The 120,287-nt window shown below is 43.1% G+C and overlaps 1 protein-coding gene across 1 annotated transcript; it reads right to left on the bottom strand.

Moving 5' to 3' along the window:
- Positions 1 to 12,615: 12,615 nt before the first annotated feature.
- On the bottom strand, positions 12,616 to 114,037 carry LOC115394367 (cadherin-7). Its single transcript, XM_030099672.1, has 12 exons — positions 113,757 to 114,037; positions 108,120 to 108,731; positions 70,257 to 70,551; positions 58,545 to 58,664; positions 47,617 to 47,784; positions 45,492 to 45,679; positions 42,623 to 42,879; positions 40,181 to 40,314; positions 38,149 to 38,270; positions 25,769 to 25,886; positions 23,388 to 23,636; positions 12,616 to 13,751 (listed from the first exon to the last, which is right to left on the bottom strand). Exons 2-12 carry the CDS (start codon positions 108,354 to 108,356, stop codon positions 13,237 to 13,239), a joined length of 2,403 nt encoding a protein of 800 aa, XP_029955532.1. The 5' UTR covers positions 108,357 to 108,731; positions 113,757 to 114,037; the 3' UTR covers positions 12,616 to 13,236.
- Positions 114,038 to 120,287: the final 6,250 nt, after the last annotated feature.

Below are 120,287 nucleotides of genomic sequence, written 5' to 3'. Positions count from 1 at the left end.
ACTGGAGAAGGTTTCATTGCTTCGTTTTATAATTGCTTTAATTCATCATCGTACCAATGCGCCAAACGCGTTTCCACCGGCTCCAGTCGCAGGTTTAAATTAGTTTGTTGGTTTAAAAAAAAAAAAAAAAAAAAAAAAAAAATGATTAAAGCTCTGGGTTTTTATTTGAGGATGGGCTGACCAGTGGCTGGTATTGTATTTTGTATGAGACATCGCATCAAAAGAGTTCTTTTAACTATCCAAGGCGAAGAAATCTGGTGATGTAACACGATAACATTTTCCTGAAGTGAGAAATTTTAAACCTTAAAATACGAAGAAAAAAAAAAACATCAGTTGAAAGAATGAGAAGAACTTCAAATTGGTTTTCGCAGATATTTCTCCTATTATGTTCAATGTGTTGATTTCAATAAAAGGAAAATCAAAAACAAGCAACCAGTCGCCGTAAAGCGGAGGTAACAGACGTCGCTCTGGGACTTTAATTCTGTGGTCTTTAAATAAGTAAATTGCGACCCACTTTCATAACCTTCAAAGCAAAAATTTCTTTCTTTTTTTTTTTTTTTCAAGATTCCAAAAAATATCTAAAAATTCCTAAATTTTAACATGCAAAATAAATATCAAAACTCATTAATAATACAGAGGACCTTCAGAGCTGCAGGGACAAAAGAAAACAAAATGAATAGAAAACTAGTAAATTAATGAAAAATGCACAAAATGAGATTTTTTTTTTTCATACAACCTGTGATTTGTGGAACATGCGATTTATTTTTGATAAAAATTGAATTTACTACTCCACTTGTCTAATACAAACCATGAAATAGCACAAACTTGGAGCTGTTGGGCTTCTTTGGGTGTTTCTCGGCCTTCGCATTGCAGTGATGGAGTCTGGAAGGAGAAGCTTTGACACACACTTTGGACAGCCACAACTCCTCCACATGGTTTTGATCGTGGTTTTAATCATTCACGTGCAATTTGCAAAGGTTACCGTCCCTTTTTTATCCTCAGTGTGCGTAAAAATTCATTTTAAAGTCTTTGCATCGTAGTTTTGAAATGAAAGAATCAACGTCAATGGAAGAAGATGAGCCAATTAGATTAAAAAGCCTTTCTCCAGTTCAATATTACTTGTGCATTATATACTCGTTATTGACCCATGCAGGACTGGAAACACAACATCGTGACTTCATGTAAATTAGACGTTGCCTCATGATGAGGATCTGCTGGGATGAAGGTGAGAACGTGTGGATCAATGTGATGACAGATCCGCCGTTCCCTCAATCGTCTCGTTGCCTTTGACCTTTCATAGACAGAACGCGACGGGAAAACCGACGAAGCCGCCCGACGTTCATCACATCACGCATCGCTTTCCACACACAGATGACATGGGCGCATCAATGATGGATCAATTTTAGGAAAATTTCCTGTGATTATCACTCATTTCTCCTCTTTTGCACTCTATTGCCCTGATCTTGCCACTCTGACCTACTTTCTGACTCCTTCCTCGGTCCCCAGGCGCTCCAGAAGCAAGCTGTTGCACTCCCACTCCAGCAGATTCCTCTCAAGAGAATTATTTATATTGCCCAGGTCTGGGGACCGGTCTAATTTGGGTGGAACTATAGAGTACACAAACCTCAGGTCTGACGTTTCTGTAGCTGAAGGCGGGCGAACTGTGAGCGCCGCTGAAAGAGACAGAGAATAAAACATGGTGTTGCAACGGCCTTTGATCTGCCGTTCCCTCCTTTTCTCTTTTTCAAAGGACCGGCGAGGAGCCGCCCAGCTGATGTCAGAGCGAGGGGCGCCAGCAGACGCAGCCGGGATGGACAGGCGGCGCGTTATTTATTTCTATTTTGATTCAGCGACAAAAACCCAAGACCGCCCTCCTTTGGAGTTTTGTTTCATGCTGGGTAATCGCAGAAATAAATATGCACACGCATGCATAAATACGCCGGGACTTAGTCCCCAGTTGGCTTAGAGCTATAAGCTCATATTTCGACTGATTTCTCTGCCTCGGTCACAAAGATTAGAGGTTGAAATATATACGGTGCCTAAAACATTTTCTTATGCGCTCATTAAATTCACATTTTCAAGTTGAACGCCGCAGAAAAATGACAAACAAATTGCACTTTGAATCACATAAAGGTCGCTGGCGGTCGCTGACACTGTAAATGGAACTGTGCGACACCTGAGTCACTGACGGAGCCAAAAGGCAGAATGATTTTCTTAACAGGCAGCCAAGAGGTCAAACTGCATTAGCAGCGTTCCCACAGACAATCCCAGACAAAGCCTGTTCCTCATCTCGCTGAGAGCCTCTGAAATTGGCCACCTTTTTTGTCGGGGCAATTTGTTGATGATGCATGGTTATGATAAGAATTGAGTGAAGTGTCTGTAGCCGCCCCGGGTCCGCCGAGCCAAGGCGCCAAGGCCAACACAAGTAATCAGCCAAGGGCCAGATTGAGCCGCCGATAAGGAGAGGGTCCCTGATTGCTCGTAAGCACCGCAGCCAGCGGGCATTTAAGACACTTTGGGCTGATTTTGATTGACAGGGGGGGGGGGTCAATCAAAATAGGAATCTTTCCGGGGCCGTTATCAGCGGTGGAGTTTACATCAGATGCTCGTGTTCCCGCTCGCGTCCGTGCGCCTCGATGAAAGTAATCGAGGGACGTCTGGGGTCTGGGGTCTGAGATCCGAACGCAGCATCTCGCTATAATATCACAAATCCGCATTAAGATAGCCTCAAAACACAAAGCAACGGCTTAGGAGGAAATTGAGAAGAGCTCCATCGGAGATTCAGTGCATTGTTTTTTACGGGGGACTTAGACTGAGGTCGTGTGACTTGACGAAGCTGGACTGCAAAAGAAAAGACAAACGAGGAGACTGCAAAATTCACACCAGACAACAGCAGAGGAAGAAAAACTGTCTTTTAAAAAAATACACTGCAATATTCTCTATTCGTGGTGTAAGAGTAACGATTCTTCCTCCCTGTAAAATATTGCATTCTTTTCATTCATTTCCAGAGTTTTTAAAACATCATGCTTCTCAGTATTTCACTTCTAATTCAGGAGCTTTTCCATCCCCATAATCAAAGAGGTTGCAAAATCTTCTTTCACTAACTGAATTTTTAGCAATGGCAGAAAGTTAAAGTCGAAACATGCCTTTAAATTCCAAACTTTTTGGTCTCTTCTTTCCTCATTGTAACTATAAGCAGTAGAAGTTTCCCTATTCCTTTTTATTTTAGGTGTTATTTCCTCTTAACTGGTAACTGATGATATGTAAATGTGATATGATGCCCTTCATATTGTAGTATGATATTTTAGGGCTCTAAATAACGTAACAAGATATAAATGTGCTATAAGTCAACTGTACTGAGAGTGTAGCTGTAACAGCTTCATTTTATGATTTCAAAGAAAATGAATCCAGCATGTAAGAAGAAAGCATTGAGAGGTTCAGTGAACGACAGCACGTCGTGCCCAGTCGTCCTCGGGCCTTAAATAAACGGTCCGAGTGGCCAAAATATACAAAACCACTCGAATATGTAGAAAAGAGCCCTCGCCGCGTCTCCTCCTGGAGTCTGGCGTGAGCTGCATCCTAATCAGAGCGCAGTGGCCTCAGTTACTCCGCACTTAAAAATCTCAGATGTTTTGTTTTTGCCAGGTTCAAAGCTTCAGAAACTATGTCAATACCTGTAAGGAGACGACATATTTACCAAGCAAAGATGCATAACAAGTTCATTGCAGCGTCTTGCATCACTCTGAGTTATATTGTCAATTGTATTCATGAACCTTGGAGAGCTGGGAAGAGCCGGAGACGTGTCGGTTTGAAACTGGAACTCACATGGTGGGAGGGGTCACGGAGACAAACAGACGCATCGGAAATCAAACTCCCGCAAATGTCACTTCACTGATGTGAATTAATCGGCAAAAGATTTTATCCATCAAGTCATTTCATACAAAACAAGAGAGAGAGAAAAAAAAAAAGCTTAATAAAATCAAAATTTGGTGTGACCACCTTTGAGAAGGAGCTCCTGCATGCTGGTGATAAAAGCAAAAATGATTCTTCTCAGTGTTTTGGTGAGTTTTGAACTGTCTTCTGTCTTCATCTATTCCCAGATGAACTGAGTTTATTCAGATTTCACCTTTTTATAAAAAAAAAAAGTTGTAAATATAAGCTTTCAGGCTGCGCTCATACAACCTTGCTGTAAATCTCCAGTATCTCGATACTTTGGACTTCTGGCGCTCTCACACGACAACAAGAAAAACAGATTTATCTCTGCAGAAATCCACAAATAAATCATAAACAGAGATATATCTCCTGCTGACATAGAATGGATTAAATAATCCTCATGGTTTCAATCTGATATATTTCTAAACTAATTGAAATCGTTATTTTGGTTTTAGATCACAAACAGCACATATTAGGTGCATGGGGAATCCGTGTATCATTCGTTCAATTGATATTCAATTAAGAATCAAAAAACAAAATATTGAAAAATGAGTCGTTTTTCCTTTTTTCATTTTTAAAATAAAAACAAATAAATGAAAATTGGTTTGTTTTTCAATATCCCGTTTGTTAAGACAGATCAAATACAGGAAATTTGAAATACGGCCACAGAGCAGACTTTAATGTGATTTTTCAATTTCTTCAATCTCCGTGACCCGGAAGTTCTATCGTCTGTGTTTTGGTTTCTGTCGGCGGGAAAGTGGGCGGGTCACGTCAACCTGTGGGTCAGTTTAAGTCCGGTACACTACAGAATCCCGATCTTCTCCTCCCGGCCGAAGCCGACAAGGTCCGACTGTCGGGAGTTCGGGTCTGATCTTCGTGTAGTGCGCGGTGTGTTCAGAGAGATGTTTTCCGGTCGGAGCCTCTCGGGAGGCGTCGGAAGGGGAGATCATCGATAATGAACATGTTTAATATTTCTGATCGCAAATCCTGTGGTGTGTGGAGCTCTGAGAGGCGCTGATCAGCTCCGAGCTGACCTGTCCACACCCTCGAAATAAAGCCTCCTGATTTCCTGGTGCTGCTGCTTAAAAAAAATCCCCTCTCAGCTGTCAGAGATGGAGACGTATGTGAAATATATTCTCGACATGACAGTGAAAGAGAAAAGTCAGAACTCCTAAACTTAGCAGTGCAGAAAGTGAGAGGTTAATCCTCAATAACTGGATCGCTCCTGGATAAACTGGATTTCCTCCATTCAGACCCAAACTCCGATCTGATTCATTTATCTGCATCGCCAGTCCTGCAATAATTCAAAAGTAATAATTCATCTCCATTATTAACCATCACGGAAGAATAAGGAAAAAATACATGAAAAAAAAAAACTTCCTGACTCCGTGCCTTCAGAGCGACAGAGCGACGTATAATGAAACTTACCAAAGCTCAATGAGATTTTATTCTGGTGTAAACTATCCAATCTGGGGACAAAACGAATGATTTAAGATATTTGGTGATTCAAAAAGGTACCACAGACTGCTACTAATAACTTTATTCTACTTTATTCCCTCTTCAGTAGCCTACTAGAACATTTACATTTTCTGACAAATGGGGGGGGGGGGGGGGGGGGGGGGGGGGTGAATATAGTGAATATAGTGAATATATTTCACATATGTCTCCATCTCTGACAGCTGAGAGGGGATTTTTTTGAAGCAGCAGCACCAGCCAATCAGGAGGCTTTATTTCGAGGGTGTGGACAGGTCAGCTCTCAGCTGATCAGCGCCTCTCAGAGCTCCACACTCCACAGGATTTGCGATCAGAAATATTAAACATGTTCATTATCGATGATCTCCCTTTCCGACGCCTCCCGAGAGGCTCCGACCGGAAAAAAATCTCTCTGAACACACCGCACACTACACGAAGATCGGACCCGAACTCATTAGCATACTCCCGACAGTCGGACTTCGGGCGGGAGGAGAAGATCGGGGCAAAATTTGGCCTGATCGTCCTGTAGTGTGTACCGGACTTAAACTGACCCACAGGTTGACGTGACCCGCCCACTTTCCCGCCGACAGAAACCAAAACACAGACGATAGAACTTCCGGGTCACGGAGATTGAAGAAATTGAAAAATCACGTCAAAGTCTGCTCTGTGGCTGTATTTCAAATTTCCTGTATTTGATCTGTCTTAACAAACGGGACATTGAAAAACAAACCAATTTTCATTTATTTGTTTTTATTTTAAAAATGAAAAAAGGAAAAACGACTCATTTTTCAATATTTTGTTTTTTGATTCTTAATTGAATATCAATTGAACGAATGATACACGGATTCATGGGTTCTGTCTTTTATATTCAGCATATTTTATATTTAACTAAGTTGCTGTTATCATTTTAATTGCAGTGATGTTTTAATCCTCCTGAGAAACAGTGTTTATAAAGCAAAAGTGTGATTCCACCTAATGAAAAACGTGACAAATTCTCGTTTTGTTTCACGAGTATTTTTTCAATTTGAATGTTGCAACACATTCAAAGTGGAAAAAATGCACTATTCTTGCTCATGAACATGCAAAAGTGGGAAATAACACTGACTATCTACTCAATTTCAATTCCAGATATATAAGCATGAAGCCTTCTGCTCAAGAACTTCTCAAAGTGTGTGAAGGAGACACTTCTTCTACGCTGTTTCTGCTCGGCTTATGTTACAAATATGTTAACAATGACTGTTTACTACTGCTTCTTTATGTTTGTCAAGTACTCGATAAATCCTCTTAACCTTGAGAGCCGTCTGACTTTATTTTCTGCACAACACAGGCCTGGAGATATTTCTCTGCAGTCATCACCATCAGTGGCTCTCGAATGGAAACAAAGCGGGATAAATGGTCACTTCAGACTGAGTCACGCAGAAGCAGGCAGCTGATTTAGCTTACCTGAATGAAATATCCCCTTTCTTCTGCGATATAAAAGCTGCACAGGAATTTCAAAACTATCAACCAAGATCGCACAGTCTTCCAGAAACATTTTCTAAATTGACTCAAAACTTGTAAGAGGAAGGCAGGATTGATCTCTACGCTCTTCGAACATATTTCAGTCGGATTTGGAATTTATTAGAAAACGACTGTGGCGGATAGACTGATGAGCCAGAAGGAGCAGAGAGCGATCGCCTGCATCCAGGTCGGAGCCGTCAGGGGCCTCCGATGCGGAGATGCCGCTGCTGGTGGAGCAGAGCGCTGGATTAGAAATGGTGAAAATCCCCCGCCGAGCACGAGGAGAGGTTAGAAGTCTCCGTGCTGCAGGCGCAGCGATCGTTTCACTGAGATATTTCAAGAGCTGCAGACACTGAAAAGTGAAAAATAGCTGCACAAAAAGAGCAGATGAACTGTTTTGAGCATCTTCAGAGTTCGGAGCTGACAGGAAAATAAACAGCAGCAACTTATTTTGTAATTAAACTTTACAAAGTTCTGCACAAGGCTAAACTCTTTAGCCTTTTTTTTTCTTTACCTGCTGAGAGCTCGCCAAGAGCTTTTAAAATGATAATTATGATAAACGTGAGCAGGGATGATGATCGCGTGCCGCACGGAGGCTGTGTGTCCGCAGCTCGTCTCATCACACCCCGCGCTCGCTCTATTTAGATGTCTTCATCTGCGCTGCGTTTGTACTTCAATCGCATTACATCAGGGTTTATCTGTAAGCGGACAGAGGCCCACTTTTCACACAGCCTCGGCCTGCTTATTAGGTGTGGATGGAGGTTCATGCCTCCACAAAGGGGCCGCACTAACAAGCCAGTCGCACCAGGGTTTGTTTTAATCAGTGAACCTGATAAGTGTGAACACAGTGTTGCTTTTGCAAGCAGCTCTGTTTTCTTTGTGCAGCAGCAGAGTGACTCTGGGACTGATCACATGTGGCTGTGATGGAACTTTGTGGTGAAAAAAGCTCCACATGATCTCTGCTCAGACTGGGGCCCATCAGTTCACAGAGTCACTGACTATCTCGATTTTATTTTTTTAATTTCATTATGTTATGTATTCCTAAGTTTTACCTTCAGTTTTTATTCACAAGATTTTTCAAGTTCATTACTTTTCACTGAATTACAAAAACGCCCTGTTTGTATAACTCTGGATAACCTTTAACCCCATCCACCATCCTTTCTTCCTGTTTTGTTTCATAATTACCTTGTCAATCATCAATGAAGTTCGTGAACTGAAAGTCAGCTAAAAACTCCACCCAGTGCGCTTTTTGAAAACATAACATATTCTCTCATAGTCAATCTCAAAATCCTCTTTCTCTGTTGAATTAAACTTCCTGCTCTGGCGTCACTTGCCCCTTTCTTCTCCTCACACGTCTCCTCCTGTAAACTGTTTGGGGTTGTTTCCAGTGTTTGGCAAGTTACCTTTAAAAAGTAATTAGTTACAGTTACTACTTACTTCTTCCACAAAGTAATTGATTCAGTAACTGAGATATAATATTTTATTTAAAGTAAGTAATTATTAGCCAAAGTAACAATTGTGTTACTTTAAAAAGGACATGTTTAAATATGTCAAAGAATTTGGATCCCCTCTTTAAGGAACTTTAGGATTCATGTTCAATTATTTAATATAAAACTGAATACATGATTAATGAAATAAATGGTGGCAGGATGAATTATGAACAGGAAATGCTACATTAATCTAAATTATTCAAATTTTGCTGTGTGATAATATGACACAAGACACCAATAAAATTAGATTTGTAGCTGTGGATAGCATTTCTACATTCACTGACATACGTCTATTGAAATAGATAAATGTTAATAGAAATCTGTGCTTCCAATTTAAAATCTGCCTTTGAATGATCAGGACTGTATGGCTGTATCTCTGTCACGTCACGTGACGCATTCTGCGCCAATATGACTCCTTCTTTCTGCAGGATGATGTCATTCAGAAGTGTCCTGATTGATGCGTTTGCAACAATGTATCAGTTTTAAATGATGTCATCATATAATTTGACCTACATATGCAAATGAGAAAAAGAGAAGTAAATGGACACAAATACAAATTAGGTCATGACATCAATTAGAACTTTCCTGACTGAGGAGATGGAAAATAACTATCCGTTTTAAAGCAAAACTGTTATTTTTTTTTCACAAAACATGATAATTCAATGTAAATATTATCATTGTTTCACGTTATATACTTTCAATTCATCATATTATCTCATTTATATAGTGCCAAGTACAAGACAGTCATTCCTAGATAAAAATCATGCTAGGAGAGAGATACAGGTTAATGACCAAGCTTTGGGCATGTTACTTTCATTTATTTATTTATTTATTTGAATAGTTAAAGTGTGAACGGGATGGGCAAAATGCAGAGCAGGAGTTTGTCCAAGGAGATGATGAAAATGTACTTTCTTTCTTTCTCAAGAGCAGTTGAGGGAAAACATTGAGTCTCCAGTTGCTCTCAGTAATGTCTGAGGACCGCTGAGTGGAGGCCGTTCGTCACTACTGATGTTGTCGTCTCAGCAGATGGGACGAACACGACAAGTCGTGTGATGTCTGCTGAGATAAGATGCGTTATAGCAGTACAATCCTCCAACCAAGTTTTAGTAGTGCATTTAGTTATCATTTCACTGCATTTCATAGCTTTTGCTAGAGATTTTTTTGTTGCTTGCCTTGTCATTGTGCAAGTTTTATTGATGAAGGATGAATGCATGAATGGAGGTAAATGTATGCAACAGTTTGTTTTATCAATGATTTTAGTCAGCAGTGGAACATTTCTCAGGATTTGAGGTGTGATTATGGTTAATAACATGATAACTATTTACACTGATATAACTATAACATTTTGTCTGCATTCATTACATTTTGGAAGGATTTATTTTAGAGCTACATCATGCACTATCCTATTACAGTATTGACAAGTTATTACACTGTCGGAGCAAAATCATCATATTATTGAGTTTCACATTTCCCAGAAAGAGAACGGTGATTGCATATCTGCAGCGATTCAGCAGGGCAGCAGCCACGAAGCAACTTCGGGAACGTCCGAGCTCCACTCGTGGAATCTCCCTATTTTGATCAGAAAGCCTTCGGCATTACTGCTTTATTCCAGCTGAGCAGCTCCGACGCTGCAGTCGTCTGCAGGGTTTTGACCGGACTCAACACAGAGATGCAATTTAAAACAGCTGCTTCGTAGATCACATCTGGAATCCCCCCCCTGCTTCTCGTTGTCTTCTGTAATTTGACCACAATACTTGGCAGACAAGTGCTGCTGTGGGAGCTGTAGCTGCACTCAATTCAGCAATGCCCTGGGCGCTTGCTGTTTCTGGGAATTTACAGGAAATTTAATGAAGTGGAGAGAAATTTACATGAATTACCCAAGCTACATTTTCTACGCTTATGGGGATTTTTTTTTTTTTTTTTTTACTTTTGCTTCCTGGAGACAGTATTTTTAAATGTGAATGTTTTCAAGCCAAAATAAAAATCTTTCAAAGAACATTAAGCATTCCACAGAGACGAAACAATTTAAAAGGTAAATATAGACACAAACAAGCACAATGAGGGTTTATTCTTCTATAAGGAGGGTGTTGTGACTAAGTCACGAACTTAGCATTTCTGTGATCTTCACTATGCACACACACACACACACACACACACACACACACACACACAGGAGTGTGCAGTGCTGCTCAGTTACAGCCGAGCCTCCTTTGACTGCACCATGTCGGTCTGGCTATCGTGCAGAAAACGCTCCTCAAACGGCCGACGGTGAGTCTTCACAGGAGCCTCTGCGGAGCAGGAATGCTTTGTCTATATCAGGCCTTTCAACTACAAAAGCATCAAAAAAATCATCAAAAAAAGATTAGAAAAAAAAGAGACATTTTCCTCTCGCTAGCTCTCTTTCCGCTCCCCAACCTTACTCTGGTCTCTCTCTCTCTTTCTGGTTCCTTAAGCTTCTAAAATGTCCTGAGTGGGGAGCACCTTTTCTAAAACCATTGATTATCATTGCCAGATGTTGGATGTGTGGTTTCTTGTGTGACATAACTCCTGGACTCTCTTTTCTTTTTGGATAACCTTTATCTGCGCATGCTTAAAGCAGCTCGACACTCAAAAAACATGGATATAATTATGATTGGTGACATTAAATTACACGCAGGTTTTGAATGTGTGTGTTCTCTCTATGATGGAGTGCCGGTTCAGGGTCTGTCTTGCCTTCACTCATGGAGACTTAGTCAAAGCCATGGCTCCAGCCAACTGGGATAAAGCGGTGCAGAAGAAATGTGGACAGATGGAGAGAGAGGAAGTGTCTGTGTGGCGTCAGAACCTGTTAAAATCTCCTGTAAGTGAGTGGTTTCGACCTGCGGACTCAGCCACGGTTTAGATTTTCATTGCTAGTTGGACATTTATTGTACACACACACACACAAAGGTCGTAAATGAACACTAAATATATTAAAGTTTGATTGGACTACACAGTAGCACTTTTATTTTGCCTCTTATTACACATTTAGAAACTATAAAGATGAACTTTCTCTTTGTTTCATAAACTTCACAGGTGGAGCAGCAGCTTCCAGCTCTCTCATGGTTACTTCCTTGTGATCTTAATGCTTTTCCATGGTAACTGTTACCCTCAACACCTGGATTTGTTGTGGTGAAGTCTTTGTAGCCGCTGTGGTGAGTGAATGGGAATCTCTTTTTCTATCCTTCTCTCCTATTTAATATATCATAAAATATGTCTGAGTTAAAGTTGTGAGACGTATGAATGTCAGATCTCAGGAGACTTAAAAAGCCACATATAGCTTTGAGGATATCATTTCTGGATTTGTTGCATTGAACTGCAACTGAAAATGTTTGATTTTTCAGTTTTTTTAAGAAATACCTTCAGTTTATTGAGGTATTTTTAAATGAACTTTAAAGAAATTGGTCTTTTAAGGAACTGAATGTCAATTTTATTTTCAGCAAAAAGGATAAAAACATCATTTGCACAGTTCTGACTGTTTAAAATAAATAATACATATCGGTTGTACATATGGACATCCAATTGTAACAGAATTTGCTTAAGCTTAAAAAAAAATGGCACAATATGATTATCATACAGTGTGTCCTTTCACCATCAATATTCAAACCATGGACATTATTTAGTTCTGAATGACAATATATGCTGGACTCTGCAAACTACAGAAGCAAATTCATTTACTTACAAACTGCAACTCCGACCCGAATAAGGCCCGGGTGTCACCTGGGAAACACACCCTGTTTTCTCTACAGCGTGGGGCGGCGAACATCTCACAAACACAGCGAGGGCCGGAGCTTCCCGACGCTCCCGGGCCCTCCCGCCTCACACGAAAGCAGCACAACTAAACCCTGACAGTTTACAACTCAGAAATTATACATTGCACTCGGCAATAAAAAGTCGGAAGAAGAAAAAAAACAAAAAACAAAAAAACAGACCGAGACAAACACTACATTGCAACATCTGCAAAATGTATTGTTGGGGGGAGAAGAGGAGTTATTTGTTTTCCGTTTTCACCCAGTGGAGACATCAAACTGACAGGAGTGTCGTTCTTTTTATGATTTGCCGCGACTTCAGTCTTCACATCGTTTCCCGAGCACATCAATTACGCGTTTGTTCCGTTCTATATGTGTGCGGCGGCACTTCATATAGTGTCGACCCAGTCCGTGACGAATGTGGCTCTGAACGTGGAAACCCTCCCCCCCACCCCCGCTGCACTCCCACCCCTGAAAAGGAAACAGAAAAAAAAAAAAAAAAAAAAAAGATAGAAATTGCTGTCAAATTTCTTATGAACAGTCAAGTGAGTACTGATTAGCCGCCAGGGACACAGCATTTCATGAGAAACTTTTATGGGTTTTTTTTGTTTTTTTTTTTTTCTTTCATAGCACAAAGATAGCACAGGAATGCATCAAAGCAAGAGTGCTGGGCTTGTGCCCATCGCTGGAATGAAAGGACAGGTGTCTCCCCTTAAAAAAGGCTCCAACATGTATGCATTCTGCAGTCAATGGTTGGACTCAAGCCTAAAATCTGAAACCTTTAATGTCTTTTGCACAGAAGGTTTCCTCCTCGGTCAAGCCACTTTTGAAGTGTGTGTCCAAACTCACCATGGCGCGCTGTTGAAAATCCACACAGGGAGGTAAACAAACCGCAAACCTTTGAAGTTTAAAGTGTTTTTCTTTCAATCTCTTGTGTTGTCTTTGAATCTTTTCCTCCAATGCGCTAAGGCAGACAAAATCATTTTCTCTGACAATAAATTACTCTTTTTTTTCCTTTTTTTTTTTTTTTTTCCCCCCAAAGTCCGAGAAATGTTGCGCGAGACGGTTCAGGGCTACGAGAAGACGCCGGTTCCATCGCTGTTGCCGTACAGGTCGGCCAGCTTTTTGAAGCGCGGCCCCCAGTTGCTGAGATAGTCATAATTCTGATCCGAGTCTGTACTTAGCGACTCCAGCGAGCTCAGCGACTCGGCCACGGAGCCGCTGCCTTCGAAGGCGTACGTCTGCAGCGAGTCGTACGGCGGCGCCGACGGGTCTACGTCGGCGTCCTTCAGCCGGTCCCAAATGAACTCTCGAAACACCACGTTGTCTGGGAGGGACTTGTAGGGCGGGCGGGAGGCGGAGGGGTAATGGAAGAAGGTGGGGGTGTCCGGCGTGACGTCCCGCCGCACGCTGGGGTCCCTGATGACGTTGAGGTTGCGGAGGGTCACCATGTCGAAGGCCTCCGTGTCCTCCTCGCCCCCGCCCTCGTCGTCGTAGCGGACGATGTTCTCCCTGATGTCCCGCTCCTCCTCCAGGATCAGAGGCTCCTTCCGCCGCCGCCGCATCGTCACGATGAGCAGAACCATCACTGCGGGGAAAGACAGAGACGACCGGAGTCAATATTGACCCGGAGCGTGCGTGCCTTCCATTCCACTGGCAGAGCCCCGCCCGCCAGGAGGGCTCTTCTGCGGCTGTCAGAGGGGGAGAGGAAAGCTGACAGAGTGGCTCAACTAATTGGAAAAAATATAAATTAAACACTACGCGCTGCAATTGACTGCGTAAAAGGTATTTAGCAAAGTGAGTGGAGAGGAATAATTACAGTCCTGAAGAAAAAGATCAAATGGTTAAAAAAAAAAAAAAAGAATGTTACAACCAGCTTGTTAGAAGGGAAAAAGGCTGCAACATACAGGCCACAGATTAATTTATTAACAAAAGTAAGAACAAACGGCAACAAAAATAGACTAAACTGGAGTTGTCAATTCACAAACACAAGGCTAAAAAGTAACTAAAATAACGGAAATACAACAAAATTTCCTCAAACCAAAAAAACACAGAACCGAGTTCTTCGCTAACCAACACAGCTTGAGTGACTGCATGAGGCACGTCAGCGTTGCTGTTTGCAGCAAGTTGCCGGTCAGTGTCCGGCCAGCCAGGTGGCTTGTGGGATTGACTGACGAGTTGCCCTCTCGTCAGGCTCCCCAGGTGCAGGCGGTTCCCCAGGTTGCTGCTGCTGCAGGAACTAATCATTGCCTCATCGCACTCACCCAGTCACACACACACACACACACACACACTTGGGGAGGAAAAACTGAAAGACAATACGGCGACGGCTGCAACTGTAATTAATAAAAAGAAGAGCAGTTGCATATTAAGACGTGTATTTTTAAGCAGCAAATTATTATATTCCTGCTCTGTGATAAACTTTATTTACTAAGTAAACGATCGTAATTATTCAGACAAAACAAACAAAAAAACATTAATCATGAATACATACATACAATGCAAACACTTTTTCCTGTGATAATTGTGTGCATTTGTCCCCAAAGGATGTTTTTGTCTTAAAAGTTGAACAAATCTTTTTTCTTTTCAATTTTTTTTTTTAAATGTATAAGTTTTAGTGTGTTCAAAACTCTATATTAAACGTATTTGAATATTGAGTCTTCCGTTAAATGCATAAGTTCAACGTCTAGAACTAAGTCTAGAACTAGTTACATATTTAAATTTTCTCTAGGAAAAATATGGAAGCTAAAGAAAACCCAGAAAATTTTTAAAGTGAAATATGCATCGCAATGTTAGTATTTGAGACAAGGAGCAGAACTAAGGAAGGACAATAACAGTTGACTTTTCAAGGCGACTACACCCAGCGAACACTGGACATGTGGAGACTGAATGGAGGAAAAAAAAACTCATGATGAACAGAAGGGCAATAATAATGTGGCTCTAATGCTAACATGCACACACAAAGAAATTTACAAATGGACCCTGAAGAAATAGTATTAAAAGAAAAAAAAAACTGCGAAAAGGTGAAATGAAATGATGAATTGATAGAAATAATCAATACCTCCTTTTTTTCCCAGTCTCAATGAATCTCTGTAACACCAAACCGGACAGAAGAGTCCAGAAAGCGACGGCCCATCAGTCCACTGATCAGAGCACATGAGGCTCAGGCCGTACAGTAATATACTGGATCGTTCTCCTCTGTGTTTTCCGCCGCCTACATTGTGCTTCGAGTCTCTTACAAAACTTCACCAAACTGAAATCATGGCCCTGGGAGATCTTACCAGAAACCTTCCTCCAGCCCCTGTTCCCTCTCACATACATTATTGCTGAAAATAACTCTACGCCCAAGCAAACTGGCAAATGTCTAATGATCCTCTATCCATCAATGTCACGCTGGTGCCAGTGAAATATCGTTCCGTGGGCCCATATTTCTTCCCCTTCTCGGCATCGAGCTACTGCAGGCAGCAGAGGGAAGAGGGCCAGGAACCAAATTCAAACAGCACTTCACACCCTCTAATAAAGAGCAAATGGAAGAGATGGAAGGGAGGAAACATGTCACATGGAAAGACTGCAGGAGATGAATGGTGGCTCTCTGTCGGCTGTTTGGTGACGGCTCCTGCCCTACAACAGCAGAGCCGCCACTGCCTCCTCTCTCTGTGAAACACCGGGAATGGTCCCTCCAGTCTAATAGCGCCACCAATATCCATGACACGTCTTCGAACGCCGAGACAGAATGCCAAGCGCTCCTGTGGAAGATTGTATCCTCTGATTTTAGAAACTCCAGTCATTCTAAATTCTATTCGATTCACCAAGGCTTCTGCAAAGTGAATTACAAAGTGGCACATGGAAATAGAATATTCTCAGTGCTTTCCAGCAAAGCTCTTTAGGGTTTAATGCCTAGAAGGCAACCGCGATGCATCACAGACTGGAAACGGGCCAACATCGAATCACGACCTACGAGGATGAGCGGCTGGATGGCCGAGCATACAAATACCGGGCTTGTGTCAAGTACCAAGGGTCCTGTAAGAAATGATTCCCAGCCTTGGCAGTTTAACAAACACGGCCGTGATACAATAGCAGCCCCGCTCCTCGCACAACACGCGCACGGATGATGTATGCTAAATGGAAAACAGAGGAAAAAAGGAGATCGCTTTAGTGCTACAGAGGCTTTCGTTGTAATTGAATTGTTTAAATGATCCACCGCGCACAATCAATAGTGAACAAGGTGAGTTTTCTCTGCTGCCCTTTTCTTACCAGCAGGCATCACTTTCTCATTAGAGTATTTTTCCATGCGCGGTGCGCTTCTGGTGAACCTGGGAATGATTATTTACTCATTCTGTCACCCACACACTCTGTGTCTCTGCGCTGCGCTGAAATTAATCAGCGACTGTGACGCTGTCTCATATGAAAGGAAGTCTTATGTTTAAATACTAATTAATGGAAGGTAGAGCATGTTTGTCATTCGCATAAAAAATGAAGCATCCAGCCCAAATTATTAAAGGCCCTGGAGACCGATTGTATTATCACACTGTGGGTAATGAGGTCTAACATGAACACAATTCTCTGGCAACCTTCATTGTGTTTTGGAGGTTTCTGCTTTTGTGTTTGTTCTGAGTTGAGGTGGCAGGCTTATACGAGCCAATGAGGAGTGAGAAAATATGCCAAATTATGATGCAACCATAATGTTGACTAAGTTAACTGTCATTTAAATCCGAGTTATTCCCGAACACACAGTCTGGACTGAGCAGGAAATATTGAAACTTGAGGCCAACTCTCATTTGGGTCATTATTTGTTCATATATAATTGCTTGGGACATAGAAAATACACCCCAATTTATAAAATGTCACTGAGGCCAAAGAAAAATCATCCTCAGAATTGGATCTTCACGATCCAGCCACAGATACACACTTCCTGCATTTGTTTCGTATGCATTATGCAGCCCAGGTATTTAAACCATTATCTCAACAGAATGACAGCATATGAAATTATTCAGCTCGAGTTGACATGAAAGTGAAGAAAAAAGCAGGGCAGGAGTGTGTTTTCCTGAGATTACACACCCTGAACAATGAGATCTCAGCACATCTGACAACACTTTCACATTCATGTAACATAGATGTGAGTTTTTAAAACCAAAACATACAACGGAACTTTAACAATAGAAATTAAACAAAAGTGTCAAACTGATTTTATTCTTTTATTCAAGTGCAGATCAGTGTGAATATATTGCAGCATTTTGCAGAATTCAGCATGCATATTTTCATAAATTCATTCTCCCAGTGTGGCTTTAAGTCCCTTCATCACTGCCCCGGGCCAGCTTCAGGCCCCTGTGCCATATGTTTGACACCCCTGGAATAGTTTGCAGCTGCCAGACGAATGAGGTTAATATCGGGGTTTGTTCACACCTCAAAAAACAAATCTGACGGTGTTGATTTAAACCCACATCTGGCCACATTGCACACATCAGTCATTAACCCCAAGGCGATACTTCGCCAAAACACTAATTTATATCCAATCTACAAAAAAGCCTTAATATAAAAATGTTTACCTCTGATAATCTACAAACTGCAAAACATGTTTTTAATTTCCTTTTTTTTTTTTTTTGTTTGTTTCATAATTGAATCAAACAATTAATCAATTCAAATTCAAAATAGGTGCTAATTAATTCCCGGAAAGTTCAATTATAATATTAACCATCCTATTAAAAGCAATTACGGGAACAAAGAACAACACGCATGGAGGCAAGGAAATGACAGTGTCTGGACAAAGGAAGGAGTGTCACGCCTCCTCAGCGACATGACAGATATCACTCTCCTCCAGGAAGCACATTGTCTGCCGGAGCGGCCGCCTCCTGCACCGCCGCCTGACAAAGAGCACAGCAGAGAAGAAAACCCTCGCCGGCTCCATTTGCTGCTTTATCAGTGCGGCTGTATGTTTGCTGCGTGAGTCAAGTAGCTTTTATGGCATCTGTGCTGCTGGTGCTGATAATATCACTCATGCCGCTAACCGTCCACATAATGCGCCCGGGATCCTTTTTTTCTTCTTCTTTTTTCCAACCTACATTTGTGGATTTATCTAGTTTCATGTGTCCTACAGGCCACTTCTTCCTCCTTTTGCTAGATTTTTGTTTCAATTTAGCTGTTTTTCAGTTAAAAGAAGAATCAATTTGCTGCTAATTGACTTTCCCAGTTAAAGGAAGGTCTAGTTTCCTGTTCTTAATCTGGATTTGTTGCATTCCAGCCAGTTTTTCTAATGATATCAAACAATTAAGCAAATCTGATTACAGCTTTTGGTTGCGTTTGCACTCTTTTGCAGGGCTGCAATGTTGCACACTTGGATTTGTAGACCGGATCTGAAACATAAATCGTCTGCGGCGCGGACAGGACATAAATAGAGAAACGGGGAACTTGCTCAGGGGACTGACAATAAAATAAGAGACAAACGAACGGACATGGTGATTTATAGAATGAGTGTGATAAGCAATGCTCGGATAGAAACAACTGTCTGGAGATTCGGAGTGCTCCGAAATGTCCTAATTGGCCCTCTGGAGGATGGAGCAATACCTGCCCCGCACTGAGGGAGGAGAGGCGCTGGATCTTAACGAGATAATGATCGTCTCAGTAGTTTGGGTGTATCGTCCAAAAAGTGACTGCATCATTAAAAAGATGTTTTAAATGACATTTCTAAAAAAAAAAAAAATGAAAACACAGTAGCGCCCAGACATTTTCAAGAGTATTAGTGCAAGAAGCAAAGGACAAGCTCAGTAATTAAATCTAAAAATACCATAGTAAGATTAATGACCACTTAGCTTATGAGTACGGACAGCTAATGCCGATGTGCGCGGCTCGAGGGCAGGCGGCCGAAAAATATACATTCTTGATCAGCGGCCGTGATTGAAGGTCTCGGACGGAACGGCTCAAAAAGTAGAGGTGTGGCATTCTGAGGGGCTCTCAGCACGCGGCAGTCATTGCAGTTATTAGACTCAGGCAGGGTGACAGATAACTGGAATTAGTGTTGCTGGTAGGTGAGCGTGTTCCCCTCAGCTGATGAGAAAGCGGGAGCCGAGAGGAGAGCGGAGGAGGAAGAGCAGGTTCCAGACTGACAGCGGCTCGGCTCTCATTCACAACAGTACAATCACACACAATCACGGCCCCAATTGCTACCTACAGATTGAAAAAGAACTTGATGGAAGACTCTCCGGATGAAGGATTGTGCCGAGCAGAGGAAGCTGGGCTCTTAATGCCCGGAGAAGAAGGGGGGCTCTGATGAGGGCGATGCATACGCAGGACAGAAGGAACGAGGTTGATCCAATTGAGCAAAACAGACTGATGGAGGACGGCCGGGGACGCGCGGTCACATCCAGACCGGCGCGCCGACTTGGAGGTATAATAAACGAAGCCATTAGTTCTTAGCCTGTGGCCCGAGGCCGCGCCGCTCAGGGGAGAACCGGCTTTCATTAGCGATGCTGGGTTCAGGGATGTTGTGGAACAAATTTCCTCCTGTTGCTCTTTTGAAGTTTTCATTTATCATAAAAAAAAAGTATTCTGCGCCGCAATGAAACGGCGGCAGACTTCAAGGGGACTGGAATAAAGGCAAGATTTGACCCCATCAAATATCTCATTCTACTTATTGTATAGGCTGTTTAAATCCTTCTCGGCTTTCAATGAAGATCACCTAAGCATTAAACTGTGACTCTGCGCTGATGGGGTAACATTTTGTCTATAGGTTTTATGAGCGGTATTGCAGCCTGGAGGTGACGGCTTGGCGCTGCATCGTCTCTGCGAATATGTTAATGAATTCTCATTTCCAAGTGTCTCCGCTAACACACGGCGTGAAACAAAACACAGGCGGAGCGTCCTTGGAATGTATGCCGGCGTTATCGCCGTGACCTCTGTGAATTACCACTGTGAAGTGAATAAAAGCACAGCGACATGTATCTGCAGAACGCAAGTGGAGGAGTTCTCATAGAAAGCGATCTGAAACGTGAAGTCTCGTCACTGAGTCAGCCTGCCCCCGGGCGGTTTCTCTCTCGCTACGAGAACACACATTAAAACACTTCTATTTTTTTCTACTGCTCAAACACAGGAGGGTCCAGTCGCTGTAAAAATGATGTATGATTGAGATCATCTTCACTGAGTGGCTGAGAAAGCTTTTTGGATTGTAGTCAAAAGTATAGAGAATACTTTACAGGCGGGCGCAAATATGAGTTATCGCAAGACACATTTTCACACTTGGTTCAATTTCAAAAACGAAAATGAAAAAAACAGGAAGTATTTTACCACCTGATGGATTTTGGGAAGCATTGAAGCAGAAATAAAAATACAAACACAAACTCTAACTAATTGATCCTGCTGGCAGGAATTCAGCGGCATTATACTTGCAAACATTCAGGCTGCTATTCAAAGCCCGGTGACCGGGGTCACATGTATTTGCCAGAGAGGAAATGTGAGGGGATGATATCTCCCCCCGGGTTTGACCTGCGCAGGACCTCCAGATGCAGCTCCGTTTTAGCGAGGCTTCTCCGACACACTCAACAGCCCAAAGAGTGAATAACAGCGGAGATAAGTGCGGCTGTGTTGTAAATACCGAGGTGTGCAGGGGTTCAGAGTGCAGGGCTGTAAATCTGTTGCTTCCACTTAAATCTGAACTCCTGAAGCTGTTGAGCTATAGGTTCAGCCTGGAAACCAGAAACTGAATTCATTTTTATTAAAAAAAAATTAAAAAAAAATCTCTATTTGCAGTCTTTTTCTTTGTGAAATTATTTGAATAAAATCTCATAAAATATATTTTGGGGAACTTGAATTTCTTGAATAACAGTGATGCTGCTTCTTCTCCCTCTGCTGCTAATCTGGTTCCAACACATTTGATTCCATCCTTTTTTGCAAAGATTTTATTTCCGCTTCTCACATTATGTGTGGGAAACATTTAGGTTATTCTGTATGTCACCTTCCTGCAGCGAGCATATGCACCATATCGCTCGAGTTGGACAGAAAAAGCGCATCTCGCAGGAAAGTTCAGGGCTCGGAGGCTGCAGAAAGTCTCTGTTGAGACTCAGGGTACGGCCGCTTCACTCCGCCAGGCCAAATATTTGCTGCCCGCACTAATATCTCCAATGACAGCCAACATCTTGGCTTTGTTCACTTCGTTTGTGCTACATCAGGAGCTATTAGCTGCTGATGCTGCCGCTCGTTTTATTGCTTTCCTACAGACCTGCTTTTGGACAATGTTACGGCTCCGTTCTTGGCACCACATTCGGCTTATATGAGGTTACTGTCTATAAGCTGCGACTGTATTGGCATAATTTGGAATGAAGCTCTTTTAATGATCTCCGGTCCTTCTGTTTTTTTTTAACGGTGAGAATCTGCAGACACGCATGTCTCAGGATTTACTTGAAGTGAGCATTAAGCAGTAGAGCAATGAAGGTTCACTGTACTGAATATTGCGGCGCGGACTCATCCCTTTAGTAATTTCGTTTAAATAACTTCATACTCCATGACATCAGTGAGCACTGTTTTTGTTTTTAATCTCAAAGTAAAATACGATTTTCTAACACTGAATAAAGAAACTAAAGGTTATTAGTTTCCTCACAGCACGGTGGTTAAATAAATCTCATAAGCAAACAATGCAATGCCGCAATGCTAAATTTAAAAATAAAAGTTATGTCTGTGCATTTTCAAGCTTGTCTATTTTTATTGATTAAAATTTAATGGCAGTGTAGATTCTAAGCCTCGACTCAAATTCTCTTCCCAAGTGCGGCGGTCAATGTTTTCCTTCTCCACTGTGGCCTCCTATTGATAAGAGGCAGTGCAGCATGTTGAGAAGAGGTCATTTTAAAGTTACAATTAACCTAACCGCTAGCATGGGCTCGGATTGTGGGAGGAAGCCGAAGTGCAGAGAGTGAAAAAAAACCCACGCATGCACAGGGACCTTTCGCTTCTTTAATAAGCGAGTGTGCACGAGCATCGAAACTGTTTGACAGGTGCTTTTATCGCACATCACTGTCTTAAAGCAGCAGAAGCAGACTGCCGACCATCTTAAAGCAAGTATTGAATCGCTGGCGCTGCATTTTCATTTATCCACTTTTCTGATCCAGTGCTTTGTTCCTCATCTCCAGATGGGACTTTTCACATGGAAGCAGGCAAAGCAGCGCTGCTGGATTCAAATGAAAAGTGTCAGAATCAAGTGAGGATCGGTGACATGGAGCAAACACCACAGCTCCAGATGTCTGGACTAAAACCAATACTTTGAATGATCTTGTATGTTGTCATTGATTTTGCTGTACAGCTCCGGGGTCTGAAACACAATGCTGACGAAGCAGGACACCGAAAAGCTTTAAAAGCATCAAATCACATCAGATTTGTCCTTTTTTTTTTTTTACCTTGATGCAGATGGTGTTGTCACATGACTATTCTTGTGTGTTGTGAACATTTGTGCATTTATAAAGTCATTTGCATTCCTCATCGGGCTTCTGGAACCTCCTCCGCCCAAACGTGTGGCATTCGGTCAACAGTCTAATGTGGCTGCTTCGAGACAGCTGCTGTCCGCTCGGCCCAGAAACTCTGTGGTTTTCAGATGTCGGATCAAACTGGTTGTATTGAACAATCACTGATGATTCCACCTAATAAACTACTGGTATTATAGATATTGTAATAGGTCAGTGGACTGGTTGGGCTTTCTGCCTTGAAATCAGGGACAGGACTGATGATTCTGCTTCTGATCTATAGCTGAATTAATTATCCAGTTCCCATGTTCCATGGAAGTTAATATTTTTTTCAGTTCAAATGCAGATTTCCAGAACTGAAAAATGCCATTATAGAACATTCTTCAGTGCAAAGCGATTAGCGCCACAGTTATGACTGTGAGAGTCTGTGACTTTCTGCATGTCACAAATTAGAAGCATCCAACCAGCACAAAAAAGCTTTTATGTATCCCAACAGTCATTAATATGTCTGTATATGCTTCAGTTCGTGTGACTCTGTATTCCCAGCAACATTATGATCATCAATGAAATTGCAAATGTTATACTGGTGAATTCACTTTGAGAATGAACGTTTTAACAGAAGCTAAAGTCCAAAGTAATAGAAGAAAACCCATCCCGTGGATTCCATCTGTCACCTGAACAATAAAAGCTCTCCGAGCTTCCACCCGATTCCCTCCAGCCACAAAACAAGAGTTATAGTGTAACATGAACTTTCATCTCTGACACCGAGGTGGTGCAGGTCTTACCGAGGAGCGTGATGATGCAGCCCAGAATAGCCAGGAGGGCGCCGGTGCTGAGGCCGGTCGCCGTGTAAGCCACGGCTCCACAGGACAGAGCCACGCCGTCCGAGTCGCAGTCGCACACGCGCACCAGGAGCGTGTTGGTGCTGCTGAGGGCGGGACTTCCGCTGTCCACAATCAGCACGGGCAGCCGATACACCGGCTGCTGCCGCCTCCTGAAGCCGTCCCGCTTTGTCAGTATGGACGCCGTGTTGTCTGTGGGAAAAATAAAAAGTAGCAGAGGGATATCAGCATCAAACTTGGAGGAAGGAGCCGTGGAAGCTGTATTTAATTTGCATGTTAAGTTTGTTGGCTTTAAAAAAAAATACTGAACTGCAAGTATATGACTAGCATGAGGCTTAACTTCTCTTCCATAATGATTACTGTTCACCGGGAGTGCGGTCGGAAATGATTTTTACAGTATTAAGGCAGGAATGCCAACAGATGGTGTCATTAACACAATTCATTATATGACACACTGTGGCGTCTCTCCCTGATCTTGACCACCTGTTGGCTAATAACAGCCCCGGCCCGATGGTAAAATCTTATATGAAATCTGAGCGTACGAGGGAGATAGAGGCAGTCGGAGGGAGAACAATGCGCCATTACTGCGGCTAAAAAAAGCAATTTCATGACAACCATATCAATAGACTGAAATGCACTTTCAAACTGAGCAGTCACGATTGAAATGCAGATTTCTCCTTGAAGGACAAGTCCTTTGTTTGTCACAGTGATATTCAGATTGCTTTCAGAAGTCAAAGAACAAGGTAACAAAATGAATATAAAGAGGGGTTCACTTGTTAAAGCCGCATTAGTAAAATCAGGGGGAAAAAAAATACACTGCTGTTGATGAGGAAAAACACACCTTGTTGGTAAAAACCATGACACCATGAAGGGACATAAAAAAATGAAAGTTAAAGAAACCTGCTCTGGTACAGTTTTATGAGGCTATATGTGCTTAAGGGACATCTCTGTGCAGCAAGGTACACATAAAGTGGACTTAAGAGCCTGGGTCAAGTCCAAAAGCTCTTCATCACAAACAAACAAACAAACAAGCACCAAGTGTTCAGTAGCAACACCGAACATCACACAGAGTTTTAACATTTTCATGCGCATACTTTCTTCTGCGGGTTGTGAATGTGAACCGTAGCGACTAAAGCAGTTCATCATGTAACATGCGACATGGCCGCCGACCTGAGCTCTCACACAGTACACTCATATAACACATCACCTTACAGAGTGAATCAGCTCTGCAGTGTTCCAGCGCAGCAGGGGATTCGTGTGAGTGAGTTCTGATGGAGTCAGCCACAATTCTCATGTGTCTTTAAAGCTATATGTAAATTAACACTTAAATTTTCCTATAGGGGAAGGTAATTTTTTTTCTTCCTTCACCCGCCCACTCATTTGCGTGTAGGTGGTTAGCAAGCCACTACGGCACAAAGGCAGTTTTCAACTCGCAAGATGAGGTTGAAGTTATTCCATGGCATCGTGTGAAGACCTTTCACCCAGCAGAACAGAGGTTAGACGGCGTTATCCGACGCAGCCGTTTGTTTTGCATTAAAGATTTAATGAGAGATTGAGGGGAGCGCTGCGGTGGTGGAGTTATGGTTTCACTCGGCGGTGTTCGGGCGTGCTGGAGGGCGCCGGTCGCTCTCTGCGTTGCTTCCTGAGTCGGGCTGCAGATTGTGGATTGTGGTCAGACGGCGGGGGGGGAACGGACAGAGAGCCGCAGTGAGCAATGGCTGAAGTGTCGATTGCACCGCTGCCAGGTTCAATTCGGAGGAAGTGAGCAGCAAATAGAGCGTACCCTCACTTGACCAACTGCTTTTACAGACTCTGAAGGCCACCGGTGATTTTCTCAGGGGAGCTTTTTTTGATTTAAAGTTTTGACGAAGGGGCAGACATTCAGGACAAGTTAAAAGTGTGAACTAATGTAATTTAATTTCTTAATACGTCCAAATTTTCAACTTCATGTCACTCGGGAAGAATAATTATTGATAACATCATTAGTTTTATTAACGATAACTGGACCTTATTAAGCATCATAAAAGGAATGAGGATGATCAAGCAATAAAATTGATCGTGTTTTTGGCTAAAACAGCACATTCCAGCTATAAGCTGACCGTCTGGTTTGCAGAGGTTAAAGTGTTCGATGGTCGATCAATCAGCTTGTCACATTTTGTTGAATATAGCTGAATGCAACTCAATATGTTCTGCAAGTTAGAGACAAACTGAGAAAAGAGCAAGGAACGGCTCGTATGGTGAGATTTCAGCATCATTTTGGAAAAAGATTAGTAGACACTGAAACTGAGGTAACAACACAGAACGGCTGAAAAGCCCCGTTGCACCTTTGTTATCCCGCAGAGTGAAGTTGGGGTTTCCGGCAACAGGTGCGGCCAGGGCGAAATAGAAGCGGTGGCCGCGCAGGGGTTCGTCCTTATCCACCGCACTGATGGTCTGAATCACCTGGAGCAGACAAAGACAAGGGAAACCAGTCAGCTGGTGAACCGTCAATCGATCTCATTGGCTGAAATATCGCTGCAGAGAGATTAATGTGAGCGTGATGCTGGGATGAGCTCTTATTGTCCCTGGTGGAATTAGCTTGAGGAAAGCATTGTCATCAATGCCTTTGTATATGCATCACTTTTCACTCCATCACAGATTTATATGCACGGAGGAATAAATCTTTCTTAAAGCGCCGAGCCGCAGAGCGAGTGAAGTGGAGAAAACCAACTTGATTCTGATTGATGGAAACAATTTGTTTTATAATGTCTGGCTGTGGTTTTGTGTCATTTATCTGCTGAAGTACAGTAAGTGCTTATTTGGCAAGAGCTTGGCAACCTCTTAGAGATAAGTGTTTTCTTTTGGGATGCGATTTGTCCAAAAGCAAATTATTGTCCTGAGATTATTTTTCAGTCCTGGTGCCCAGACCACAACACTTTTGGAGTGTTCAATATTAACTTTCCAATAGTTGAACCAAGAAAAGCAGAGAAGTGTGTTTTGAGATTTCACGGTTCAGCGGTATATTATGAGCCTCTGTGAGATGTTATGTTTTGGTAAAAAATCATTTCTACCGGGGCTGCTTGGTGTTGGAGTGGTCACAGCAAACAAAAAATCAAATCAAATAATCCATATTTCCTGACTATTTTCTCCCAGTGTGACGATTTGCTCTTACAGTTAAGAAACACACATTTTAAGTTTATTTAGTCACGCCTAAATTAGCCTTATTGTTTACTGCAAGAGTAATTTTTGGCTTCATGAAATCATTTTGTGACATTTTTATGTCGTTTTCCACTGATGCTTTTATTTCTGTGTAAACATGAATGTAATCCATTAACAGCAGCATTAGTGTAAAATCCACTATCAGCTATGATAACAGGTTGAAGTTTTTCATCATTCTGCTGTCTCACATGCTTCACTAAACTTCACTAAGCTTAGAGCAGTTGTGCCGAAACCCGAGTGTTTTTCTTTAGTTTCATCTCGATTGACCAATCACAATTCATTATTTACCTTTCCTTCAGCCTGGGCCACAGGCCTCCAGTCGCTGTCATATAGCTCCTATATTAAAGTCGCTGCTCTGGCTTCCAGTTCATTTCAGGCTCCAGTTCAAAACTCTGCTGTCTTCAGAGCTTCACATGGTTAAAATCAGGTTTACGTCAAAGAGCTGCAGAAGCTTCGTGTCTCCAGGAGGACGTGGAGGACCCGGCTTTAGAGCTAGTTTACTACAGACCTGAGAGGCAATTAACATACAACTTAAAACTCTCACTTTTTTAACCTTTGGGAGTCTGTTTTTTTGTTGTTATATTTTTATCTGAGTACTGAAAAGTACTTTGTGAGACTTCTGCTGTACGATGACCTATATCTGCAACTGTTATAGGAAAATAAAAAAGCCAATAACACAATAACTTGGTAATAATGTATTCAAACATGATTGGAGAGTGCTGTAGAGTGACTGGATGACTATTCCATCCACTTCACTACACTAATTTGATAATGAAATTGCACAAAATTAGCAAAGAAGCATCTATATCTGAGATGTCAAGTCTTATTTATGCTGTTATCACATGACTAGCTGCAGATATTACATTTTAAATATACGTTTTTAAAGCCAATTCAATCAAATAGTAAATCATTAGATTTAGGAAAAAAATATTAAGACAAAAGATCAAATATCTTATTATACCACTGGCATTCCATTACGCTATGGGCTTTATTACACTGAAACAGGCCAACATTTTTACATTACCGTCACACGATACGTTACTCTCCTATATTGGCTGCGCTACATAAATAAACTTTCATTCCTTCATCTCAAGACCAATCAGGCTTCCAGGCGTTGACCACCACAAAAATAAACACGATCCCCGATTTGTCTCCTAAATGCGGTTGAAAAATAAATGCCCGCGCTACGCAGTCAGGCATTCCTACTTCATTACGGCATTCCCTACTTCATTATTACAAGTATGAAATGAGTCATGATAAGAGCTGCTCTTGCTCCAGGCGATGCCAGACAGACGTTCATATCTGTGAGTCGAACCAGCGAACGCTATTTGTTTCAGCCCACTTTATTTTGCCTCTGAACTCAGGACTAAACAAACTCTCCCTTCCCTTTATTATGCAGCCGTGTTGACAACTATAAATAAAGCCGGAAATCAAATCACCAAATAAACCAATTTATTTACACCCACCAGCATATGCTTGTAATGATTTTTCGTTTTCATACAAACATGCTATCTCAAAATCAAGTTATCTCTTCTCAGAAAAAAAAAAAAAAGGCAAATAAAAACAGAGCTTTAATTTCAGCGACAAGCTTTGGGAGGGAAATTAAAAAAAAAGGGAAAATCTCACAGAGTACACGGTGTACATGAGAAGCACATCACACACCAAGATGCCATATGGGCGACAAATGATAGCCACCATGACGGCCATCAAAGTGGGTGTTACTGCCGCAGTGTCCTTATAAATTTAGATCAAGCCTCCCGAATCCTTTGTAGACAATCTCGAAACTCAACCCTGTGACAACTCACACCCGTGGACAGGATCCAAGAGACTCTTAGAAGCAATTCACACTAAATTATCACGTCTCGCAGCCCCAAACAGCTCTGAGTCCAACATCAAGACAAAAACAAAATAAAAAAATAAAATGAAATAAAAGGGCGAGGAAGTAGAGGTAAAAAAGAAAAAAAACCCCCAATGATCCATCAGTGCCGAGACATGGATTATCAGTTGTCAGCTGTGATTAAATGCTGCCGGTTACAAGCTGTCAGGTATTAGGGGTTTGTGTAGGTGGCAAACGACGTTCTGCCAATTATTAAAACTGGCAGGCAGGGTGAAAATTCATGAATATTTTACTTTTTCTTAACAAAATTAAAACAGTTGCTTTTTTTTCATCAGCTCCAGTAACCACAGAGCGCTTTCCTTTTTTCCTTCCCTGTTTACTTCTGAGCACTGCAAGCGCAAGGGGGAATTCGTATGCGGAGGAGAAATGCTAAAAAGGTTATCTCTTCCATTTGAAGAACATTTGGGATATCTGTACGTGCGGGCTGGAGTGATGTTTGTGTCAGCCGGCGGATCAGTGACAGGTAGACGCGCCGAAACATGCAGCGTGTGCATGCTCGGCTGCATATCACCAAAGCTGCCATTGATCCGGGGATCATAATAACTCACATGCCTCTCACTCTGTTATGGAAATTTCACATCTGATAGAAACCTTTCGCTGTGGCTCCTACAGCGACAATGAATCCTATACACAATTTGAACCCTTTGATGTAGCCCGAGTATTGCAGATGGATTTGGAGCTTATCTCGCGAAAGGTTTCCATTCCTCACCGCCGAGCAAAAAGGCCTGTAAATCATCCTTAAATCAAACACTTTGTAATGTATAATGCCTTTCATTAGTGTGGCTCTGATGCACGGCGTTCCAGAGAACCTTTGCTGGGGGAATCCTCTAATGGGCTGAGCAGGAGACATGAGGAGAGAGGCATGGATGTAGACATAAATTCTGGCTGGGAGACATTAACGGCAGCAGCCGACTGGTGCCTGTCACGAGGCGCGGCTGAGGAGCCCTATGAATCAAGGAATTAAAGGGTTTTTCTGAATTTGCACAGGGCTGCGTGTCTGATCAAAAAGGATATTAGGAGGACAAAGATGTGTCTGTTTTGCTGCTTCGGTGGAGGAGGAGTACATTGTGTAAACTAAATCAGAGGCGCCGGCTCCTTTGGTGAAAGTGCAGCTTCCGCCGCAGCTCAAATTTCCGCCAAATTATCTGGAAAAAATATGCAAATTCATGTGCATTTCCAGTCACTCCCCAGGCACGCCAGTCAAAGCTCAAAGGATGGAAAGCCATACGAGAACTTAATGGATATATGGGATTCATGTGAGGAAGGTTTTACGCCTGCTGCTGATTCAGGCCTCCACAGCCGAAGCTCCAGTGGATGTTTTTGTTGTTTGTGCCTCGTAATGAATTCACTAAATCTGCTTCACTTTGTCACGTTTTGTTGGTACCCAGGCGTCGTTCTCTTCATCCCAGTCAAGTGGAGTCTGCTGATTTGGCAGAGTTTCAGCTCCTTTCTTTGGTGTTCTGACGATCTCCGTGAGAAACCGGAAAACATGTAAAGAAAGACACGAACAGAAACTAAAGAACGACGTTCTGCTGTTCGACATTTCAAGTTAAGGATTTTTAGGTGAGTGGATTTGGGGAGCTGAATCGAGGATGCATCATGTTTTTAGGAACACTCACCACCGGCATCATGGGAAATGCAGGATTTCAATGTGTTTTGGAGCTTGACTAACAAAAGAGACCAAAAGTCAGGATATTCCAGTCACCGCTGTTTCAATTCCACTACTCGTCTTTTAATAAATCTCAAGTGAGCTTCTCCGCTGTGTGGAGGGAAAACCGCAAACGGCTGGAGAGAAACTCTTTAAAAAGAAATACGGTTTTCCATGTGGATTTATTTTCATGCAGCCTTGAACAACTGCTAACTACACAGTTGTCTGGAAAACAATCCCACCAGCGATGACGGCATTTGTTCCAACATGGCTAACGAGTGAAAATGGACACAAAAAGATTACACAGAATAAAAAAAAAAAAAAAAAAAAAGACCTGAAAAAGTTCCACAAACTCGCAAAGTCAAAGTGAAGCATCTGTTTTATGAGGATTTTCTTCAGTGTTAAACGTAATCTACAGGGCTCAGGCAATTATCAGCAGTACAGATGACACCTGAGTACAAGCAACACCTTTCAGTAGCAAAAGGAAACGCACGATTTAATGATGCTCAGCCACTCTTCATCATGCGGATGCACTCATTGATGAATGGTGAAGTGCACGACAGTTTATTCAGTAAAGGTGGGGTGAGTTTCACACAGTCAACTTCATGTCAGTGTAGGAGGTGAACATGGTAATTATTTAATCTATACTTGGATCGTACACCTGAAACAAAATGATAACTGGTTACAGCCGATTTAGTTCACTAATTATCAAAATTATGAAAGCAATATTCAAACAGATATTATGAATCTGCTGCACCACAGAGGAAATATGCAAACTAACACACCTAAGCCAAAACAATTCAAGAATCGTCATAATTCTTGTGTTTAAAAAATGCTCTCCATTCTGGGGAACTGATGCAGAAAAGAAGGTACTGCACTGACATCAAAGTAATCCAAATGATGGCCATCCCTTGATATGAGCTTCAGCGAATATTAAAAAAAAAAAAAAAAAAAAACTTCTCTCTTTAGTCCAAAGCCAAATTCTGTGTCTGGACTTTCCCTGATTGAAGCCTCCAGTCTTTGGAGTGTAGTTATTTGGATTCAGCCTTCCCCAGACATCGCACCACCTGGATGATTGAGCTGAACCTTCACAGCCTCAACCCTGACTGTTCGCACAGACACTCGCAGTAATTCCACAAATAACACCCTGCCAGCTAAAACGTGTCTGTTCTCGCCGGCGCGCGGTTCAAACAATCAGGATTTAATCCTCCTCGACGGCAGAAGTACGTTAGCGAACTACATCGGCCATAATTCAGTGCGACTGTGACACGGAGCATCTGCGCTGCTTTGTTCGGCCGCTGACTCAGACTCCGACTGAGGAAACCGTCTGAAACGGAGCTCCTGTAATGAGCAGAGTAAACTCAGCCAATGCAGCACGGACAGACTGAGAGGAGAGAGAGAAAAAAAAAGAAAAGCAAATCCAAGCGTTAACGAGCTTGAATCGTACGTTTCCTTTCTGACACCGGCAAAACAAACACCGCACATCTTTTTGAAACCGTTTTTTTTTTGTTTTGTTTTTTGTTCCTCCCTCATGAGTCCTGTTTTAAGTGTTATACAGTCTCAAAAGTGTAATTATCAGATTCTGAGGGCAGTATGAGTGGATTTACAGCCAGGAGTCTTTCATTTAAGCCTCATAAAGCCCCGCTGGCGGATGAGTCATACAATAGGATCAAGCCAGCCACTTCAAAGTTGAACTAAGAGTATAAATAAGCATGGCATCAAATAGGTGGCACCGGTTGCCGTGGCAACGTGACAGCTGTCACCAGGGGTTGTGTTGATGAAGAAAGTGGTGGGCCCGCTGTTTTCACACCCTTCACTCTGTGCGCCGCTCCGCCGCGACTTCCCATGACACCGACGCCCAAAACATCACCCGCGTGTGACGCCCAGAACTCTGGCCGCCGCCGCCACGTCGACAGCCCCCCCCCCCCCGACCGCTCACACCTCCGAGAACCGCTGCCTCGCACTCGCCAAACAACTTAAATACGTCTCGCTCGCAATCAACTCAACAAATGTCATCTTTCCATCTCTTGCCTGCCCGCTCATTCCGAGCCGTTTGCAGGGACTCGTCTCGTCACGCGCCTGTTTGTCGGCGCGATGCTGACAGGTTGAAACCGCCGAGGCTGAAGTCCTCTCCCGGCGAGATCGGAGATTAAAATGTGCTCCACGTTGGGTCTTTTTATAGAACCGACAGTATTGCTGCCACGCGCTAATGTTTTCCACGTCCCCGGCGCTTTCACATATTTGATTTCAATCTTCAACCTAGTTGCAACACCTATAACAAACTGATAATTTGGACGGTGACAGGAGGCGTGAAGACGTCTTCTGCTGTCTGATGATTGATGCGACAGCTGAGACTGTGCACCAATTAGGAAATGGTACATAAGATAGCTTTAATCGGATGAGAGAGAGGAAAAGAGAAAAGCTCTTGACCAAGAGTTTTCACAGTTTGGCACGAGGGCGTTGGGAGGAATTGGACCGTCGCCCGGAACCCTGCCGGCGCTGCCGCATTAAAATTAATTACCAATTAAAAATACTTGACTTTTTCACTTTGTGCTGACAAGTTTTCAACGTGGCAAATTGTTGTCAATGAACGGACAATTATCAGCAAAGAAAATATGTTGAGATGATCTCAGCCCCGTTTCAAAAAGAAAAAAGGATCGTTTGTTTTATCACGGAGATTAAAGCCTTGTGCTGAAAGTCTTTCTTACATCTCTTTTCATTTTTGGTTAGGGTGAAAAGGTTTAATCATCCAGGTCCTCTAACACTAAAAGAAGTACTTAACCTTGCTAATAAATTACAAGTGCATGGGAAATTTCTGTTTTCAAAGGTGACGGCCCCGAACTCCAGAGAAGAGCAGGTGTGAAGCCACGTCCAAGCAGAAGCTACCAGAAACGGACAAAAAGGCTCTGAGACGAAGAACAGAAGCTCCAGCAGCTATTTTCACTGCAGGAATTAAAAGAAACAAACTCAATCTCAAGTTTTCCCGAGAGGTTTTCTTGAAGAGAAACCCTTATAATCCCATGAACATTGTGTCAGCAGAGGCATGCGGCGGTACCTGGAGGACTCTAATAGATTCGGCTGACCTTCAAAAATAGGTCCTGGATATAATAATCTTTGTGTGAAAATGATTAAAATAATCGTGTTGCTGGAGTTTTCTCAGGCTGCAGAGCGATGCAGTGACAAGAAATCCCACCTGGAAGTCGGAATACCTTCAGTTCTAACCTACTGTGGCACATGCACAGTTCAAAAACAACTTATCAGAGTGTGTGTGTGTGTGTGGGACGGATAGAGGTAAATTAATTTGGAGTGTGTGAAAACAAACATACACAGGATGGGGTCACACAAACTGCACAAAGAAAAACATGAAGAGATGACGCAAAATAGTTCCTATTTGTCTCTCAGATGTACTGATGAACTGAAGAAAGTGACTTTCACACCGAGTTCAAGAGTCTGTGTCTTCAGGAAGCTCTGCAGCTGGAAACTGTAAATTACAATCATTATCCGTCACCGAATGCGACTGCGGCATGTTCCCGTCTCCGTCCGCGTTATTTCACATGCTACGGAGTGAAAGCCTCCAATCACCGGCGCCCGTCGTGCATCGGTCTCCGGGGGACGCTGCGGCGGCGGCGGCGGCGGGAGGGGCAGGGAGCAGATTGGGGGCAGCGGCGTGCCAAGCCCACTCATGTATGTAATGGTTACACTGAACTGATACAACGTGACCCCCCCCCAACCCCCACACAACTCCTCGCTCTCCCCGCTGCCCCCGCCCCTTCCACCCCATCATAATATCAATTAATATTATGGCAGAAGACAGACGCACCGATGATCCGTAACAAGTGGCATCTCTGGAGAGAGCTGGTGCCACGAGACGGCCTTAATTAGGCCTGAAAAATGGCAGGTTATTCCATCCTTGCACTCCCTGTTAATCTGTGCTACAGAGCCGCCGAGTCAAGCCCGGCCTCGACCGGCAAATGTTATCGTTTCATCTCCGTCGCGGCTGCGAATAAGCCAATGGGCGTGACAGCCAGGCGGTGGGCAGCCGGAGACTTTCGAACAAAGCTTAACGGGGAAAGCGGGCGCCGTTAGCGCAGCCAACTGTTCCCTGCTAACACCGGACGCACACACACACACACACGCACGTACACACACAACAGGAGCTCTTTAATTAATTAGGAATCACGGAGGTGCTGGAGCACACGTCTGGCGGGGCGGACGTCCGCCCCGGCCCGTGTGCTAACAGACAGCCGACACCTAGTTGTAATTCAAACTGTGTGTTCGCATTCAAATGTCAACCGCTCGCCTTCCCTTTGCTCTGTATGTGTTTTTGGGTGTAAATTTCATCATGAAATTTCCATTTTTTGCCTGCCTTCATTATTCAGTCTGAAGGTGCAATCCCTCCGGTGCTCTTCAGCGTTGCCTAACAGAAGGGCTGTATTTGAATGGGGATTGAATAGAAATTGGAATTAGCGAAAAAAAAAAAAAAAAAAAAATGAAAACAAGCTCCTCTTGTCTCTAGTAGTGATTTCCTCTAACAATAAGGTGACAGGGAGGACAAAACAACATCATCAAAATTCATCCAAACACTTGAGGTGAGGCAGGGATGTAAATATTCTGTTGATTTTCTACTTTTGGTGAGGAGAAGTAAGAAATCATATGTTAAAATAGAATCTGTAACACCGTATTTCACACATTGTAAACAACAATAATTATAAATGCCTTTGTCGAGAAGTTCTCTTGAAATAACACATGAGATTCCCTTATTTAACTGATTTAAAAACATGTATAATGAAGATATACAAACTTTCTAAACATTTCCATTGTGAGAAAAACCCCAAAACAAATTTGGTATTTTAACTTTCACATTCATGTGAGAGCTGGCAGCCTTACTCGACTTGGATACAATTATTTGATGAGTTTTATCAGTCTGGCAGCGAAGTAGTTTTAATCATTGTGAGAGCGAAATAGATTTTATTCTCCCCAGCAATAAAAATAATTCAGAAGAAGGGGGGATGGTGTGACCAGAGGAGGGGCAGATTCCTCCCATCGCCTCTGGTTTGTGTCTTGTTGACCTAACAAGAAAACTGTAAATCCACTCTATCATTGTTAGCCATGTGTGCAGATTTGACTGTTTTAACAGACTTTTGCTGCATAATGTGCACAGAGACTTAAATCTTCTCTGTTTTGGATAAAATTTCACACTGTGCTTGATTTTTTTTTAAATTTTGAACAACATTATAGTTTTTGACACAACTTAACCACGGTAAAAGAACAGTGACTTGAATTTCATTTGATTTGATTTGCATACAGAACAGAATCAGATGAGTTTAAATTTGCTTGCTAATTGCTAATATGCAAAAAGGAAAAAAAAACTGTTTATTTGGATGTTTCCATGGATATAAATTAATTCAACAATCAAAAACGCAAATACACATGACCACAAAACTGACTGTGGTCTTCTTATACCTTTCTTTTTTCATATTTTGTGCTCAGAGTCTCTCAATATTTAAAGGTGCATTAAGGAGTTTGCACGTTTTATGCGAAACGGCGGCCCCTGCAGGCCTTGGGCGTAACTGCAGCTTAATGAAAAGCTCGTGTCTGTGGCTTGCGTCTACGGAAGAGGGGAACTCCTTCCTCGCTCTTTTAGCAGCGCTCGAGTAAAATCTAAGTGTCTTTTGCCTGGTGGGGTCTGTGCTGGAGTTGTGGCAGTGCTAGAAGCCGGTCTTTTCTTACTTTCTGGAAGCTCCATCCTCAATACTGCTCGGATGCTGCTCGTTAAGCATCTGGCGGAGTAATGGCGGACAAAACGAAACTTAAGGACAGCGGGAGCGTGCATTACGTCAAATCATCTCAAATTCTCAGCAAAAAAATTCTGTTGCCGGACCGGCACTGCAACTTTCAAGTGACAATTTAACGCTGTTAGCGGTTCTTAAATGAATACATCAGAGCACATTGTACACACCATTGAACATTTCTAACATATTTATGGTGGAAAATAAGTATTTTTAAAGTTGAAAAACTCCTTAATGCACCTTTAATTCTGGATAGTTTTAATACTTTTTTTTTTTTTTTAATCTTTTAGAATATTTGCTGTTACTCCGGGTCTAACTGTCTTGTTTTCGTTCCTCATGACTGATGAGTCACAAACTTTCCAACAAACTGGGTGAAAAGAAGCAGCATGTGTACGTTCTGCACAGTGGAGAAAACATCCCGCTGCTGTCAGGTTGCAAAACAAAAGTGTAGGCATTTCCTCGCCCAACCTCACATCCACCCTGCTTTATATGTCGGGAGCGTCTCGACTATTCAAATGTTTAAAACCGCCTCCGAGCTACGGCGGCTCATTCTGACTGCGCCGCTTAAGGACCGTGCCGACGGAATTTGAATGCGTGGCGTGAAGCGGCAGGATGGACGAGGACCGGGGGCGTCCGTCACCGGCAGCCCCTCGCTCCCAGCTACACCTTGGGGGGGGGGGGGGGGGGGGGGAAGCTCACAGCTCAGCCATCGCTGGCATTGAGTAAGCAATCTGTCTGCTTCAGCTGAGTAATTACAGATCTGCTGTACCTTTTCCTGCTGATGATGCTGTCACGGGCAATCGCTGCTGCTGTGTCCTGGGGGCTGCCGTGATTGTCGGGGAATGACTTTGTTTCAGTCTCTGTGCCATAATTTATCAGCCGCCGGTGGGTAAGAAGTGTACAAATTATCTCCTGGATTTGAATGTTGAGATATTGACAGGTGATAGATAGACGCTTGCGTTGCTCTAAATTTGATATCAATAAGCGGCAACAATCGCGCGAGGATAAGTGGCGGGATCATTAACCAAAAATAGACATCCAGCCATGGTAGAATGGATTCTTCAATAATGATGGCAACTAGTGTAGAGGCAGTGATCACTCCAGAAAATGTTCTGGCCCGAGGGATAAAACCTCCACAATTAGGAAGTAGCTCCCACATATATACATGTATATATACGTACACTCTGCACACTTAGTTGCAGGTGTTGTAAGTTTAAAAATAAATGCAGCAACAACATGAAATCCATGTAACCTCCCTGAAAATGAGACCGGCTCTGTGGTCAAGCATTGTGCACACAAAGAGAAAAAAAACAAAAAACGAGCACACACGGACATGAAATATCGTCCTTCGTTCCCACAAATGAAATCATTTGCTATTTTTGTTCACCCTCCAGTGGGCACGCTGAAAAACAGCTCCGAAATATGAATGCAAATAACGTATTTAAAAGGGGCCTAATAGGCATTTCCAATACAATGCATCATTCTGATCAATTGTACTTATTCAGGTCTGCACGCCTCTTTTACCCTTCGTCTCTGATTGTATTTTCCAAATGCCAAGAGCAGACGAATCGCCGCCACAGACACACAAGTCATTTAGCGGCAGTGAGGCCACCTACTAAGCAGGGGGAGAACGCGGCGCTGGGGTTCGGCCTCCTTCCCTCCCTCTGCTCCCGGACTGAATCTCCCAGCTCGGAAATCCTTCCTGGTCACCTTTGCATGAGGTTGGGAAGCGTTTTCTGCCCCGCTGTGCTTAGCGGCCATTATCTAATTACAGCGGGATTCAGACCAGCGTCAGAACCGACGCAGAACTCAGCTTGAGAGACGACATTAGCAGCGATATTACAGTGGATTAAGACCACAGGCAGAGTCAAGCACCGCCATTAATTTTAGTGTGCTCTGGCAGCACGGACTGAAATAACACGTGCAAAACCAGCCGTTAAATCTTAAGGAAGAGTCTCATACTAATGATGCCGATTCCGTGGACTGACCTCGAGCTGTGAAGTGGATACTATGTGTGCACAGTAGACTCGTTTTAAGGAACAAGCGAGAGTTTTAATGGCTTTGAGAGTCAGCAGGACGCCTTTGTGAGTCAAACTTCAAGCGAACGTGGAGAATGAGGGGGGAAAGAGAAAGGAAGCCTGGACCAACAGCAGAAATGCCTCTCTGTCTTACCTGGCCCGGCATGGCGTTCTCACACAGGAGTGTTTCGTAGTCGATGGCGAAAACCGGAGCGTTATCGTTGATGTCCTGGACGGTGACGAGAGCGACGCCGCGCCCGATTTGAGTCGGGTCCTCTGAAAGAGAGACAGGGAGAGAAGAGAGAGCCCGATGATTCCTGCAAACTTTCCCTTTTAAACGCTCTAATTCGGCTCTAACTCTGCGTTCAAGCACTCGGCCAAATTATAGAATATTGATCTTTCTCATGTGTTTTAATTAATCACAACGGAGAAGGAAGAAAGTGCTGCTGTAATGAAATATGTAGTGAGCTTCCAACAGCTGGTGTCCTCACACTCTGCTGTGGATCAGCCAGAGTGATTAGACTCGGTGCGGGCTTGTTGTCTGGGAAGGCAGTGTGTGTGTGTGTGTGCGTGTGTGTGTGTGTGTGTGTGTGTGAGCCATCTTGCGCAGACAGCCTCGCGCCTCTGTCGGCCTGACACACACTGATGGCTAAATGGCTGCGTCTGAGTGCAGGATGATGATTTAGCCTGGCGTCGCCGCGATGCGGACACAGATGACGCCCTGACATTCGGGGGCCCGGCTGATTTGATGGTGATAAAAAGGACGCGTGGCGCTCGGGGCCACAGACTTGTTGTCATTGGCGCGGCGCGATGAAATGAGAGCGACTGCAGCTCAAATGCACAGCATCCGTCAACCAGGGAGTCCAGGCACCCCGTTCGGTTACAAAGAACCCATTTACTATAAATACTGTCATAACACGGCGCAGGGCAGCGGATTTTGCGGCCAGTGCATGAAGTCGAAGATGTTTTCGGCTAAAAACAGCGGCCAAGCGTCAGTACGTGTCGGGAGCCAGCACCTCTCATGCATGAGGGACCGCCGTGACATTTCGTATGGCTATTATTATATGCTGCCTTCTCTTTGTTGCTATATCAGGCAGGCGCTCACGCTCGGGAATCAACCAAGTAGTGCATCTGTGTGCCGTTAGATGTAAATAAAAACACATCTTTGAAGCAAGGACAAAAAAAAAAAGGTTTCGAGACAAAAAAACTTTTTTTTTTTTTTTTTTTCCTCTGCACACAACACTCAGTCTGAAGATGTGAGAGGAGAGGAAGTGCCAGGCTGACAGGCTGGTTGTCTTTTTTAACTTATACTGATGTGACGCAGCTGTCTACAGTGCTCAGCAGATAGTGCACTGATGATGGTTGTCCAACGTGTTTGCATGATGGTGGAGGAATGATAGGAATCCGAGGCGGAGCGAGAGAAAGCGAGAGAGAGAGAGAGAGAGAGAGAGAGAGAGAGAGAGAGAGAGAGAGAGAGAGAGAGAGAGAGAGAGAGAGAGAGAGCGAAAAAAAGGTGTTCATGTCCTTGGAGCCATTGACAGATGAACAAAAAGGCACGCGGCACTTCTTCACATCGCATTAACATTGTTCACCCGTGGGTGAGATCGCATGCCCTTAGTCAGCATCTCGTCCCCGTGGCTCAGGGAGACATGGAGGTCAAAACGACCGTCCCGCGTGTGAATTAACATTCCCCGACAGCCCTGCAACCACCCCAACAACTCCGTCTGCAGCACAAAGAGCTGAGGGACATTATGAAGCGGATAACAGGAGGACGGAGAGGATCTAAGATTTCGCAGCAAGTTAACTGACAGTTTGCCAAGCCTGAGGGGTATATTTTTACATTTCTTTAACTTCAAATGGAGGTAGACAAAAGCAGCGAGTGTGTATGTGTGTGTATGTGTGTGTGTGTGTTACAGTATACTAGAAAAAAGTGCTTTGTTCCAACATGACCTCTTTTGACTGTGACTTTCTCAGATAGAAGGAATGTTTTCTCAGGTTATGAGTGAAAGGTAGAACTATGTGTACATTGCATTGTGTTTATTAGTTCAGTCTTGGTCTGACCACATTAGCGCACCTCAACACGTGCAGTAAACCACAAACTGGGTCACGTTACGGGTTGCAGCGCTGCGATTGGACAGTTGGTGCTAAAGTCTGGTTTGTGAGCGTTCTGCTGGGAGTAAACTCACGGCTCTCGATGGCGAAGATGGTGAGGTTATGGACTGAGTTGGCTTCTCGGTCCAGAGGCTTGGCGGTACTGATGACCCCACTCAGAGCGTCCACGTTGAAGAAGCGCTCCAAGTCCGTGTTCCTGTCAATGGAGAATCTGGGTACACACACACACACACACACACACACAAACAACACACTTTTAGAAATTCCTTTGTGGATGGTGGTATTCATTTTTGTGTTTCTCATACTTGTAAGTATAAAGGTGTCTTTTCTTTTCTTACAGCTAAAGAATCACAAGAAACTGGCTTGACAAACTCCGAATCACACGTGTTGTTTTCCAATCTGCCTCTGAAAAGTACTAATGACCAACTCGAACCTTCAAACTGCTTTGAATTCAGAACCGAGGCACCAATTTTTAGCTTTATAGCAGAAGTGAAACAAAACCCTATTAAATTTTTATAACAACGGAAACTGCCTGCGTGTCCCTCAGCAGACAACACTGATCAAACCCTTTCAATACACACCAACTCCTATTTCTTGGTAAAATTACAACTTCAATTAGCTTGCATCCAAAGGGTATTATTGCAGTGTAATTTGACTCTTGTGGCTGCATTAGTTCCACAATAATTTTAATTTCAACAGATGTAGTGAAATATATTGCAGACAGTGATAACACTCACAGGAGCAAAAAGAAGCAATTTAGAGCAACAATAGTGCAGTAATTTGATTTTCTGATTAAGATTACTAACAATCCTAACAGGCCGAGCATGAACGCCATGCAATATTCATTCAATTAATGCAAAGCAGGTGGGGATCTCGGGAGTGACACTGCACAGATTGACGACGGGAGCGCTTGTTTTGAGTCGCAAAATGCCACGGCACGCGTGTCGAGCCTTGACCCTCCTGCAGGAATGCCCTTCTCTTGTTCAAGATGGCATTTCGCTTTCTGCGAATGCTGCAGTCCTCGACCCTCCCGCCATATGGCGCCGGCGCCGTGACAGCCACACAGGGACTTTCGAGAGGTTTACGGAATCTGTTTGTAGATGATGTGGAGTGCTCGGATGGATCACTCTCTTTGTTTGGATCTACGCAAAGCTCGCCTCCTCCGCGACAAACAAACTCATTTTAAGCTGCGTTGGTAAAAGATGGGAAATGCTGTGAAAATGCAAAATTTTTCTCTCCGAAAACAAAAGTAACAAAACATGAGCCACTTTTCACATATTTTTATGTCACTTCAGTAGTTAAGAGCAGCTTTCTGATGAGTTTTGCTTTCATTTTCACATTCAAACACAAACATCTGTATTTTTTACTCTCGTTCTCTAAAAAAACGCTTTTTTGTTTTATACTCAGCAGGTGAAAAGACGTCTGCAGCAAAACAACGTTCCAAGTCCCAGGAGAATGTGACATTCTGGGGGAAAACTGTGTTGTTAAGCATCCATCTACTCGAACATGTGCAGAAGAACTGACGACTCCGGCCTCGGTGCTCACATGCAGTAGCAGCGTTTCACTAAAATTCAGTTTTCCCCGTTTCCATGGAGACAGAGTCAGTGCATTTTCAAAAAGTTGCGCTTTCAGTGACTCCAAGCACTGTTGTCGAGTAAATAGACCCTGAAAACACAATGAAAGTCTTCAGTTTTCACTCACTTGTCTAATTCTCAGAAGCTATAAGAAAGAACCGAGGCTTCACATCTAAATGAATTGGCCTTAGATGGGTTGAGGATGCTTCAAAGCAATATTTTGCATAAGGAAGGGGAATTAAAATCACCTTTAGTGCCAATTTCAGGGAATATTTCTCGATTTTATTTGGGTGAAGGCATTTAATCAGTCCTTCATCATTAAAGTACATCTGTACATCTGTTACTTAAATCCTTAGAGCACTCTTACAAATTGGATGGAACAGTAAATGTTGTGCATAGTGTGATTAAATGATATTTGGGAACTAAATTGTGGCCAAAATCACTCAGGTTTAATCATTCTCTGATTTGAATAAACTTTACTGAATATCTATGAAAGACCGCCTCCACATTACAGTGGGAATTATAACAGATTTCATTTATCCATTTCACCTCGAGAGGGTATTGCCGGTAAAATAACAGCGTAGCACTGTGCATATAATCCATAAAAAACACAATTCCAGATGTCTTCCTGTCACTTTAAAGCCAAACAATTACAGCTGCATGAGAATTTACTTTAACATCGTCTAAAATTTTTTTTAATAAGCTGCTAGAAAATGCAATGAAAGCCAGAACATCATGCCTCATTCTATTTTATTTTTACCTTTATTCATTTATAGATGTTTAAAGTGAAGTTTGTTTGTGACGTTTGACCACCCAAAGTAACACTTCCCAATGGGATGTGTGTTTATTTAACGGTTCAGTTCAAGTAAAGACTGCGACAGGTTTTTTCAACCTTCTTTGAGACATATATATGTGGTACCAGGTGTATAAAAAGCTCATTGGTACCTGATGGCGTTGTTGGAGGTGTCTGGGTCGTGAGCGGAAACCCTCCCGATGGAGGTTCCCACTTTGGCGTCCTCCGAGACGACCAGCTCGCTGAGCGCTTTGGAAAAGACGGGCGGCTCGTTCACGTCTTCCACCGTCACCTTGACGGATGTGGTGTCACTGAATGAGCCCAAGCTCAAGAAGTTGGAGTCAATATTCCTATTTGTGGCTTCGATTCTCAGAGAAAAGCTGCTCTTTGTCTCGAAGTCTAAGGGCTGCAGAAGAGAGACAAAAGAAAGAAATAAGACATTAGAGAAATCTTGTTGTTGTTTTTTTTCGTTCAAATGAAAGCGGCTGCACTCAGGAAATGTAAAGACTACACCACTGTGGCAACTCTATACTTCAGCCGGTTAGAAGAAAGAACCAGTCCACATGTATGTGAATGTGTGAAGCATTCATACAGCTCTCAGGTATTGATCACAATTAGAGATGGAGCCTCTAAACACCAATTAGAATTTTACATGCGGTCAGACTGGAAGTAATTGGGTGATGGATTATAGTTACTTTGTGCTGTGAAAGCAATAATATTGATTTCAAGAAAAGCACACAACATGGTGAGAAGCATTGTTAGACGACTGCTTTTTAGAACATGTTTGGCTTCTTGAACCCTCCTTCTGCAACATGTAATGTACGTACTGCAAGACAACATCGATTCCGCACGCCGCCTCTCTCCCATGTCGTAATTGTGTGAGTCTGGAGCAAACAAAGGATCAAATCGGTCCGTCTGACAGGCGGTGCTTGTAGCCAACGAGGACTCCACCTCTTCCACTTTAGAGTGTCAGCGATTAACTGTCACATCCATGTGGCCTGCAGAGACCATTTCAAGTCTGGCGAAACCCTGAAATGTGAAGCGTCAGCCACGAGGCCTGGCGCACGCAAAAATGAGGTAAGAATGTGCAACAAATGAATAAAGTGGCTTTTTTTCCTTCTTTTTTACATTTGAAGCCGCAGAAGGCAGGTCTAACATACAAACAAAGCACATGAGAGCGTCTGTTCTGCCCCGCGTCACTCCGCTTCACCCCTCCAACCAAACAGCGCCTTAAAACACACACGCCGGGCCTGAAGTACAACATCAAGGTTGTCGGCTGCTGTAATTAACTGGGAAGCTCACGTCTGTTCCACGCAGCTACTTCTGTTCCACTCGGAGGTAAGAAACAACAGGAAAGCGCCAAGCTGAGCAGAAAAGAAGCTGAGAGGAAAGACATGGAATAACCACACAATTCTTGTTTGTGCACAGCCGCTGTTTCATGGTAGTTAACCATGACTGGAATTTAGATCAAAGTAGGAAAAAAAGTTCTTAAAGAATAGAAGATCCAAACCTGGATCCTGCTTCCTTTTTTTTAGGCTTTATACAGAATGAGATTGTCAGAGTTATATCTGTGCACATCAAGGTAAACCTGCTGCATTTTATTCCCGGTGAATTCAAATTACTCTGAATATTTTACTCAAGAACAAAGTTTCGAGTCATCCTACCCGATTCACGATTAAGATTTAAATCATTACGCATGATAAAAGACGTTGTTATTATTATGTGTTGTTTTATCTCCCGAAGTGTCGCCTAATGCGTCCTGACAGCGGCAGCCTGCCTGTACACCGAGCGCCTTTCATTCCTAATAACGACATTATATTTAAAAATGAGTCACTTTATAGTTTCAACTTCAACAAATCCTCGGTAAGTCAATGAAACAGCTGGGCGCTGCTGTTGTTTTTTTTTTTTAGGAAATGTGAGTCAAACAGGCGTAAATATTGCATTGCAGTGAAACTATTTCAGGCCCGGTTTTAATGCACATTGAGGGAATCTTGCAGCTCTGCTCTGAGGATGTGGTTCTCACCGAAAATAAAGCACAGCGCTCGTGCCCATCTCTGTAAGTAGCGTCGTCCAGTGCACTCGCTCAGCTCATTAACGAGCTTTTAGTAGTCTAATAAATGATGATTAAAACACAAGGTGGTTGCTGTTTTTGTCTGGACTTCACTCAGAATGCAGGAGAAATGCAACCACTGCTTCTTCTTCTTTAACATTCAACTAGTGATGCTAATACGGATTATTAATACTCCGCTCATGCTAGAGGTGAATATCCTCACGTCAGAGGCCGAGATGTCTTCATGGAGGATACGCACTGCTCAGCACCAAACATTTAAGGCTTCAGCTTCACTACATTATTGGCTTTAATACGTTTAAATCGCCCAAAATTGGCCATTATTCTAAATTATCAGTTGCTACAAAAATGTTTGCTTTGGTGTCTCTTTGATAGCTGTAATTTGAAAGAAAAATACCTTCCTGTCCCCCATATGAAGCTTTTGAATCGTATCGGTGTATCAGACGAAGATCTCGGTAGGGAATCATTGTTTTATGACATGGATGAATATGAGAGAGAATACGTGTTGCTTTTCACTGCTGTTTTGTTCTTTGATACCATTTGTCACACGAATGAAATGAAGTCTTACTGCCAAAAAAAAAAAAAAAAAAAAAAAGTCAACATCGAGTTTCCCCTCGTGGTCTCCACCTCAGCTGCAGTGAGATCTTAACTCCTGCACAGAAACGTAAGCGCGTACAGTCAAAAAGCGACATCCAGTGTGTACACTTGGTAAAAGGTTAAAGTAACTCGCGGCTCGATAAAGGAGTGAATAGCACCAGGTTTACTATATTTGTAAAGCCACGTCACGGAAATCGATAATCCAAGCAGGAGTTTGTGCGGCGCTGAAAGTGGTGACCTTCTCACTCCGACTTTGAAGAGGCAGAGTTCAGTCTTTTTTAAGTTCGAAAACCCAGCTTCCATTGAGCGGCTGCATGAGGAGCCTGATCCTAATCCCTGAGTTGTGTGTGTACCTTCAGCAGGATGATCATTCCCTCCTGCGTGTTCTCGTCTGTAGTGATGTTGAACTGGCCTGGCGCGTCGCCGTCCATGATCCTGTAGTCCATCTCCGCGTTGGAGCCTATATCGGCATCTGCCGCCTTGATCCTGGCCACCACAGATTGCACCGGCAGCGACTCCAGCACCGTGTACTGATAGCTCTCTGGAAGAGGAAGGACGGGAGCGGATGTTGGTAATGGATGTGCTTATTTCGCTACCAACTCGCCTCCCAGCAGCTCAGATTCTGCTCTACCCATTTCAGCTTTGATTTCACTGTGTGGCTTTTCAATGAATTCATGTTGCATAACACAGACAGGCAGCCGCACTGCCACACATGGAATAAAGCGCCCCGCTTCCACTTTATGCCGCCGCACAGACAGTGCAAGAAAGGCGATGGAAAAGTAAAATATGCAATTGGGAAAGAAAAAGCAAATTGCGGTTTTCATATTCCTGTAAGTTTTACCTTTGAAATATTATATCGAGGAGAACAGAGGCCTTCCTAAATGCAATGTGGATGTAACCGGGATCCATTCAACCGAGGAAGGAGAAAGTAAAGGGAGAAAAAAATAATAAGAGTCACCCTTAGATCTATTTGGTACATTTCACAGGATGAAATGTCCACTCCAAAAATCTATTACTCTCAAACTTTCCATTGTGCTCCCTGGGCTTTTGTTTGACCCTTTGGATTTAAAGCACTCTTGTAAGAATAAAGAGGGGAATCATATTCATAATCATAATCTCCCCAATCACCATGGCGGAGCTCATTACCAGACCTTTCTGTGTTCCTCACTGTGTCTCCCTCAGCCACCGTCTAAATGCTAATCTGCCTGACATTGTTTGCCGCCATGTAATCTTTATAATGGCTTTTTAATTTGCCGTGGAATGGCGGCTCTTTAAAAGACCAAAAAAAAATGCTTTGCTCTGTTCGTCCTGCCCCTGCACCTACGTCCCCGCCACCCCACCCCACCGTACCTCCAACCCCCCCCCAGGCCCGTCCCCACACACGGTTAACCTTGACTTCTGTCCCTAGCCTCTGCTCCCGGACTCCATCATCTCTTGATGCGCCATAATAGCGTATCGATTCTGACCCATGACCCCGTAAACGCGACGGCGGGAGCGGACCCCAGAACTCCTCCAGAGTGTCTTTCTTCTCAGCGTGACACCGCTGGGTTAAAACGACATTGATGACTTGTTGTGCAAACTTGAACCTTTCATTCCCCCGAGGGACCAGCAAATTGACTCGGCTCCACGGCGGTCCAGTGGCGGGAGCACCAGCCAGACGGCGGTCGGGCTATCAGCGGTAAACCGATTGCCGGCGCTTCGGATTATCATGAGAAGCGCCGCACGCCTTTGAATCCTAAAGCCCGGCCTGGAACCCATTAGCAGCCCGTGAAATAGGCTGACAACAAAAAAAAAAAAAAAAAAAAAAAAAAAATGGGGCCTGATTGATCCCGGTATCCAACGCCGAAGCACACACCGGCTCTGATGAAGGGGAGAGCTGGGAGGCGCACACCTTGCAGGAAGGATGGGTTTTAATTTGGCTGTAAAAGTCCAAATGTTTGCTGAATATACAAATCCGGGGAAGGAGGGGAGATAAAGAGGGAATCGCAGCAGGAACACAGCGAGCGTAATCTGAGAAAACCGGAAAGATGAAGTTTAACGCTGGAGATTTAATGAGCGTGTTTAGCTTGTAAGATGTCTGAATACTATCCGTTCAACTTCTTTTCACCACACATTACAAGAGAAGTAATTCTTACTGCAGCTTCTTATCAGAGAATACAGCTAATGTAATATTTTCCATGATTTCATTTCAAGGGTGAAATCCCGCCATAGCCTCCTTTTTCACCGCTGCATTCACGGCATGCAGTGTAAAGCAGTAAAGCAGTCCCTCATTTGATTCTCGGAGTTCAAGTGGTTTTTCAGTGATAATAGATCTCTAAAGCCCCATTCAGCTGAAACTGGGAGGAAAAAAAAAAAAAAAAAAAGGAAACTCAAAATAAAGGCGAGGAGTGGCTTTATCCTGATTGCTGAGTGGCTATTGAACTTGTCATGCACACATTTAATCAAGCCTGTGGGGGCAATCAGGAAGCGGACGCTTACTGTGAGTGAAGCGCGGTGGGTTGTCGTTCACGTCGGTGAGCGTGACGGTGACGGAGGTGGTGCCGGAGAGGCCGCCCATTTGGCCCACCATGTCTTTGGCCTGGATGACCAGCACATACTGGTCCCTGGTCTCCCGGTCCATGTTGGACAGAGCTGTCCGGATGACGCCTGGTGGAGAAAGGAGGAAAACAGGAAGATGATTCAGCATCGTCACGATATGTGAAATTAGACTGAAACTTCAGTCATCCATCCACTTCTATTTAACATTGGAGTTTCAGCCATGTAGGTATATTTAGCATTATTCATTTATTACATTAATTTTGTTCAAAATGGCCGAAAGCATTCCATTATTGGTTGCTACAAGGTCAATCCGATGTTTCAAACAAATTATTTGGCAATTTTTCCATCATCCATTACTTTATATCCTTACCTCAACTTTTAATCACTTCTTTACTGATTCCACATAACATCCATTAGTGAACAGTGTCAAACATTTTTCACGTGTTTTGTGCTACCCATCATTCACCATTTCTTAAGTTTAGAGACTCTTTTGATAAATTTCAAAAAATTCCGTGCAACATTCAGTATTCAGGCGTAACCCGATCAATAATTTGGCTTCTTGGTCATAACGTATCTGCAAACAAACCTATTTTTTCACCTCTTTATCCAATAACTACTTTAATGGCTTCATTGGTTTGCATAGTTTTTTTCTTCTCTTTCAGACTTTTTGCAACATGTAGTTAGATCTGAGCAAATGGTCTGAATAAACCAAACCCTCATTTATAGAAGGCAACTCCATCTGGCCCAAGGAAACTTTACAGATAAATAGCACCTCCAGTTTCTCTGTGATAGCGTAAGAATCTGTTTCGTAAACGTGTCTGTGTATGGCTATTTTTCCTTCACAAAGATTGATTATTGTCAAAGCTTTTACTCTGCTGTGGAGCTTCATATTCCTCCAGTTTGCTGTGAGTGCTTTTAGTCCAAAAGCATGAAAAGGTCCAACAACATTCTAAATAAAAAAAAAAAAAAAAAAAGAAACAGAAAACTCTGCAATGTTACACTTTAAACCCGAACGCGAAGAAGCTTGTTGGCAAGTCGAGCACTTAAGTCTCAAAAGCTTCATTCAAGTCAAAATGGATGATCTAAAAATCTGACTGAAGAAAACTGTCACATCTATCTTTGGGAGAAAATTAAGAAAATGCCTCGAATCGAGGTGGACGACCGTGATGTCTGGTCGCTTGTTTACAAACCAGCAGTGATTTGAGACTCGCGTGCGTCCTCAAATGTGCTGTCACTCCAAACAGTTTAGTAGCCTGGCACATGATGAGGTTAACATTAAGACGCTGTCAGGAAAGTGAGCGCATGCAAGGGGACAGCTTAGCCGCCAGGGGAGGCATTATCTGTCTGTCCTCCTGTCACCATTGATCAGGAAAAGATGGGAGATGTGACAACGCTGGCATCAAATGACTGGCGTTTGTCTGTTTGCACTGGAGCCGCTGCAGTGGCGCGGAGTGCAGTCTGAGGATTTATGCACATACGCTGCGAAGCTCACAGAGAAACCTTTCTATTATTGGCATTTCACTAATCTCAACTTCATCTCTGGAAGATGACAATACCAGGAAAAAAAAAAAAAAAATAGGAAAGAAAATTAGCGCAACACATTTAAATGCAAAGAAAAGGGTCCTAATCCTTCAAAAGCAATCACTGTTGCTTTCAAAGTTAATGACTTGCCACACAATGTGTTTCATTCATTAAATGCCACTTATTAAAGATTCCTACAGAACATAGAAGATTACTCATTAAGAGCCTCACAAAGCCACCGCACACAGTTCCTGAATAAATGAATCATTTTTAGTTGCTTTATCGCATGCACGGCTTGATGAAGCAGATCAAAGAGCGCCCGACGCCAGCACCTGAAGAAATTCACGTAATCCTTCAAATTAAAAGTAATATCGACTCAATCTCAGCAGAACGGAAAGACGGACGCTCATGTGCTCATCACATGTATGACAGAGTCCTTCACTAAGGAGGATTTAAATCTATTTTTATCCAAAGCTGCACAAATCAATACAGGCATTGGGTCATTGACAGTGTAACGTGTAACATCTTATTACCTCCACTGAGGAGGGTATGCTGTTCGTTTGCCAAAAGGATCAGTAAAAAGCCCAGGAAACTTGGAAGAGAAGCGCACCGCGGGTCAAGGACGAACATTTCTTTAGTAAAAACGGAAATAAATTACATGAATGTATGTAGTCAAACGGTGCCAAAGTTCCATGAGTTCAACAGGAACGGTGCCATATGGCTGGTTGACGTTTTCTTTTCAGTTAATACGAACGTAGGAAGTGGGTTGAGATGATGAATATGATTGTGAAACTCACCTTTACTCTATTTCTGAATGGATATTTACAGACATATGTGATGAAGTGCCACGTTAGTAAAGTGATTTTGACACAAAGAGGGACATGCCAAACGGTCAGAGTGTGGTTAATTAGTGAAGCCGTACTTCAGTAAACAGTATTTAAGTAATGTTAATGTAATATGCCACAAATAAACAGACACACACACACACACACACACACACACATTCCTTTTCAACCTAACCTAGCCTCACCTAATCTCCATCCTCGCTTTAACCTGAGCAAGGATTTTAAGTCGGATTCTCAGGAGAATTAGATGTACAAGTGCGCGCACACACACACACACACACACAGAATTTCCAATTTACCTCAGTCCGAGACAAAGAAGGAAGGATGAACAAATCAAGAAAAGTGGGTCAAAAGACTTGAAGAGGAACAAAAAAAAAAAAAAATGAAGATGCCTTTTGACCGTCGATCGAGGCCGTGCTTGAAAACAAACAATTCCATTAAGCGTTTAATTCTCTCCCTCTGCCGTCCTTTATCAATGTCATTACAGCAACTCCAAGTGAAAACTACTATTGGCTGCTCCAAGTAAATGGCTCAGTTAACTAAATTATAGTGAGCTGTCCACCTCTCCTCTCTGAAGTCTCTGCCCCGCGGGCTTACAGTGGGATGATGCTGGTCAATAAAACAATAATCCTTAGCCGAAGCTCTAAAAAGCAAAGCGCTTCAGTCTGGCATCAAATAATGAACAGAGCCGTACGAGCATTGTCATGCAGCTCAGAGGAAAAACACAGCTGCCTTCTCTCTCCTTTGGTTAAGCCTCACCGACAAAGTCAAAACATGTCATCTGTTCCCCCTTTTTTTTTAAAGCCTAATGCTGTTATGCTGAGAACTTGGGCATCCATCTCTGTGTTGTGGATATTCACCCATCTGCTCTGTTTATCCCTTACATCCTTCCTCCATCCATCCATTCATCACTTCTCTGTTGCCTCTTCCACTGGGTAACCTCGCAGCCAATTAAAGAGCACTACCACTGCTCTGGTGCTCGCTGCAGTGACACCTATGAACCCTGTTTACTCAGTTGCATCAGAAAGGTTACTTCAAGCCTTAAATCCGGCAAGGCTCCCTAAATACCAGCTAGATACAAACAGAAGAAAAGTTTTTTTTTTTTTTTTCTGTTCTCTGCTCCATACGCCGTCAACACAGGAACAAGCTAGGCATGTCTGGACTTGAAAGAGGCGCCTTTAAAACATTCAGGAGAAGTGAAGCTGGGGAGGAAGCGGGATAATGGCCGGATTATAATAACAGCAGCAACGGATGGCTTTAAAAGGTGAAATAAAACGGTGTTAAGTTGCCGCAGCTGCAGCGAGACAAATGGATGCCTTCACTAAACCACAGATAGGCTTCACACACTATTGATATACTTATTTAATATCGGCTCGGTGCGTTAGAGCCTGACAGATATTGGCTGTGGTTAATGATGCCATGAATCCTGATTCTGGCTAGCTGAGGAAAAAAAAAAATAAAAAAATAACCAAAAAGGAAAGAAAACAGTGACATGTTTCTCCTCTCGCCTTGGCCAGGAGCAGGCATACTTCTCGCCGAGCGACACCACTAATCCACATGGCAGCGTTGTGGGGCTGTTGTTTGTCTGCTGGGTGCCAGCCCCCTCGCTCTCTATCTCTGTTACCCCGTGTGGAGCTGGTGTCATTCCTGGGGAGAGGCGATGATTAAAATCCTTCTGTCGCTATTGCGGCGCGGTCTCGCATTGCGCCGCGACTCCTTTGCCTCCGGTGCGAGCCAGACGCATTGTAGCCGCGCATTTATCTAGCTGTCTCCACACCACTGGCGGCAGACGGGTGGGCCACGCTCCCCGCTAAAGCCCAGATACTTGACATTTGTCTTGTGAGGAGGAAATAAAAGTGCAGACTTGTGGAGGAAGCCTCTGGCTGGCCGTGCAGCCATGAGCGCCGCTGATGAAGGTGATGAACACTTAAACATGAAAGGTGCAGTATGTGATTTGCTGAAGCCTCAGGCTACCCACTTACAAGGGATAGATCCCATAACACAAAAGCAGGCCATACAAACAGGGAATAAGACCTGCTGCCCAGGTAGTTTATTACCGGCTGACATTCAAGCATCATGCTCTAATCACGGGTCACTATAGCTACGCGGGGGTCCGCGAGCGCCAGACGGCCACATGATGCGACGGTGTGAAGGACCAGGGCGTTTCAAAAATAAATCATTGTGTGCGTCGTGTTGCATGGTGCAGGCTCCATTCATCTGCACCGCTAAGCTGAAAGGAAATGTGCTTGTTGGTGCACACAATCAAATATGTGTATTGTTTGTGATTGGAATTAAAAAAAAAAAGAAAAAAAACAGATTGCACCCCCCTCCTCTATATTACCTGCCTGAACAGCAGGAGGCAGTGAGATTTATATCCAGCCTTCAGCTGTAATGCTCTTGATTCAGTGCAGCCACCACAAAAAAAAAACACCAAGAAGCCTGCGCGAAGCCACAAAGTCGAGGAAAGCACAGACGGTCTGAAAAAGGCCGTGTTAATATCTTAATCAGAGCCTGATCAGAGCGAGCACCTCTTCCTCCGACCCCGGTGTCAGGCTCACGGCGGCAGAGCGCGCACGCATCGGACATGGCCTTTCCCTTTCATTTGAGCGATTTCACTTTAATTAGATTCTCAGTCCAGGATGAGACAAAGCTTAGTCACCTGTGTGCTCGTCGTCGTCGTCGGACCGCCGTTCTCATGTCATCTTGAATCTGGAAAGGCACGCCATGTCACATCCGAAACACCCCCCCTCCCCCGCCGTCATAATTAATCCTCCCATTCCCACACCTGGCATTGCCCCCTCTTGTTATTCCAGCTATTGAGGTTTGCGAGCACGCATGCATGCTGAGCTCCGTTAATGTGCGCGGATAATTGTCTCTAAAGGACTCGCCGTATAGCCAAGGTGTACCGAGCTGCAGGCAGCTGTTCCAAGCTCCTTGAGCCTGTCATCAATTACAACACACTCCTTAACAGCGTTACCATTTCAGCTTCACCTTCAGACTAAACTACAAGCTATCAATCACTACATATTACAAAACGCTGTCGTAGCCCGGCGCCTTCAGGCACGCCAACTTATGTATTTTGTCGACATTATACACTGCCGGGAAGTTATTGGACCTATTTGGGATTAAGTACTTTTCCCAAGGGCACCTTGTAGATTCAATTTGGGATTAAGAATCAGAGTAAAGAGACTTGTTAGTGGAAAGAGAGCCAGGATGCTACCCACCTAACACCAGGTCACAGGCGTCCTCCCCCCTCTCCGTCGGCCATTAGCCCTCTGCCACTTAATCGCTAGCGCAGTATTGCAGCGCGGAGCTTAGAGTGTATTTCAGCCCAGGCACTCTGTCAAAGTCACCCTCTGCCATGGCCCAGGCGTGTGCTGCAAATGGGACTAATTAGTAACCTACCAAGACAAAAGCGCAAAGCTCATCCCGCAACACTCAATCCTGCGCCGCTGTCGAAAAGTCGCCGTCTCACCCCGGGCGCACTCTCCGAGACGCGCGGTATTGACGATATGTTAAAAACTAACAGTTAACACAAACAGTGTGGTCCCTTCCACAGCAGCGCTTCACACCTGTAGGAGCTCATTTTATTTACTGTCAGCCAAGACGGCGAGGCGAAAACGCTCCTACGAGCAACGGATTCATGAGCGGGGAAACACCAGGGCGTGGAGGAATGCACGCAGAGATTCAAACAACTTGATTGATTACAAAAGTCACTATTTGGGTTTCAAAAAAGAGCTTGCTGACTTCCCCAATTTCACTTGATGTAACAAATTCTCTTTCACTTACAGATCGGCTTTTATCAGATTTCACAACTATCAAAGGTGCAAAACGTGCAGTGAGTGTTATTCAGTAAAGTCATACCCTCTTGAAAACAAAATCACTAAGTTCAGAAGACGAAACTTATCAAACCGTTATTGAGAGTATAAATTATGCAGCTTTGACATGATTTAAGAAAAAATAGCCCAAATTAAAAAAAAAAACAGGTTGTGAGGAAACAATCTAGATTATCTTGCTGTAATATGGTGCACCACTAGGTGGTGTGATGATATTCGTTTTTGATTTCTACAAAATATGCTGTGAGCGTCTTCTTTGATACCGTATTAGAAACAGTTTTGACTTAAATCGGTTGCAAATAAGTGTCAATGTGTTCATGTGAGGGACTGTCACCCTTAAGATCTGAAAAAAGCTGTAACAATCGCCTTAAGACACTGACAGATCAATAGAAAAGACAAGCGGTCTCCTCCGTGTCTGTACTGGGTGATTTTCAGCGCGTCGCACGTCGCCCGTGCAGACCTGAACGGTCAGCCTGACGGCTGACTGTGGACGAACACAGGCCACTTAAATTAAGTAATCATAACCCATTAAAGCTCGGGAAATATCAACCTTGGGATTTAAAGAATCCACTTAGCTTAATGAAAATTGTCAGCCGGGGCTGCGAATGTGTGAGCCGCGGTCACTGAGCGGAGGGTCTAAAAAACATGATATGAGAATAATGGGGACTTTATGGGGTGGACATGCTGTTTGAACATCACTTAAGTAAATGTCGGCTCTCGCTCTAATTGGTATTGGTCTCATGAAATCTCATTCAAGAGTCATCGATGAGTGGAAGTGTTCTCACAAACTTTGTTAAAGATCGTTGAAGAGCCAGAGGCGAGCGGTCACATTTTCATTAGCCCGGTGCCAGTTTTAGATATTTCTACTGGGCACGGAGTGATGAATGAGGGCCATTTCCCCAAGATCTTTGTGACTTTTTTTCCCCCCTTCTTCTTCTTTTCTTCTTCAGATAAGAAGTAGCAAAAATTAGTCTGATATGTTGTATGACTCGTCCACAAATTTAATCTCTTTAGAGCAAGTCCTGAGATTCAGTAAAAGAAAAAAAAAACAATAAGAAGGTGCCATGGTGCTCAGTGCTCGATGACAAACCGCGATTGGTTTCTGCAGAGAACCAGCAAAGCGTTTTCTTTTTTTTTTTTTATTTAGCAGCATAAATTGTTATTTCCCAAAGGTAGTTCTTCTTGAAAGATAACTAAATGAAGATGAAGAAGAAGGTATCCACAAGAACATTTCCTAATATTTCTCTCAATTACAGTTGCGTCTCACACTTTTTCAGAGGGCAATAAGTGGGGGGGGAAAAAAATCTAAGGAAAATCGTCAGGAACCTTCAATTAAACCAACAGAGACTTGCCGGCACTAACAATGGTGCCGTAAAAGAGCGCGGAATTTCCCCCCTGGCGCGCAAGTAACTGTTCCATAAGTCATCTCTTTGCACTTGGTTGTTATTAAGGTTATTCCAGTAAAACAAGAGAACAAATCTTTCACGCTCGGCTGAATCCGGTCCCACATCGAGTCGCTTTTCAGTTCTGACACCGATACTGCATCTCGTAACGAGGAGATCCAATCGCCTTCTCCGAGAGCCAAGTATAATCAGTGGCGGTCAGGAATGGGCAGCGGAGAGCCCAAAGGGACGCATCTGTGTGTGTGTGTGTGTGTGTGTGTGTGTGTGGAGGTGAGCTGGTGTGATAGGTTAATAAACCGGCCATTGTTCAACAAAAAGAGAACCAGTGTGGGATTTATCTGTGTACTTTAGGTTTTAACTTTAAAGCTGCACTAAGCAACTTGTCAGGCTAAAACCTGAAACTCACTCAGCACATATTCCTCACCGCAGCTTTGTAAGTGCTTAACTTTTTCCCCCTTCTTCCTCCTAATAACACCCAACCAGGGCGCGCTGCTAAGTATTCACACGCTGAAAAATTCACTGCAGTTGTGTTTTTACGGCAGAGCGGGAAATAAGTCAAATACTGCACTGGGCCTACTCATTCAACATAAATATATTATATTTTTAGCAATGAAATAGTAACATTGCTTAGGATTTATCAGATAATGAGCCAGCTATTTGCATGGATGATGCGCAAAGTTGCGAATTTAGCAAATAAATGTGGAAATATGTATGCATATGCTGTGTTTACAGCTCACCGCGAGGCCACTAATCGGTCATAAAAATCAATTAATGTAGCTTTAATGAATGCCTAAGGCAGAATGGTTAATAGCTTCCTCTAATGTCTTCAGTTAATTTCACTTTTTAATATTATATTCTTTAAAATTGAATATAATTGTCTTTCTAACATTTCAGTTGTGTCAATTCAATAGAAACTTCAAACAGCTGTGTTTCTTTTCGTTTAAATGAAACTCGTTTGTCTTTGTTGGGAGTGGATCTCCTTCATCGGAGACATTTCGTGCTCACCTCGTGTTGCTTTACTAGACTCCCGTTCGCACGAGATACCGATCACGGTGTTATGCTTAATCAATAACCCACAGAACGCACGCCAGCCGAAAGCACAGTGTGTTCACATGAGAAGGTGTTTTAGAATGATTAATGCAGGATTTTAGTAAATTAGGCCCACTGATTCGAAACGAGACAAAAGTTCAAATCTAAGAAATGCAGAGGTCAAGACACTGGGAGCATTAAATATACGATTAAAAGCTGAATGAAACATTACGACTGGGATTTTTATTAATTGCAAAAACACAGCTGTTGCATGATGGATTACATCTACATACAGAAAGCAGTGAGTGTTAAATTAGAAACAGAGCAGGCTGAATTTGTAACAGTTTGTTGAAGACATGAGTGACTTTTTTTTTTTTTTTTAAAGGACATAAAGATTGGCAAAGGATCCGATTCACCACCATCTAAAGATGTCAGGCGCCGTTCACAAGTACTGAGAAAAACACTGACGCATAAATTCCAGAAAGTGATCATAGAGAAGGTGATCACAGCATTTTTAACACATTAATCAGCTCACAGAAGCTTTAGTTTCAGAACTTCACTTATAATGAAAGATTCACAGCCTCAGAGTCCCAGCGGACCTGCTGGAGTATCAATGAGGAACTTTTCTTTCTTTTTTTTTCCAATCAGAGTGCATGAAACATGTAAATGTTCACCTCAAAACATGGTAAAATGGAAATCCTGACTAATGGAAGCTTCAGAAGGAGGCTTCATTAGTCGGAAGGTGTCCAGAGAGTGGGAAACCAACACAGTAATTCAGGCTGCGGCTGAATGTGATTTTCACATGTGTTGCTTTGCAGATCCATCTGAATCACGCCAGCACAAATCCGGTGATTTCATTTGATGAGATATACATTAGCTGTCCTCAATCGCCCCGTTTTCTCCTGCCGGTTGAGCTGAACGAATGTTTACAGTGAACCTTTTTTGCAGGTCACGGTGAGTTTGTTTTGTCGAGCATCCCTCTTACTTCTGAGTCCGCCCGGGCGTGAAAAATAAGCAGCATAAATCCCTGCATTGCAGGGGCTTTCACCAGTTCATGAATCAGAAGTACATTCATAAAATCCCAGCGTGTGTGTACGCGTTGCTCTCAAAGCAGAGGATGAAGCCTAATATTATGGGATGGCCCATATTTTTCCGTTTTCTTGCAAGAGCGCTTTGCATGAAGTAGCCGAGCCTCGGCAGGGCAGTGGCTAATGAGCCAGCTATGAAGATGTAGTGAGGACTGCCGCTGCACTTTCTCAGGATAAAGTGCCCCCCCAAGTCAACAAGCTCCCTCACATTTCAGCTCTCTGGCTCGTTTTAGACTTCTTGTCAGACTTTTAACGGCTTCCTAATTTGAATCCCGCTACCTTTGTTCCAGAAAGTGTCAATAAAGCTTCAACGGGAGAGTCGGCGAGAGGAAGGAATTCCTGTTTAGTTCACTTCAGATGCACTTCAGTTCAACTCGATATGCTGGGCCTCACACAGGCTTTCACAACAACAGCAAAGTGATCTCTGCTCTCTTTCATTTTTTTTTTCTTCTTCAGCTCTCTTCAAGGGTCGGCGCAGTTTGTCTTTCGCCTCTTCTGCTGTTACACCAATCATCCTTCAAAACTTCCATGAATCTCCTCTCATCCACTGCAGCCCGGCTTCGTCTGCGGCATCGTCCATAAAGCCCCGGCCTCTCCAGCTTCACCTCCAAGCTCCTTAACCTGTCAGCATCTTCACCTCCACCTTCTGCTCAGCATCTCTTTTCTGCTCTCCTGCTCTACAGGCTGTGTATTTTTTTTTTTTTGGAAGGTCAAGCTTGACATTATAATATCCAAAGTAACGAGGTTAGAGGATGTGAGGACAAACATGGCATTAGCCTGTTTTTGAGGTGGGGATCCATATAAACCTTGATGTAAGGCTGTCATGAGAAATATATCGACGAACGGGACATCTCAGGGACGTTCGGGCCATAAACTGTCAACAGTTTAATGGCAAACATGTAAGCAAATAGGAGTATGTGAGTTGACGGCTCCCTTGTGCTGTCACATGTAGAAAAATTTATACATTTTTGATATAAAGTGCATGTTTGACAACTTTAAGAACATTGATTTAAAATATCATAGGCATGGCGCATTAATAGCAGAGAACGGTGAAAAAAAATATACAAAAAGAGACGTGAGGATGATGTTGTGTTGTCACATTTGTTTAACCGGCTTGATGAAATGAACATTTCTGTCGGCGCTCACCTGTTTTTGGCTCGACCGAGAAGTACGGCTGTCCGTGAATGATGCTGTAGACCACCCTGGCGCTGTTCCCGTACGTCGGGTCATCTGCATCTGTGGCTGCCACTTGCACTACCATGGTTCCTGTGGGCAGACAGCCACTCATTAGTTTCCAAGACAACATCCCGCATGCCAAGTCAAACAGAGCTAAATGTGGAAACAGTCATCATATCAACGCCGTGTGTGACCAACACGTCTCGAAAGGAGACGGGAAATGGAGGAAAAAGCAATGAAAATGTAACTTCTGAGGCAGTGAATATTCTCATAATTCATCAGTCTGTCCTGTCATTGAGAACGCTGTTTACCGTAGTTTGTTTCATTTTTACACACAAAATGTCTTCAGTGACTTTGAAGCTGTTTTTTTTTTTTTTTTTTTTTTTCCCAGAGAAAACCTTAAACAAAAGCAGAAAGATTTGACATGTGCCGTGTTCTGGCTCCTGGTCTCAAAACACAGCTAAACAAACAACACGTTTGCTTGTAGCCGTCACTGGCGACAGAAGGATTAAAGTGGAACGCCGAGCTTTTACAGATCATTCTGCTGCCATTGTTTCCATTTGCCTCACGCAGATCAGTTAGCAGCATCTTTTCTGGTAACTTCAGTCTGTTGACTCTAATTCGCCAGCCAAATGGGTTCTGCAACCCATCTGTGCATGTTAAAGGAGCACTTCACCCTGGCGTTAGAAAAAGAAAAAGAGGCAAAGCTGAATTACAATGTGTCTTATATCATCAGAACTGTTTCAGGTTTTTAGAAAAGTCAGAGTTTGAATCTTTCCTTCTGCAACGTCACACTTTAGCTTGACTTACTAACGAGTCACTAAGAAAAATCCGTGAATCCAATCATTTTAAGCACAAAGTTTTAGAAAAACACGTCAGAAAGCTTTTGTTTTCCCCACATTTCTCTACAACTTTTTTCTTTTTTTTAATTTTGCTAAGAAGGTTGTTACCGTGCACAGATGGTACCCCATCCAGTCACAGATTTAGGGTCCCCAAACTGCTTGTGGAAAAAAAAAAAAAGAAAAAAAAAAAGCGCTGCTCTGCAGAAGGGAAATTGAAACTATGAAAACGAAATGATATCTGAAGGCGAGAGGCGGGACTGCAGCCTCGTGGCAAAAACATTGAGAGTGTTGTTTGTTTACGACGCTCTGGCAAAATGTGGCGCTGGTGCAAAAGGAGGACAGCGACTGTGGTGTCTTCTCACTGAATAAAGGCAGTGGAGCTGCTTCCAGTGAAGAGAAAAGAAAAAAGTCAGTAAAACAATGTTATCTATTCAGTTCGGACTAATTGGCTCTTGAGGATGAGGAATCTGCAACAATTAATAAACCTGAGCTTGAAAAAGGCTACTTATTGTAGATTTGATATCAGATTTTCAGACTAATTTCTAACACTGTAACAAAAAAAAGCTTTTTTTGCCCTCTCATTAAAGGGGCTGTATCATGCAAAATTCATTTTAGGTATGTTTCAACCTTGTTATATAGCTATTTACTCATCAAAAACACCCCCAAAGCGGGTATTTCCTTTGTGCCTGTGTGTTTGAGCTTTCCTTATTTTTCTCCTGCTCAGAGAGGCAGCCCCTCCCGGACCCGCTGTCACTGCGCATAGCGGAAGATACAGAGATAAACTTTAACCATCGTCTGAAAGCAACAATCAAGCAAGAGCAAGAGTCTGCGCTTGGTGAGTTTCTTACAGGAAAAGACGTTTTGGTGTCTTTGCGTGTAGAGAAGCTAGAGCTAAAGAGCTAAAGCTAACCCTTAGAGAAGCTAACGCGTGGCGTATTTGTTTTGAAGCTCCGATTGGTTGAAGTACGCCGTCAGTCAAAGTCCACAGGGGGAGAGGCGGGATTTTCAGTGAAACAGAGCGTTTTTTCTTCCGGGTTTCAGAATTGGCCCCAGAAAATCTTTTATTTCACACAAAATGACTTTTCCTTAGCGCCACAAATAAACTATGACCATGTTAATGCCTGTACTAGGGTTTGGACGAGCTAAAAAAGCATGATACAGCCCCTTTAAAGTCTTCTATGGTTTATCCGTTTGAGGTGTGTTTGGGCCAAATTATGGCTTTCCTTGATGCCAAGAAGCAAAAACGAGATCATCCACTGAGGAGACTGTTTTGTTCTTTATTGATAAATAATTATTAATTGAATTGTTAAAGATGTATTCTGCCCAGAAATCTTAAGAGACTGAGGATGTGTTCCAACTTGTATTTATGAACTCTGCAGGGTTAGAACATAAGCTGAGTCTAGATTTTACTGTATAGGACCATGTTAAGAGTCACCCTTTGTACAAACAGGGGTGTCAAACATAAGGGTTGAGGGTCTAAACTCGGCCGCAAAATGACAATGCAATGATATTTACCTTTGTTGTTGTTTTTGTTTTTAATTTCCGTTATTCAAGTTTTGTGACAAGACATTCAATTGTTTGTGAGCCTCCTCATACTTGCTCATCCCGCTCCCGTACCGCTGCGCCTCCATCGTGCAGGCCGGGGCTGAACTTCGCCCTTGAACTAAACTGGGTTTGACAGTCCCGCCTGGGAACATCTCTGTTTGGAATGCTAATTGTTTGCTCACGTCAATAAAACTACAGTTCATTTGTCATCTTGAAGGCGGGCTCTCACCGGATTTACCTGTCAGCGGTAACGCTAACAGGCAACGCCGGTAAAAACCGACGCACGCAGCCACTAACAGGTTAAATAATGCATCTGAAAAACAGTCTGACACAGACAACGAAAAATAAATACACCCCACTTCTTGAGTTCTGTCTAACGTACTTGATCATTGATAGAATTTGAAGCTGAAACGGAGAAATGTGCCAAAAATTAGCTCCAGCTCAGCGTACAATATATTCTACATTACATCTGTCAAGCCGCCTGTCCTTATGTTGCATGTTCAGCCGCGCCGTCTGCATTAAATAAACAAAGTAATTACATACTTAATTGAAAATCTGCACAAGCACAAGTCTAATTTCATGCATTAGTATTATATAATGGGCACATCTGTTTGCAATAATAACACTTTTCGCTAATGCAAAATCATCAACTGGCTATAATATCTTGGGTCAAGCGAAGTCAATACTGTTAGTTTAGGAGAAGGGAGACCATCAATCTGAGTACACACTTATAAATTGTAAATCCTGTGACTCAGTGCAGCATTGTTAGCTGTTGCTATAGTTACAGCACAATACGCCCCGGATGAAAGTGACATTAAACAATGAAATTCAGTCATGAGAATCCAAACTTTAAAGCCTGACTTTGTATGTTTTCTATTGCTTTTGATTTTCCTTCAAGCCTACAAGGAGGAAATTTGTTTTCAAACCCGACTGTGAACTCTGCTGACAACTGACAACTGTTGTTCCTGCGTGCGATACTGTATTGTCCTCTCCCACACTTCCTCCGAGGCAGAGGAGAAGACATCAGACGTGACTCTCTCCACGCTCGCCTGTAAATGTGCTGATTGAAGGCGGCTGATGTGACTCGAGCTGACAGCCGTGGCTCGGAAGGTACGGCGGAGGAGCGTTTGAAGATTTCAGAGAGAAAACATAATCAGCGACAATCAGTGCCAATCAATTTCAATAGGTCATTCATTACAGTAGAAATGAGTCTTGTTGTTCCAACTGAGCTTCATTTACGGGGGACACGTATTCTTTTTTTCAGACAAAGCAATTTTACAGCAGAGAATTGATATCCATCTGATATTAGGGAGGAAAAACCTTTTAATCAATTGTTAAATTACCACAAACAACCGTTTTGGCTCCGGCTATTTTTCGCCGTCAGACTGTGCGTCAGTGTTGGTCTTAAAGCTGACGCCTACAGCCGTTTCTCACAATTGGTAGCAGTGAAATCATCAACAGTAGGCATTGTTAAAATAACCTTGAAATAAAAACACCATTCTGCTGCGGCGCGGCTTTTCCAGTCTGTCAAATGAATAGCTGGTAGATGCTTGAATATTTCACTTTAATGGCTCGGCTATACATTCCTGGCAATGTGCGCGCCTGTATTGTCGCATATGACAGAAAGTGCTGTCTCTAAGTTGGCGATATTTTACTTTGAGGCAAACATCCTAATAAAAATCTCTCTTTCCTACATGAGATGTATTTTACAGGCTTTTACAAAATGAAGTGATCATGGAAATTGAAGATTAGAGCCCTCCATTGTGGCCATAAAGCAGAATTAACAGGCTCTGGCCCTGGATGTGAACAGTATAATAGAAGGGGGGGGGAAAAAAAGCTGGAAGCTGGAGAAGTTATCGCCAGGCTGGTTGGAGAAGGACGTCAAGATTATATCATCACCTCTTAGTCATGACAGGTTATATTACAGGTAGTTTAAAACGCCAAGGTCAAAAGACGACCGTGTGAAAGAGAACTCAGGTGACGTCTGAATCTCTATTACGGGTTCATAGTTAAAATCGTTTCGCAGGAGGTGCGGTGGACTGAGGGTGTAAATTAACATTCAGCGCGGCCCCGTCGCTCTACAAGCTGTCCTGACGGTCAAATAAACATCCCGGGCTCACAATCATTTCACTATGAAAGGCAAAAACCAAGCGGATCTTTAAAAAAAAAAAAAAAGAAAAAGAAAGAAGAAACATCCAGGAATGTGAACAGATTATTTCTGCTCCAGCAGGCTGTCATCTGCTACTCAATTTGGCCTGTCACTGTCCCTTCACTGTTTGTCCATCTTTGTTGATATGATGGATCAGATCTGCGTGTTTTTTATTTATTCTCCACAGCTGCGTGCAAAACAGGTTTCCCCATCAATTCTGCGTCGTCGGCGAGCAACTGTCATCTGCCAGTAATGAGAATGAATGCGGTGTGCTCAGTGTGGAACGCAGACAGGTATTCTTCAGGCTCGGCCGTACACAAGGGAGGCAGCATCTAAAACGTCACGCGTGATGTGTGTGTGTGTTCAGACGCTCAGTGTGACCTGACAAACATGACAGGATATAATAACACGATGCTCTTCAGCAATATAGATTCATATGTTTGGGTATTTATGGGTATCTGACAAACAAACATCACAACGACCAACCTTAAAACATTTTATTTAAGCCTGGTCTTTATACAGCATCGACTTCTGAGGCGTTATGGCACAAAATTCAATATAAACTCCATATTTCTTTTTTTTTTTCTCAATAATTGTTCACCAAAAATACAATTCTTAGTCAAAGCGCGAACAAACTGTGATACAGTTTGCACAAAAATCACCGTGAATTCTCCAGAACAATGATGAAAAAAAGTGATATGCATTTAAAAAAAAAAAAAAAAAACACATGTTTGAAGGGGTTATGCCAGCTGTGTCAAAGTCTTTTTAGTGCAGGGAGAAACTAGAGGGGCTCAGATCACTGAAAAGACAGCACAATAATGCACAAACGTCCACAAAGTCCAAATTTTTTAGTGCAAATAAACAGAACACCTGCATGAAAATGTAATATCTTCAAAATAAGTACAATTTCAACATGATGCCAGTTTGTATCCTGGTCTTAAATACAGTGAAAACTCTTTTTAAATCTTGCTGCCACTAAAAATGTCACAGTAACAGTAATTTTACAGGCCAGACTGGAGCCTCTGGCGTCCCGGTTTGGCCCACGGACCATATGTTTGACAGGGTCAAACATGTCTTCAGTGTCCTCTGCAGGTTGTGTTTTTCTGCTGAAAGATGGATGAGTGAAATCACCAGTTCCTCTGTAAAGCGCATTTCAGTGGTCAATACGTGCGCTAATTAAGGATTGATTATTTGTGCAGCATAATCAGTGGATCAATCCCATCGCCTAAAAGCGCCGGACGCCTCCTCTTCAACTTCTTTGTCATTTTAGTGAAGAATTGTCTGCTAACTTCAGACGTGAGCGCGGCGAGCGTGCAGGGAGGGGCGGGGCCAAGAGTGATTCTTAACTCTAATTTTGTCTTGCAAAGAACTATATTGGCGCAAACAATATATTTTTCAACATCAAATTTGAGTAAAATTAGATTTTTGACTATTTTGTGTCAAAACATAGACGAATGCAACCGATGCAAAGTTTATCAACCATGTTTCATTTATCTCGAAAAGCTTTTTCGAGATGTAAAACTTTATGGTTTTATCACCCAGCCTCCTTCATGAGTATTCAAAGCCGCCGCTGCTGATTGAGTTGATTATATTCATGCACATTCACACCTGCTCCCTGCTGGTCGGGATGAGCAGAGATTACTGCTTAGAGTTCACTTCACATCCGTTTTCGACTGCAAGAGAAAGACTAAGTTTGCACAGAAACTTAGCAGGCCCCCGCAGAGCTCAGCACACCAGCGTTAGCATTTCACATGGAAATGCGTTCAGCGTCCACTTTATTATGTGCGATCTAAAACTGTACCGCTGAGCAGCGTTAAAGTCTACATTTATCATGTGTATGACATTCCCTTCTTTTACGCTGTCACGGATATGCTAATTCTATTATATGTTTCAGTACTGGGGTTAAATTGATGCCTTACTGGGGCTTTGTTCAATTCAAGGTTGTTTCTAATACTTTAGTCTGCCTCTAATGTATCCTTAGTTAAAAAAAAGGAATAAAAAATGATGTATTCGTAAGTAATTATCATATAATTGCGTTTAAAAATCTTCAAGCATGTCAATAAAAATGAAACATTAAGAGCTATGTGAAAATGTAAAAATGCAGAGTTGTTTTATTGAACCGAGGTGGATTGTGGTCTGATTGTGTTTATAACTCACAGGGAAAAGTAGCAAAGATGGCCCTAAAACCTCCACGGTAAAATATAATTCAAATCAACTTTCGCTAAAGCTGAACGCCCTTTTTTCATGTTCAAAATCAAATGACTCTCCCATCCTTGATCTGGGCTCTCATGAATTAGACAGGAACTATGACAGCTGGGTGTGGGACTGGCGAGCAGTAAATCCAGGAGCTGTGGCCTTGGGCTGACATTACATCCTCTGTGCTTGTAATGAGCCCTCAGACTGCTCCTTTGGCCTTTCGCCGTGCGGCGGGAGAGAGCCGGGCCCCGCCATTGTCACACCTCCAGCTGTCCTCCAGCTCTCTTGTCTTTTATTTGACATCCCTGGCGTGATTAAGACAAAAGCCTTCAGAGATCCTCGGGCCAAAAGGTCTCACTGTGTACGGACGAGCACTGCCTCTAATTACTTTAATTAATTAAATTCATGATTTCCTCTAAATTGAGGCCATTCATCAGCGGCGCAAAGCTGCGACCATTAATGATTTAAAGACATCTATAAAGGAATTATTGAGGACAAGAGGTGCTTGGCCCTTTCCTGTACTTTACTGCATTGATAATTGCTTTGAGCAGATATTTACAGAGACAGGCGATGCATTATTCCTCTGTTGTTCCCACAGCTTGTGATGAACACATCCAAAGGGCCGGGTGGAGTAAATAAAGTGGCGGGGGTGACCCCCGCTGCTCGGCACTCGTGGTGCGAACGCTTCCTCCGCGCCGGTTGATGTGCCGAGCCGCCGTCTTATCGCGGGTTGGACACGAGACTCGGAGTCCTTGTACTCTAATCCTCTGGTTCCTTAAGCCTGAGCTCTGTACCCCCCGTTGACAGTCAGCTGTGTAATCCTTCAGAGATCTCTGCGGCTGTGTTGCAAGCAAAGCGCTGCCTCCTCTGGAACAGCTCCCAGAGCCCGCCGAAATTCTGACTTTGAACCTCCACAAAACACCAAAACACCTTTTGTTTTCATTAATTTCCCTCTGTATGGTGCCCCGCATCCATTCACTCTGAAGGTGAAGCCCAGACACAGAATCCGTCTCTCTTGGTCTTTTGTGTCGATGCAAATATAGAAGTGAAGAAAATCTCCACACAGGCTCCGTTTACGCAACGTTTCAAGTGAAAAAGCGTCACTTTTTTTGCATTTTCTTTCAGGAAAGTTTTGAGTTTACGCGTAAATGCTGAAAACAATGTTGTTTCCACGTTGGGCCACTAGTGGCCGCTGTTGGTTGTTTTTATGATGAAAACACACACACATGCCTGCAGGGAACAATAAACAATCAGTGGCGACTACACGGACATTCATACGGACAGACGGAGAAACTGAGTTGCTTTTAAGGGCGACTCAACTATAAAACGGAGTCCCAGGATAATATGGACTGAGAGTCACGACCCTCTGGAGGGAAACAGTGCTGTACTGTTCATCTACTCACACATGTGCAGAGCAGCTATTTGCTACTTCCACAGTGCTGCTTTCAGAAAACATGGAATTTCCCCATTTTCATCGACTCGGAGCACCGTTACCGTCTAAACAATCACCCAAAGTGCAACAAAATTTTTCCTTTGCTGTTTGATTGGGGCTTGAACGCTGAAGATTTGGAAACAGGTGTTCCTTCAAATTTTCTGTGGTCTGAAATATGATGACATTCCTGTTGGCCTCTGTCAGCATTTAGTTGGGAAATCACATAGTTGTCATGCAACCCTGGCAAAAAGAGCTCAGAATTCCTGCTCATCTGTACGTGCTGTCAGTAATGTCTGTTTCCTCAGGGTTGAGACTCGTGGCCTTTACATCCAGTCCACACTCAGCCTTCTGTTTGAGAAGAGGACAACCTTTAATTCCCCGAGTGCCGGTTCTCTGCTGGCTATCTGAACACGCTACACGCAACTACATCTTTTGGCTACGATATGGCGGGCATTGTCTTGAACTTTGCCCTGCTGAATAAATTTTCAAGGACTCTATGAATTCACCTCATGTGGAACGTGTGAAATTGACGTTCTTGTCTCCTAAGTCTCACATCCATATTCAGTGACGTGCCCAGACCGCAGACGCTGAACCTGCACTTCTGCTGGCTGAAATCACATCAACACAAACCTTTTAATACCCACTCCTCCAAAACGGTCCAAAAACATTATCTATTGTCGAATTACATACCAATCTAATGGCTTCCGGCTCACACATGCCCCCTACACATATTCACGAGCGTGAATGTAATTCCGGAGCGTTCTCCCACGCCTCCCTCCGAGCTACCACTTGACTACACTCCCACTTACGGCTCTGACAGCATTTCAGTGACGGGACCCAACTAGTGTCTGCTGCTCACTCTTGACATTTTCAAGCACTCGCTAAATGATGCCTGTTGAGCCCTATCTTGCGTGTCTGAACGAGCTCGCGCCGACGGCGGGAGAAACTTGACGTGAATTGAGTGCACACTTTGACTTTTCGCGTTTCGCAGCGATCCGCAGGTTTGAGAAAATAATTCTGTTTGTGTTTTTAATCAACTGAAAAGGCGAGGTCGCCTCTTCTAAACGCACCGAGCTGCTTCTCTGTCGTGCAACACTGCAACGTCTGGCTCGCCGCTGATTGGACCACAGCTCCCAGCATGCCTTGAGGCACCTTGGGAGCGCTTCACAGGAGCTGCAGCAGTTGGGGATTTCTGTGCAGCTGTGTTTACTTGGCTGCAACTGTGAAAAGGCCAGATAATGGATGGACAGAAATATATTCACGTGGATTTGACACTTTTTTTTTTTTTTGTCAGGGACATTTTTAGCAAGCGGATGCCTGATATTACTGTTAACATGAACTCCTCAGCCTAATTTGTGGCAGAATTGCCCGTGGCCTCGGAGCCCAATTCAGACCTGCAGTTAGCTTGGGCTTCTTTTCAAACATGCGTCATTCATCAACACTTTTAAGCCTGGAGGTCTGCACCAGCAAATGTGAAGTGATAAATATGCAAATCAAGACACATCAAACTTAAAAATACATTGAGCGTGGATGGTTTAGAAACACCATGAAACAGCAAATTAAACTCAAAACTGATCATTTCCTATTGACCAAACATCACACGATCACAGCAACTGTTCTGGCAACCTGGAAAGAACATCGCAAAACAAAGAACAAACCAAAGGAACAGCCTCAATCAGCGCCGGTCTTCACTGAAATGACTGAAATTACAAACTAATACATAACGTAGACTTTGGCTTATAGCTGTGGAGGTCAATCTCTCGCCATGTTCCTAATACACCTGCTGAGCTGCATCGCCTCAGGATGTTGTCACTCATTTGCATTCACTCGCATTTTGAGCATGAGCGGGACCTGCGCAAAACCTTGGAGGAAATCTTGACCATGCAGCCGGCTGCAGACAGGCCTCGGAATGACGGATTCCTCCAGGAGTGTTTTTAACACTGACAGATAAAAGGGATATCTGCAGTAATAAATGCTAATGCGATCGACAGAATTTGAATTTATGAGTCCGCAGGATAGCTATATGAATATTTCAGCTGCTGTACAGCAACAAAAGGAAAGGAATTTCATCTATAAGCTCAACTATTTCCTATTTTCTAATTATTGGTGGGCTTGTAAAGAACATGCTCTGCACACAATCCACACAAAATGCCACTATGTGTTTGTTGTTTTACATAATCTGGCTGAAGAGATTACATATTCCTGAAGAGTTATCAGTTGTGCTGCAATGTAATATGAAAATGACATGTGTAACCTCAAAGGAATCCTCATTTTGCATCATCCACTGGTGAAACAACCCTTCACATATTAGACAGAAGAGCGGAGACGACTGTGGTAATCCCCGACCTTTCATCCAGCCAGTCAAAGATTAACATCTGTAGGTTTAAGCTGAATGTCCACACAGTTCTTCAATGATCACATACTATATATTGCATGACTTTCTAGTCCCATAATCAAGTCATTTATTTTATCCAGATATCTTTATGGGCGAATAGTGTGTGTGATCCACTCTTGGTTGCTTAGTGTGTGAAGTGTAAATCCAATGTTTCACATGTTTGTAGAAAATAATATTGTTGCTATGAAAAATATTTAATCTACTTGAATATCTTCGCTATTGTAATCTGCTTTGCCTCTTAATACCAGTACCGGGTTCTCCCATGATGCATCAGCAGAAGACTGCAATGAACGCAACGTCAATTTGGCGCTATTTTTCACATTAGAAAAAAAAATTATTATAATTTTTTTATGTACCTCAAACGGGTATTTGGCCAAGACTCTCCAGCATTACTACAAACTGTAAAAAGTGAATTACAGGCAAAATCAAAACAAATCCTGAAGCTGTTTCTTGCAGATTATCATGCAAAAATCAGATTGAGAAGATTAAAATACCCATAATTAATTTAATTTCATCAGATTTTTCTACGTTTCTGTAATTAAATCATTTCTTTTAAGTTCACATTCCACAGTTTCGTTTAAAAATGTATTTGCAACTCTCTGAATGAGCTACACAAGCCAAGTTTTCCTGGACTTAAGAGCCAAGGACATCTTGGTATTTCAGAGCGCTTTCAAAAACTTCCCAAAAATAAGTGAAAACTAAAAAAAAAGTAAGCTCAAAGAAATGCACGTCTTTTACCAACACATGAGTGCGGAGGACAAAGAAGCTGTTCTATTCATGCTTGGACCAAGGCATGCTCAAATCAAAGTCGTTTAACCTGAACCTCATTGATGCAGAAGCCATGAACAGGAGGACCTTCATGCACTTTAAATTGGGCCCAATGTGATTACCACATATTCAGACTTACACAGCGAACACGCTGGACTCAAATTAATATTACACCCCCCCCCCCCCCGACCTAAAGACCGCTGGAGATGAAAACGAATTTAGTCGGGTGGAAAATTATCAAATGCAGATGCCGGACGGAGAGCGAGTGAGAGAGCGAGAGTGGGAATGAGCTGTGGAACGGACAGTGTGAAAGAAAAGTATGGGAATACTCTAGGATTCTGACTGAGAAGCTTACCTAAAGGAGACATCTCGGGAACCCCGGCCAGATATGGCCCATCGATGAACTTTGGTTCGTTGTCGTTGATGTCCTGGACTTTGACGACAAACTCAGAGCGGGGCTCGACCGGCAGATTGGTGATCCGGTCCACGGCTTGAGCCTGGAGGGTGTAGTAAGCCTGCGCCTCTCGGTCGAGGCGCTTCGTGGCGTGGATGTCTCCGGTGTTCTCGTCGATGGTGAAAATGGAGGTCGCCCCCTCGCCCGACAGCACGTACTTCACCTTCCCGTCGCCTTTGTCCACATCCGAGTGCAGCTGGAGGAGCAGAGAAGCGCACATGAAACGGTGATCTGTCAGAGCAAAACTGGAATTTGAGCTTAAATATTTTATTGGTCGTGTTCGCTTCAATAATCGATGATCTGAGGGCTTCTGTCCAACAAGACCGGACGAGAAACTCATTAATTATGATCGCACAAAGTGAGATCGATACTTTGCTTGATCAGCAATGTAATTCAAATTTTATTGTGTTTCTGAACATTATTTATTCATTTGTATCAATAGCTGTGATATTTCAAATGTAAATCATCCTACTGAATGTCTGCATCATGTGAATCGTCACTGTCATGTCGATGCTAATATGAACAACCGACACAAGCAAATACATCATGTTTATTGAGCAAATATTCAAATGAGATCAAGAGTTCAAAACATGAACGATTTGTGCATGAATTATGCCGCAAAAAATTCCATTATGATTTGCATTCTGCCACAAATAATGGGAAGAAATGAAATGCCGCCACTTATTGTAATAGCACTGTGACTTGTTAACTGATGTGTCGGCCATTATGAACGATACCAGCAATTTTCCATTAAAACCTCCAGCAAGAAGAAGCACATCACAAAAAAAAAAACATTTTACAGTTATCACAAGATGTGTTTTAATCAATAAAACAACATGATGTGGCAAATGGACTTGCATATTTTACACATTTCTACCCAAAGATCTATTATTAAGGTCCAGATAAATGACTGCTCAGGAAACATTTATCTATTTTTTTTTTTCCCCCCGACAGAGATTCATGAAATGCTTTCTGAATGAGCTTCTAAAAGCTGCCCTGGGATTTGTTTTATGAATCCCAAATCCGCGCTGTGGCCGACCCGCTACCCCATGTCAGCTGAAGATAGGTCACAAATCCAGCCCTGAAAATACCACTTTAAATATCAGCCAGAGAAAATCCTGTGAGGTAAAAACTGGGATCAGTGTGTCGTTCTGGTCCGGCTTTTATACTAGATCTCTTCTTTTTCTTTGAAACAAAGCGTATTCATATTCACATCAGAATTACAAAAGTTCAACTATTTTATCTAAAGCATGTACAGTTGCTAAGCTTTACAAACAGCTAACAAAAATCACCATTCATTGAAAAGATTATTGGTAAGAGCTGAAGTTACAAACCAATACAAATGATCTTTAAATAAACAGCTACATTCATCTCCCAGCACCTCAGCTGCCTTTTGTTTTTGATACGAGTTGTTAGAATGTTCCACAGACAGACAGACTGTGTCGATCTACAAAGAAGACAGACGCGTGACTGTTTCAACTCCCTCCTGCAAACCCTCTAATGAAGAAGTTCGGATCTCTGAGGAGGCAGTTACAATGACTTTAAGACCCCCCTCTCAAAGTACGACTTCAAGAAAGTAATCCTTGAACAACTGTGAAGAAAAGATATTTAAATTATCGCGACAAGCGCTCAACCCTGAACAATCCTGTTTTGAAGGGAGCGGTGTGACGGCCATCAACCCCTTCAACATGCTTAACATCAGAGCGATCACACCAGCTGACATATATCTGGAGGGAAGGCCACCGCTGGTATTTAAAGACGTGCAGACGGACCATTTTTAGCTGTCAGCATTTAGCAGAGTGCATATTTCTGTCTTTTCCCTGTCACCTCTCAGATGACAAAACACCTCGATGGCAAAGTGTGCAGACAGAAGCGAACATCCCGACGTCTTGATATTTGGTGTTGAGCACAAGCAGAAGGAAGCTTCGGTTATAACATCTGCATTTCAGCGGCGCTCTAACTCCGCCGCTGATCGATAATATCAGGTCGGGTTTCTTCTTCTATCCATCTAAATTAACGTTGTTCTTTCAGTTTAATTGCTTTATCCACTTACTTGCAAGGCTTTCTGTTTCCATTGTTAGAGCAATAGGTAGAAGAGAAAGAGGCGTTTGGAACACACTGCGAGCGATTGCATGGTAAACGCCGCTATGCTCTCCAGCCAGTCAGTAACTACGGAAACTGGAAAACTGGAGTCCATAATTGAAACTCGGTAACACCCATTGTCTTCGTGACATTGTTTGCAGTATGTAGCATTCTGTTCTACAGGTAAACAACCACAATGCCTTGATAAGGGATATCTGTCACGCTCAACCAACATGTTTAAAAACATGTGGCGTAAATTCAAAAAATCGAGCTGAAAAGCAAAATGTTTCAAAGATACTTGTGTAAGTTTGACCTTCCAGCGCTTTTTTACTACGTCATCAGACATTATTGTGCTGACCTTCATCTGTTCCGTTTTAAACTCAGCAACAAACCAGCTCAAGGTATCCTGGATGTCTCATAAAGCCAACAGCACTACATCATCGACAAAGAGACGAGGCGTAGCCATAAAGAGCCCTCAGTCACTGCTGCTTGTAAATATCTGGAACGCTGGAACCAAACCACAGCTCGCTCTTACCTCACAGGACCCCAACAAGGCACAGTTTTTAAAAACTAAATATGTCTGTATCAATAAAAAAATAAAAAAATAAATCCCCAGAATGGCCTTTGTTTTACTTGGTGTTTCAGAATCATTAAAAAGTAATTTGAGTTTAAAGAAATATTGTTGTGGCTTCAGAGCCTCAAAGCAGCTGAAATGATCATCCCACCTGTGGTGTCTCTGCTGGGAGTTAACAGCTAACAGGCTCCAGGAAGACACACTTTGGCTTGTTGATCATGTTTTAAGTTAAATCACAGCTCCTAGCTTGTGTATCTTGGATCAGATTGAACATTTTAAACACATGTGTAGTTGTTAAAGCTTCAAAGAAATCCTTTAACTCCAACTTTTTTTAAAAAAAAAGTAGATTGAAACAGAACTTTAAAAATAGTTCACTTCCAGAAATCTTAACAACAGCACCTTATTGAAAAATCCCCGAGGAACCGGAAAGCCAAAAAACACCAAATAGGCATGTCAGAAATAACAAGGAGAGAACAGGCGTTTTCATTCTGTACAACACCAGAAGCACAAAGCTGTGGCGCTTCTTAACAACCAGGGCAAACTCCACCACAGACAGGAAGACAAAGCTCCAGAAATCAGTCCGTCTTGAGGAGAGTGTCATTTCCAGGGGTGTTTTTGGTTTTCACACCGAACCAGGAAAAAAACCTTGGTTTGAAGGATTTCCCTTCAGAAACTCAGAGTTTGGTTTAAACTTCACCAAACCGAGTAAAAAAAACAGAACCGACACAGATTTTAATTGGCTCGACTGTCCTCCTGTCTTCAAACTCCCAGAACTGACACACGAGATGATTTCATTCATGAAATAAGACTTTGAATATATTCACAAACACAAAAGCGCATTCACTTTTTACAATTAAACTGATTATATTTAGACAATTTCACCTGCTGTTTGGTTTGACTCATCATCAACAATATGTTCCCAAATAAAACAACAACAGAGACAACAGCAGCAGAGCACAATGCACAGCACAGCTTTTTTTCAATTATGTTCCCGCCTCTCATGTTGCTCATTATGTCAAAGCATTGACAAAAGCTTTTTTTTTTTTTTTTTTTTGTGCGGCTTGTTCTTTTTCTCTATATTACAACGTACTCATGGAAGATTATTGCTGAACTCTTCTTTCAATTTATCTGTAAATGTCAACATCTCATTACTGGATAAATAACACTGGTATTTCAGGACCGGAGCCAGCGCTGCAGGGGTGGGGAATGATTAGGTCAATATTATTTTGGTGGCGCTGAAGGAGTACATGCTGAACAGAGGATACAACACCAAAGGTCTTTTATTAATGGAATCCATCAGCCCGCTGATGGATGCCGGGCTGGGGGCGCGGTGATTGCATTGGCCGTGTCCCCAAGACTACGCGTGCATATGTTGCCACTCTTATGGAGCCCCGGCTGTGTTTATTCACCATCTCCTGCTGTCGGGAGCAAACCCGAGGTAAATTGTCAGTCTTGGAGAGTCAACATTTAATCTGGAGGAAGCCATCCGTGCAGTTTCCAGTAAATGCCACGGACGAGAAGGACAAAGTTGACGGGCCGCAGAGCATTCAGGCCGGGGTCAAGGGTCAAGCACACTATGTGGTCCGTTCACTGAACTGTTTGGCTTTTTACAATTCAAACTTTTCTCGGTCTGCAAACACCGCGGCGACTGACTCCACATGCTGAATCTCACCACCGAGAAATACATCCAGAATGCAGTTTGGCGGGGCTTGCTGAACGTACCTGAGCGTGCCGTTAATCGAGCCCGCTTTAAAAGTGCTGCTGCTCATTTTCTTGTGGTATTTGAAGTTTCAGCTCTTATTACTTTTTTACCACCAGAGCGCTCCAGTTGCTTCACTTGCAAAAATGTAAATAGCCGCCGTGGAACTCTTTTTCTCCGCTCCCCTTGAGGTGAGTGTAACGCAGCAGGCAGCGCGGCACCGTAGCTCAAAGGCACTTCCCTGGGATTAGGAAGGAGGTTCTGGGATCTGATCATGAACCCTTCTGAAATCAGGGCTGACACTTATCATCGCTTTGTATGCCGGCTGCTCTCCGGGGACCAGCCTGTTAGCTTTGTGTCTGCTTGTTTACCTAGTAGCTGGGGAGAAGGGTAAAAAGCATAAAAGAAAGGATTTCAACCCACTGATTCAGGCTTGTCTTTTCACGGGAACGACTGCAAAAACATGCTGAAATTGTTCTGGCATTTCAATTTTCATTCCCACCATTGTGTGCGCGATGTAAAAATGCGTGTTGCGAGATGTGTAATTGTGTTTGTTTTTGTTTCCATCCATTTGGCTCAGCTCTGAACAACACACAGGGGCAAAACATAAGGTCTTCAGATGAAACAACAAAAAAAAAAAAAAAAAAGGAACAGGAAGCTGAAGTCTCAAGACGCATGTTTCAGGCTTTCTAGTCTTTTGTATTTGCATCTCTCTTGAGGATGCCACAATTCGGTCTCTTCAATATCCGGTGCACTTCCCAAAATGGATACAAAAGTCCATACCTACGGGCACCCTGTGAGCGATACTGGATCCAGTACAGTGAAACAGCCGCGCTCACAAGCCCTTAATCAACAATCGCCCTCCAGATATTTTACAGCGCTGCTTGAACAGCGGGGCTTAACGGGGTCTCCACGAGCAAGGTAGCACAATATCACAAACAACAAAAAGAAAATATGAAAGATGGACCACGGCGCTCTTGGACGACGTTTCCCGTTGAGAAATTGATGTTGCAGGCATGAAATCTGCACATAATAACCCTCCCCACTGTGTAAAGCGCATACTGCATTGTTTTATTTTCTTCAACAGATTCAGTGAATTTGCATGTGAATACAGGCTATTATTGAGAATTTAATGTGTGCCATATGTCAGGCCAGCAGGGACTTCAGCGTCTGTAACTAAAACATACATGAAAGTCAAACATAAGAGAAAGACAGAGAGGCAAAGGAGGGTCATTCTGCCACAGACACACACACACAAAAAAAGAGCTAAAACTGTAGACAGGGGGCTTCGGTGCAGCTGTCGCTGACATCGGCTCCCGACATGCTTGGCTTTTCATCTATTTACTCGGCCATGTTCTGGTGAGTAGCCATGGTGCTGTGCTTTGAGAGAGGCTCAGCGGCTCCGGCTCCGCTCTTTCATTTCAAGTTGGGAGGTGGGGAATTAGCCGTCACCATGGAGAGGCAGTTAGCCACCGCACAGCAGCGTGTGGAAGCATGGGATCCGCACACCGAAAACTTCTACCTACACCCAGCTCAATGGAATAAATGAGCCACAACCTGTGTGTGTGTTCAGCTTCCTCTACCGTGACGCTTTGTGCATGTGTCATTTGGCTGATCGTGCTGCGAAACACTTTGTTTTGAGAGAGATTGTTTGACAAAAGTAGAGACTGTGGCTTGTTTTGATCCCTGATTTTATTAGTGGCAGGTGGGAATCTGTAAAGCAGCCCGACGTGTTTACAACTGTAGGCGAGTAGTTAGTGGTGCAGATGATCCACCGTGCACGAAACAAAAGCAGTGAATTTCAACAGAAAATTCATTAAAAAAAAAAAAAGGCATAAAAGCTAAAACAAAAAAAATACATGGATTTACTTAAAATGTTAAGTGCATGAAATAGGGCTTTAAATATTAACCAAACTCAATTTTAGGCACCAAAAAACAGTAATTATGCAATGTGTTCAGAAACACAGTTGCTACTGGTGACAGAATTTAGCTTTATTTCTGTCTGAACTCACATTAGGAAACAATCGCATCTGAAATCTGTGTTTTTGTGCGTTTTAGGTTCACGTTTCAGATGGCTGTGTGAGAGATGAAAGAAGCTGCGCTGTCACTTGAAGGTAGTTTGCGTGGAAGACGCTGCGTGTACATTGGCAGCGCTGGCAGCTGAAATATAAGCTGAAGGAATTGAAGTGTCACTTCGCTTTCATCAGATGAGCCCCGCGATTTTTTTTTTTCCCCCCTTTTTGTAATTCTGTAGAAAATCTGTTGTCTCCGCTCAAAAAAGTTGCCTCACAATAGGCCAAAAAGGCAGTTTATTTGACTTAAATCTGTGCAAACAGATGTGTGTGATGGCTTGACGGCAGGTACCCAGCAACTGCAGACGGCTCTTTCTCAGAGGAAAGTGCCGGGAAGCAGTTTTCACGAGGTGGTTTCACTGCGCTCTCTCTGGCTGCTCGCGTAAAGGAATCAGCTTTCAATCAAAGTCAGGAAACAGGATTTCTCTGAACTCTGGCTGCCATTTATACATTTTGTTTTTCCATCAGGCAGCGGCAGCACACGCCTGAACCTGCTGACTTAGTCATAACACCGAAAAAGAGATAATGGTTCTGTTTCACCGACGGAAAATTGAAATTTTCAGGAAAAAAAAAAAAAAAGGCTCTATCAACTTCACTCATGATCAGTAGTTCTTAAACATTATTTTCACTTCTTTGCCAAGTACTTGTTAAGTAAGTTGTGCATTTTTTTTTTCTCCCGGGAAATCAAATGAAAAACAGAGGTAGATGTGGGTGTCGATTACGTTTATCCGTGTGTTGGTATGAGCTTAATATAACCCTGAAACATAATGCACTCATCGCCTGTGGTGCGCCAGACATTTTGCTTTTCACAGAATGAAACAATCGAATATGACAGCGAAACCGAGCAGCCGTCCGCTTCGTGTTGGTGGAAGTCACAGGGAGCAACGGAGCAACCGAGCAGGCTCGCCTGCGATGCAATTACGCTCAGGCCAAACTTTATTTTCAGACATCTACAGCTACATTCAAGACAGAACTGCAATTATCAGCAAATCGAATCAATATTCTGACAGGTTGGCTTTCAGAGATCTTCCTTTCAGTCAACACACAATTGGCATTTAAGCGAGTGAATTCAAGATATCTGTGATTCCACTTTTCCTAAAACAACAGCGAGCTTCTTTCATAAAACTTAATTGAAAACATCCAAAAGAGTTTTCAACCAAATGGTTGCAGCTGAAACAATCGGTGTGTTGTGGATTTCTAAGATGATTCCTTCCAGTAGAATAAACAGGAACACAGCAGATGACTTAATTTTGGCGTAATTATTGATATTTTAGAGGGTTAAACAGCTTGTCGTCTACAGGCATTATCAGCATCACTTGCCGTATAAAAACGAGAATAAATCCGGTTCTGGATGCTCAACAGAAGGACTAAGCAGCTGTATCAGTGCCAAAATGAAAGCTATAGCGAGTGTAGAATCATTTTCCTTCACAAATCAGATACAGAGGAGCAGGAATGAAAATCTGCGCTCATTTTACAACAAGAGATGAAGGATTTATCTCATCAAAGCTGCCCACCATGAACTCAGAAATCCTTTCCAAATGTGACTTAACTTTCCCTAATTTCTTTGAGCACAATAAGGTCATGTTCAGAGGATCCCTTGACACATGCATGTTAATTAAAGACATGCAGGAGTGCTTCCCGGGCCTTTCACTCCGCTGCCCTGCTGCCTTTTCGGCGTTGCCAGTCTTGCCACCATGCCGACTTGTCATCCACATCAATGAAAGTAATCAAGCTAGCAATCAGGGCAAGCTTTGACTTTATTTTTTTATTTTGTGTGTCTCTCTGTCAATGTGTGTCTGTGAGTGTGTGTGTGTGTGTGTGTGTGTGTGGCATTCAGCTGCCCTCATCACAGAGATCCACATAAATGGAAGACAGGAATAGGCATCCTTTTCAAAGTGTTATAGGGGAGGGAATCAAAGCTCTTTTGTCACAAAAAAAAGCCTCTAAGACGCTATCGTTGTGACGGGAGTCTTTTTTTTTTCCACCTTTTTCTTTTTCATGAGAAAGTGAGAACAGACTACTACAACTGTCAGACTATTGATAGACTGACTCAAAGCAGAAGCGGATCCATGCGAGGGAAGAAATCATTATCACGCGCCGGACCTGGTTGGTATTCATCTTGTCTGCGGGTTAATCCGAAGCAAAATGAGAGGAGGAGGATGTAATACCGCTCACAGAAACAGCACAAGCTACTGCGATGAGACGGCAGGGACTATTATGAACATCAGCTCGCCATACAGCGGAAGTGCTTGGATACCACGGGGGCAAACGGCTGTTAAGTTCTCAGTCTCGAAGGACTGTTTGATGGCTCCGCATGTGAACTTAATGCACAGCTGTGACTGTATGTAACATGAGAGAAAAACAGAGTTTATCTTCAAAAACTCAACTGAATAACTACATTGTGGCGTCAAAAGGGGGTCGTAGGGTCGGCCATACACTCTGATGGAGCTGCTATAAACTCGTACTGGCAATATTTACCTCAAATCAATCCATCTTATTCACTTTTTTCATGCTGATTGAAGGTAAACAGCTCCAGAGAATGGAACATTAAGCACCTGAAGAACCTTTTAGCACCACATATTGCATTGTCATTGTCACACGAGGAGCGGCTTTACAATTAGGCTGCCTTATAAGATAAATAACATGTTGGATGAGTTTTTATTTCTTTTATAGCATGCCTCAATTAAATCCAACAAATTTAGGAACCGAGTCTGCATAGCTGCCGCCAGTAAAACTTGAGAAATGTGTTGTGACATTGCTACAGGCACCCTGGCCGCGCAATGACACTTACAAAGCAAGTAAAGTGACAAAAAGACCTAATTTTTTTACCGGTAAGGACAAGCGCAGGATATACAGTGCAGTACGTGAGCCTACAGCGGGCTATAAATATCACTTGACATACTGTTCTGAACCTCCAGTTCCAGGCTGAGAGTTTTCAGGCTCCAGCCCTGCTGCTTCAACCGGCATTAAAACCCTCTGAACCCACAGAAACACTGTGTTCCTACACCAAATACCTGTGCTGTCTGGCACAAGGTTCACATTTGTTAGTCCTTCAGAATGGTTTTTTTCTTTTTTTTTTCCACATTTTGACTTGGATTCTTCATTTTTTTAAAAAGACATATTATATTAAAGAAAAAATGTCATTGTAAACTGAAATTGCAAAACGGACTGTGGAATAAGACCTCAAGAAAGATGTGCGTTATAATGTAGAGAGGCACGATCTGGAGGGTTTTCTAAGAGATTCAAAGACAGGAAATCTAAAAATACTGCAAGGAAAAGTAATTTCTAAATATAAAAGATTTTATTCATGAGAAGAAAAAAGACAAAAAAAGACTATAACCTTCTCGAACCTAACAATATTACGTTCCAAATACGGATCAAACTTAATATAAATGCAACACACAGCAGCTATCAAGTGAGTTAAAAAAGTGTCACTTTGGGTTTATGGAAACTGGCAGACGATGTTAAAAAGAATCTTTCTGAAAGTCCTCAAGTTTCCGGGAGTTGCCACACTCACATTCAGCCTCACACTCAGAAATCCACAATTCACAAATTCAGATGTCTCAAGAAAGTGCTTTGGGAGGGAGATTGCAAAATTCATAAAACAAAGCTGTTGAGGAAGTTTAGCAGCGCTGACTTTGTGCACGCTCTCTCCAGGCAGCTGTCAGTCAGAGCAGCTCTTCATTACATTCCGGGCAGACAGCGCCGGTCCAGCTCGCTCCGCTGTGAACGGTCCCGTTGAGCATGAAAGTTGCCTTTTAAAAAATTGCAGCAGCTACCTTCATTTTTACACCAGACCCCCTTTATTTAATGACTGAACTGACAGTTTGTTCAATCTGATCAAAATCGGGGACGAGACGCCGGAATCATATCAAAGAACCGTTTTGCTCCCTGCGATCCATTCACAATACCAGCGGCCGCCGTTCTTTTCAGGTTAATATGTCACGCTGTGGAAAAAAAAGTCTTTTATCAAGCAAAATGTGAGTGCACGTGACAAAAAAAGTGCACAGCGAGTCGCGAAGCATGATGCCACAGTTACTCCTCCATCATATCGCCGACGTAAGGCGACACTTCCAACACATCTTTCATTCGATTATTCCGCTCACAAAAAAAAAAAAAAAAAAAAAAAAACAGCAGTTTGCCTTTTGTGTGTTCTCCTCTAAAAAGTTAAAATGTTCAGAAACTTTAGAAAGCACTCCTGTCTGCCAACAAAGACTTTCCAAAGTGGCTGCTTTCCATCTGTCTTGCAACCGCTCTCCATTGGCCGTCGTACGAAAAAAAAAAATTAAAAAAAAAAAACTCCTGGCAGTTTGTTTAAACAAATTAAAACTGTATTTTTCAGAGGCTGAAACAACAGCTCCACTCTTTGTACTCTGGTGAACACACAAAAAAATCACAACAGTTACTGGTCTTCATTTATACTTTTCAAGAAGTGGAAACCTGACTGGTTGTATAGTGAGTGATAGTAGGAGGGGATTCACAGTCATTAAAAGCCATTATGAGAGCTCCGGGGTCGCAGAGGTCACACAGGAAGACGCGTAGCGCTCGCCGGAGTTGCCGTAGTAACGTTAATTAAAGTGTGAAGTGGTGAGTGTCTGAGGGGGTTTTGGGACGGGACTCCAGCGAGCTGATAATCACCGGCTCGTCCTCAGCGCAGGGAGGATTCCTCCTCAGCCGGAGACGTTTCTGGAGACGGCGGCGAGAAGCGTGGATCAGTGACCCGCAGTGGTGGTCGTCAGGAACGGATCGCCATGAAATGTGGCGTACAGAGCCGTGGTTTCTACAGTGTGGAGGGGGGGTTCATGCTGATCTGGTGATTCGTGGGTTTTTCCTCCACTTGTCTAGTGAGACATCTCAATACCTGCTGAATCAACCAACACAAGAGATGGAACCTCATGAGCCTCACCTCACACCAGGTACAAATGAGAACATTTTACCCATATACAGTAGATACCAAAATGGCAGTAAGCTGCAGAAAAAGCAGGTAAATATTTTCTTAGAAATCATATCTGTTAAAAAGGCGCTGGGATAAACTCCAGTCTCCGCCGATCTGTGTCTGGGCTGCGAACATGTCTGTGTGAGGCGGTCATGCATCTGAACACATGTCAGCCTCTGACATGACAGCCCGGAGCATGTGCGGAGCGTTTAGACAGCCGGATCAGCGTCACTCATCACTCATGGAAGAAAAAGCAAGTGTGTCAACCAGCAGCAAAACGGGATCAAAATAACACAGCTTACAACTTCCTCACACACCTATCGAACACACGCTCAGTATGATCAATATGATCACTGGATGGATGGATGGATGAGTTATAGCAAACTATATTTGTTGCCTTCATCAGTTTGTCGTTCTTTTATCCTCAGAGGTTATTCTTCAATACTTCAAAGGGGAGCGATGTGCATTCACATCAATACACTTATTACTGACATGAGGACACAGTATTATGGCTGAGCTCTGTCTGTTTTCTGTGTGTGTGTGTGTGTGTGTTTGTGTCTTTTCAGTACAATTGCCCTGCTAATGCAGTTCATTTGAGGAAGTAAGAGCGCAGCCATCAATATGCTGGTTTGCGCCAACCAGACAGACTCTGTCTTCTTGAAAAGCAGGTCCGAAAAAGCACTTGTTTAAAGCTCAATGGACGTCTGAATGCAGCAGAGTCCAAACGGCCGCGAGCAGACAGGATGTGATGGACTTCAGCCTGCATCCTTACAGTCTATCAGATTTAATGTGCAGAATGGAGGAATCCCTATGAATGTTTTGACTCCTTTATATATTTTATAAGCTTTCGGTGAGTTCATACCAGGCTAAAAACCCAACACGATCATTTAACAATCACTGTGCAAAGTTTGGCTCCAGATTAAACATCACAACAGCTCATCAGCTCATAATTTGTTTATATGGTCGGTTTGATGTTCGAGTCGCCTGTTTGAGCGTTTATAAAAAAACATCCAGGACTTCTCAGCCTATCAACACTCCTGAAACTATTTATCCATAAAGCTGCTCTCAACTACACCACTGTGGAGATGTGTTCAAATCAGTGAGATTACTGCAATACAGAGTAATCATGTAATTACATATTTAAGCCAATATTTTCAGATTTTCTCAATAATTTAAGAAGCTAATACATTATTAATGTCATATTTAAAAAAAAAAAAATCTTTGAAAGTCTTTTAACTGCAGCCAATAGTGAACTATTACATAAATATGACTCCACTGCTTTGAAATCAGACTTTTGTATAAAAAAAAAGGTGATAGCAACCTTCAACTATTGATCTACTGTTCATTTATGGTTGTAAAAGGAAAATAATTTTATTACATTACTGTCTTTATTGTATCTAAAATATGAATCATCTTTCTTCAACATTAGTTGCTGAATACAGTTCATTTGTTAGGTCAAGTCGCTTTCACTTCAGCTTCAGAGTTCTGCCTCTACAATGCGCAGTAAAATGTCACATTATCCACAAAACAATTAAAACAATAAATAAAAGAAAGTCGTCTGACAGCATCAGCCCGGTAACATTTACATTCCAGTTTACAGTGTAGCTTAAAGCAGCGTGTGACGACCCATGGTCACCCAACAGATCCAGCGAACGACTACTGCATATGTATCCATTCATTAATTTTCATTGCCATGTTTACCCAGAACGCCCCATTGTTCCAATGATGTCCGTCAAGTCATGTCAACCTTGTTCTCCACTGTTTGCTGTGTAATGCTCTCTTTATGTGCTCTTCCTCTCTGTCAGTGTATGTGCATGCTTAATGAAATACCGTCGACAAACATCCGTTAGACCCGACGTAACAATTACCTCATCAGTAAAAACAACATTCATGAGAACAGAAATGAACAGAAAGCATCATCGTTTTTTTCCTTTTTTTAACTTCGCTCTTCCTCCTAAGTGTTCCCCACACTGTATTTATGTATTTTCGAATGCTTGAAGCAACATAATTGCTTGTGTTTATTTACTCTTTATTTTCCACGTGCGCTCTCATGAGCAAACTGCTTTTCAGTGGTTTTTGGACACACATTACTTTGATTAAAAAGCGTTTGAGTGAAGAGCACTCGTCGCCCTGAGCACTCGGAGGTGACTGTCGGATGACAGTCACATCAATAATCTCTTCTGGGGCCTCGTCGCCCACAACACATGGAGAAAGATGACCGACAAGGACAAAGAACAATCCAAATATTGGAGATGTGGATCAGGAGGATGATAACCGCCTTATTAGTAGCCATAAATCATCAAATTCCAAGTAGCAGGGGCTGCTATTAGTTAATCTTTTAGGACTGGTATAGACAAAGTGTTTGTTTGTGCGGTTCTGGCCACTAAAGCATATGGATGCATCGTTTTCTTACCTTCACTCATCGCTGTAGTGGCATCTGCTAGCTAGTCATAGCAAACTCATTAAAAAGCTTCTCTTCCTGAAGGATCAATGAAGGAAAAAAAAAAATCAAGGTGTGATTTTTTTTTTTTTTGAGGATGAAGTAAATTTATGTAACACATCTCAAAAGATCATCAGTCCTCACGAGCTGCGAAAGCAGAAGAGAGCGAGAGAAAGAAGACGCTATAGGCACAATCCCAACAAAGAAATGTGAATGAAATCACTGCCTTCAAGCTCAATGGAACATCTTGCTTTTAGGAAAACATCATCCGGGATCCATCCATCTTCTACATCTAGGATCATGACATTCTGGATTTGGGGGCACAAAGGACAGTTCACTAATGAAAAAGGTTTAATTAAGGTCTTGTTGAAAAACATTTGAGTTTTGGGCGCCCATTTACCCAATGATGGCGCTCAAAACCACTGAAAACATAACTTTTCCTCCAGAGTGCCGTGATTCCCAGCCCAGATTCTCCTGGGACGTTTAGATTTCAGTTTACAGGAAACCAACTTGCTCGCCATTGTTAAAGTTTATAGCATACAACTGCTGGCATGTGTGTGTGGTTTCATTACAAGAACCGCCAACAGCTCCCACTAGTGGCCGAACATGAAATGGAAACGTTTGAATTAATTTGTCAAACTGGTAGAATGAGAGTCAGACAGTAAAATCCTCTTCTTTCTTTAAGTGAGGGATGTTTGAGCTGCGTTTCATTGAAGTGCAGGGAATAAACATCCATAACATCACAGGTACACGAGGAGGAGGAGGAGGAGGAGGGAAAAAAAACGCATGACACGGCTTTTGTCCTGCCTTCCACAGGTCAATGCTTCAGCAAATTCCACCTTCTTGAAGAGTGAGAAAAAAACTAGGGAGGCAAATATTTAAAAAACCTGACCCACTGAATTTAAATGGAAGAAACATCCTGGGTTATGAGTGTGCTGCTTTTCCCCCCAGAGCTGCTCTTTGTGACGGCAGCGAAACGAGTCTTCATCAGCGATGCGCCGGAACGGGGGAGGGGTTTAACGTTCGGGGGAGCGGGACGCGCAGCGAAAGGGCAGGCCTCCTCTGCGGTGGGAATAAATACTGCCGCCACCAGTGGGAAATGCTCCATTTGTTTAATGTGCCATTTCCGAAGTGGAACCCTTGTAATCCTACAGACATGGCAACCTGACCGCGTACACCACCCTCTGGAATTTGATCAGAGCTAAAACTGTTTACCAATGTTTGCAGCCTGACATTTATTGAAAGCGGCCTTTAGTAAAAGTCATAGCGAAGGCGTGAAGAGGTTTCCCGATGAGCCCGTGAAGTTTCTCCATCGTCTGCGCCAATAAGACAGCTGGCGCGTTCATGGAGCAATATATCAGTCACATCAGCTACAACACAGGTGCCCTCCGAGGACTCCACTTCCAAACACTTATATCTGTATTTACTTTGACAGGTGCAAAGTAGCGGCGCGGAAAATTTAGAGTCAACAGAGAGTGGGCGGGGGTTGGCGGGGGGGGGGGTTTCAAGACAATTTCAGAAAGGTATCAATTACCAACACTTGTGAGAGATTTATGTGCGTGGCCATTTAGCTAATGGCCTATTGCAGCATTCATGTCATGTTGCAGTTGGCATAATTGTGAGTTTTCAATTTCTAAATAGCCTCCACACCGACTCCCGAGCCGTGATTAAGAATCAAATCACTTATATAGCAGATCTTATTAATATACAAGTGCCTGAAGACAAAATCAACAATGATATGTTAGATAATTATACATATTTTTAAATATTTATCTCAATTACTGAGAATTAAATCAATGTTTAGTGTATTCAAGCATTTAAAGACTCACAGCATTACTGCGATGGGGAACGGTTTCTTTTGGAGATGGAAACCAGAGAACAGTTTGATAATTCATCAAGCAAAGAGCAGAAGCATAACAACAGCATCCTCAACATGATATATGAACATGCATGAAGGTAAAAAGTGTGTAACAGCAGTTATGTACATCAATTATGTATATCTATGCATGTAGAAATAATGCTGTTTTTTCTTGAATGTTGGAATTCAATGAAAAACAAGCTGTTTGAATTTTCCTGACTTGGAACTATACAATTTCCTTCTTCCCCACATAATTAAACACAACACATTTTGAGAATTTTTTTTTAACCAAAGATGGGAAAAAAAAAATCTCTCAGAACAGAATAAAAAGCTGTTGCACCAGCAGACTCGAATGAAAATGGGCTGTTTTTTACATTTTCGTTTCAGAAAAATTGTGCGTGTACATGACTCCAGGCATGTTTTAGAAATATATTTCACAAGGTGGAAAATTGAAATTTTAAATATATGACTGGGCGGTCAAACGCTGGGCTGGAGGAATCGTGATGCTTTATTTCACATCACTTCAGGGATCCCGAGTTGAAGTTGATGACGGGATGTTTCTGGAGGAAACACTGAACCCTGCAGACACTGAGAACCTTCAGATCCGTCACCTCCATGTGTGAAAGTGGGATTATGGGAGATGGCGTTCTCTGCACGGCTCGCGCGTCATTTGGGATTTTCACTGCCGAAGAACAAAGTTCAGTTTGATTCCTGTCTGCCGCGAGTGGGAAACCAGCCACTTGTTCCTGCGGCCGCCCCGTCGCCTTAAGTAGCCCGGACAGCGCAGGAGCGAGCGTGGCATGTCCGCTGTGCACGCCGCCCGTCGGCGGGAAAGACCCCGAGGCCACGAGATGAAGAGTCAGCACAAGTTTGGGCGATGAGGAGAAGTCGTGGCTCCTCGAGGTCTGTGAATCCAAATCAACACGGAACTGCATGACTTGGCAATACCTGCCTGCTTTTAACGCGAACGGCGTCTTCCACTGCATTTTAAGCCTCATTTTTACATTTGATTGGCCTCATGCTAACAGGACCGAAGCCAATTTGTAGTAAAATTGCACTGGCAGTTCTATATTTGCTCAATAGAGCCTTTGTATTTATCACGAGATAATCGATGGCCATTTCTTGAAGCACAACATGTTGCAGGTAAACATATGTTATATAATAAGGTGACTGAATAGTGCGATAATTACACGACTGGTGGTGAATCAAAACGCTCGGTAATCAGCATGTAGATGATGTGAGAGTACAGAAAGTCTCGGTGCTTTGACATTTGTTCTTCCAAATAACAGTGCTCTCTCTCTTGACCCCAATTTACCGCTGACATTACAGGGCCTGGCCGTGATGCTTTCCTCTGGAAACCAGCTATTAAATAAATACGGCTTCCAATAGACGGCAGTTCAGTCAGCGCTTTTTTTTTATATATGCATGTCGCAAATGCTGATGCGTGGGAACAAGTCTGAAATACACTGTGCATCTGTACGCACATAGATTTAATCGCCACTCTGATATTGCAGAGGCCGACAACATCTGCACCCAGCCTGTCGAAGACTGAACTGCGCCGTGACATCGAGCACAAAGACGTGAGCGGCAGAGCCTTCCGTTCCTGGAAATTATGAGGTCCGGAGCATAAAAAAAATGGCCGTCAGAGACACCGTCACTGCTCCGCTGTTTCTCCTGCCTGCTGCCGTTTGTGATTGATATTGACCACTGCAGACAGGAGAATTTATAAAACACCTGATTTGTTGACTGCAAAATCTTGTGCAGCAGCTCTGCAATACATGATCTGAACAGCATTCATCGTCTTCATGATATATAGTTAAAATAAGAGAAGCTTTTCTGCAGTCGTGATTTTTAGATTTATGCACCAATCAAAGTGTGATTACCATCAGCACCTTTAAAGTGAAGTTAAAGTTTCTTTAAATACCACAAATATAAATAGTGGTATCTACGTAAAACTATGCAGTGAGACCCGAGAAACTAAACAACACCTAGAAACTACTTTCCTAACAGGATAAGAGCCAGGAGTAATTTTGCTTTTGTTAACTAATGCTGAGAATAATTGCAGCCACAAAAAAAAAGGGAGGAAAAAAAAAAAAACTTCACATGAGTGCCAGAAATGACTAAATCACGTTGAGATAGGTACAACAAGATAGTCTCTCAAAGTGTGATCCATCAAACCACTAGAAAAGGGACATTTTCAGGCACTCCATGCCAAGTGAGTGGATTTTGCAGGTTTGGTTTTAATGAAGCCATTGAAATCTGCCTGTAACCGTGTGCTGAGTGTGAGTGCGGCGTGAACACGGCTCGCACTCCAACACGACTCACAACCACACGTGGCAAAGCTCTCGAGTGCAGCGGCGCTTCAGACGAGGCTTGTTTACTTCTGCATGTCATCATTTTAGGGTGTTTTTTTTCCAGCATCGAGGTCAAACAGAAGCAGAGGGTCACGCAATGTTTATCATCCATTATTAATGTTCAGCACAGGTACAGTAAAAAGGCTTTTCTTCAGTTAATTTCAGCTGACCTTGCCTTCCGATCTGCTTCCAGACGAATGAAATGTCCTGAATTTGCAGAAATGCGCGAGGAGCGTACCTGAAGCTGCTGTGTGTAGCAGCTGATTCCACGTGTAGGTGTGGAGTCCTCCGCCGGAGCGTACTGTAAATAAACCTCCGCAGCAGGAACAGGAGCGAAGCCCTTTGGAGACCAGACTCAGCACGCCATGTGGGCACATTCTGCTCTTTTCTTTTTTTTTTTTCCCCCTTTAATGTTAAATTAAATCCACAGTTCGAGGTGGCATTTCGTGCATTAATTCCTGTCAGAATTAATATCCGTGATGATTAGAGATAAAACCTTCAACCTCAAGACAGCCGTGATTAAATCCACAAACTTTTAACCTTTTGTGCTAATTTGGGTGGCGAAGACAAAGAACGTATAGTGAGATCTACAACAATGGAGACCAAAAGGTTTTTTTTTTTTTTTTTTTTTTTTTTTTTTTAATTGTGCATACTGCATATGCTTAACGTCAAAGTCACGAAAATGATGTACTTTACATGATGTGCTTTAAATGATGGACTGTGGCGCACGGCGGATCGGCTCATCTGCGGAAAGTAGAACGTGATCCCGGCGTGCATTCACGCGGCGACACCGCAGTCCGCGGCTAATTATCATGAAAGCCCGCGGCTCGCAGTCGGCACCGGCCGCTGCTGACACGCACCTCTTAAATAACTGTATGACACATGCATTACATCATGCCGCGCTTTATTTTCTCCATTGTTAGATGCATTAAAAAAAAAAAAAACCAACTGAGAATCACATAAATCCTTTCCAAAGCTTCAGAGAGAAGAGCAGATTTTGCAGTTGCAGCCTGCAGTTTACTGAGAATCAGCACACAGTCAATACGGATAATGTCACTTTTGTTTTCTCATTTTCAGGACCTATAGTTTCACAACTGCACATTTTTTTTTTGTGTGTGTGGTATAGTTGAATCTTTGGAGCAGCATAAAGCCACAAACAATCCCCAGACCCAGATCCAGGTTTAAGACAGCACCTAATCCGCCGTCTGACTGGGCCGCGACAAATTGTGAATGGAATTCTTGAGGAAAGTTTCCCAAAGAAATCAAAAACCATTGCAGGGGTTCGTGGATTTCTTCACACGAACCGCGAGGCGTCGCAAACATCTATTTCAGGTTTACTCGATTTAAAAAGCGCAAGAAATGAAGAATGAGCCTTCAAGCAGGTCAGCCTGGTCTTTGTCCAGTAGCTTCTGCACACGTCTGTTTTGCTGAACCTGCGATGACAGAATGATTTCTGGGCTGCCGAAACCCTCCATTTATGCTGTCAGACATTTTTCAGCTGTCTTGCGACTGCAGGAAGTTCGGGCACGGGTTGCAAGACACTTGCAACAGCCAAAAATCGACAACTTCTTTTTTTTGCAGCACAGCAGTGCTTGTGCACACACTGGCCACTTCTTTATCTGATTTTACTAGAAAGTTGTACAACATTCTTGTAACATTCAGTGAAAACTGTCCCCGATTTGCACAATTCCTTGACATTTTTGTGTCTTCTCCATGAGTTGCCAAGTATTCACAACCCAATGTGTAAAGGGGCAATGAGTTTTAGACACGTTTTTTAAGCTCGCAACATCTGCAATCAGTCAGACTGTCAATTATCTTTCTATTTGCTGGATAAAACAAGAAAATAATGGCAAATTAAGTTTATTTATAGTTCAAAGTGGCAACTCAAAATGTCTCAATTTGCCTGATTAACAGTTCAAAGTCCAAAGATGTTCGGTTTGCTGTGATGTAAAATGCATAAAAAAAACAAGTGATTTACATATTTGAGAGGCTGGAACAGTTATTTTTGGGGTGGCGGCATTGTTAGTTTTTTTTTTTCTTTTTCCATGAAAAAATGTCTCATTAATTCATTATCGAAATAGCTGCATGTCATTCCAGTCGTCACTGGAGCTCTTCACGTTCGGACTGTCAGCGGAGAGAGGAGAGCGGGGTTAAGCTTGAGCTCCGGGTCTGTTTTAAAATGTACGACGCGTCTCTCAGCTGGACTTTAAAGTCAAACTGTGCTCATATACTGTAACACATACGGCGCAAATCTCTCATGTCGGATCGCCACGAGGGATTCGTCCCTCTGACCGAGCTAATTACAGACCGCAGCCTGTCCACTGCGTTGCAAACACAAAGCAGCTGAATCAGTTTGGTTCTTTCCCCACATCCACATCCAAAAGTGACTTTTTTTTTAAGTAAAAAACACTTGAAAAGATGAGGGCCCCTGTAAATGACAAGGTGATGGAAAATGTGTTCACAGACGTATCATTTGGACTTCTTTCCGTCAGCTTTTGTTATTTTTTTGAACAAATTTAATCCAAACACTGCTAAACATGGACATATTGGCTTCCAGAATAATAATTGTGCAAGTAAATAAAACTTGCTGTGACATACTTAAAGACAAAGAAAACATTTCTGTTCAAGCACTATCATTAAAGCTGTTTTATGTATCCGTAGCCAACGCTGACACGTATAGAAGAAAACCATGAAATTGGAAAATCTATTGACTCCTACTGCTCAAAAACAACAAATAAACAATGACTGGCTTCTAAATTCAAGCCACAAGGCTGGAGTGACAAAACCTAATCTGAAATACGTCGAGCAAAGAATAAAAATAAGAGCAGATATCAGAGAACCGTGAATCAAACCAAGGATCCTCTTGTTGTGAGGAGAGAAGAGCAAACCACTGCCCCACTGTGCCAGCCTGCATTAGTATGATTTTCAATAGGAGCAAGTCCTTTTATACTCTTGAAGCCACAGTGACTGATCTTGAAGCAGCTTTTATAAAAACATGTAATGGCGCCGGCGTCATTTCGCGTATTGACTTCCATCGATCGAGCGATCGATCGCTTTAAAAAGGACCTTTGATAACGTGACATAAAAGACTCAGGTGTATCTTTCTCTTCAGAGCATGTAATCTCCCCGTGAATACACACGGCGGATTACAGAGCGTGTTTGATTGCTATAATGTGCACGGCTTGGGCAGAGCGCACGTCAGAGCTCTTTCTGCATTTCCTGTAAGAACAACAATGTAATTTAATACTAATCATGCAGGAAATTAGTATTTCTCTGGAAGAGAAGTTCATTATTTTCCATAAACTTTGACAGTTTTTAGCTCTGTGCAGGGACGTTTCAAAAAAAAAAAAAAAATTCAATAATAATTTTAATTGGAATCAATAATTAAAAGCCGCTTTCATTTCTGTTCTGATTACAAACAAATGACTAAGTTTGTGTTGGTTGAACTTTGGAGTAAAGCTCTGGTGATTTACGACGCCACAATGCGAGTGTTGCCAGAAACGCTGCTGACAGAGGAGCAGCGCAATCAGACTTTAAATGACTGAGGAAGATCCTCATCAATATGGAGCAACGGATCTGAACCGCCGTGATTATCTGAGCAGGCCGTGCTCCTGAATCCTCTCTGTACGGACAGCTTCATGCTTCAGAACCACAAACCAAAGCAAAAGACAGGAAAATTTAAACATAAAATAGACCAAAGACTTTTTTTTTTTTTTTTTTCAGAACTCCACTGGTGCAATGAATGAGCGCAAATTCTCTAAAATACACAAGGATTTATTCACCAGGGACAGAACAAAGTCCGACGGCCACACTGGACTCTGGGCTTCAAGGACTGGAGCTGCTCGTGTTCCCCATGTTCCTCCTGCCTTTGTTGAGACCCTCGCACTACAACCAGCGCACATGTCCATCGCCCACCGCCGACTTTAAAGCGCAGCGTGAATCCTGCGCTCTGTGACTCAGGCTCCTCTTCAGTTCTTCGGGGGGAAGGAATAAAGAAGCCCACCTGGATTATGAAATGTAACCGAAATCTGCTTCTGGTGAGAGAGAAAAGAAAAACACGAGGATAATGCCATCTCTTTCCCACTACCAACTGTGCCGCTCCGATCCAAAGGGATTATAAACAACTCAAACAAGCAGCACTACTTCAAACAATAAAATACCTTATTAAACCCCAACATGAGAGGGCCTTTGGGATGGGAGACTTTTGATGTGTACACAATCCCTCCAGTAGTGAATATATTTAGTCTCGCACCAAGAAAAAAAAAGAGCAAATCACTCTCCCGACTCCATTCTTCATTCTGAGGGATATCAGGAGCCAAATTCAATAACAACCCTAGATCACAGCCCGATCCATCTCTGAATCATCCCATAGTCTTTGGATAGCCTCAGCCCCTCGGCATAATTTAACACTGTCAGAATATGAACTCATCTCATCCATAGAAAATGAATGGGCCCGCTTCCAACTTCACAGAAGCCCCTCGAACTTCTCCACAGCCACTAAATTTCACAGAAATTCAGCCATGTATGTCGAAATTATGTCGACTGACAAGACAAAAAATGGACTGAAATGGACAGAGGTCTTGTCTGAAAAGAGGATAAATCATCCAGCAGCTGTAGATTTCACCAAAGACAGGGAAAAAAAAATCTCTAGATTTTAGATTTCCTGCTTTTTTTTCCTTTGTGATGAGATACATTTTGAAAAAAAAGTGCTTTGAGAAAAACTTTACATTTCAAAATCTCACATTTACATTCCACTCACTCGAAAAAAGTCCTCGTTGTAGGCATAAGAGAGGCTCGAAAAAATAATCCCAAGCATTGACTGCAGCGCCCCGGATCCGTCCTCTCCTCTCTCTTGGCCCTGAAATTGAACGCTTTGGGCGAAGAGAATGAAATGAGACAAGATTGATTCAGCCGACAGCACTTTTCAATACAGTTATTGTGGTTCTGGTTTTATGAATTGGCCGAGGGCTCCCAAAGCCTCATCCTAACTGCATCCAATTTCCAAAATAAGTCATGTGGCTTCAGTGATGAAGGGGATGAGTTTTCTTGACTGATGCGTCCGACTTAGAAATCCTGCAATTATGCTCTTTACTGCCCCGAAAACACCTCAGAGAGGGCAGGAGGGCAGCAGAGGTCACATGACCTCCGTCACCGACAAGAGATTTCACTGTCTTCACTCTCATATTATCACAATCCAACTTCCAAAAAGGAACTTTTGGTCGACAGAAGCCGGATTTTTTTCTAACAGTTTGTTTGGAAATATAATATTTGGGAACGTCTTAATTTCGCCTCATTTATTCCAAACAACTGTAAGTTAATAATCACTGTTGAAGCGTTTAAAAAGTCATTTTTATAAACTGAGATCGGTGAAGTTTGGACAGGGTTTTGACATTATGAAAAAATTACCACTCAAACGTCAAATTATCAAACAAGCACTGTCGTGTTTCCTGACTTAAGAATCTCGTATAAGAAAATCCAACCAATCCACCAAAAATATTTGCAAATTTTGTCTCAAGCCAATTTGAATTTTTTGGTCGAATGCTTCATGTTTTTATTGAATATCACTGTAACCAGCAATTAAAAAGTGGAACTCTTCTTGTGCCTTCCAGGCTGTTATGATTTCAGGTTGTTTTTATTACACTTATAACGAATACAGTTGAAAATGGTGTGCTTTAATTAAATATAATACAGTTAGCTCTTTCCAGTGGATTAAAACCTGAAGCTGTGGTGAGGCTTCCCCCAGACCCACAGATTCCTGGAACCCTCCCCCTGCTTTTAACTTAAAAATCACAGGATCTACAGGATAAACTCCAAAGTTGTGACATTCATAGTTCCCAGAAGATGAATTTCCATCAGCTGGCTTCCTCCGCGATGCCAGCACGAACCTCACAGTTTCATAAAAACAGTCCCCGGATAGCGCTTTTCTAATAACTGGTGTAACCTCCTGGCATTTTACGCAGTGCAACAAGCAGATCAAAGAGGAGCATTTCAATATCCTCAACTCTGGTTCCTCCGTGCATTCATGGTTCCCAGATGGCGAATCGTAATATCTTTTGTAATCCCCCGTTTATTCTTATGGAGAAGGTAAAAGTGGATTCTTATGCAGTAAAGTAACTGAAGAGGCAGTATACACTCATGATTCCTAGAGGATCAATGACTGTTGATTTTTGTCATATTGCACTTTTTTATTTCAATTATTGCAGTATATCATAAATACCTGAATGCAATAATCAGGTTCTATGTATTAATGTATAGGAGGAGTGTGATGAGTGAATAATTCACAAAACAAAAAGAATTTTAGGTAACACTTTACTTGAAGCCCCTCTTTATAACACATTATAAGTAGTTATAAACACTAATACATGATCACAATGCTTTATAACTCACTATACAGCAGTATACAGCATAGGATTAAGGTTAGGGTTAGGGTTAGGGTTAGGGTTAGGTCCTGGCATTGTGATCATCTATGAATGTTTATAACTATAGCTACACATGTTATAATGGCATTATAATGCTTTATGAATGTACTTATAATGTGTTATGCAGGGGGGCTTCAAGTAAAGTGTTACCGAATTTTAATTTTAAAAACATGACCCATCACACACTTAATGGTTTGTACTTACAGCTCTACTTTCTGATCTCCTAACCATTTTGAAGCATCTTCAAAAAGTGGAAAAATTTATAAGTGTACATCCATGACTCTGATGATCATGTGTGTTTAATTCTTCCTTCTAGAAACTATTTTTCTCTCTTGCAACGAAAATGGAAAGTGAATATCTGTGAATGCCTGGACTTGATATTTACGTTCCCCCAAGGATAAATTTGACGTTATTCATCATCACATGAAGAAGTCCCTCTGCCCACTTCTTCAGTTTATGAAAATAAAACGTTCAGTTCGTCTCAGTTGTGTTGCGCTCCCATTACAAAATGTCAGCGTGCTAAAATGCCAAGTGAATGGGAGAATGAAGGACGTCATGTCTGCGGAAATGTTTCGTCTCGGCGGGCATGTTGGCGCGCTTATATTAGCACTGAGAGCGCCACGACGCCGACACGTAAAGCCCTTAAACTGCTAGATTTCATTTTACTCCTGCAAATAACATGCAGACTCGATCGCGGCGGCTTATCTAGATATGTGGAACTGAATGCCATGCAGGTGGGGGGGAGGGGGTGGCATTCTGGAGGTGGTGCGGCTCGCTCTGCGATCGTATCTCAGCCAGGTGTAAATGCAATCAGGACGGCGTGACCACATCCTTCAGCCAGTCAAGTTGAAAGGTCACCTAACTGCCTCTCTTACTGCCGGCTTAAGCTGCCTGGCAAAACCTGCAAGGACACGCTGCAAATCTTTCCTCACAAAAAAAAAAAAAAAAAGAAAAAGAATAATATTAGTCTACGCCTGATTAAAAAAAAAAAAAGAAGTGAGGCCTGGTCACGACGCGCACTGAATCCAGATGATGTGAAGGCTTATTCATGCCGGGCAGGAATGATTTTTGAGTCGAATATCATTATTGGGACAAGATATGTGCAGGATTTTCACACCAGGTAGTAACAGGACCTTGGATATAAAAAAAAAAATAAAGAAAAAGAAAAAGAACTGCATTGGAGACAAGAAATTTTCCAAAAACAACCAACAAGCTACCAAAAAAGGAAAAAAAAAAACAAAAACACCAGTTTCCGCTTGCATGAGATTGATAGTGCAGCGGCATTATTAGGCGAGAATAACAGCTTGGATTAAAGCTGAAATTTCACTGTGATGCAATTAGTGACTACGTGCAATTAAATAAGACTAATGAACTCGACCCAGTGAATCAAACACAGGAAAAGATAGAAATCATAATTAATGGACTTTCTCTGTGTTGCAACCAAGTTCACAATTTCTTCTCTATCTGTGAGCATTTACAACAGAAAAACAAAGAGTGGATTATCTCCACATTTCCCTTCTGCCAAGCTGCATTTTTTTTTTTTTCTCAACAGAATGAAGCCGTTACAGGATGTTGTGCTGAGACCAACACGGTCTAGAAATGATAAAATGCACGTCGAAGAGCAAAGGTGCAGAGGCGTTGGTCATGAATCACCCGCATTAGTGCGATGACTGGCTCACGCGACGGCCTAATTGCCTCATGTTACTATGCATGGATTCCTCTTCACAGAGCAACGAGCCAACGCACATGGCATCGCTATTCAAGTTCCAAAACATTAGTCCAACACAAAAACTTTTTCCAAAAGTCCGGTTTGGCCGCATTATTAAGCAAAAAAGAAAAAAAAGAAAAAAAAAAAAAGAGAAGGTTTGAGGGGCTTTTGAAGCGGCTACCTGATTTTGTTAACGAAGCCCTGTGTGATATATATAAATGAAAAGCACTGATATGGAAATAAGCGCCATGCACTTGTCATTTACTTTCAACGCCGCTCAAAGTGAGGTTTGTGCGTGTTTTGTCATGTATTCCGGAGCAGATGCCAAGAAAGAACTGTCGTAGAAAGGCTGCACTAAGAGCTTTTTCCAGTACATGTAGGTCATTTCTGCTCCCTGTGGAAATATAGCCTGTTTTAGGATTAGGGGCTATGATTCATTATGACTGAATTTAATTACAGCGGGAGGTGGCCAATGCATCCCCGGTTTTAGCATATTAGGGTCCCTTCATCCATTGGATGGGAAATGTCTGGAGGAGGGAGTGGGGGTGGGGTTGGATGAAACGTGTGTGTGTGTGTGTGTGTGTGTGTGTGTGAAGAGGCAGAATAAAGAAGAAGGCTTCAAGTTCCTCCAGCCGAGCTGCATTTGCACACATGGTCACACACGCGCGCACATAAAAGCAGATTACTGAGAATAATCAGGTTAAGTTGAGAAAGATTGAAAACTTGTTTACGTGTTGTCCTCAAACACACTTCTCCTACCGCGTCCCAAAAAAAAAAAAAAAAAAAAAAAAAAAATCATCCAAGCATCCGACCAATGACACGAATCACAATCCGGCGCGTTGTTATCCCACAGTGTCACTACAACCAGTGATCTGCACCAGAAACCTGCAGTGAGCTGCCCACACACAGGCTCTCTTCAAGCCCTCGCCGCTTTCATGTCCTTCTTTTGGTTCATGCAGAATATTTATACGTGGATGTAGCGTCAGATGAGCGATAGGCCGCCACCTGAAAACACATCCAGCTTCCCTTTGCTCGTTGGTGAAGCGTGAAGCCGACTGTTCCCTCCGTCCGTGCCTTCCCTAATCACGGTGAAAACACTTTCTCATAAGGACCTCTGCACGCAAGGAAAAATTACTATTGAACTCGTCATGAAAGCAAAAATGAGACCCTTTTTTTTTTTTTTAGAAAGATTTTCAATTCGAGGCTTTTAATAACAAATGCAATTCGACCTTCAACGGAAAATTGTGCTGATATTCATGGTTTTTTCAGACGGTAACGCTTAATAATTGTGATTATCCCTTCATGTTCTGTGGAGTTCAGTCACTATGTTAGTGTGTTTACGCTCACTTTTAATTGTATCCAGTGAAAATTAAAGCAAAATACGGTTCAAATATTTTTCAGTCATGAAAAGCAAAAAATTCCCCATGTTGAGTCTGTATAAATAAGTGATATTTACATCCACCTAATGTACTGCTAGCAGTAAGATAAGCTTTATAACTGTGGCAACGCTCTGCTAGCTGTTTGCAACAAGCGGGATGGCGTTTTGAGTCGTGCTTCGCTGGAATGAGTGTCGACCCTCTGTTCTGTTGGAGAGACTGGAACCGATGAGGTGAAACAGTTTGTAACATCTGGTGCAGTTTGGTGGTTTCCATCAGTCTCAGAAACATGTATTGATGAGTTTGAATGCTCAGCATTGAAAACAAGCATGAATTAACCGGCAGATTAATAGCAGATACAAATGAGAGGGCTCGTCGTCCCGTGTGTTTGAGTCCGGTATCGCATGCTGCTCATTCTGGCACGGCGTCGCTCAGCTCAGCTGTTTACAGACTCTCTCTGTGTGGAGCTTGGAGTTTCTCTCTGTAGCTGTGTGGGCTTTTTCCAGGCACTCCGTCTCGATCTTATAACCTCTGCGTTATTGTTTGGATAACCGTTGACTCGTAGATTGTCCACAGAAGTGTGCAGCTGTGATGAGCGGCGCGTGCTGTACCCCCGCTCCGGTGACCCCTCCACCAGGATAAGAAAGGTCTTCAGGTCCACTTATTTCGGTTTGTGCTACAAAGCTAATTCTCAACCTTTATGTTCTCCCCGGGGTGAAGGTATCGCTGGCTGCTTTCCTTCAAAAGTACTTTCAAACGTGGAATTACTCCACGCGCCTCCCGTAAACCCAAACAGGGTTACAGTGTACATCACAGCATAATTGGCTTTCTCCTTGGAAATGATCTCTGTTAATGAGATAACTCCTCCTCCCTTAACCTGAAATCTGTTTTCTCGCTTAAATGGAGCTTTCTGGAATTAGCCTGCCCCCCCCCCCCCCCCCCCCCCCCGAAAGTGGGGAACAATTGGATTAGCATAAAGTTTCAGTGCGTCTCGAATTGAAGTCCAAGCAGACTTTAAGGCCAGCGTCCTGTAAGTAACAGAGGATTGAACACAATCCACCTGAAAGCTCAACGCACCTGGACGTAAAGACAAACATTTACATCACTCTGTGCGTGTGTGTGTGCATGCGTGTGCGTGTGTGTGTGTGCGTGTGCCCAGGCTGTATGAAAACCAATTCCAGATACACTGAAACGAAGCTGCTTTCATTTCACACAGATATTCTTGTGAAATGCAATTAAATCAGCCGGTGAAAAACGAGCGGCCTTCCACAAACGCCTCATTACATTTTCCGAGGAGAACAGCCGCCTCTGACCGACGTCTCTCTCACCATATAATCAGGCTCTGGGACGGGGGGGGGGGCAGCGGACCTGCTGCTCTAAAAACCCCCGCCCATTCTGCTTAAAATGGTTTTTTTTTACGATTTCCTTATTCCTCTTTTGTCTGATTTTCTACTTTTTCCATGAAACATTAAAAACACCCCCCTTCTGTCCTAATTTGCACTCTGCGTGTGAGGCTTATTTCAAACCAGCTGAAAATACGTAGAAAGTTTACAAAGGGTGAATCGCTGGTCATCCCATCTATATTTCACACTCCATAAAGCCCTCGATGAGAAATTGTCGGCGTCCAACTTATTTGAAGTACATGAGCGGCTCATATGCAGCTGAGCCCCGCCATGCTTGTTTTATTCACTGGAGCGAAGGTGGATGTTTGGTACCGCTATCATACCCAATGCAATTGTCTCCAGGCCACCTGTTATCCACTTTGTAGAGCGAAAACAGAAAGATCTGAAAAACTTAACTTTTTGTGTGCATTCGCAGTGCGTCTATACTCTCAGTACCGGCTGAGCACCTCTCCTGAATTATTCAGGATCAGACCTGTTGGGGATGTGGAAAAGCCAATACATCAGCACTTCAGGAAACTTCGGGCGGCCCCACGTTGAGACAAAGAGTACATAAAAGAAGGCGCGGACAGAAAACACAAAAACAACAAACTCTTCCACAGAATCCTCAGCTTAAAGTAACCCTTAATATTTAATTTAGTTTTAAAATGATTAGCGGATAGAAGCGTTCGCCCTCACAGAGGGTGGGGAAGAGACGTCCCCCAAGCTTTCACCAAGGCGTCGTAAATCTGAAGGGCCGAGTCAAAGGGAGACTGAATAAATCAAAGCTCTAAATAATAACTTAACTTTATGATACCAAGACAAACATCTTTTGTAATAAGTGCAAACAATCCAGAGGTAAATCACCGGAGAAGAGCAGACGTCGGAGCTCCGAGATACGCGTCTCTTTCCATCGGCGTGCCGCAGACCGTCGACAGCACATCGGGAGTGCTGGGCCCGCGCCGCGTTTTATGCACTGTATCTGGAGAACTACATTTCAAGTTGACAGATTTATCAAATTTATTTCATTCAAGGGACACGGAGTGCAAGATTCTCAAAGTAGCAATTTCTCACGGCAGCCTGAAAAAATAAAAAAAAATAAAATAAGAAAATATCAAGCCGAAGCCAGGAAGAATAGCTTGCAGCAGCACTCGCAGTCCAAGCTGAAGAAATATTTAGATTAGGAGGGTCAAACATACGGCCTGGGGGCCAAAGTGGGCCTGCCAGGGGAAGCCCAGGGGACGATATTACATTTACATCTGAGATATATAGTATATCATCTGTTTCCTTTGCCAGCGATGCAGCGTAAACAGGCATGAGTGAAAGCTTGTTACTTTACTGAACAAAGTAGAACCAAACCCAAAGCCCCATACTGTGAGGGTGATTTTGTAAACGCATACAAAACAGAGACAGCAAAACACCACAAAATATGAGGATTTCTGTTTGTTTGCTTGACATTTCACTGTCTGCTGCACCAGGAGGCATTGCAAATAAAATGGGATAATGTGCAACTGCACTGATATTACTGTTAAATCGTTATCTTCTTTGTATTTCATCCATATTTCTATGCACAAAGACACAGAGGAATATTTGGAGTTTTAAAAACTCTCCTTTTTTCAGCTAGCATTTTGCTTGTTAAGTCCATAAATTGGCTTGTATATGTCTCCTATACTGAAATATGTTTGACACGTGATCTCGAGTTAATACCCAGGTTTATCCCACACATTACTGGAGTTAAAGGAGTGAAAATCAGAAAAAAAGACAAAAGGACTTGTGAAGGGTGGGTGGAGTTTTCTGGATGGGGTTGAGAGGGACGGACCTCCCGTCGGATGGTTTATTCTACCTTCTGCTTGGTTACTTCTCCCATGGGGAGGGGATAAATTTATCTTCAATGGCAAAGTGATTAAAACTACTTCACCAAAATCTCTTTCAAGCGGAGCTGCCCAAGACTGACTCTAACCTCATTCCTGTGAAACACAAAGCTCATTCATCTTGCTCGTGTTTATGACTATTATCCTGTGAAATAACATGAATCTTGCTTTAAACACAGCAGCGGCTGAGACCCCTCCCACCAGGTCACTGAATTCACAGCTTCTCTGCTTCGGATCAATTCCGTGCGAGAGCAGCTCACCGGTATCAAGTTTGTTCATTAAGAGCCAAAAATACTCCGCAGCTTATTTTGCACACATGGCAGGAAATTTTCACCCGACTTGCACCTGACTGAAGGTCTAACGAGCAAGAATAATTATTGGGTGTGCGGATGTGTGCTGGGACTTCAGAATGGATGACATTTCACTTCAGTAAACTCGACAACATTTTCATGTAAAACATTTAGCAGCTTAGTGAAAATGTTCCTGATTTCCAAAGTTTTAATTGACGGTCCGGCGGTCAGCGCTCTCGCCCCACAGCGAGGAGGTTCTGGGTTCAATCTGGGACAGGAAAAAAACCCGTCCAACTTCTTTAGATCAAAGTTTGGAAATGTTCAATGAACTTGAATTACCCCGCGCTGCAAAAAAAGTGGGCATGGAGCCACGAATCAGCCGAGTCTGAGTGGAGTGTGGCGGCGTGGTCCAAAGTTAATGAGGACCACTAGATTTAATGCCTCCACCCTTCAAAACAGCAGATGACCCTTCCACTCCTCCACAGCTTCTGTTACAAAACCTCTCGCATTAGTGCTCAGCAATCCAAAACGCTGAGCTTCCAGATGAAAAATGCTTTAAATGTGCCATCACTAACAGTACACCAAGGTTGGTTTGGATTTTATTTTTAAAATCATTATTGTTAATTTACCTGCTGAAAAGATTAGAATCCAAACAGGAAATGACTGGCATCAGCCGACATAGACCAATAAAACCTACTGCATGGACTATAATGAACATCTGGCAGACACAGACTCACTCACACACACACCTGGTTTTGTTATTTTGGCGTTTTTGGCAAACACACCTTTTTTTCTTTTTTCTTTCTTTTTTTTTTTTCCAGATTAGATTTCAGCTGTGGTAACTTTCTGGATTTCCTCTCCCAAGTTGCCAAGCAACTGCTCAGAGCTGAGAAAAAGCCGGGCAAGACAGCCTTTACTTAAGTGTTGTTTATACACTATGGCTTTTACACAAATTAAAGAAACCAGATATAAGATGTCAATTAGTGAGCATTAAATGCGCTGGTAGGTGGCTTTTATTACCTTTCCACCATGCTTAGCTCTCCCACTTTGTTTCCACTCCTTATGCTGAGCGTTGCTAAAATTTGGCTGCAGCTTTATATTCGACTGAGTGGTATCGATCTTCTCACCACACTCTGCTCTGGGAAGCAAACAAGAAAACAAAAAGTTGAGCATTTTTTTGTCTATGTGTTCATTTAATTAAAAAAAGAAGAAAAAAAAAATCACGAAATCGTGGAAACGCCATTCATTTAGGGGTCGCCCGTCCTGCAGTATGTCGTATCTTATAGCCCTGGATCCGCCTCCAGTTTCTTTGCTCTGCTTCGACTTCGCCCTGACCTCTGCCCAGACTTTGACTTGAATTTCAGAGGTCTAAAAATCGCCGTGCCGGTGTTGACATTCACCCTCAACCTATAGCGGCTCCAGTGTAAACAACACACACCTCCTGTTCAGCCGTTCTCTTCCCTCCCCGCTGATACCCACGCCCCCGCCCCCGCCCCCCTCTTGTCTGGTTTACACTTCTGTTTTCATCCTCTTTTGATTCACTGGCTCTGATAACGGCTTCCCCGCCATCCCACAGGCCCGCAGGACACCTCATGAGCTCCCCGCGATGCGAGCCCCTGTCCCTGGGTGCTGTGTGTGTGATGTCCCCGCCTCCCACCGCTCCTGTCAGCTCGAATCACCCTCCTCCCGGGCTCGACATGCTGTTCGCACCACTCCCCAGCTGCGCCGGCGTGTTTACGGCACCAGCACGTGCGAGTGGATGCTATTGAGACTGACCTTTGCTGTTGCGCCCCGCGCTCTATGATTCTAACCCATTTGACAGTGAGCGTCGCGCGGCATGTTAATGAAATGGCGCGCGCAAAGTAACATGTCCCGCTCGCTCTGGTGTAATTATCTGTGGGACTGTCCCCGCTGCCCGTGATGAATACCGTTTGATTATGAAACTGAATTACTGTCATGCAAAACACCAGGTCGCTGCCAGTAGGTCACAAATCACTCAAGGTGCATTCCTGTAAAAACACCGAACAGTTCTGGAAGAGAATATGACACTTGTTCATTTCAGTGAAGAGTCATATAAGAGAGCCCTGCACCTCATCGGAGTCCTTTTATTTGTATTGGAGGAAATCCTTCAGTGAATGCAGCAGGAGAGTCGGCCAGAATGCGGCTTGAATCATAAGGAGAAATAAGTCCATCCATTACTCGGATGGTTAGTCAGACTGCCAATTTTGAAGACGTCTCTATAAATAAGACGGATTCAGCATGAGAGCGTCGGTACCTCCCGCGATGTGGAGCGGCGGTCTGCCTCAAAGGCTGCGGATTCCTCCGCTCACTTCAACATCGACTGCGAGTCCAGGAGCAGCAGCTCGTAGGAGTGGCTCCACTGAAGTTGCGGAGATATTCCGGAGAGCTCGGAGAGAGACGACGCGATGCATTAGCAGGACGAACATCTAAACACCGGAACCGTCCCGTTAGTCTGCTGTAAAATCACACACCTCCCAACGCTGCTTAGTCAGCAGATGCTGCAGACTGGCACAATTTAACACTTGCAAATATTTAGCCACATGAACACCCTGCAGAAAACATTAATTACATTATGTTTACCAGTGAGTGTTTGTTAAGTGGATGACTCGCTCCGGCGTTTTTTTTTACCCGTTTAAATATGTGCGTCACCAATTTGCGACGGAGGCTGCGCGGTTCGAGGTTCTTTTAATGTATGTTCCCACTGGCTCGATGAGACTGCGGCGGATTCCAGGCCAGTACGCTTACCCCAGGCTGAGTGCCAAGGCATAATGAGACATTTGGTTGTGAAATTCAGAATCTGACAGAATGCATTAAAGCCAAACAGACTGCAGATGCAAAAGGGAGCAGCCGGGCCAAAGTGATGACTTCCCATTTTCTACCGACTGTATCGTATTTCCTTTTGCTTCCAGCCAAACAAATGACCAAATCGTGCAGTAACTGTGCCATTGTTTGGACACAGACTCCCATTGTTTGTCATATTAGATATCCGGACGCATACGACCAAAACAATTACCGGCCGTGTCACTCAGGTGCCGTTTTTTTCCTTCCTTTTTTAGAGCTGAGTCCTTAAAAAAAAAAAAAACAGGCCACAGCTGCATGAGTTAGTTTTCATTAACATCTATTTATTTTCAAAAGCTATGTGAAAAATTCTTTGTGCGTAAGGTCATTTTCTTGACGGGGCTGGACCTTCCATGTCGCTTGCGCAGAGTCACAAGGTCAGGGTGTCCCGCCTGGACTTTTTAAAGCACCCAGCGCGCCCTTGTGATATCAGACAAACTCACAGTATGTGACAACTATGATCTAAGGGAACAAATAATGTGACAGCTTTTCAAGCTCCCAGGCAGCCTGCTCTGCCCACGGGGAGTAAATGAGTCTCATTCTTTATATAGTTCTGAAAGGGTTAGATTGAGCTTGGCCACGAGGTCAGGAGTAAAGATGTAGCCAGTCTAGATTTTCACAAGCTCGCGGCCACGTTTGTCTTCGCCCTCAAGTGGTGGAACGACCACTGCGAGACCACAAATAAAAGCCACCATCAAAATAAAAAAGATCAATCAATACAACGGGAGCAAAAGAATAAAAAAAAATACAGCCTCGTAGAAAGGGGCTTGCAAATGAGTTTGTGTATATTCTATGTGGATAAGCAGATCTCTACACATCTATGAATAAGTAATCAGTTTGTTCACGTCCTTCGGGATTTACTAACAAGAAAAGCAATCAGACACAAGCATGTGTAAAAGAAAGAAGAAAGCACTCAAAATTCCCGACTGCAGCTCTGGCCTCTGTCTTTTTAACTTTCAAATGGGCAACACAAGACAAGGACGACACATCTGAATCACACACACGCACAAAAAAAACCCAGCACAGACGGTAAAAATCAGAGACACTCCCCCCCAGTAGTCAGATATCACATATCTGGGGATGCACAGCTCAGACAACACTTTTTTTTTTTCAATTACCGTGGACACTTGGACAAGAAATGACCTTTAGCTGAACCCCAACAGTGTCACAAATATGCTCATTCTGATTTAGATGCTTCTCCTCCAGCATCCCCCCGGCAAACACAGAGAGGAGAACAATAGGACAGTCAAATGTATCCTAATTCCAGCTGGAGACGCTAATCCAGTTCAGAGACAGCAAGGAAATGGGCTTGTGAGAGCAGACCCAGCAAATACATGCAGATGAGAATGATTATCCTGCAGATGAGCGGAAAGATGAAAACTAATTTAATAATAAGACCAGAAAATTCTCCAAGATAACAGGGATCTAGAGACCAATCCGAGACCCATCTGGCTTGCAGTACACACGCTAGAGTCGTTTCCTAGCAGGAGCTGTCCATTTATACTGTGGTGCTGAAAGCTGGGGAGCAGTGTTGGTGCACACTGCGGGCTGCACAGCAGACTGATCGCTTTATGAAAGACAACTTCAGCATTAGTATGTGGGTTAAATAAATGTTGAGGGTCTTATTTAGATCTGCACTAAAACCACAATTCAAAGCTATTTGAAACAACATTTGTTCCACTTTTTAAAGGATCTCTGTGAGTGACGAGGTGACACTCACCCGTCTGTTAGAACTCCATCTACCTTTACAGAAAATGCATATCGCAGCTTTTAAATACAACTTGCTTCAAAGCAATACCTGCAAAATCTATCCTATAATGCTATAATGGCATAGTGTATAAAATCTACTGTATAGATAATCTTCCTCTCTCTTGCCAAGAGGCCTTGTCCCTAATAGATACTTGGCAACCCTATACTTTTACATCGTTTTTTACAAGTGTAAAAGGTACATTATACACGACAAAATGCTGTCATCATAAACAAATTTAGAGGCGTTTAAAGGTCTGCAAGTTGAATATTAATCTTTACATGCATTTCAAACCGACGGTGTATGATTCAATCGGTGTGCGTTGAGCTCAGCAGTTACAAAAGTCATGGTCCGAGGATTTTAGGAGAAAAACAGCAATCTCTCAACCCTGAAACCTGCAAAATGTTTTTATTGAAGCAGCTTTTTACTTTTAAAATCAGATTCTCCCATTGGATAAACCTTATGGCTTTCTCAGGTCACCCTGGACCACGTTCCAGTCAAGTTGGTCTCTCGCCTCTCTTACATTCATAACCACTATGTGGCATAAACTTTATGTGTCTCGCTCTTTCAGTCTGTTGTTTCCATTTATTTTTCTCTCTGTGTCTTCCTGCATGATCTGACAGTAAGGAGATGGAAGTTCCTGATCTGTGTATCTGATCTCCATCACGTCTGCAGTGTGTTGATTAAGTTTCTATTAACTGGTTTAATTGCTGCTCTTTCTCTCCGTCCTGTCATTTTCTCTGTAACGATCCTCTATATCCAACCAGTGCAGCAGAAATTCACCACCAATGTTTCCTCATGTAAAGGGCCATTACACAGCTACCAGCTAATTGACACTGTAAATAAAATCAAATTAAATATATTCTTCATTACAGCAACTAATTGCAGACAGTTCGTTTAAATTTCAGCTCTGTCGGTCTGAATGATGCTTTTCAGAATCGGTGGCATTAACGTGACTCTGATGTTTATATCAGATCACAAAATTTTCTTTCTTTCACTGCTTTTCTTAGCATATTAGTGGTTTTCATGCTTTAGGAAGTTTTTGATCTATTTAAATATATACCTTTTTTTCCCCTTCCAACTTCTCTTTATTGATTTTTTTACACACTCTGAAGCAAATTATGTTTTGAAAAATCAATATACTGATCAGGTTGATTAGTATTACAATCCCACATCAGGTTAGAGCTGAAACAGATTGGATGCCACAAATCCTCATCCTAATGAAGTTATCTTGAGCTAAATGTCAAACTTCATTGGATCTTGCTGGATGATACACGATCAATAAAACCAAACATGCAATGAATGCCTGTTCTTTTAAGAACCTCTGAAGCAGAAAGGGTAAATACTGACCCAAGGAAAACTCACAACTCCATCCAATAACTTTCTTCTGCTCTTTTTGCAATCATCAAGCAAATAAGTATTTGTTTTCCAGGAAAGGCAGACTTGACTAAAGTAATCCCATCCTTCTTCTGTAGTGCTGTTTACCTGTGGAAATGTGATCCATAATGGACCAGCAGTGTTGCCATGTCTTCTAAAAGTGCAATTAGTCACTTTGTTGGTGTGCATTCACAATTTAACGCCATTTGCGCCTTCCTTTAAATGTCATTGGGAGAGTTTCATACTTATTTACCTGACAAAACATCCATTACTTTGATCTATCTGCTTGTACCTTTGCAAAAAAACATAAACTACAAAGACAATTTGAGTAATCACCTTGGTGGAGAGACTGATTCCACTGCAAATTACCTAAAACCCCCAATCTCTGTATTAAAACTATGTATTCAAGGAGAAAATGCAGAACGCTTTCCCCACTGCGTACTTGCTGTTTTTCCATTCGCTACACTTTTTATATAGGACAAATATGAACCATTCTGTGACACTCTGTCCCAGATTCTGCTGGTCATTACAATAAGGGGTTATTGATACGTGTAGCGCTGTACAGGTGCATTAACTCTACAGAAACAGTGTGTGTGTGTGGGCTTGTTTTTTCCTGCAAGCAGTGATATATTCTGTTACATTTGGTGTATATTGAGTCTTTTGCAAGTCACAATGCATAAACTTGTGCGAATGCTAGCTCATGAGTAGCCACAGATCGCTCACCTTGCCAACGTAGAGCGGTTCGTTCCCGGTGTACTCCTCCAATACAAAGAACTGGTTCCACACCCAGCTGCGTTTCTGCCGGTGCAGGACCTCCCAAGGGTCTGGATCAGAGCGTGGGGACTTCTCCAGATCCCCGGTGCCGTGAATCAGCCCCCAGCAGCCTCTCTCCCACAGGGGAGGCAGGATCGCCAGGAGAGCCAGGGCTCTGCATACGCCGGAGCAGCACCACCCCATCATTTGGGCCACCTCCAAAAACGCACCGAGGCCAGAAGAGGAGTGTGTTTTATTTTTTTTTTCCTTCTTCTTCTTCTTCTTCTTTTTGTGAAAAAGGGACAAAAAAGCTGAAATGTCAAAACCCTCAGGGTTTTATCCACACAGTCCTCACCCTGTGTTTCACCAAAAAGCGAGAGCAGTCAGACTCTGAACAGAGCGAATGTGTTGAAAAGAAGTCAAGCTCTGCATTTTGCTGTGTTGCTCGTCTTTTTTTCCTGATTGGAGACTAAAAGTGGGGTAATTCCCTCCACTTTGGAGCCAGAGAGTTGACATTAAAGCTGGCTAACAGGGTCACTGGTGGCTGGGGAGGCTTCAACGCAGGGCCTTTATAATTGGCACCTATCAGAACAGAGAGATGAAAAAAGAGAGAGAGACAAAGACACAGAGGGGAAAAGAGGGAAAGAACTGTCAGCAAAATTGCCTCTGTGACCGCAGTCACTCCAGACAGCAAGTAATGTGCCTGCTGATGCAATGATAATGACATTTTTTCACCAATCATGAAGAAATTGACCAAAAATGAAAAGACAGTAAATATGGTAAATACAGCCGACATAGCTCCCTTCACATAGACGACCCCCCCCCCGCCTCCCCCCTCCTCCTACATGCATGCCAAAGAAAAATTGAGTGAGGTCAAAATGTTAATAAGGGTAAGACGGAGGGAAAAATAACCTGGCTTTTCAATGCATGCTAGCAAAGAGATTTCACACTGAATGAAACAACAGCGGCTGTGCAGAATAACAATCGAACGCGTTCGGCTGGCTCTCAATTATCTGGGCTTTACCTCAACCAAGGTCATTATTTTGTCACATTTTCTTTGTATAAGATCGCGGCCTGATAGCGGAGCGGCTCGCCACTCGACGCTAAAAAGCCACATGATCCGTGTGGCGAGCGCTCATCACCGTGATTAAAAATAAATCTGAGCTGTCAGCAGCGGCGACGGTCCGGGCGCTCCTGACCTCGACTCCGAGCAGTCTGCTGCCCGGCCCCAACACATGCGAGGGGATCTGTCTCCCCGCTGCAGCCATGACAGATTTCCCCAAGATGCCTGAACATGAAGACTTGTCAAAGCGTAGAAAAGCACCGGCTCCTGACAGATAATGTTCCTCATGTCACAACACATCCTGGCAGTCCTGAGCGGTTAAGCAATTACATAATCGTCATAATATTGCTGCTATTATCCGTCTAATGTGACACCTAACAGTGACTTCGACAAATATTGTGAAGGAGGCACACAAGACCGGAGCTCGGTGGGCAAATTTATGCAGTTTCTGGTGATGATCGGGTCTGAAATGCCATCCAAACTGCGGGAGGTGCACTAAAAGCAGACGTTTAGGAAACTGAGCATTTGACCACATGTATATTTATTTTCTTGCTGACCTCTCTCTCTCTCACGTCTGCGCGGCCTGCGTATTGGCAGGGGCCTGGATGAGAAAGGTAATTGCTTTGGCATACAGTGACCTCTTTCTTCCCACACACACATTCTCTGCTTATCCTTTTTACTTCCTTACTTCCTCTCTGCCCCCCCCCCCCCCCCCCCCCCCCCCCCCCCCCCCCCCCCCCCCAGCAAAACAAAAACAGCACATCACACATCCTGTGGAAGTGATTTGTTGTACCGAGCCACAGCAAAGTCATTAGCCGATGCTAATAATTAATATTGGAATAAATCACAGCAGCATGATTGCCACCTCTGCAGACACAGAAGTGTTTGTGGGAAGTGACTTTAGCACACAGCATTTATTTTAAAACGGCTCCACTTCTTGTTAAAGATCTTTAAGGAAGCATCCAAATTTTTTTCTATGCACCTTTCTGAACCACTACATGCTACTTTTTACCCAAAAAAAACCCCCAATAAAAGTTATAACGTCCTGATTTAGATGAGCTTTCACAACTAACTTGTGAAAATGCCCACTAAAGCTGAAACATCCACACACACACATTATCAGACAGATTCAAAGTCGCTGCCTCTATATGACAATTTAATGGTCGAGGTGGAAAGTGGAGCAGATCTGGCTGCAGGGCAGCATGAGTTGTGAAAGCAGGTTGCAGCGGTGCTTCTGCGGGAGAGGAGATGGGCACAGGGTCAGTTCAAGCCAGCCGAGCGGCCAAGGCAACGCTTCTCATTTCACTAAGCTCTCCAGGAGATGGGAGTCAGATACAGGCTGGAGATAACACTAATGTAGTTGTGGGTGCAACACTGGGTTCAATAAAGCAGATATTGGCTTTTTGTTTAATGAGTTTCTGCTGATTTACTGTCGGTTTTAAATTATTAGGCAGTTGGTGCGGTGGAGGAAACAATTTTTTCCCCCCCATACAGTGAAGTTGTTTATCACGTTAAAAATTAAAGCGCGTAACGTCAAATCTAGCTTGAAATTAACTGCTCCAGCGGCAAACAAAGGGACGGATGTGACAAGAGTGTTTCGTGAGACGGGCTCCTCACGAAGGCTTCCGCTTCTCCTTCCTGTTGGCGTCAGGTGATTGGCAGGAAGCAGTGCGTAACGTAACGCCGAGTTTGAGTATGAAGAAAAGGAAAAAAAAAAAAAAAAAAAAAACTCAACGAAGTGACAACAGAACAGAATAAAAAACTTTGACAAAAAAAAAAAAAAAAAAAAAAAGAAAAGCCAAGCCGAGGCGTCATATTTACTGTGATGGATTATCTCGCTGGCTGTCAGTTTGTACAGTACAGGAATGAATGATGCTGGAGGCAGCTAAACAGGACTAATGCCTCCAAGTATAATGAGAGACGCCGAAGCCAAAAGCTGGGGAGAATGTAAACATTGGGACAGCCTGAAAGCCTGGCATGATTTCCTCCTGGAAAACAAAGACATTTTTTGCTTTAACTTTCACATATCAAACTGCCTATTATTCTGCATTGAAAGGCAGTTTCTGTTGAATACCCACCGTGGGTCACTCTGCTTGAAAAAGCCCTGGAAATGATTTGGTGCCAAATCCTCTCAATGCTTCAGCTACCTTTAAACCTTACAGGCAGGAAAATAAGATTTTTTTTTCTTCCCCTACGTTTTTAAAAATTTAGATATCAACCAAAAAAAAATACTGCATTTGTGTGATTCATTCTGGCAATATCAGCCCTTTGAAACAGTCAGGGTCCATATTGGCCTGCCTGTGGAGACGCACACTCATTGTTGGCCAGTGTCAAAGTGATGACGCTAAATTAAGTGAAAATGTGAGATAAAGCCGCGGATGTAAAGCCTTCCAGTCATCCCCCGGCTCTGTTTCTCTTACACACAGTGTTCTAATCCCATTTGCCAGTCTCACAACAGGATTACCAGTGCTACAGCGCTCAGTAACCAATCACACGCTTCCTCTGATCCATATTCTCCTCCATCATTGTGAGTGCACACTGGCTTCAATCCCGGGTCAAAATAAACTGCACAAACTGCAGTGAACTCAGTTTGGGACGCTTCATTAAGGCGGATTATTCTGTCTTCCAGGCAGAACTTGTCTTCCTCATAATCTGGATAGAATTAACTGATGAAATCTAAGATCTAGATAACAGCTATTGTTTGTCTTGTAACACCCAAAGCTCTGTTTGCTATAAAAAAAAAAGCAAAAAATAAGCAGAGTCTGAGCAGCTTAAAGATAAATAATAATAGCATGGCGTTTCATTGATTTTCCCAGAGATCTCCCCCTGTTGTTTGTGTCTCTCCGAGGAAATCGGAGCGCAGGATCAGCCACAGAGTGACAAAAACCATAGACCCTTCTGTGTCGTCAAGGTTTTCTTCAAGGGCATTTACAGTACACAGAGTCCCGACTCACATGCTTGAACTCGAGCACCTCTGGCTGAATGGTGGTCTTCCCTTTCACTGATTTTCTAATACGTGGCATTCATTTGAATTCACCTCGCATCCTTCGCCAGAAGATCTGAAGCTGACTGACACTCGCTGCACACCATCGGCTGCATGTAAAAATGCATCTTTAAGCAGATAAAAGTGATCCTTGTTCTTGTAGAGCGAAAGAAGGTACAAATTATTCTTAATTAAAATGAAATCATGCTTGACTTTCACGGAATGAAACGCCGTCCACCCAAACAGCAAGTAGATTAAAGAATAGGTTGAGTTCAAAAGTTTCCAAAGGTTTTTATCTTGAGAGGCAAAAAGTAAAGCATCTGTGTTTAATGAAGGTTTCTGCTCTTACACTGACATTTGTGCAATTAAAAAGTTCTCCGATCCATGCATTCACACATAAACATATGTTTTACTTTCCTCGCAGCTACAGGATAAGACAACAAGATGTTTTAAGACACAGAGTACTGCTGCTGGGCTGCGAAAACACACTCTATATTCTGCTCACTGTGGCTATACAGCTTACAGGACAGAAATAGAGGCTGCACAGGTACTTTGTTTTTTGCACAGTCAAATAAATTGAAGCATTTTGCAGAAAAAAAAAAACCTTGCCCTTGCAAAATACTTGCATCTCTTGAAGCTCCTTTTTTTGGATATGAAGTCATTTTTGTCTTTACAAGTGGAACACTGTGCCAATTTATGGGATTGTTCCACTTATTCCCACTGCAGCTATTAGTTTCATGGATTTCCTAGAAGCATGTGGCCCCAAAATTGAGAAGATCTTTTTCATTTTAGAAATGCCTTAATTCCTAATTTGATTGAAAAATAACTTCTTCTTTCTTTCTTTCTTTCTTATTTCTAGCTGCGGGCAATTTCTTTCATTTGATAAGAAAGAATTAAGATTTCTGCAGCTCAGCTTTGTTCTCAGTGTAAATCAGCAGGTCGGCCTTGCGCACTGGAGTGACCTGCCAGCTCTGACCCCCCCCCCCCCCCCCCCCCCCCCCCCCCATGTTAGGCATCAATCATTGCGCATTACCTGCCAAACACCTGCACAACGCGGGGAGGAAGAGGAGGAGGAAGAAGAAGACGAAGAAGAAGGAAAAAGTTCTCGGGGCGCACCTGTTCATGAATCGATAAGAGACGTTTTCCCGATAAAATAACAGCTCGCATCATTAACGCGGATCGATTAAAGCATCTTCACAACTTCGGGGTTTTCAGGAGATGAAGCAGGATCACGAGGGGATGGAGCGGGGGGGGGGATGGAGGGGGGGGAATGGGAGGTCGGTCCGTCGGTGACAAATAAGCAGAAGATCAGGCAGGAGGAGAGCGCCGACAGTAAACATCTCAGTGTGCGACCGCCGCAGGAAACCCGCGTCCGCTGAATACTAATTACAGAATAAGCGACGGGACAAAAATGCACAGCATACCTAAGTAGAACATAAATTACCAGAGACGCAGTGTGGGGAAATAAAAGAAAGAAGGAAAAAAAAAAAGAGAGAGGAAAAACTGGCGACATGACTGCCACAGAGCTGACTGCGCTTTGACATCTATTAGTATTACTCACCAGAAAAAGACGGAATAACTTCGCCGCCGCCGCGCAGATGGTGTCTGCTGGGCAAAGTTGAGCTTTTTCCTCTCCGCGAAAAAAACAAAAACAAAAACAAACAAAACACGCACGTAGACAGACTGTGTCAAAATGGGGAGTTTAAAAGTTTTCTCGGCGATATTAGTCCTGATGGCGGAGCGGGGCTGCTGGAGATCGGCTGCTGGATTGCGCGTAAATGTTCACCAAGAGCAGGGATGTGGCATCCTCTCTCTCTCTCTCTCTCTCTCTCTCTCTCTCTCTCTCTCTCTCTCTCTCTCTCTCTCTCTCTCTCTCTCTCTCTCTCTCTCTCTCTCTCTCTCTCTCTCTCTCTCCTCTCTCTCTCTCTCTCCTCTCTCTCTCTCTCTCTCTCTCTCTCTCTCTCTCTCTCTCTCTCTCTCTCTCTCTCTCTCTCTCTCTCTCTCTCTCTCTCTCTCTCTCTCTCTCTCTCTCTCTCTCTCTCTCTCTCTCTCTCCTGCGCAGTGCTGCCTCCGTGCGCTGATCCCCAGCTGCAGGGCTTCGGGTATGTATCTATATCACTTGCACGGGCAACAGGGGACGCGCAGCAGCGAGGAGGAGAGCGGCCGAGACAGGAAACGCTCTCGATCTCTCATCCGAGCCAGATCCTCGCTGACTGCGAGAGGAGGGAGCCTATCGACAGAGTTTGACCAAAATAAGTTGACGAGGAGGGAGCCAGAGCCACACGCAGCGTGTTTGGCAGCGGGAACGTGGAGCCCGGATTGCAAACCTGCCAAGTTTTTGGCAGCAGATGGCATGTGTACAGTTAAATGATTGCCTCGGTTGCGAAACGAAAATCAATACAAAATTCTTGACACATTTTAGCGAAGTTAAGAATTTAGCAGCCGGCTCATTCACCTTCAAAATTAATTTACTCCCTGGGAGTCACATTAGACAAATTTATCCATCACTATTTTTTTTTTTTTTTTTTTTTTTACGCAAACTTGCATTTTACGCACAGAATTTGTTTTGGTTTTCTTTTCTTGAGACTGTATATTTCTGCAAACAGTAGTGGTTTGCACCTTGGGGGTCTTCTCTGTGTGAAGTTTGATTGTTTGTCTTGCGTCCTCCCACGTTTTGAAAACATTCACTTCAGGTTAATCAGCGTCTCCAACTTTCCCATAGGTATGGATGTATGGATGAGTGTGTCTGTGATGACCTGGCAACCTGATCAATCTGCTTTCACCCATATTCAACTGGGATCCGATCCAGCGCCGTGCAAACCGAAACCAGAGAAAGGATGGATTTCCTCTTCGTATGGATGTCTTCATTCTCCGGTGTCCAGGTTGCAGGTTGGAGCCAATCCCAGCTAACTATGGGTGAAGGCAGGATGCACTCTGGACAGGTCGCCGGTCCATCACAGGGCAAACACAGAGAGACAGGCAATCACACACACTCACATTCACAGCTAGAGGCAATTTGGAGTCACCAATTAACCTCAACTGTTTGTTTTTGGACTGTGGGAGGAAACTGGAGCACCCAGACAAAAACATGCAGAAAAAACACAGAAAGATGAACCACTAAACCTCCTTGCAAAATCTCTTCACATAGTTTTCCTACCTAATTCACTTTTCACCGAATGAAATGTTTTAATATTTGTAGTTTTTGATTCATATTTGTGCTCCCAGAGTTTTGTTTTTCCTCCAATTAGCTGCAAACTGAGCTCCTGTGATGACAGAAGAACGCAACACGATGCTGGCCTCTCTAAACTACCACACTTCTACCTCGCAGACCTCTGGGACTAACTGGTATTAGTTAGATTCCTAATTAGTGACAGTAGGAATACAGTATTCACCAGCCTCGCCACATGAATTTGCAAAACAGATGCTCCTCAGCCCTCGGTAGTGTCAACAGACCAACTTTAGTGTTTATCTTGAAGTAGGTGGTTTGCACTTTCTCCCCTCTATACTATACTCAACTGTTTTCAAATTGCATTTTATTTTAAGCACAATCCTGAGCATTAGTCACGAATGGATTATTGCCTTTGTGTTTTTTTTTTTTTTTCCCCCTCGCTGCTATTTGCATTTTTGCAGAGAGAACACATTACAATAGTGCAGCTTCTTTTGTCTGCTGTGCTCTGTCGCTTCGGATGGGAGCACTGACCCAAACTAATAGAAAGAGCAGCCTCTGTCTGTCATACCTGGAAGAGCAGTTTGGAAAGTTGAAATTTAATGGAAGGCGGGCAAAAAATGAGCAACTGCACAATGTGTCGGGGAAAAAGAGAAGACTAATGTTAGGGGAGAAAATCAGAAAATGGAGGAAATTAAATGGGTAAAGGTAAAAAAGAACAGATAAAAGGAAGGGGAGCATACAGATGGACAAAATAAGAGCTCAACTTACAGGATGAATGGAGACAGGGCAGAAGGAAAGAGGGAGAAAGAGAGTGTGTGATACTAGAGGGAGAGGTGAGAGGGAGGAGAAGGGGGAGGTTTATCGCGGGAGGAGAGGGGGTGGTGCAGCAGTTCAGCGGTGAGAGTTATTTAATTGGAGAGTGACATTGGGAGCTTGGCTCGTCAGCTCTTCCCCATCAATCACGCGCGGTCAGGAGATGCCTGAGGTGATGTGGCCCGCGTCCCGCTCCCTCCGGATCCCACGGCCAGCCCCGGCATTTAACCGCCATGCCTCCATTACATCTCCTCAGCCCTCCGCCACCAACCCCCCAGCTCCCCACCCCCCTTCAGGATGCTCTGACCTCCGCTCACCTGGCCTACAGTTATCTGCTCCCCTGTGACACATCGCTTGATGTGTCTTTCTGTTCGCACGCTAACAAGGAAAACAGTGAGGGGATACTGTAGCAGCTTGTGGAGCGTTAATAAAATATGACCTCCAAGGACAAACAGGCTTCATGCAGATGATATATATTATGGGGTGTTCATCATCTGCATGAATCCATGCAGCTTAAAACCCCATAAAATGAGATAGAAAGTACATTGCGTTGTGATGAAATTGTGCGTTTATCTTGTCATTGGATTGTTTCCTCATCAAACTGTCTCTTTTTCTCTTCCTCTGTAAATGTCTGATGACTCATCTCACACTTTCCGTGACATTTCCCGTTTCTGCTTCTGACGGAAAAGCATCTGGAACAACTGCACCAGCTGGAGTGCCTACTTCAGGTATGACTCAGTTTGATGGCTGTTTTTGCAATGATTGACTCCTGAAAATGTCATTCAAATCTGGATCACACCCCCTCTGCTTTACGGCAGTTGAAACAGACATTTCTAAATGTCTTGGAATCAAAAACCACACTTCAGTTTTATTTCATGAGCAACAACTATCAGGTTTTACGTGCCTGTGTTTTATTCCAATATAAAATATCATATTCATATATTATATTTGATGATATTTAACATATCCCTCCTGCTCTCACTTCTTTCTCATATGTTCAATGCAGTTCAAACATCCATGCTTCACGTTGAAATCACTTTATAAACCGTTAAAACAGAGCCAGCAACTTAACAACTCATCCTAACCATTTTTTCCGTTCTATTCACACATTATCTGAGTAGTCCAGGTTTTAGGTGCAAGTTTTATTTGTGTCATTACTCCAACACACCTGATTGAAATGAATGACACGTTATTGCATCTGCAGGACAGAGATGTCACCCATTTGTTTGGATTTGGGAGCCAAATGAGGCGAACGCTTTAGCTCTATCTTTCTCTATACTGAGCCTGAAAAGCATTACACTGAATTGCTTTGGTCACATATTCATTCATCTTTCCTATTTGTTTTTCTTATGAGAATACATTGAATTGTTGATCTTAAAACTTTGCTCTACAGTTTTCAAATGCTAATTGTTTTCTTCTAGATGATTTTGTTTAGAAACCTCCCAAAGGTGAGCTGCTGCTGTAGGAGGTGAACATCATCTGAGCATTTCCAGATGGCCATATGGCACATGTCACAGACAATGTGAGGATCTGAGGACCACTCCTGTCTGAAAAGGTACAAAGTAATGCTGTGTAACAGGACTTTGATGTTACATGAGATTGATAAAGACAGTGAGTTACTTTATGCAGATGATCGCGCTGATGCCACATTCCCAGGAAGACTGACAAAGACTGCAGGAGCAGCTGTCCTTATCATTACAAAGGTGGAGGTGTTTCTTCAGCCTGAACATTCTCCTCTCAACCCATTCCTCCACAGTGATGCTGAAGAAAATGATGTATTGAAAATCTGCTTCCTCTGGGAATGCGTATCTTAAAATGATCACTTAAAGAACCATATTATCTCACATCTATACAATGCAAGCAAGCACACGGTGATCAAATCATGGAATTCACCACAGGACTGAGAATGCTGAAATAAGTGATAGTTATGTTAAAAGCATTTGTGTGTGACAGAGTACAAAGAAAAGTTCTATGAGAAGAAATGAGATGTACAAGTTCGGACAAAAGATTGTCGTCAATTTACTGTACAGAAAGCAGCACTGCAGTACTCAACAATAACGCCGCTGAATGGTTCAAAACAACAGTTACTCAACAAGAACATTGCATATTAATGACGCCATGTCTTTTTAAATTGTATTTATTGAGCAAATAATAATGGAACAGCACTTCAATTGATCCATTGATGTGAAAGGACAAGATATAATAAACCTTTGATTTGTTTACGACTGTCAACAAAACAAAGGACAGCGCCGCGTCCTTACTTAATACTGGGACCAAGTGATGATGGACGGTGGCAGAAGAGAGAGATCAATAGGTTCTGGCGGGGATAGTCTTGAGGGTGGGGAAAGAGTTAGTGCAGAGCAAAGACAGTAGCTCAAACAGTGGGAGCTCAATGAGACAAACTCCTCCTTCAGGCCATCAGTCCAAGTGCTGTGACTCTACAGCCAAGGGCAAGACGAAGATCAACGGGGGACAAGAGGTTCATAGGGTGACTGGAAGTGGTCTCACAGTGAGTACCAGGGAGACCGGAACACTCTTCTGATTCACATGAGCAAGGTGAAGACCATTGTGAAGCGTCCCAGGTCGCCAAGTCATCTTTGAGAGGATCCTGTACCTGAAGGCTCCAGTGGAATACTCCTTGGAGGGCCTCGTCATTCCACCCACTCTCTTTTACCAAAGTCCGGAAATCAAATCAACTCAGCCACGCTGCAGGGGCTTTGATGGACTGTGGTGAGCCTGTCTCTGGTCTCTCTTCCTCTTACAGGGTGGTTGAAGATCTTCATCATTTCCTGGGTGAAGACTTGGTACGACTGACACACAGGGTCCTTTAAGAAGACCAATAAGGTAGTCTATGAGGGCCAGATCGGAGGAATTAGAGAGGGGCTGAATCTTAAACACAGAGGCTCCTTGGGTGAAGAAGACCAGGCATGAACTTAAGTTCCCGCGTACCTTTTGGTGACTGATTCTGAAGGGTCTCAGGTGGACACAGCTAATGGAGAGTCAATGTTTACAGTCGGTGGTGTCAGGTCTGGAACCGGGATGGTTTGGGCTAACTGAGAGGATAAGGTGGAGACTTGAGAGGTTAGCTGACAACGTTCATTAAGTAAGGTTCCATCGCTCTCCACCAGGCTTTGGAGGAGTGTCTGATCTCGACCTAACTTCATACCTGAGTTAGTTATGTCATCCTGGATTGAGGAAGCTACATCAAGTCCAGGTTTGCGATTGGCTGAGCTGATTTTGATCAGATGGTACAGTGATGGTGCATTCACACCGGACGCGTCGCAAGCGTCGTGAGCGGCGCTTTTCTATGCAAAGTCTATGGTGGACGAGCGTCGTGGAGCGGCGGGCGGCGGGGCGGCGCATCAGGAGCGTCATGAGCGTCGCTTTTCCAGCGTTTCGAGCGTCGACGCCCACGACGCTCGTCCCCGGCGTCAGGAGCGTCGTGAGCGTCGCTTTTTGAGAGTTGGGAAAACTGAACTTTCGACGCGCTGCCGCTGAGCGTCAACCAATCAGAGACGATCCCTCCGGTGCTACGTCACTACGAGTGATCCGAGCACCGATGCGGGCCAACCAGCCAGTGTTGCTAACTTGACGACTTTCTCGCTAAATCTGGCGACTTTCCAAAGCCTCTTGGCGACGTTTTTTTGTCAAAAGCAACTAGCGACAAATCTAGCAACCTTCTCTGGTGCTCTGGAGACGTGACAGGACGTCTCGTTGTTGTCGTCAATGAGCAGCGGGTGCTGCGTGAGCCCCTCCCCCGTCCCAAAGCGCTCACAAGCGGTCAGTCTCAGCAGCGCTCCCCGCTGCAGTCAGAGCAGAGAGGAGCAGACCAGCCAATAGCGACTTTTCCGACGACGACGCGGTCTAGCTTTATTTAACAAATAAAGCCAAGCCGCTCTCCTGATGCGATCCGCCATAGCTGGAAACAGAAATCAGCCTCCAGCGCGCCAATTAACTGACGTGCATCAAGAGCGTCGCGAGCGTCGCGAGCTTTGTGACCACCCGGTGTCAAGCGTCGTGTTTAAAGCGTCACAAGCGTCAGCTTCGAGGCGTCCCGAGCGTCGACGACGCCCGCGACGCGTCCGGTGTGAATGCCCCATTAGACAGCAC

Source organism: Salarias fasciatus, chromosome 9 (assembly GCF_902148845.1).
Source record: "Salarias fasciatus chromosome 9, fSalaFa1.1, whole genome shotgun sequence".
NCBI classification, from domain to species: domain Eukaryota; kingdom Metazoa; phylum Chordata; class Actinopteri; order Blenniiformes; family Blenniidae; genus Salarias; species Salarias fasciatus.
Note: the sequence above shows the minus strand (reverse complement) of the source record. Positions and strands in the feature narration are given on the sequence as shown.

Bases quoted from the DNA above. Each gene is read 5' to 3' on its own strand.
- LOC115394367 (XM_030099672.1), bottom strand. From the start codon at position 108,356: ATGATGGGGTGGTGCTGCTCCGGCGTATGCAGAGCCCTGGCTCTCCTG. The intron at 40,315-42,622 runs CCAATGAGCTTT...TGTACCCAGATT, and splicing joins TCCAACAACGCCATCAGGTA to CTCCATTGACAGGAACACGG. The intron at 13,752-23,387 runs GTAAGACCTGCA...CTTTCCCCGCAG, and splicing joins CTGCATCATCACGCTCCTCG to TGATGGTTCTGCTCATCGTG.